At 31.5% G+C, this 144179-nt stretch overlaps 7 protein-coding genes across 9 annotated transcripts; 4 read left to right on the top strand and 3 right to left on the bottom strand.

Annotated features, from left to right (window-relative positions):
* Window positions 1-7854: 7854 nt before the first annotated feature.
* On the top strand, window positions 7855-9411 carry LOC115886660 (tigger transposable element-derived protein 6-like). The gene is made up of 2 exons (XM_030905911.1): window positions 7855-8515; window positions 8855-9411. Exons 1-2 carry the CDS (start codon window positions 7855-7857, stop codon window positions 9409-9411), a joined length of 1218 nt encoding a protein of 405 aa, XP_030761771.1.
* Window positions 9412-22375: 12964 nt separating this feature from the next.
* Window positions 22376-38777, bottom strand: LOC115886587 (troponin C-like). Its single transcript, XM_030905819.1, has 6 exons — window positions 38668-38777; window positions 35412-35439; window positions 34926-35069; window positions 23071-23190; window positions 22874-23005; window positions 22376-22553 (listed from the first exon to the last, which is right to left on the bottom strand). Exons 1-6 carry the CDS (start codon window positions 38671-38673, stop codon window positions 22519-22521), a joined length of 465 nt encoding a protein of 154 aa, XP_030761679.1. The 5' UTR covers window positions 38674-38777; the 3' UTR covers window positions 22376-22518.
* Window positions 38778-42505: 3728 nt separating this feature from the next.
* On the bottom strand, window positions 42506-56829 carry LOC115886585 (troponin C, isoallergen Bla g 6.0201-like). Its single transcript, XM_030905818.1, has 6 exons — window positions 56696-56829; window positions 56531-56558; window positions 51031-51174; window positions 49647-49766; window positions 46942-47073; window positions 42506-42572 (listed from the first exon to the last, which is right to left on the bottom strand). Exons 1-6 carry the CDS (start codon window positions 56699-56701, stop codon window positions 42538-42540), a joined length of 465 nt encoding a protein of 154 aa, XP_030761678.1. The 5' UTR covers window positions 56702-56829; the 3' UTR covers window positions 42506-42537.
* A 7071-nt stretch (window positions 56830-63900) lies between these two features.
* LOC115886682 lies at window positions 63901-72085 on the top strand. 2 transcript variants are annotated; one of them, XM_030905941.1, is made up of 3 exons: window positions 63901-63985; window positions 69901-70304; window positions 70359-72085. In XM_030905941.1, the coding sequence occupies exons 2-3, from the start codon at window positions 69912-69914 to the stop codon at window positions 72009-72011; spliced, it is 2046 nt and encodes a 681-aa protein (XP_030761801.1). In that variant the 5' UTR covers window positions 63901-63985; window positions 69901-69911; the 3' UTR covers window positions 72012-72085. The 2 variants fall into 2 exon arrangements, with proteins under 2 accessions (XP_030761801.1, XP_030761800.1); XM_030905940.1 differs by lacking the exon at window positions 63901-63985 and adding an exon at window positions 67521-67677.
* Window positions 72086-74591: 2506 nt separating this feature from the next.
* On the top strand, window positions 74592-80180 carry LOC115886691 (troponin C, isoallergen Bla g 6.0201-like). The gene is made up of 6 exons (XM_030905952.1): window positions 74592-74724; window positions 75308-75335; window positions 76416-76531; window positions 76696-76849; window positions 79854-79985; window positions 80044-80180. The coding sequence occupies exons 1-6, from the start codon at window positions 74647-74649 to the stop codon at window positions 80067-80069; spliced, it is 534 nt and encodes a 177-aa protein (XP_030761812.1). The 5' UTR covers window positions 74592-74646; the 3' UTR covers window positions 80070-80180.
* A 6761-nt stretch (window positions 80181-86941) lies between these two features.
* Window positions 86942-91619, top strand: LOC115886588 (troponin C, isoallergen Bla g 6.0101-like). Of its 2 annotated transcripts, XM_030905820.1 has the most exons (8): window positions 86942-87017; window positions 87081-87101; window positions 90008-90019; window positions 90079-90139; window positions 90711-90826; window positions 90886-91039; window positions 91136-91267; window positions 91432-91619. In XM_030905820.1, exons 1-8 carry the CDS (start codon window positions 87006-87008, stop codon window positions 91455-91457), a joined length of 534 nt encoding a protein of 177 aa, XP_030761680.1. In that variant the 5' UTR covers window positions 86942-87005; the 3' UTR covers window positions 91458-91619. The 2 variants fall into 2 exon arrangements, with proteins under 2 accessions (XP_030761680.1, XP_030761681.1); XM_030905821.1 differs by lacking the exons at window positions 86942-87017; window positions 87081-87101 and adding an exon at window positions 89266-89363 and having other exon boundaries at window positions 91432-91618.
* An 8811-nt stretch (window positions 91620-100430) lies between these two features.
* LOC115886613 (leucine-rich repeat LGI family member 3-like) lies at window positions 100431-103023 on the bottom strand. Its single transcript, XM_030905853.1, has 2 exons — window positions 102890-103023; window positions 100431-100860 (listed from the first exon to the last, which is right to left on the bottom strand). Exons 1-2 carry the CDS (start codon window positions 103008-103010, stop codon window positions 100574-100576), a joined length of 408 nt encoding a protein of 135 aa, XP_030761713.1. The 5' UTR covers window positions 103011-103023; the 3' UTR covers window positions 100431-100573.
* Between the last annotated feature and the right edge of the window lie 41156 nt (window positions 103024-144179).

Raw genomic sequence — 144179 nt, 5'->3', positions numbered from 1 at the left:
TCAACAAATGACTTATCTTGGATAGGAACTATCGGAAACAAGAAATAGTAATCTTATCTGATAGTCAAGCAGTTTAAAAAGCGATCAACTCAGTAACCATCAATTCGAAGTTGGCCAAAGAATGCCTAAAGAAGTTGAACAAATTAGGCAAAGAAAATATAGTCCTCCTACTCCGTGTACCAACTAACCAAGGGATAGAAGGCAGGAACAAAAAACAAGGAACTTCATAGGGATCACATAATAATGGACTTTTACTGTATAACTACTTAAAATGAATCTAAAAAAAGTATTCTGTTAACCATAAAATTTCCTGCATATAAAATGTACTGCAGTTGTGTAATATACTTATCGAGATACTTATTTAGTATACAGGGTTGTTCACCACATACGACACGGAGTATTGTAGCTAAACAATTAGATTTTTACAAATTGTAAGTTTTGGGTTCGATGAAGGACTTTGAATCAGAAATCAAGATAATGATAAGTTATACAAATGAACGTCTGTGTTGCTAAGTTACCTGATTAGCAAATTTTTACTTTTTACCGTATTATACTTTTGTTACAAAGTTTATTTTAGAATGGTATGACAATTTATCATAAATAAATCATAATTATGAGTTAAGGTAATCGAGTTCATCTCGAAGAGCGGTGGCATTTCGAGGATTCAGCTTTAAACGGTCAAGTTCAATAAAACCCTCTTTTTTATCTCTCATCTGCAAGCTCATTTAAAGGCCACGCAACGTCATGCATCTTCTTTTAACGGTTATTTTATTACGAATCTTGCATCTTAACCAACCAGTTTAAAAAGGAACAAGATTATATTACTTTACTAATTTGACTGACAAGTTCAGAATATAAATTTAAAAGATCATATGTACAGGGTGGGTCAAATTCGACGCTTTTAAATGGAAACACCCTTTTCTATAGGAGATAGACAAAAACTAATATCGGTGTCTGGAGCTCAATTTTTGTCAAAAACATGACCGTGAAAACCACATATCGATATCTGTTACCGCTTCGGAGTTACGGGGTGTTTTTCAAAAATATGCATTTTTAACAAATCGCTGTAACTTTTTTGCTATGGAAAATTTTGTATTTTTATGAAAACATTTCCAAAGTACCTTTTTACGTAGAATTTAATGGTTTAAGTATATTTTTTTTAAATTAATAAGTTAAGAATTAGTAAAATAAAATTACACTAAATCACCACAATACACCAAAACACTTTTACTTTTACACTGGACGCGCGTTTCGCTAACCATGTTAGCATCATCAGCAGATGATTATAAACTAATCATTATAAACTAATCATCATCAGCATCATCAGCAGATGATTATAAACTAATCATTATAAACTATCACGCGCGTCCAGTGTAAAAGTAAAAGTGTTTTGGTGTATTGTGGTGATTTAGTGAATTTTATTTTGCTGTGTAACACCAAAGGTTCCAACCCTCAACTGTAATATGTCGGTACTGGGCTGAGAAAAACCTCAAGGTTTTTCACGAGGTGCACACACAAAACCCTCAGAAATTGAACGTGTCGGCTGGTATTTTTTGAATATAACGATATTGTATATATTCTATCGCTTCGTAAGCGAATGGTCCGTGGTTCAAATCTCACGCCGACCAAGACTTTTTTATATTTTTTTTGCTTATAACGTAATCTTATTGCATTGGTTTCACTCTTTTTGGTTGGATTGGTTTAGTTATTTGGCGGGTTGGTTAGCGTGGTTATTTGGAGGGTGTTAATTCGTTGGTTAGTTGGTTATTTGGTGGGGTGGATAGCGTTGGTTAGTCCTTATAAAATTCCTATATTTCATAAAGCCGTAAAGTGCGTCACATCAACGACGTCATACCTATTAACGACATTTTAGTAAGCTACCGTTTAACGGCAGTTTAAGTAGAGCCTAAAATTAATATCGTATCATCGTATCGTCGGACAACGGATGCATGAAAATCAAGCTTTAATCATCTGGTTCTCAGTGTTTAAAAGTTTTTGGTGTATTGTGGTGAATTAGTGTGCTATTTTGCTACAAGCATGTGTTAATTATGCTGTTTTTACCGATGTTGGTAGAAATAAAACACAGTTTGTAGAATTGTAGAATAAAAATATTAATTTTAAAAAGAAAAATTTCACCTACATCTGCCAGATGTCAAAATTGTAGATTTATTGTGTCGAAAAGTAATAACCATAATACACATCATAATTTAAAGAAAATGTATCTAAATAATCTCTATTCTCCGCCAATTTCACGCAGATCCATACATTTTCTTTTTGTTTATATTTTTCTTGACCAACTGGACACTTTGATCGATCTATTAAGAGTACGGTTCTCTCTTATTTGAACAATTTTATTGCCTCGTTTTTTGAATTATGTTCGGATTATGATAAATAGCCCTCTCGATTGCTGGGTATTAACCGGAAATGGTTTAATTTTTATTTATTTCCAAATGGATAATAGCACCTTATAAGGAGTTTGGTGAGAAATCATTTTTTTATTCGTTATTTATGTTTCCTGCTTTCTAAAATTTGTCGTGTGATTTGTTACATTCCGATTAAATTTAGGTACAAAAAAATGACGAATTTATAATGGCTTTAAATAATGTCTATAAGCTTAATGCATTCTCCGCCGGTGCTGCCATCATCGGAGAATATCGTAAAAAACTAGTATACCTTATACTTTATAATGTACCTTCAAAGAATGCTACAAGCTTTTAACAGACAGGCAGAAAACTTAACATGGAAATTTCCACAAATAAGACCAAATGCATGACCATTACAAAGGAGCCTCTACGGTGCAAATTTGTAATAAAAAACAAAACTATTGATCAGATAATGTCATTCGAATACCTCGGATGCAAAATTACAAGCTCAGGATTCCTGGAAGAAGAAGTAAGGAAACAAGCCAATAAAGCTGCCGCAATATCAGGACATCTTAAATATCCCATATGGAAAAACAAACATTTGAGTAAAGAATATAAGTCAAGAATATACAAAACCTGCATACGACCATTGATGACATATGGTGCGGAAACCAGAGCTGAAACATCAGTAATCCTACGAACTACTGAAATGAAGACCTTAAGAATGATAACTGGATACACATTGAGGGACAGACAGAGAAATGTAGTCATAAGAGAAAAGTGCCAAACAAACGACGTTGTCAGATGGATAAGGCAGAGAAGAAGAGAATGGAACCAGCACGTCAATAGAATCGGCCCCGACAGAATGGCCATAATAATTCGCAACAACGTACCCCATGGCAGAAGACCTACTGGACGACCACCTAAACGTTGGCAAGACAGTTGGCAGTCAACCTCGCAAGAGTTGCTTAGACGAGGAGGAAACCGGAACTAAACAGGCGATACGCCTTCTAAAAGAAGAAGAAGAAGACAATATACCGGGTTCGTCTCAAAAGTGGCTCATCCCTATAATTTGTTTATCTGGAAAGATAAAAAAAATCGTGTAAAATAATAATAAATCAAAAGTTGTAGTCATTTCCGGTGAAACAGGAAGTGACCAAAAACAATTGAATATGTCAAAATCAGATGAACATACCAAATCTCTTTTATCTGAAAAAATAAAAAAGTTATAGGGGTGAGCCACTTTTGAGACGCACCCACAAATAACAAACATGTTGATGTTGATAGATGCAATCGTCTCAGTCTTGACAACTATTGGCAACAGTGTAAAGTAATGTGCAAGCGAAAAATAAAAATCAAAAAATTACAAGCGCATTTTTAGTGTTAATAAAAGGGGAACTGGTTAATTAGCAATAATTATAATAAAGAAACTTTATAATGAAGGAAATAATTATAATTTTTATGAACGTATTATGATTAAGATAAGGGTAATGTAAATTCTCCATAACAGAGGAAAAATATTGTTTAATAAAGCGTAGAAGAGTTAAAGACAATCAAAAATTTAATTTTTTCCATAGCGACTGTCAAAAAAAGCCTTATATCTATCAAAAATAGTAGATAAAATACTACTTTAACCGCAAGGATAGAATTAGAATTAGAATAAGTGGGAGTTAATTTCTGCGACCTTAGAGATCTATTGTGTCCCCCTTTCTTGAGTTATAACTCATCATACAGTCCCAAGACTTCCTACGGAGACCCGTGTCCTTCACAGTCGAGGAGCTACGACCCAGGCCGGGTAGACGAAACGGTAGCTTGTGTCGCCTGTTGGGTTTAGAGGTAGGAGGTAGGCTTCCGACCCTTGGAGGAGGTGGTAGCTTGTATGCCACTTGCGGAGGATGGTCTCACGCAAGTGTCAGCCACCTCTCCTGTAGTTCTCTTTGGGTTTGGCCCCTTGGAACTTTCATTGTTACTGTTCCCAGTGTCGCTAGGGGTTTTTCCCACAGCTTCACCGGTAATGTTTTTATTACTATTATTATCCAGATCTCATAGTGTTCCTATGAGTCGCTAGGGACAGTCGGTCCACTTCTACAGAGCCCCGCAGCATGTAGAAGTAAGGGGTAAAATACAATGGGGTGCCCCAAGGTTGAGGCTGTCCGTAGCCCCGCCCGGTATCGTTACATGTCTTGGTGCAATTCCTGGCCACGACACTACAGTCAGGGACAAGACGATGAGTGAGATGCTTCTTAGACCAAGCCAAGTGCTAGAGGGGATTCCCCCCAGCACCTGACCAGGAGCTTCCCCACCAACGACAAGGTCTTGCATCTCCTAGGGGAAGAACCGCAAGGGTAGATTAAATGATACTTGAACAGCGAGGATAGGTTAAAAACTTTATTTCTTCTCGCACGGTTTTTAATTGCTTCCATTTTTGAAAATTTTTGATTTCCTTTTCATAAGTTATTCGGGATTTAAATGGAAGTAGAATGGAGCCTGAATATCTGTTTGTAATTTACTTATTTCGTTTTGAGCCATTTCTCGCTCCAATTCAATCAGCAATCGACACGAAAGATAATTAAAAACATTGACTCAAAACTGACAACTAGACAGATTTATTTATTTGTCAAATTACATAGAAACCAACGCCAATCCAGCACAATATTTTTTCTACTCGTAATAAATTCATTGAAATAATAATTTCTGAATATTTTTTAAAACGTAACTAGCTATGGAAAAAAATATTGTTTTATACACGATGATAAAATTGCATTTTCGTCTCCCGAAATTAATTCACTCGCGGTTTCATCACTTGTGAATTAATCTTTTCGGTATCGTCTTGTATAAAAAATAAATAAAATTTAATGATGAATGGGAAAATGATACAGAAGTGAACATGAGAGATAGGTCTATTAGAGATGATGAATGTAAAACAGAAAAAAATGGCAAAATTGTAGTATTGCTCAAAAATTCCGAAATATCTTCGGTTAATCGATTTGATAAGGTAAATGTTTATTCACCAGTGAACCAACAAGTAAAATTTCCTCTTTAACCAAGTCGGAATATACACAAAATCCTTTGAAGCTTAAGAGATCAAAGAGACATAATATATAACTTAATATTTATTCCATATTAATCCATTACATATAAAACTGGTTAAATTGTCTAAAAGATAATAAAAAACCTGAGAAATTAAAAGAATCAAAGTGAATGTAACTTTTCCGACACCGTGCAAAATGGTATTTCTGATAATCCTTTCCTTATATAACAATCGGTTATTAAGTGCTCTTATTAAGTTGAAAGTCAATATTGATATAGTTTTTACTCTTAATTGGGTGGCCTGCCGATACAGAATGCGCTAATATAAAAAAGCTTTCACTCAAAATCAGCGTAAAAACCAACAGACACACCGACAGATATGATCCGGAACTGCTTTTTTATTTGATTTTTAAAGGAAGGAATTTCAGTCAATATATGTGTATAACAAGAAAAAAAATATTGATAATATTAAAGACGTGACAACATAGGCTGGATGAGGAAGGCTCGGTCGACTGTACCCAGAAGTAAACATGTGTACAAAAAAGGTTGTTTGTCCGCGTTGAGATGTAAATAGTGTAGTCTATATTTTATTTTAAGTCTATGGTTGAAGCGTAGTCTAACGAAAGCATGGATAACTTCTTGTAGACCTAATGGTATTTGAACATTTTTTTGTCGGAGAAGCTATTATTTTTTACAGGTCTCGTGTATTTCTGACAAATTGTAAAACTTGACAACACGGCTGCCAAATCGGGCGGAATCATGTAAAAATGGCGAAATTTCGAAACAACTACCTCTCGGTGAATGTGCGTGTCTTAGTCACGGCTGTGCAGTTTTCAAATCCCACGACAACAACGCTGGCTCTCCGGTTTTGTTTCCTTGGTTGGTCTCGATTATTATTACGCTCGGTATATATAAGAAAGAGCATAATATAGAAACGTTTTCAGACAGGCCGCACAATAATAATAACACGGTATAAAATTACGTGGTACGTGTACGAAATTGGTCTCATTAGGTAATCAGTCACCAGTCGAATGTGTTTTGTAAAATCAGGCGATTTTTTGTAGTTTATAACTGTTTTTTGCTTCTTTGGCAAAGTCGGTTCCAATCTATGAGTGAAATGCCATTACGATGCCATCTTCATTACTGGTTCCAAAAATATCATTTAATTTATTGCTTTTGAATATTTTTCACATACACTAATCATAGTTATTTTTTATACAAGAAGATAAAATGGTATTTTATATAGACGATAATGAGGAGACGATAATGCAATTTTATCGTCGTGTATAAAACAATATTTTTTTCCATAGCGAGTTACGTTTTAAAAAATATTCAGAAATTATTTTTTTATTTTTATTTTATTTTATTTACTCATTACAAACACCTATTGAGGTAGCTACATGCAAAGGCCTAAAGAAAACAAATACAATTACAATTACTTAAAACTAGACATGTACTACAAAAGTACATAAAAATAATATAAATAAAATATATATAATAATAAATAAAGTAAATAAGTAACAAAGTACATAACATTTAATTTATAAAATGTACACCAGATTTGTCTCCTGATGCACCAACAAGATGCGCCTAAGTTCATCAAACTTAATGCTAAACATATCGGGAATTGTGTTCCCAGACAACATATCACTACAAATGGTGAGCATAAACGTGAATGGCGAGCGGCTTTCACCCTCAATGGAAAAAAGATTAAACTCACTCACTCTCAACCTAATCTTTGGTACCCTAAATTTGATGCTATTAATCAGACCACAGTCAGCATATTTTAAATTATTAAGAATGTTATATATAAAGATGACAGCATGTGTCCTTCTCCTAGAGGCCAGCGAAGTTAAATGAAATGTTTCCAACATTGATCTGTAAGAGATCATTGTTGGATACATGTTGTTTCTTTTAATGTAAATATAACGAAGGAAACGTTTTTGAACCTTCTCAATCTCGTTACTGTGAGTGTAACAATTGGGAGACCAGATATTTGACGCATATTCAAGATGCGGTCTTACAGGAGAGGTATAAAGTCTTGTACTTGATTGTACAGTAAAACTTCCCATTTCGGCCACTTCTAAAAAGCGGTCACTTCTGTTAGCGGTCAATTTTCAGTTGTTTGAATTAATCTTAGGGGAATTCCTATATTAAAATATTTCTCAATAACGTTAATTCCGAAAGCGGTCACCGGCCGCTTCAAAGGTACATTTTAGGGAAAAACCCATAAATTTATTGCCCCAATACCGGCCAAAAACCGAACCCTTCGAACCTTTTTTTTTGTCTAACAAGAGCTGTTTCAGGACACTTTAGGAAAGTCCAAGCAATAAACATTTATAATTTGTTTGAGAAATAGGTACAGAGAGTGACAAATACAATACAAATTCGTCAGTAGTTTGCTGAAATTTTTGGGAGATATAGAATCAGTTTAGTTTCTTACTCTGAAAGAACAGCAACCATGTCTTTGAAACGTAAACGTTTGTCTATTAAAGAGAAATTAAATATTGTCGCGGAAAGTGAAAAATATAACAGCAGTGCTCGAAAGTTGGCGGAAAAGTTTGGTGTTGGAAGAACGCAAGTGAACGACATTTTAAAAAACAAAGTGGAATTAAAAAAAATGTTTGAAGAAGAAGGATGCAATGCAGATAAAAAACGAAAGTTTCCTAAAACAGAAGGATTTGCAATCGATCAACTAGTTTACGAATGGTTTTGTAAGGCAAGGAACAAAAACATACCCATATCGGGAACCTTAATTCGGGAAAAAGCTCTTGAGGTATCTACATCCTTGAAACTTAGTGAATTTAAGGCTTCAACTGGCTGGTTAAATAAGTTTTGCAAGAGACATAATATTAACTTCAAAACAATTTGTGGTGAGTCTGCAGATGTGGATGAAGTGACTGTTGAAGACTGGAAAACAAAATTAACAGCAATCATTAAGGAATACGACACTAAAGACATTTTTAATGCAGACGAAACAGGGCTTTATTATATGGCAATGCCAAACAAAACCTTTGCTTTAAAGAATGATAAATGTGCTGGCAAAAAATCAGCTAAACAACGAGTGACACTGCTTTTCTGTTGCAGCATGCATGGTGAGAAGGAAAATCCGCTAGTTATAGGTAAGAGCAAAAACCCGAGATGTTTTAAAGGAGCGCATGTAGATAAATTGCCGATAGAATGGGTATCCAACAAAAAAGCTTGGATGACGACAGATATAATGACATCTTGGCTCAAAACCTTTGACACCAAAATGAAACGGCAGGGTAGAAAAGTTCTTTTATTTTTGGATAATGCCACGTCTCACCCAAAAATAGAACTTGAAAATGTTCGTATAATTTTTTTTCCTCCAAATACGACATCTCATTGCCAGCCGTTGGACCAAGGAATTATTCAAAATTTTAAATTAAAATATCGTCAATTTTTTATTAAAAGACTTTTGACTTTTACTAATACCGAAGAAACGATGGAAAAGGCTAAAGAGAGCATAAATTTGGCAAGTACTATGGTGTGGATAAGTACAGCATGGAAAAATGTTACATCGAACACTATAAAAAAATGTTTCCAAAAAGCGGGATTTGCAACCGTCAAAGGGGACGATGCATTTGACGAAGAGGACGACATTCCTTTAAGTCAGTTATCTTCAATTTTAAAAAACATGCCAGGAAGTCCAGATCTTAAAGAATATCTGACAGTCGATTCAGATGTCCCTACGGAAAATCCTAGTTTAGAGATGCAGGGAATAATCCAGGAATTTACAAACAACAAGGACAGACAGGACTCCACTCAAGCCGAAGAGGAAGAAGATGAAGGCCAAGACATTCTGTGTTCATCTATAAATAATATGAGTGAAGTATGTGAAAAATTAAGAGACATTCAGAATTTTTTGGTGATTCAAAACAAAGACGAACTAGCGGTTGATATTGCCCATACTTTGATGAAATTTGAAAGTGAAATTACAAAAATCAAAATTAAAAATTTAAAGCAGACTACCATTAATCAGTTTTTCACCATATAAAATAAGGTTATCATTTTGTAACTTTTTAAAGTCAATTGTACATATGTATATAAGAATACCTATGTGTAAAATACATATGTATACATTGTAAGTTTTTTTTTTCAAAAATTCTTATGTAATAAAGTTTTTTTGTAACAACTGAATTATTTTTTGTGCCAAAATCTAAAACTGAAGATCATTTATTAACACTTATTGTGTGTTTGTACTACATGCTCGTACTTAATTTTAATTACTTTGCACGTTTCCAAAATAAAGGCATTTTACATTGGTATCTGTATTTTATTGTTCCCAATAGTGGCCACTTCCCTTAACGGCCACATTCCTTTGAAAATTTTTGTGGCCGCTATATGGAAGTTTTACTGTATATCGAAATCTTTACTATTACGCATAACAAAACCAAGAATCCTATATGCCTTGTTAATCAGGTAGTTGTAATGATTGTTAAATTTAAAATTGTCCTGAAAAATCACTCCTAGGTCTTTAACTTCCTTACACCTCACAACCTTACAATTTCCAATGTAGTAGTCTTCAATGACTGTATTGATCTTCCGGGAAAAAGAAACAACACAACACTTTTTAGTATTAACAAGCATCTTGTTCTCCTTAAACCAGTCCAGAACCAAGTTCAAATCAGTTTGGAGAGCTCTAGTATCATCAATATTATTAATTGGTTTAAATAATTTAAAATCATCTGCAAACAACAGCCCCAAAGACATATTTCTCATTAAATTTAGTTCTTTCTCAAGAAAACATATCTCTTTTCGTAGAATGACAACTTGAGTGTCAGTTTTTTCACCGATGATCGCATTCTGGGCACACCACTTCTCGTTACAATCATCGCAGAACCAGTGTCTCTGTTGGTCAGTAAAAAAATGCTTAGCACTGAAATGCTTTTTAATGTGTCCTGGATTTATTTGAAGGAATAGTTTAACATAAATGCCACATCATCATCGTCACTTTTTTTCTCTATAGGTGCAATTTAGTTTCAATTCCGAAGTTTTGTTTTTCAAATACCATCATCAACATCGTTTTTTTAAATGAGGCGAAGTTTAGAACAAAATATTTCATGATTATTTATAGGAATAAAATGCAGAATTAAGAGTTCAACTTGACTAATTCTTGCATAAAGTTTTTAAACCAATTAATGACATAATAGAAATCTACCAACATTTTCAATATTACCATGTAATATTGGAATAGTAGTCTTGAACTTCTCAACGTTTCATCTTCATAACTGAACACACGCGACCATGGCTGCTAAAAGTCAAAGTCAACCACGGCGCCATCTCAGCGGTTTATAAACAATAATACAGTACCTGAGGAATGATTCAAAATATCGATACTAGGAGATGTCGATTTTTTAAAAACATATACATACTTCTAAATATTTAAATTCTTGATATAATAAATAATAAATAAATAAATGCCTTTATTGTCAAAATTTTTTTAAATTTGTAGACAAAGGTAAACAAAACAAACAAAGTAAACAACAAGATACACAAACAAACAAACAAAAGATAATATAAAACATTATAGAAATAATATTGTCAGTCTTATTGTTTAATATAAACATTTATAAATGTTTACAATGTCAAAGAACAAAAAAATAAAAATAATATTCAAAAGTATTTAGTTAGTTTATATTAGTAAATATAAATATCATCTCTAAATAAATTTATTTCGATGTCATTAGTAAATATAGCAATAGCAAACATTAGACCAGTGTTTACAAGATCAAATTCGATTTTCAAAATATAATTCATTTACGGCGTAGAAAGCCTTGTCTAGTAAATAAGAGTTCAATGCTTTGCGAAATGAAGAAAATGATGTTATGGATTTGATTTCAAATGGCAGGTGATTGTGCATTTTTTTCGAGTTGTATAACATTGAACTTTTAACTAACTCTGAGCGTGGGGTAGGTAGATAAAAATCTTGCTCCGCGTTCCTGAGTGGATAAGTGTAAGATGGCCTTTCTTGAGAAGCTGATACATGCTTACGTATTAGGCAAACGGATTCAAATATAAATAAGGAAGGAAGAGTCAATATTTTTAATTTTTTAAAAAAGTCCTGGCAATGAGTTCTGCTGTTTAGTCCCAGTGAATATCGAACAGCTCTCTTCTGAAGCTTGAAAATGCGGTCAAATTGAGTCGCACAATACGTACACCAGAATGGAAGGGCATACCTGAGGTGCGACTCAAAAAGTGCACAATAAACAGTTCTAGCCACTGACAAGTTCAGCTCCTTAGAAACAGATCTTAATGCAAAACAGGCAGAGCTTATTTTTTTCGATAAAGCGTCGATATGCATGTCCCATTTCAGAGAATTGATTTGAGTTGAAATCGTCATTTTTTTAATATTTTTTTTGAAGAAGATGTCATTAACTAGCTAAAAAAGTGGGCATTTTAGTACAATAATTCCGGATGATCGAATAAAAACGGCGTCAGCGATGGCCATGAAATGACGATCAATGACATTTCTCATATAATTTTACATATAAAATGACAGCGATCTTCATTTCATAGCCATCGCTGACGCCGTTTCTATTCGATTATACGGTACTACTGATGTCAATTTAAATACACACCTCATCACAAAAAAATGAAACCTAGATTATAACTCTTTAATAGTGAATTTGTGTCTTTTTCAACTTAAGCAAGTTAATTTAAAGAAAAAATATATTTCAGAAAGCATCGATATTACTTTTTTTCAAAATACACATCACTAGCAAAACATCGAGGATGAATGAATGAAGCAGCAGAACCGTTTTAAAAACAGGTATTCTCTGCGATTTAGCAAGGTATTTTTTCTCTGGGTTATATATCAAGGATGGACGATGCTCCCAGACCGATTGTCTAGTTCATTGAAAACAGTATTCCAGTTCAAAAATACGTGTTTGTTATTAGAAGAACCAGTTTCACTACAAGTTGTAAACATTTGAGAATATATCATAAATGTATAATACCGTAAAATAAAAAAAATGACGTCAAAGAAGGCTGGGAAATGACAGTCGATGATAATTTTGACGAGGTCAAGCCCTGGACGTCATTAGTTGGCCCGTATTCTTTATTTTTTAATAGTAGTTTGCTTTGAGAAGGCTCTAATTTATTTTTATATTGAGTAAAAATGGCAAAAGTCAAATAACGTCTAACCTCGTAAAAATTATCATCGATTGTTATTCCCCAGCCGTCTATAGGTCTGTTCTCAGAAGAATCCCTGACTAGTCAGCGCGTTTCTTATTGGTTGAAATGTGTAGCAACCAGACTAACAATCAGGTTTCTACGCATTCTAACCGTGTGTGAAACGTGCTGATTAGTCAGGGATTCTTCTGAGAACAGACCTTTTGACGCCGTTTTTTTTTCGATCATACGGTATATGTTTCACATTTATTGTAGTCATCTACCTAGAAGCATCAATAATAGATGTACTTACATAATCAGATAATACTACCCGAGAAACTTTAAACATTTTTAAGGATATGCCTTAATCTAAAGTGTGTAGGTATAGAATGTTTAGTCATCGTTCACCGTGACGTCATTATATTGTCGAACTCTCTGAATCACCTGGATGGACAGCGACCAGATGAAAGAGATTGGTGGCGTCATTACGGCATTTCGTAAATCACTGCATATTATTTTTAGTTATTATCATTGCCATTTGATACGGGGTTATAATTTTATTGGAGGACATCGATCAATGTCAAAATTAAAATTTGACTGTTGCTGTAAAACAGAATTCAAATTTTTATATTGCAAAAATGCTTCAAAGATTTAACCAATTATTGCTAAGCTTATAAATAATTTTTCTGGAGAAAGAGACGCTTGTAGAACACTCTTGCCCGTGGACGCCGTATATGAAGTAAGTACAATGCAAAGGTGTACTATTCCTATGTAAAATACAAATTGATAGCGTTTTTAGGTAATATAGCGAGTTGCTGATGCTTTGGAAATAGGAATTTCAACAGTCAAGAGGATTGTAATTAAAGGTAATTTAATTAATCCTTATTAATTTTAAGGATCGTAACTGATGAAGTGTTTAAGAAAAAAAAAATAATGCCGAAAAAAAAACGGAACTCGTTCAATCAATAATATAGAAACGTACTTAAAATGTTCTGAACAATATGAACTGATCTCAGACACATCCTAAAACTCATATTTGACAAATAATGATGACGTAACGGTGCAGGATGACTGAACAGTCTTTACTTTATTTCTTATTCTGTATATTATAACCAGCAATACAAATGAAAAATTGAAAATTTCACAGGGTAAATGATATGGAAAATTTAATTTAAATCAGCTCAGTCACATTTTCTACTACCGCAGAACATGTCGTAATGGCTTTTAATGCCATACCAGACTGCACCAACAAAGCATGACAAAGGACCATTGAGTTGGAGGAATTTAAAAAAAGTTTTAGAATGTAATGAATGGGCCTTTTTTAAGAGTCGTTAATAATAACTATGGCAGTTGCTTTTATCTATATTATTATCTTACATTGTCTTTGTTAAATACAAACAGGATAATATTGTCTTTGTTTTATAATAATATGGGTTTAAATGACAATAAGGTGATGAAAATAAATACATTTTTATTTTCAGAGACATAAATAAACATGGAGGTACCTTAAAAAACTTTTCTCGTCTTAACTTTCGAAAAAGTATGTTTCTCCATCCCTGTCTATTTTGTGCAGCTTCGTGTAGACCTTGACCAATAATTTCTTTTTTTCCATAGCAACTATTAAAATTGCCTTATATCTATCAAAAATAGTAGATAAAATAGTACTTTAACCGCAAGTGTAGATTAAATGATACTTTAACAGCGAGGATAGGTTAAAAACTTTATTTCTTCTCGCACGATTTTTAATTGCTTCCATTTGTGAAAATTTTTGTATTCCTTTTCATAAGTTATTCGGGATTTAAATAGAAGTAGTTTGGATATGGCGTTTGTCGCCTCAGCCTGAATATCTGTTAGAAATTTACTTATTTCGTTTTGAGCCATTTCTGGCTGCAATTCAATCAATTCAATCAGCAATCGACACGAAAGAGAATTAAAAAAATATTGACCCAAAACTGACAACTAAAGAGACAGCTTTATTTATTTGTCAAATTACATATACGGTTACGAGTTGTTGAGGGCTAGGCCGTTTAATATTTTTCTTCTAAAAAAATAACTATAGTTTGGTGCACTCAGCCCGTCGGAGACATTCCTGTTGATCTTCTCCCATTATTTCCTTCGATGACGATGGTTTATTTTGGTTGAAAGTCTTGTGGTGACTTTCAATTGCCTTAGAATTGATGAACGTTCATATATGTAATTCGCAGCATTCTTCTGGAGGCCAGCGTTTTGAAAGCATATTTTTTAAAAGATTTTTTGTTAAATTTCTCTATCTTATGTATAATATCAATTAGTGTTCCTTCACCTGATGTTCCTGCAAGATGTTTTAACATTGCAGGATCGTTATATTCTTTTCTAGCTTTACTTATTTCTCTGAGACTTTGATTTATTGATAGAAAGTTTAGGAAAATTCTGTGATAAAATTGATAAAACCGAACCAAAAAATTTGTAGTAAAGCTATATCTTTATATCAATTTAGGTTTATGATCAATTTTAACCTGATTTAAATCAAGATATGTGTTATAGATAGACATTTTAAAAAGCCTGTTTGTTGTTACAAAACTACCAGTCAAAAGTATGAACAATGATAGATTATCATAGCTAGATGTATTGGTTATTATAAATTAGAATAATTACCTTAAGTTTGACATATTCAGGGTTTTTTGACTCTGTTTGAAATTTATTTTTTTATTTTTATATTTTGACTCTGTATTTCTTAAAATATTTTGATTAAAACAAAATATGTAAAAGTGGGCAAGCTGTGCTGGTCAAGATTAGTCACGCGACTGAAAGTTTATTTGATATGAACTATAGATATAAATTGATACATTTATATAAAATCACCTGACTTTGTTTTAATGGCTGCGCTGATATATGACAGTGCTTGGCAACTGTCAATACTTCGCAAAACATCATAAATATCAACAATTTATTTAAATGTACTCATTTAAAAATAAAACTACTTTTACTTAATAAATATAATAATTAAACAAATAAATTTTCCCTCTTAAACAAATTAGACCTCCCTGTTTATATACGAAAATTAGCATTTTTCGTATGGACCTTATTAATTCCAAGTTATTTAACGAATTGCACCAATTAGTTTGCATTCTATCATTCCGAAACGTCAAATTAGTTGGAATTGCATTTTTTCTCGCATGATTTGCATTAAGTTAAGGTTATGTGTGTCAAACGAGTTGAAAACATGTTAGGGTTTCGTATAGAACCAGATTTTTTACTATGGTAGTTTGGTATAGTCTGTGAAACGAATAACTTTGAATTTGGCAGTTCCCGCGGGCTTTTCTAGTGTTAATTTTATTAGGTTAGCAACTTGTGGCCATGCTGACGCAATGCCATCTCTAATAGAACAGCCTCGAAGCGAGGTTCATGTAGTTAAATACTAGCTAGTTAAATACTACGGATTAATAAATATGTTGTAGAATACATGGAAAATATAATAATTCCAAGTATTTTTGGTTTGTATTTTATGATATAGTTTACATAAAATATACATAATATACAGTTAAAAAATACGATATATATGTATACCTACTTATTTATAGTAATAAAACTTTCGCAAATAAACTATGAACCATACAAATGCACCAAATGTTTTACAATATACAAATAATGAATAGGTACATAAGATAATGGGTAAAATGTAAAATATATTTTAAATTTTGGGTTTTGAAAATCGATCTAATTTAACAAATAACATTCAATATCTACTACTTACTATGGCTGAAATCGTACTCCATAGTCAATGTAGATAGTTTTAGTGTTAAGAATAATAATTTAAAAAAATACGTGGTCATCTTTTAACAAGTTTATATTAGTTTATTAATTGAAGTAAACAATATGTGGTGTGAATATTTTATATGTAATTTTTTGGATTATATTCGACACTATTTTTTTCATATGACACAACACTGATGAAGGCTATGATGTTAGCCGAAACGTTTTTTTTAACTAAAAAGAAATAATGAAAAAACAAATGAAAACTTAATCAGCGTTTTTCCCGAACCTAAATCCCAAGAAAATCAAAAATTTTACAATAATTTTACATATAAAATGACAGCAATCTTTATTTCATAGCTATCTCTGACGCCTTTTTTTTCTATGATATTGTATTATTTGCAAATATAATTTTTCGAACATTGATACTTGCAGAATATACATTTGTGAATGCAAATAATAATACTTCACTATTAGTTGATATTGAATGTTTCTTGTTAAATTAGATCGATTTCCAAACCCCAAAATTTAAAATATATTTTACATTTTACCCATTATCTTATGTACCTATTCATTATTTGTATATTGTAAAACATTTGCTGCATTTGTACCTATGGTTCATAGTTATGGTTCATAGTTTATTTGCCAAAGTATTTATTACTATAAATAGGTATATATATATATATATATATATATATATATATATATAGTTATGGTATATAGTTTATTTATATAGTATTTATTATATATATATATATATATATATATATATATATATATATATATATATATATATATATATATATATATATATATATATATATATATATATATATATATATATATATATATATATATATATTGTATTTATTAACTGTATATTATGTATATTTCATGTAAACTATATCATTTTTAATATACAAACCAAAAATACGAGGAATTATTATGTTTTACATGTATTCTACAACATATTTATTAATCCGTAGTATCTAACTAGTGTGACGTCATAAATCTCGCTCCGAGGCTGTTCTATTAGAGACGGCATTGGTCTGATATTTAGAAATGTCAAAAGCTGATGACATTTTACTTTTGACAATTGTGTTGATTTTTGCAAGAAGAGGAAGAACTGTCACTTGTTTTATTATTTTCCTTTTCTATTTCACGAAAGTAAAAAGAGTTACCTATCTGATTCGTTCAGGCATTCAATTTAAAGAATATCAGTAACTTTTTTGATAGAGGGATTTTATATTTGCCATGTTGGTAAAAAATAACGGTCAAAATTCAAAGTTATTCATTTTATAGACTATATCAATGTTTTTGGTACCAATTATTCCTAAGAAACCCCATAGTGCTAATTAATTAACATAAATATTTGATTGAGACATATTTGGTTTTAGAATAGAATATTATGCACTTTTGCCATTATAGCAATCAGCATTTTGAGAATTTAAAGTATTTGCTTAATCTAACAAAAAATCTGTGGTGATAAATGCATCAATCTGCATCTTGTATAAAATAAAAATAATAAATAATAAAAACTGAATATATGATGCATCGAGTAATACAAGAATGGAACGGTGGGATATCCGTGGGGGACAGGAGGATAAACAACCTGAGATACGCGGATGATACCGTGATTATAGCCGCCAGCAAAGAAGAGTTGCAGGAATTCATGGCTCTGTTAGTAAAGAATATGACTTGGAACTAAATAAACGGAAAACCAAGACAATGATTGTTGACCGCCTCCGCAACTATCAGCCTGATTGTGAGCCAATTCAACTACTTAGGTTCCATGATAGCAAACTCTGAGGATGCGAGGCTGAAATCAGGTACAGAGTGACAATGGCGGGGATTGCAACAAAGCTGAATGAGATATGAAAGACTTCAGAAATCACACGGAAAACTAAACTGTGCATTGCGAATTCTCTCAGTTTCTCCATAGCTATGTATGGCTCTGAAACATGGACACTAAAGGAAAGTGTTAAGCAAAGAATAAACGCCTTGGAGATGTAGGCATATCGACGGTTGCTGCGAATACCATGGACGGCTCATCGAACAAACATTTCTATTATTGAAGGACTAAAAATTGAGACACGTCTGGCTACCAAATTGAATCAGTCAATCCTGCGATATTTTGGCCATATTGCCAGGAGTGGCACCTCAATTGATAGACTGATGGTGGAGGGGAAGGTAGAGGGAAGACGATCACGTGGAAGGTCACCTATGAGGTGGGTAGACCAAGTCAAAACCCTAGTGGGCCACAACCTCCCCGAAGCCTCACATATGACGCAGTGTCGAACAACTTGGTCCGAGGAAGTGAGGGGAATCAACGCATGATGTCACCATACTCTCATGTAGGTTGAAGGACTGAAAAGAGACCATGCTGTAATTTTTGTGGTCCATCTGTTCTCCGTCCTTCTTGCCAGGTGTCCCGCCCATTACCACTTGAGGGATTTGATTTTGTGAATGATATCTATTACCTGGGTCTTTTGTTGTATCCACGCTATTCTTTTACGGTATTTTTTGGTTATTCCCAGCATAATTTCGTTCCATTTCAGTTTCCTTTCAAAAACCATATAGTGTATCAAATTATATACAGGGTGAGTTTCCTATGAAGTTCTCTATGGGTATCTCGAAAACTACTGGAGATAGAGAGTCGGTTAAATGGGGAAAGAATTGCAGTTTTGTGGGGTCATAAGTATGCGCCTTTCAGATTTTTTAGAAAGTTCATGGCTTACTAGATATTTAAAAAAAAAAAAATTCGGCTATTTTAAAAATTATCCCTAATTCCATTAAAAGCTATTTTAGACAAAAAGTTTTCAGATAAAAGTTGTAGATAATCGCATCCTTAATGAGACTGTGTCGTCGGTTTTTTTCTAAAGCCTGTCATTTTTGACATATGACACAAACATAGGTTTTTTTAAATGGAAACCATAGTTGGCCATGACTTCATAAAAAGCGCCATTTTTTAAGCTTTTTAGTGATATAAGCTATAATATCTTTTTTAGTTTTGCCAATTTTTGTCATTTTAAACAATTTCACTTAGGTAGCCATGAAAACAAGTTCAATCGCCAATGCTCTCAGAAATGTGAAGCTGTCACATTCAAAAAACCTATATTTGTGTCATATGTCAAAAATGACAGGCTTTAGAAAAAAGCGGAGGACACAGTCTCATTAAGAATGTGATTATCTACAACTTTTATCTGAAAATGTTTGCCTAAATAGTGTATAATGGAATTAGGGACAATTTTTAAAATAGCCGAACTTTGTTTTTTTCAAAATATCTAGTAAGCCATGAACTTTTTCAATAATCTGAAAGGCGCATATTTATGACCCCACAAAACTGCAATTCTTTCCCCATTTAACCGACTTTCTATCTCCAGTAGTTTCCGAGATACCCATAGAGAACATCGTAGGAAGCTCACCCTGTATAGGTCATATTTTTTTATCAGATACGAGATCCCAGTAGTGGGCATTTTTATATAGGACACCGTGTATATTAATTTAATCGTATTATTAAAAAAAAACAGAAAACACGTATCATCAAAATTTCACTTTTTTAAATATAAAATATAAATATATAAATAAAAATATAATATAAAAATATAAATATAAATAAAAAACTTTTATTTTTTCCAAGATGGCCTCTTTTACGTCTACTTTTTCTTTCACAATCTATAAAATCGTGGGAAAGAAATAAAAATAATTAAAAAAAAACTTTAAATTGCTTCAATTGGTTCAATTTAGTTTGAAAGCGTACGTTATTATCTTTCCGTTTGCAGTTTTATGTATTTTCTGTTAAGGCCTCTCTACATAAAACGTTTTACCTGCCAGTTTTGCTTGTCAAATTACACGGACAACCGGCTAGAGTTCTCAGGACGATCGTCCATGTTAGCCATGTTGATGGGACCCGTCTACTCCCGTCTTGCCTGACAAAATTACTATGATTTAAAAATAAAACGGCCGCATCTATATCTTCTAATCTCTATGGTACAGACCAATTGCCTCATTTTTTTTTCAGTTTATTTCGCGTTGCAAAATGTTAATTGATATTTTACATTCCTGGCGTTTTGTTATATGTTTAGTTTTGTAGCGAGATACAGTAATTTAAAGTCATATAACCACGCCCTCTGACTATAGCGCAATAATATATTCGTGAGCTGGGTATTACATTTTTCGCACACAGTCCATTGTGTGTATCTTTTCAGGTTGAACTGGATTAATAACAAATTAGGATTTATTATCATTGTGTTTTTCCCACGAGTACGGACAATTACGAGGGGATTTTTAAAAGTTTTTCATTTAATAATATACCACATTTTTTTTAATATACCACATTTTAACGCCTAGGCATAAAAGTAAAGCACTTTTACGCCTAAGTACAAAATGACAAAAATATATTATTAAACTAACTATTATTAAGTGTCAATTTCAACTAGTGTACCCAGTATTATTTGATATACAGGGTGTCCCAAGCTGAACGTGCATTAGAAGTTTATAGAGAACTACAATATCTAGATCGGAGATTTTTTTCACATCACTGTTTTGTAATGAAGTTCATAAAATTTCTAGGACACCCTGTATATTGTGTTAATATTATACTAGAATAATAGAACCTTCATGTTCTTTTAATAATGACAGTCAATGTATTTTATTGTTAGATCATTATTGTAATGAACTTCATTAGTGTTCTTATTGTTGAATTAAATAAGTTAAATATTTAATTGCCATTTTGTAAGAGAGTTTTGATCAGTTTGTGGTCGCACGCGAAACAGTGAGGTTCGAGTCCGGAGTGCCCTGCCAAGTGTCCTGCTGCCAGCCGCCTGTCGCCGCACTGTATAAGGTAAGCACCCACCGCCAAAGTGATCGAGGGTAGGTCGTATTATTTTTATAGTTATTAAGCGTTTACTCGACTACCAAGACGCGTTATAGGGATAAGGGAGTTAGTTGACGGGATTGTTAGGATATTAAAAGCGCGGGAGAACAACCATTGCCGACCAGGCAAGGAGGGACTACGTTGTGCTACGAGCAGGTCGCCAGGAATGATGTCCTTTTCTTTTAAAGGTTGTCTGACATCTGCTCCGGTCTGACGTATCCTTCGGTTGATGAGACGAGAGTTCGTAGTTTTCTTCATTAATATTAAACTTGCCAGGATTGCCGAGCAGGCAAAAAGGGACTACGCTGTGCTACGGGCAGGTCGCCAGGAATGATGTCCTTTCCTTTTAAACTTTTTTTAAAAATATTTTTTTTTTAATTTTTTTTAATAATTTAAAGTTTATTTAATAATATAACCGATAATGTACACACGGCTTTGGGTGCCGATTGTCGTGCACAGAGTCTATAGACTCTGTGATTTTATAAATGAACAAAGAGAAAAGAGCAACAATTTTCCCAAGCGCATGAAGTTGAGCTCCGGATTAAGTGGATAGGTAATAATTTTCTCTCCCCGACTTACAAGATTGCCATAGCGATTCACTTCTAGACATGTGGGTAAATGATGACTAAAATAAACGACCCAAGATTTTCTCTTGCTGACCAGTATATTATCGTAGTCTTAAAGAAATTAGAATCAAATAAACTATGTTAAAAATTTTCATGTATACTACTGAAATGAAGATAATATATCTAAGCTAAATGTAATCTATTACAGTTGTAGTAAAATGAGTAACTAATTGTCGAAAATCCAGATCCAACCCTAGATGCCAACATTTTTTTGAAACGTCTACTTATGCGGTTTGAAATTTTGATGCAAAATCTGGCAATACCGCTCAGAAGAAATGTACCCACCCATACCCACCCAACTTTTTTCTCTTTTTAATACATTTGATTTGCCATTAAGCTGCCTACATCACTGTCTTACACGTTAAAATCCTCTACACAGAGTTGGCCTGTCCCGATCGGTATAAATTTCTTTGTTTCAATCGCCATTCACCATTTTGTCAATAATATATTTCTTAAATATATTATCAGAGATAACATAGTAAAAATCACAGATAACATAGTAAAATTACTATGTTATCTCTGATATTATTGACAAATATGCAATATTTTATATATCACAGAGCTGGGAATAGGTGAGGACTAAATGAATGCAATAAATTTCATTTATGTAGGTATAATACGTATATTAAAACTGCTTTCACCATTTTGTCAAGAAATACATAGGTATTTAAATTAATAAACAATACATTTTGGTATGTCTTTTAGTATGTCTTTTATCGTAACATATTTAGTTATTTAAAAAAAATATATAATTTTTTTAATCATCACCTCCGGTCATCACTTCCATAAATTCTGAAAATTTAATCATGCATAAATCTGAATTAAAAATAATCATATAAAAAAACGACGTCACCGTAGCCCTTGAAATGTCATTCATATAGAACTGACGTAAAAAATTGTAAATAACTAATGCTTAATTAAAAAAAATGTTTTAAAAAAGTTTAGATACAGCAATCTATTTTTCGGAAGCAATTATTAGTTAATGAATAAATTTCTATGTGTTAATTTTGAAATGACAGTAAGTGTCGGCACAACATGAATATAATCGATGATTGTCTTTTCAAAGGCCACTGTGACACTGTCTTTTTTATTTATTTTATGAATAATTGTACCGTCATAATCTACAGTTCCAGAGCCATCAGTATCAATTTCAGCTATGATCATGTCCAATTCATCGGAAGTAAGTTTGTCATCTAGTTCTTTAAGGATTTCCTTTAAGGTACTTGTAGTAATATATCCGTTACCTACATTAAAAAAACTGTGTTATGTATTTTAAAAAAATTCTATAAAATATAAAAAATTAACTCGCCTTCTTTATCGTATAATCTAAAGGCTTCCTTTAATTCTTGTTGCATTGCTTCAGCATCTTCTTCCACCATAAACCTTGAAGCTAAAGTTACGAATTCCGCGAATTCCAGTTCACCAGATCCTAGAATACAGAATGTGTTAAAAAAAATTGTAGTTGTATTAAAATGTATGAATGAGTGTTACCCACTTTTTTAGGAAGTAGGTAAGTTTTTTGGCCGGTAACAGTTTTTAATATATTAAAATAACAATGAAGCTTCGACTATTCATAACAATTGTCACAACAATTTGCTTGATAGTCAAAAAAATTGTGTGTGCACTATGTGCGCATATTTCAAGTGAAACTACTAACAGCTATGAAATTGGAGGATTTGAAGGACATCTTTGAAAAATAAAGACATATAAATAAAGCTGTTTTAATATAAATATTATTTTCAATTTATTTCTGTAAATTCTCTGTGTCCTCAATAGCCTGCAAATTTCGTGGAATTTTATGCACATGCCTAGTAATGTTAACGCTTAAATTTATTTAAGAGGAGAAAACATTTTGAACCTAACCAACAATTTGTATTTATAGTGGTTTACAGTAATTTTGTTAAATTATACAAATATTCTCGTTGATTAATGGTTTGAAATAAACGTGACAATGTCCCCCAATAAAAATGCGAGTTGCTTAACTCCAATAATTCTAATTCTGAGCTGCCAATCAAAACGTGTTTTTTGACAAATCACCATAGCAACGGATAAATTTTACTGAAAATTTCACACCTCTACTTTTCAACCAATAACATGCTTTAATGTTGACTAGTTACGATGGCAACTGAAAAAATTTCCGAAAATTTTTTCGAGGCGCCACGAAAGTTTAGTGGAAATTTTTTGACAGTTGAAAAGGTAAACATAAGATCTACAATCATAATGTGAATGAACTACAATGTCTATATATTGAAATATTACCCATTTGAGTTTTAGCATTTGATGTAACTAAGGTTGGTAATATTTTTTATTTAAGGAAATATGTTAGATATACCTACATATGAATTTCTTCGAAATTGCCATGTTCTAAAAAATATAGTTCTGCCGCCTTTATTTAACTAAAGCTGGTATTTTTCTATTTAACGAAATATGATGGATATATCTATATGATTTTTTTAGAATTTATTTCATGTTGAATTATCTTCAATGCCAAATCTTTAATGATATCGACTAATATAGCAAAATAATAACGAAACACATTTAGTAATTATAGGTTTTATTAATATTAAAAACACAATTATTGTAAATGTTTGTAGGCTGGCTTGAATTGGTGGTTTGAATCTGGGTATTTTCTGTTTTATTTTGCATTGTGCTCTGATCATGATTGAACTGGCTAGTACTTGATGAAATGCTCCTCATGGATTCAATCATCTGTTGATGATGTTCAGCGTCCAACTGTAAGTAAGGTTTGATCGACTGACTATTACTATGTCCAGTAATTTTAATGAGCTGTTGTTCACCAACTCCTTTCTTGGCCAAATTCGAAACAGCTGTTGCTCTTGCAGAATGATTGGTTATTTTAACTTTTTTAGTGTCAATTCCTATATCTGAAGCTGCTGATTTAAACCATGAAGATACAATGTTCTTACCAACTGGGCTATTCTTGTACCATCCTTTCGAATTGGGTTGATTCCAGTATGGGTTTGGTGTTAAGAATAGTCTGTCGGTTTGAATAAGATTTCCCCTTTTTTCCATCAACTTTCTAAACAAGCGAACCGGACACATTTGTGGATTTTCGAAATTTCTAATCAACCATTTACTATCCGACAGTTTTTTAGAACCACCTTGTGTGGTTTTAGAGAAAATTGGATTATATTCTATCCGACCTTTTGGGTTTCCGAAATTATCAGTTTCTTCTTTGAAGTATTGGATACAAGCAGAATGTCCTTCCCCTCCTCTCCATGCCAGCTCATGTGAAACTATGTGAAAAAATTTACGCTGCAACCCATCTGGAGTATTTTCATCCCACATTTCAATAATTTTTTTGTATTCGTCACTGGTTAAGGCTGAAGCACTCACTTTTCTTTTTGCTGAATCTCTCTGTAGTATTTTGCGCTTAGCATCGCGTGCAGCTCTGGCGGTCACAAATTCCACATCAGAAAACGGATTAAATTTTATTTTATATTTTTCGTAATAAATTTCTTGCAACTGCTTAGCAGTAGAGTTCCACATCACTTTGACCACACTTTCCTTATAATCTTCAAAATTTTTCTTTTTCATATTAAATGCGTAGTCCTCCAGTATAGTAGCCAGCTGTACTACACTCATACACTCATGAATATTATACGACTTTTCATCACAAAATTCAACAAACTGTTTCCATACACTTGATTTTGATTTTCGGGTGTTATCTGGTTTTATATTTTCAATTTCTTCTTTAATGACTTGTTGGTTTACTTTTCCAAATCGCGACATTTCGCTATACACTTCTTACTCTACGTACAGACGTTTTAAAACTAGTAATAGCTTAATGACAGAATCGCAAACAAAAATGACAAAACACATAATATGTCAAAAACATCAATACCTTGGCCAACTTAACAAATTGAAATTATTTTAAAATGTCATGTTGGATTAATATTTTTTTTTCAAATTTAGGTGCGAAATTTTCTTACCGAATACCACGCAAGCTTAAATTATTCCTGGAAATTTTCTTTCGAATATTTTAGGAAAATTATCCCTCGTCTTCGACTCGGGATAATTTTCAAAATATTCGTGCCCTCAAAAAAATTTCCGAAAATAATTTAAGCTCTTGTGATATTATAAGTGAAAATTTTTTCCTTGTGGACACCCAACAGCGAATTATACTGGAAATTTTTTGACGTTTATAATGACAGAATATCTTTTTGAGAGTCTGATTTTTATTTGTTTACATGATAATTTTGATACATTTCAATTACAAAGCTGAGACGAAAGTTTGTAAACTGCTTCCATACGCCTGACTTCGATTTCCTAGTATTCGCTGGTGTCAACTGCTTAATCTCCTGGCGAATATGTTCTTTGCTTTCATGACCGAAGCGAAACATTTTTTTAAGCCGTGCCGCTTGACACCTTCAAAACTGAAATAGTTTTTAGGTTTGGGTGTCACATAGTTGCCATAGTAACTAAATAATCAATTATCAATTCGACCAAAAATCGAAATAAAAAATCGGTAAAAAAACTTTTAAGTTAAACGGTTTTATCTTATGTGCACTGAAAACTAGAAAATAATAATAACAATTAGGTATTTTGAACTTCTAGTTCAGAAATATTTTAGTACTAGACAGAATAGCTTTTAGGCATATTAGACTAAAATAAAAACGTGGGGCCCATTAACTATTGCTGTAATACTTTCTTCTATACTAAGTGTGGATTGCATCGACTTACTATAATCGTAACTGGAGATTTTGACAATCAATAACCAGCCGTGGCGGCTTCACCAGCGAACGCCGAGCTCATGATCTACCAAAGTATAAAGATATGCTTTGCCATAGGTAGGATTTCAGAGGGGCCCCACGTTTTTATTTTAGTCTAATATGCCTAAAAGCTATTCTGCCTAGTACTAAAATATTTCTGAACTAGAAGTTCAAAATACCTAATTGTTATTATTATTTTCTAGTTTTCAGTGCACATAAGATAAAACCGTTTAACTTAAAAGTTTTTTTACCGATTTTTTATTTTCTAGTTTTTAGTATTTAACGGAAATGCCTACCGAATATTCCTCATTCTATTTAATTCATTTAGTGCATCATTATTACATGTTTTTTTACCTGATAATTTATTACAATCTAATTCCTCAATACATAGCCCTTCCAGAGACTTGACTCGACTTAGAGCCACGTATGCTTGCCCTTCATCAAACAATTTTGAGCCCAAATACACTACTGCATGGTCGACTGTGTTGCCCTGCATTTTATGGACGGTGGATGCCCATGACAAAATTAAGGGTAACATCCTTCTTTCAGCCCTACCATAATTCAATTTTGCTGGAAACTGTATGGCTTTCGGGTGTATAACGTGTATGCTGTCTCTGCCAAAGTCAATCCAAACTGATGGTACATCTGTTTCGTACATTTGGGTTCGACGGAACTGAGGCCAAACAATTTCTGTAATGTGGCCTATAGCACCATTTACCAATCCTTTTGTAACGTCAATGTTGGACCGCAACATTTTCACAAATTCATCACCTATTTTTTTTATCTGTCTTTCTAACGTCACACAATCTTGGACACAACTGTTCTGGACACGACTACTCATGCCCTCACCTAATACGCCATTTTGTAACGACGTCCATCTTAGATTTTAAATTTTGTCATAATCACAGTATTCTACTAGTGTAGCCCTTTCATTTGATACCCATATTGAGGGGGTTGTGGAAAAATATGAAATCCGCCATTTTGTACCGGCGGCCATCTTAGATTTACAATGTTATTGATATTACTATATTGTATTGTCATCGGAACTAAGGGTGTGTAGAATTTAGAATGAGTGGGAGGGGGGTTAATCACTTCGACCTTACAGCTCCATTGTGTCCCCCTTTCTTGAATCATAACTCATCATACAGTCCCAGGGCTTTGACAAAAGCCAGTATCTGGGACGGTTTTATAGAGGGTAGTTCTCCATCTCCAATATCAGTAGTACCAAAATTCATGGCACGAATGGTTGTCGTCTCGGCGCACTCAGTGATGAGGTGTACTGGTGTTTCACCATCTTCCCCACAGAATCTGCATTCGCCGTTTCTTCTTAGTTTCAATCTACTGAGGTGTTCATTGAGGAGACAGTGTCCTGTTAAAAACCCCGTGACAATCCGAAGATTGTTCTTACTCAGACCCAGGAAGATCTGTGATTTTTCTTGATCATAAGCCCTCAGAAACTTCTTCGAGTGTCCTAGACCATTGCAAGATTTCCATTCCAGGTTGCGGATGGAATCTTCCAAGTTCTTGCGTTCCGCCTTGAGTTGGTTACCACTTGGAAAGCAGAACGGTTCTGGTCCAGTTAGTGGAGTGTTCGCTCCTTTCCTAGCTAGATTATTTGCTTTTTCATTGCCTTCTATCCCTTGGTGAATCTAATTCTAAATTCTAAATTCTAAGGGTGTGTACCAAATTTCAGATCAATCTGACAACAGGAAGGTACTTAAATTTCAATTTCTAATTTTGACCCAAAGAAATAAATAAATACCGTACGGGTCGAGCTAAATAAAACCCTTTAAAAAACATTTTAATTATTTGATTTTCAAACACAATTTGGTGTGGAATTTTCTTACCGAATACCACACGAGGTCAAATTAAATCCGGACATTTTTTCTCGCTCATGAATATTTTTAGAAAATTTTCAAAATATTCATGAGCTCGAAAAAATTTCCAGAAATAATTTGACTTCTAGCGGTATTACTAGTGAAAATTTACTTTCACTAGCACACGCTAAAAGAGGTTTCAAATCTCTTGGATTTCTATTAATATTAAATAAATTTTATTAAAAATTGAACTAAAATTGTTAGTATCATTAAAAACAATTCAAATTCAAAAATTGTATCAGTCAAATTCCCTCATTTAAGGCGAATATTAAAGTAAATATAAATACAGCTCATTCTAAGCTCTACTTATCTTTAAGAAAAATTTAAATCATTGTTGCAAATGGGCCTTAATGCCATTTCGAATGAACAATAGTATTAATAATGTACATTATAATAGTAATAAATTTTATATCATAGTGTGTATTAAAACTACTAAAACACTTTTAAATTGGTATTATATTAACAACTTTTTGTTTTTAATCCAAAAAAGTTACCAATTTTCTCAATCAAAATATTTGTGGTCCTGAAAAGGACCTTCGTTTTCCCATGTTCGTCAAGGTAGGTAATGGGTAAACGGTAAAAAAACAGGATAATGAAATTTAAAAAATTACAAAAATTGTTCAAAAGTGCCTCCCTCTTGCATTAAACAACAACCCAAACGATCATAAAATCCCCTAACATATCAGGGGTGACAGTGTCAAAGGCATTAAATATTTTCTGCCTTAACTGCTCCAAGTTTTGAATTTCTTCATGGCCGTAAATTTTACATTTTATGTACCCCCATAAAAAGAAATCATTCACCGAGAAGTCAGGTGAAATTAAACGTCAGTCTAAACAAAACTGTCATTTTTGAAAACTTGTCAAAATTTGGACACACGCTAAATGGACTTGATTTTCCTATGTCTCGAAGTCTGTGGACTTTTCTGTATAATCTCGCAGTAATTTAATAGATTGCTCGTCATATTATATCAGCTCGTAGGAGATTAGGAAAAAAAGATATTTATAGTATAAAAAATTAATTTATTTAACAAAATTTAATTAAAGATGTGACAAAATAGTTACATTTCTATTGGTTCTATCGGACTTTTTTCGACTATATAAATCACGCACACAACCAGAAGATATTGGTACCTAGGTACATTATCAAGTTTATTATAATGTTTTCTTAGCTATAAATCAAATGTTTTTTGGTGTTATTTTTAAGTAAATAATTAAAAGACCTTGACTGAATTTTTAGAACAAAACCACATAATCTCTAAAAAATAGACACAAAATACTGCTGGCCAGCATTACAATATCATAACAAAACTGTAAATAATTCGACTGCATCAATTTTTTCAAGCTAAAATTTGCGTGGGTGCGACACACAAACGCTTATACTACTGTCACATTTCCTCTTGGCCCATTCGTTTAATGCGAAAATAAATCGCCCAGAATTAACATGTCTGACAGCGTATTGTTCCAGAGATATCAAAGGATTTTCTAAAAATAGTTAATGCTTTGACTGCCGGGAAGAGACGAGCCAATAAAATGTCAGATATATCGTTGCTAAAATTTATTTTTTCTTGAAAATGGTTTGGGAACATTAAAATCGGTGGAAATTACTTTAAAATACGATTACAGAGGTCTAAAGTCTATGCAAGAGTCCATTTCATTAGTCCGAAAAAGTAGCAAAATAAGGGTTCTGCGTTTAACGTTATATGTAAAACTGGTTAGGTATTTTTACCACAAATGAAGAAGAAAATAAAAGATAAATGATTATACTATGTCCGTATTGTAGCACATTTTTAAACAACTTCTTTATTTTTAAGATTTTGATGGTCAAACATCAACAAAATATTCCTTACATTTGGATTAAATTTTCTCTAAAATAAAGACATAATTTAAAATTCCGTTACAATACGGAAATAGATTGAAGTTTTGTGATTACAGTGATGTATAATTTATATGGTTTTGTAACAAATTGATCCCTATTTCATGGTAAATGCTGAAGCTCTGCAAATCTTAATCAAACCTTAATCAAAGCACGCGTGTTTGGAATTTTGGGTGTGGCTTAACACGACAGCTTTCGGCCACACACCAGCTTTACCCAACCCCTGAGAGCGACTCGAACAGTACAGCGTAATTGACTCTTAAATACAGTGAAAATACATCTAAAAGAATGCTCTCTCTCTTTCTCTTCACTATTCCAAATGTAAAAATAACGCCAGAAAAGATCAGGCGAATAGTCAAAAAAAAAACTGTCTTCAAATCTGGATCGACTCTAAGAAACGTCCTAACAAAAACAAGACCGGAATCATTAAACCAAGGGAAACAGTGCATCTACCTTGGGTACCTTGTGAATGCGGTGAGTCGTATAATGGAGAGACTAAACGTCCTCTAAATTTACGACTTAACGAGCACAAAACACATGTACAAAAATGTGAAACAATTACTGTGCTCCATTCACGCAGTTGTGCAGCTCTGAACTGTTCAAGAACGCGATACTCTCACTCTATTCAATTGAGTCATAAAGTTCAGAATTGTTCCGCGCCATATGGAGGCACCAGGCTATCGCGCACAGCTCCTTTCAGAACCGTTCTCGAGTATCCCAGGGCGTAAAGCTCTGGAACTTGAAATTCGCGAATGGAGGACAGCAAATGAAGTATGTTTGGTTAAAAACAGCACAATATAAAGTGGTCGGAAGCTTGTTGGTTGTCCACAGGGAAACTCATTGGAAAAAGCGTAAATATAAATAAGCCGTTTTTATAGTGAACAATAATAACATCTTTAGCAATCCTAAATATCTACGATATGGTAACCACTGATGCAGGCGTTCTAAGTAGACAACCTCACGGTTGATTGAAACCAATTATTAATTCACATTATAGGTAACTATATACAAATACCAACATTTATTTTACAGAAAAACACTTCGTCATGTACTGTGTAATAATATAAACCACTGACGCCATCATATAAATTTTAGACCTCTATGAAACACGCTTTTCAAAAGTAGGTTGGTTCTGACGTCAATGAATATCAGATTTTCTGTTTTTCGAAATCAAAAAACGATATTTTATAAAAAACAATATTTTCGCATATTTGTGTACTAAGTTGAGACAAGTCAATTCAAAAATGTACCTACACTCAATTTTTTTTGTTGTGTTACTGTAAAGGACGGTCCACACTTGCTATATAACACTGCTATATAGCAAAGTTATATAACATGTTACATATTTTTTAGTTATATTTAGCAAATTTCGATGCTATATAACTTGCTAGATGTTATCCATTTGTAGTCGGTAAAGATCAAAAGATGTTGTGCAACATTGCTATTGTAACATGAAACAACGCGTCCACCCTTGCTAAATTTCTAGTTTAGCCGCTCAAATTTTCAGGGACGTGCGCGACAGAATCTTAGTGTGGTGAGCTGATATTGGTTTGTTTATTTACTGATCAATAATACCGTATGATCAAAAAAAAACTGCGTCCCGTCGGCCTCCCGTCCAGTTGGCTTGGACATGACGATCGATGACATTCCCCATATAATTTTCCATATAAAATGACAGCGATTTTCATTTCATAGTATGTATTTGGAAACAGAAAAAGTTGAGAAAAAATGCGTAATCTAATAGGCCAGTTCCAGGGGAACAAAAGAAATGCAAATCAGAACTGCATGGTTTAGATGAAGTGGATAATTCAAAATGGTTTGCTTTTGCTTTTACAGTACGTCTGTCCGTTCTGTAGCTACGGGGTATCCGTGAGAGGGGAAACGATATTCTCTCGATGTTTTTCGTAAAAAATAGACGACGCGTCCCATCAATAAAAATTCGACAAATTTGCAAGTAGCCAATAAAATGAGTGGGCGGAGCGATTTGCGGTGACGCACTCGTCAAATCGACGTATAGAATATATTGCTGTTTATTTAAATGTTTTTTGTCTGCATTCCTTTCATTGACGCAGATCCAGCAGACGAGACGTACTGTAAATTATTAATGTTTTTAAAAGACAGAAACACACCACGAGAAACAGCCGAGGCAAGTATTGAAAAGATAAGCTAATTGAGTTCAACTGTATCTAGATCTTGCTGGTAGGCTATGGCGGACTCAAAACCGCTTTTTTTCTCGACTTTCTTTCCCTTAGTTCAAAAATAATTACGCACGCCGCTGCTGCGAGCTGAACCTCTTTCTCGCCAAAACGATTCATGACTACGAAAACTATAATGTGAACGGCTCCCGGTTTTTTAACATGTTACATGTAGCTTGTTAAATAGCAATGTTATATAACATGTTACTAAATGTGGACCCTCCTTAAAGAAGTGTACAGCCTCGCTACAAAAAGTTTCATTTTTACTCCTAATAAAACAATATACCGTATGATCGAATAAAAACGGCGTCAGCGATGGCTATGAAATGAAGATCGCTGTCATTTTATATGTAAAATTATATTGGAAATGTCATCGATCGTCATTTCCAAGCCAATTGGACGCCATTTTTTTTTCGATCATACGGTACTATTATATAAATAAATAAATCAATGACAGCCGATTACAAAATTCACATTATTTTACCGCAACTCTAAATATCGTTTTCATATACAGGGTTGTTCACCACATATGACACGGAGTATTGTAGCTAAACAATTAGATTTTTACAAATTTTAAGTTTTGGGTTCGTTGAAGGACTATTAGAGCTACAATTTAGAAATAATTTTACAAGATACAGAGTGTCCCAAATAAGTAAAAAATGTTATAGTTGTATTTTTTTAAATGGAACACCCTGTATATTATTCTATTTTTAGGTTCTACGATTGAAATAAAGGTAAATTTTATTAAGGTTTATCACAATTAAATCTTACCGCTCTTGAAACATTTTCAATTTTGTGAAAATGCAGTAAAAATTTTAAGGCTTCATTTCTCCAAGGGTATCAAAGTTTTTAATACTAAATATTTACTGAAGTTTATTTATTGATCAGTTATTGTGTTGCAATAATAAAAATTATACTACCTTATACAGAGTGTCTAAAATTTTATTTTAAATAATTACTAGCTTTAAACGGCAATAACTTGTTGAATTTAAATAGAACGCCCTGTATATTTTAGAAGAATCAGATGCATAATTTAATTGTCTATCAAATTGTATTATACCACTTTTTACCTATCCCTTCAAGTTTTCGTAGAAAATGCATTTTCTTATAATTTAGACCTCATTTATCAATATATCCATGGAATATTGACATTTTAGATTGTTTTTAAAGCAACAAATGTGCAACAAAATGTACAGGCTAGTAATATTATCGTTTTTAGCAAAATGATAATATTACTAGCCCATTTGTATGCAAAAAGAAAACTATTTAAATCTTCATAAAAGAGTATACCATTAATTAAATATACCACCATTATTTCCACCAAAATACTAATTAATTACATACTTAATTATATTCATGAATAAATTATTCTAAATAAATGTGGATTTGAATCAGAAATCAATATAATAATAAGTTATAAAAATGGATGTCTCTCTTGTTACAAATAAGCATTTGTCAAAAAATGAAATATCATTTTTAAGGTGTTACTTTTTACCACACTGTCTAGTACACATAAAAAATTCAGTTTTTTAGTTTTTGGAGCAATTATTATTAATCAACGCAAACAGTCAATTAATGTAGTTTGAATACTGGAATCATATTAATTGGTCCTCTTTAACAAATATTTAAACAGTTTTTTCTTCTATTTTTAATGAAATAAACAAACTATATCGACAATATTAGTATCTGTACTCTTTAAAATTTGGTACATCTTTAATAATAATTTAAAATGTCAGTATTCCATGGGTATATTGATAAATGAATTTAAAATTACATGAAAATGCATTTTCTACGGAAACTTGAAGCTATAGGTAAAAAATGGTATAATACAATTTGATAGACAATTAAATTGTGCATCTGATTCTCATAAAATATACAGGGTGTTCCATTTAAATTTAACAAGTCATTGCCGTTTAAAGCTAGTAATTATGTAAAATAAAATTTTAGACACTCTGTATAAGGTAGTATAATTTTTATTATTGCAACACAATAACTGATCAATAAATAAACTTCAGTAAATATTTAGTATTAAAAACTTTGATACGCTTGGAGAAATGAAGCCTTAAAATTTTGACTGCAATTTCACAAAATTGAAAATATTTCAAAAACGGTAAGGTTTAAGTGTAATAAACCTTTATCAAATTTACCTTTATTTTAATCGTAGAAACTAAAAATGTAATAATATACAGGGTATTCCATTTAAAAAAAATACAACTTTGATATTTTTTTTTATTTGGAACACTGTGTAGTCCTTCAACGAACCCAAAACTTACAATTTGTAAAAATCTAATCGTTTAGCTACAATACTCCGTGTCGTATGTGGTGAACAACCCTGTATATTACTGACTATTACTGAATATTCTGAATAATAACAAAATAGCAAGTAATTTTCAAAGAATCAAATATAAAATAAAGAATCAAATATACGGTATTATAAAAATTTTATTTGTTGAATAATTTATTATTATTTTTTACCGTTTACCTACCATCTTCATCAACTTCTGCAATGATTTCAGCTAGCATTGCTTCCGTGGTTTGGATTCCTAACATACTCAAAATGGTGCCAATCATGACAACTCCAATACTCCCTTTTTTGTCCACATCGAATGTATCAAAAGCATTTTTGAGTACTGCAAAAATAAGGGGAATTTTATTGAAATGATAAGAATTTTAGTACTTTGGGACAAATATTGCATGTATGAACTGAAAAAAAATCTTTTTGAAAAAATGTTTTAGCGAATATTCAGAGTTCTTGAATTTTTTATTTTATTATTTTTTGAAAAACTGATAAAATAATCAACTGTATTAGTAACAGATATACTAAATAATATATACAGATGATTAAAAAGACATGAAACATAAATCTCAGTATTAATTATAAATTCTAGATGCTTATTCAAACTATTTAAATCGCTTTTAAATATTATATAAATACTAGCAATTTTATTAATTAACTATATTAATCTACTTACATGCTATCTGATCCTTGGAAAGTTCTTCCTGGAATTGAAAAAGAGAAAAAACTATGTTTAAATGTGTCTAATACATATAAGTATACAGAAAGAGAATTAATATTATTATTGAACTATAATCAGTTATTAGATAAATAATTAAAATTTTAAATACATATTATATTAGAGAGTTTCTGTGTGTGGTTGTCGCCTATTACTTTTACCTAGGAATGGGCAGTTTCAAATTTTCAGAAAAAAAAATATCGATAGTAATCAATAATAACATACTAAAGGAGTAGGTTTCAAAAAGTAGCAAAAATCTATTCTCTGTCACTCTCTAACAAATGAGTTTTACGGAAAATGCTATCAGTATGAATTTTTAGGGTTCCGTACCCAAAGGGTAAAAACGGGAACCCTATTACCCTTGTATACAGGGTGTTTCAAAACAAATGCGAAAAACTTTAGGGGGTGATTCCTTGTTCAAAATAACTTCGTTGAAAAGTGCGTTATCATATAATCTTGGTTTTCTGGTAGCAGAATATACGAAAAAAAAATCTGATCAAATTTATTTGAAATTAAATTAATCTAGCCTTATTCATCAAATTAAACTAGTCAAATAATAACAATAGTTAGTTTCAAAATACTATACAGGGTGAGTTTCCTACGATGTTCTCTATGGGCATCTCGGAAACTACTGGAGATAGAGAGTCGGTTAATGGGGAAAGAATTGCAGTTTTGTGGGGTCATAAATATGCGCCTTTCGGATTTTTCGGAGAAGTTCAAGGCTTATTAGATATTTCGAAAAAAACAAATTTTGGCTATTTTAAAACTTGTCTCTAATTCCATTATAATCTACCGTATGATCGAATAAAAACGGCGTCAACGATGGCTATGAAGTGAAGATCGCAGTCATTTTATATGTAAAATTATATGGGAAATATCATTGATCGTCATTTCATAGCCATCGCTGACGCCGTTTTTATTCGATCATACGGTATTTTAGACAAAAAGTTTTCAGATAAAAGTTGTAGATAATCACATACCTAATGAGTTTGTGTTTTCTGTTTTTTTTTTCTAAAGTCTGTCATTTTTGACATATGACACAAACATATGTTTTTTTAGTAAATCATAGTTGGCCATGACTTCATAAAAAGCGCCATTTTTTAAGCTTTTCAGCGATAGGTATAATATCTTTTTTTTCGAAAAATTACAAGTTATAGCCAATTCTTTTCTTCCTTGGCTAATTTCCATAACAATAATACCATGCCAATTAGTTAGCATCAAAAATGTAAAAAGTTTTATGTTTTCATAAAAAAATATCGTAAAATTCCTACAGTACTCAATTTAGAATAAAATAATCTAAGAATGAAATGATTCTTTTATAAACCTGCATTAAATCAACTTAAAATAGGTATGTAACTTTTTTTAAAATATCAATTAACAGCCAATTAGCATAAAATTATCATAAATTACCTATAAATAATGTACCAACATATCGAAATAATAATTTCTTTGTTAATACGGTTTAGAATTCTTAAAAGAACAGGCAAAAATAATCCACAGTTTACAGTAAAATAACAGTTTCGTTTAAATTTTTTAATCAGCTGATCACTATTAAAGTTCGCAGATACCCGGGGCTATATTATTACATTACTCTGAGGAAAATAACGAAAATAATCGATATCTTTGACTCCGCCCCGAAAGGTTCACGATTTGTCCTCCAGTTAGCAGCACATTTTGTCTAGTCGGTTGACCAACACTAAGACTTCGCTGTCCGTCCGTCCGTCTGCCACAGAGGTCTATCTTATGAACAGTTATAGCTAGACAGTTGAAATTTTCACAGATTATGTATCTATGTTGCCGCTATAAGAACAAATACTAAAAACAGAATTAAGTAAACGTTTATAAATAAAAAAGTACTTTCACTAAACATTATCTTTTAAGTAAGAATTTTACATAGAAACTTTCAAGTTCTCGGTGGCCGCGTGGTTAAAGCGTTTGGACTTTACGCTGCTATGACATTGAAGACATTATGACTATATCGATAGTCAAAAAAATCGATATTTTCTCAATATCGATATTTTGAAATATCGATACTCTCGAACATCCCTACTTTTTGCTGCAATAATACTAATTTATTTGCGGTTATTTTATAACTTTACGCTATGTTATTTCTTTTTCCACACACTCACATGAGTGCATGGGCGTTGGTGTTAATAAAATTTTATTATCTAATAAAATTACATCGGGTTGTTTTATCTTTGATTTATTTCGGCCAGTTCTGGTTGAGGAGAGATAATTGGATATATACAGGGTGTTCAAGTTTTAGTAAGAGTACTCAAAAAATTTGATAGAAAGCCTTATTAAACCTTATTAAATAAAGAAAACTTCAAATCAACACAAGTAATAAAATTCATGAACAGTTTGTTTTGAAAAATAGTGGTAGCTAAGTTATTTTTTATATATTTTATAATTGGTTTTTGTGCAAAGTGTAAAAATTCCTTTTATAGAAAAAGAAGATATTAGAAGTAAATTATATTTGGAGAAGCAGACTTACTAAATGCATTTTGTCTATTTTTTAATGTTTGGTATTGCAAACTACATACACAGAGTTACAATATGATGCAAAAAAAAACGTTAAATACATTTTATCCCATTCGCATTAGATGGTGAGACTTTCTATGTGTTGTATGTCCATTGGCGGTAGACAAACAAACAGAAGTATGTCCTTGTGTACTGTGGACATACTGCTGTTTATTTGTGATTGCCAGATGAAGAGTTTTTTTGTACTATAAAACTTCTCTATTTTTTGAATAATAAACCATGTAGTTGGGAATACGGACCGTGGTAGCACAAAATAAAGAGAAATTTCACGTCTAAAGGACATTCGACAGTTTTTTTTCAATTTTTTCAGATATCACCAAAACTAGATTTTTCACATGTAGATGTATTACTTATATGATTTTTCTTATCCATTTATACCATCCAAGTATACTAGTTTTTCGCTAAGATTCTTACAAAAAGCGTGGCAGCTTTTCCTTGTTTGCCAAAATTCGAAAAAATTGACAAAATGCATCAAGAAAGTCTGATCCTCATTTGGTTTCTCCTAAATTGCCCTTATTATTTTTAATATTAAAAAATATAATAGAGATGTTTTTTCTTCCTCAGTACATTTCAAATATTATCACAAATTACAGAATATTTTATTATATAAAATCAAGAATTTTAATAATATTTTTAAATACTTTTTAGATGAGTTGAAAAAAAATTGACTTACCGACATAATAACTGTTTTAATGAACTGTTTTTGAGTTAATGGTGTCTAGCGGACTAATGAAATCTAAAATTATAATTTACAAATAGTTTTATAGACTATATTGTCGTACTTAGCGTGTGTAATTAATATTTCTCAATTTTTCTGGTCTAGGTATGTTGGTGCACCTGTCAGAAAATCTCAGACGAGTACAGGGATGTATTTTGAGAAATCTGAGCCTGTCATAAACATAAACGGATATGCAGTAGCGATATTAGAGAACAACACAAGTAAAATATTGTCTGATAACACTAGGTAAATTATTTTAGCTGTATAGGTTTGGTGCATTTCATTTGATTTCAACCATTTCAACAAATTTCGACCGCAGCGCTTCAACGGCAGAAATATAAATTATCAGTATGTATTTCACGCCGCTGTGAAAAATCGTGGCTTTATCGTAATATTTAAGTATTTTAGTTTTTTGCTAGTGCAGTTATTGAGACTATAAAACACTCAGGTACGAGGTTTGTATGAAAAAGGATTCGAACTAGGCGTCGTGTTGTGTTGTGACCATAGACTTAAAATAAAATATAGACTGAGCATCTCATTCAAAAATAGCTGGAACATGCGGTCAGACAATGTCTTGTTATTGTTGTGTTATTGTTTTAGGTTATAACGAGTGCGACACGAGCGATAGATAGGTTGTCTCTGTCGTAACGGTCGTTCCCTGACGACTCTGCCGAGAAACACAACACTGTCTTTCGTTTCTCAAGTACACCTGAACTCTCCGTATCATAGCCGGGTAATTTTTTTTATTTTAATGAAGCTATAATTAAATTAAAAATATATCGTATTTAAACTTTTTTATATTTTAATAAGATTTTTAGGACAGGTTTTTTAAATAAAAATTTAGAAAAAAACGTCTTAGAGTCCAAAAAGGATAAAAATAATAAAATACACGTTATAGAAGAAATATTATAATCGAAATTACGTAATTTTTGAAATTAATAATAAATTATTCATTTTGGTCAAACATTTACAACTCCTAATATTAATCAAAACAGGATCTATTCCACAGATATAATAGAATCGGCGACAGGGAGAGAAAAAAAAATGATTGTTGTAATTTTTTTTCTGGTTAAGTGATGTCTTATGTAAATTAGAGAAAATATAAATCTGTTCCATTAAAGCAAGGAAGGTGATAGGAAGTGGATAAAATGAAAACTACATTTATTTAACTCGGTACTGTCTTTATTATACCGGGTGTGTCCCAAAAGTGGCTCATCCCCATAATATTTTTTATTTTCAAATAAAAAAACAAGATTTAGTATGTTAGTATATGACATAAATTAGGATTGATTGATGCATTCAATTGTTTTTGGTCACTTCCTGTTTCACCGGAAATGACTATAACTTTTAATTTTTAAACGGCACCCTGGGTATATTTCTACTTTATTCGATAGAAAATGACACTCTGAATAGAATGACATATCATATGTCAACTTTTGACATTTTCGCATATGGTTTAATTGTAATTGTAACACCCTGTTCATAACGACAATTTGACTCGAATTACCAAGTGTGTGGTATCAATATATTCATAAAAAAATGCTTTTTCGAAATATGCTAATGAGTCACCCTTGTTCCATTTGAAAAAATTGACATATGTATGATTAAAAATACGATTTGTACATCTTTTAACTGGTCTAGACAAGACACGAAACCCATTAGATGATCAAAACTATTTTTTTTCCAAGGCTCCTTGATTAAAACTTAGTCTTTTTAACAACACCATGACACCCTGGATTGAAATTTAAAATAGGATTTGTTTTTAAGCGACAATGTCAAAAGTTGACATATGATATGTCATTCTATTCAGAGTGTCATTTTTTATCAAATAAAGTAGCAATATACCGAGGGTGCCTTTAAAAATCAAAAGATGTAATCATTTCGGTGAAACAGGAAGACCAAAAACAATTGAATACGTCAATAAATCCTAATTTATGTCATATACCTACTAACATACAAATCTGTTTTTTTTATCTGAAAAAATAAAAAAGTTATAGGGGTGAGCCACTTTTGAGACGACCCGGTATATTAAAAAATATTGTTTCATAATGTAATATCATTTTAAAATTCTTGTATGTTATTTTAGATTCTGAATATAATTTTAGAATAAACCAGAATATATTTTTAATAAAAACATTATTAATTATTAACATTATATATATGTTATAATTATGATTTTGTTACAATGTAAGTAAGTAAATAATGTAATGTAAGAGAAAAAATTCAGATTTTACATTTTACTAAAATATTATCTAAATAAGCGCCTTTCTACAACAACGCCACTGACTCCCAATGGGTAAATTGAGAGTTGCCTACCGGTCAAAAATCGTTTCAAGACTTAAATGGATTATTTAAGTCAAATTTCTTGCAAATTTGGCACTGGCGAACCATATTTTATAGTTCTTGAACAGAAAATGTCAATAAAATAAACACTTAAGGACTACAAGGTAAGAAAATGCGTTAATACAGCCGGGGACATAGCGGCGACAAAGCTTTACCGCACACGTGCGACGCGTACTACAAGGTAATAAATGAATGAATAGGCTCTCTCGTCTCTAATCGGCGTTGTCATATTCTAAAGAATACTTTTTAAACAGTATCCGACTTATAATTTAGTAGTATAAGGACTATTTAATATATCTATGGAATATTAAAACCTACTTTATTAAACTGTAGTATTAATATCTCAATATATGTGTATATAACAAGAAAAAAAATATTGATAATATTAAAGACGTGACAACATAGGCTGGATGAGGAAGGCTCGGTCGACTGTACCCAGAAGTAAACATGTGTACAAAAAAGATTGTTTGACCGCGTTGAGATGTAAATAGTGTAGTCTATATTTAATTTTAAGTCTATGGTTGTGACAATTTCAAATGTAGTCCAGTCATCTTAGTAGAAATAGGGTAGAAATCTCGGAATTCAAGATAACCGGCTGTAAACTCGTATAAACCTTTATTTTTATATCCTAAAACATGTCTGAAAACCTAGATATGATAGCGTGTGCGCGACTTGTAGATAACTGAGTTCAAAGGTAAAAAAATCGATTTTTTGGGCATTTTTTGCAAATATCTTGTTCCCTTTCACATTTACGCTATTTGTTTTCATAATAAATATTGTAGAGGATAAAATTCTCTACAACTTTTCTTTCAAAAAATTTTTTGTACCTCAATCCGTTTTTCAGATAGAGGGCGGTGAGCGCGCAGTCTTTCATTATGTCCGGTATCATTCAAGGTCAACCTGTAGTCTCGGTCAAAAACACGCCGTATGAAGTCCGTTAATTATTGAAAAATATATAATTATTCGCTATCGGTCATTCGCTATTTAAGCTCATGTATTTGTATATACTAGTTGTTTACGATATTCTCCGATGGTGGCAACACCGGCGTAGATTGCATCAAGCCTAAAGAACCTCTAACATATCTCTAAATCAACCTATTCGGGTTTAATTTTAAAATAAAACTGTTATAAACGAACTCTAAATATAACTCTTGTATATATCGTAAAACAAACATTTTTCTATAATTTATTTTTATTCAAACAGACCTCTATAAATTCATTTCCACCTTCTGTACACCGTCAGTCAGAGAGGCAATATTATTCATTCAATTACTGAAACGAACATAAAATAAAACAGTTTTTGTAATAAATAAAATGTATTTAAATAAAAACGGTATTTGGTATTTACATCAGCTAATCAACAAACATACAGAACGAGGTAATAAAACAAAAATAAAAACATTTTAACGTATACAAAAAGAAATATTACTTAATACTTTGGTCAGGTTTATTTCCCGAAAATTGATGTTGTTTCGGAAATTTTTAGTCATCACCACCGGTCATTACTTCCATGAATTCTGAAAAAAAATAGAAATTAAAAAGTTAATTTTTGTTTGTTCAAAATTGTAATGTAAAAAACTGCTTTATTTTTGACAAGCTGTTTATTTTTTAATATTCAATTCAAAAATTTTAAATATCTCAAAAACGGATAATGTTAGATATAGAGTGTTTTACAGTATGTCCCTGGATTATCTATACAAGAGGAAAAAGTCCTAGAAATGAAAAGAATTGAATTTGAATATATATAATGAATTTTTATAATAAGCAAACATTTTAATCGAGAATGCGTTTTCCTCAAAATGTCAATAATAAAAAAGTTTTTCCTCTTGTAAAGACAATCCGGGGACATGCTGTATATTAAAATTTACAAAATTTTATATAACATTTAAATATACAGGGCGGTCCGAACTGTATTCCGGAAACGTCAGCAGCATATTTTGCAGATAAAAATAAGTAAAAAAGTTCGTATAAATGTATGTCCTTAAAAGCTTAGTTTCAGAGATACAGGGTGTAGAAGTTTAATTTTTATTTCGATTTTTTTCAAATAATTTCTGAAGTAACGTCAATATTTGGATGAAAATTGGTGTTTGGGAGTTTTTTGTCATGAGAAATTTGATTTTGATATCAATATGGCTCCTACTTGTAGAGGGCGACACCTACATATTTTTAACTGGTTTGAAGAGTAATATGTTTTAGTCCGTACCTGTATAAAAAAATTGACTAAAAAATATACATTTACGACGTTTTTTACGTAAAAAGGTCTCTTGGGAAACATCTTTACGAATAATGGTTCTCGAGATATTTGGAATCGCAATTATCATACATAAATTAAATATGTTGACTAAACAGTTATTAAACTCAAATCGTAAATTTGAAATGTCTTTGTGTCAAAAGTTCATCAGAAACTATCGCAGAAAAATTTATGAGTAATTTAAAAATACAGTGAAGTCCGGATATAGCGAACTCGAAAATTGCATCAAAATTGTTTCACTATATCCGAGGTTAACTATAAAAAAATGGACTTTTGCTCACACCTGATGTTTACCGGATAAATGGAGATTATTCTATTATGTTTGTTCGTTTTTTAAAAAAATGCCATGATGTACTAACATTCTTTAAAGATATATTATACCGGGTGCGACTCAAAAGTGGCTCACCCATATAACTTTTTTATTTTTCAGTTAAAAAAAACGAGATTTGGTATGTTAGTATATGACATAAATTAGGATTGATTGACGTATTCACTTGTTTTTGGTCACTTCCTGTTTCACCGGAAAGAACTATCCTATAACATAGGATACAACATTTTAATGAACAGTGCTTTCCATAAAATCAATAAAATGAAAAATATACGAAATAAAATAAATGTACCGATTTCTTTCGAAAATCGACATCTATGAAAATATGAACCCTTCCTGGACACAAACGGTACATTGTGAGACAGGAAATTGTAGAGAGAAACAAGCCCTATAACATAGGATACAACATTTTAATAAACAGTGCTTTCCATAAAATCAATAAAATGAAAAATATACGAAATAAAATAAATGTACTGATTTCTTTCGAAAATCGACATCTATGAAAATATGAACCCTTCCTGGACACAAACGGTACATTGTGAGACAGGAAATTGTAAAGAGAAACAAGCCCTATAACATAGGATACAACATTTTAATGAATAGTGCTTTCCATAAAATCAATAAAATAAATGTACTGATTTCTTTCGAAAATCGACAACTATGAAAATATGAACCCTTCCTGGACACAAACGGTACATTGTGAGACAGGAAATTGTAAAGAGAAACAAGCCCTATAACATAGGATACAACATTTTAATGAACAGTACTTTCCATAAAATCAATAAAATAAATGTACTGATTTCTTTCGAAAATCGACAACTATGAAAATATGAACCCTTCCTGGACACAAACGGTACATTGTGAGACAGGAAATTGTAGAGAGAAACAAGCCCTATAACATAGGATACAACATTTTAATGAATAGTGCTTTCCATAAAATCAATAAAATGAAAAATATACGAAATAATATACATGTTCTGATTTCTTTCGAAAATCGACATCTATGAAACTATGAACCCTTCCTGGATACAAACGGTACATTGTGAGACAGGAAATTGTAGAGAGAAACAAGCCCTATAACATAGGATACAACATTTTAATGAACAGTGCTTTCCATAAAATCAATAAAATGAAAAATATACGAAATAAAATAAATGTGCCGATTTCTTTCGAAAATCGACATCTATGAAAATATTAACCCTTCCTGGACACAAACGGTACATTGTGAGACAGGGAATTGTAGAGAAAAACAAGCCCTATAACATAGAATACAACATTTTAATAAACAGTGCTTTCCATAAAAACAATAAAATGAAAAATATACGAAATAAAATAAATGTACCGATTTCTTTCGAAAATCGACATCTATGAAAATATGAACCCTTCCTGGACACAAACGGTACATTGTGAGACAGGAAATTGTAGAGAGAAACAAGCCCTATAACATAGGATACAACATTTTAATAAACAGTGCTTTCCATAAAATCAATAAAATGAAAAATATACGAAATAAAATAAATGTACTGATTTCTTTCGAAAATCGACATCTATGAAAATATGAACCCTTCCTGGACACAAACGGTACATTGTGAGACAGGAAATTGTAAAGAGAAACAAGCCCTATAACATAGGATACAACATTTTAATGAACAGTACTTTCCATAAAATCAATAAAATAAATGTACTGATTTCTTTCGAAAATCGACAACTATGAAAATATGAACCCTTCCTGGACACAAACGGTACATTGTGAGACAGGAAATTGTAGAGAGAAACAAGCCCTATAACATAGGATACAACATTTTAATGAATAGTGCTTTCCATAAAATCAATAAAATGAAAAATATACGAAATAATATACATGTTCTGATTTCTTTCGAAAATCGACATCTATGAAACTATGAACCATTCCTGGATACAAACGGTACATTGTGAGACAGGAAATTGTAGAGAGAAACAAGCCCTATAACATAGGATACAACATTTTAATGAACAGTGCTTTCCATAAAATCAATAAAATGAAAAATATACGAAATAAAATAAATGTGCCGATTTCTTTCGAAAATCGACATCTATGAAAATATTAACCCTTCCTGGACACAAACGGTACATTGTGAGACAGGGAATTGTAGAGAAAAACAAGCCCTATAACATAGAATACAACATTTTAATAAACAGTGCTTTCCATAAAAACAATAAAATGAAAAATATACGAAATAATATACATGTTCTGATTTCTTTCGAAAATCGACATCTATGAAACTATGAACCCTTCCTGGATACAAACGGTACATTGTGAGACAGGAAATTGTAGAGAGAAACAAGCCCTATAACATAGGGTACAACATTTTAATGAACAGTGCTTTCTATAAAATCAATAAAATGAAAAATATACGAAATAATATACATGTTCTGATTTCTTTCGAAAATCGACATCTATGAAACTATGAACCCATCCTGGACACAACCTGAACTCGTTGTGAAACAATGATGTGCAAAAAATCTCCGATCTAGATATTGTAGTTCTCTAGGAACATCTAATGCACGCTCAAGTTGGGACACTCTGTAAAGTGATTTATTGTCATTATATAAAAAAAAACAATAAAAAAAAGATTTATGTATTTCTGGAACCAGAAACACTTTAAAAAAATCAATTAAGACGCACTTCATTTTTTAAGTATCGTCTGTTTGCCAAAATTTTTAATACGTAGATATATAATTGTTCCATTTTATAACTTTTTATTTTTACCACTAACAAATAACTAAAAATACCATCCTCAGGCAACTTTAAATATCATAAATTTCGAAAAATAATTGCACAAATCCTGTTATTGTTGATATTTTTAGTGAAGAACATCAACAAGTACTATATTTAATAGCCTAGAATTTCCTTTGATTACGTTGAGCTTTTCTATGGCTGGAAAACTCGTACAGACCATAAACTTTGACGTGCGCAATGAAAATTTTATTGTGGAAATTTTACCGAGAAAATTTTTAGTTCTTTTTAATAAAGAAACAGAAAAGAATCAAAATAGAATCTACTCTACTGCTTTCTGGTCTATTTTTTGAACATGTTTCAGGACGTTCAACTTATACTAATTAAAAATAATGAAAACAGGAAAAAGAATTCGTTTTAAAATGTTTTTGATGTTGGAGATATTAAATTAACAGAGACTGACACATTTAGGTCATGTTAGTATTTTAATTTATATTATACTTTATTTTCAATTTTTGATTGCTTGTCTTAAATATTATATATTTATTTTCTGAAAATAAATCTGTGAAACAGTCTAAATGTGCTACCTACCATCAAAATCTACTGTTCCAGATCCGTCTGTATCAATTTCAGCGATGATCATGTCCAGTTCATCACTGGTGAGTTTATCATCAAGTTCTTTCAGGATTTCTTTCAGCGTTTTTGTGGAAATGTAACCGTTACCTGTAAAAAAAAGTAAATTTTATTTCTCATCAAAAGAAATCCTTCGAGGGGGGAGGGTAGACTCTCAAGTAATTCCTGCAAAATAGTTTGCTCAAGCCATTTTGTACAAACATTTTTGCACACCAATATTTTCTTTACACATTCAGTTAGTAGCTTCACAGGTAGCTATTCAGTTAAGATATTTTAAGAAAAGTTATTTCGATTTAAATGAGATTTTGGGGTACCTATGTTTTGCTAAGTGTTTTAACATTTGACTTTTACAAAAATCAGGAAAAAGCACCTGGAAAAAAAAATTTTGGAGAATTTATTTTTCCAAAGCAGACCTGCAAAATATACAGGAAGTAAAGTAAGATCCAACATTCCGTGGACATAGAACAAGTACGTATTCTTGAATCAGAATAAGTCTGTTAGAGGCCAGTATTAAAAATTAAACCTGAAATTAATTTAAAATTAATTAATTTTTTAAGGTTTTTATGAAGCTTGTTGTCAAATATAAGTTGTGGTACTAACATAAAATTCCATATTTTCGCCATCTTTATAATCAGCTTCGGAAAAATATTTATTTTCATCAAAAAGAATGCGCGGTGGAGTTTTTTTACAAGAGACAAAAAATATAGTAAATACTAAAAGGACCATTTTACGAAAAAAAATCGGTCGACGGTTGACCTGGAAAATATTTCTACTAAAATTTATGTAGGGGTAGGGTAGTTTTTACCCTTCCCCTACTTTTTCTTGATTTTTGTGAAAGTCAAATATTAAAGAACTTAACAAAACAGAGACACCCAAAATCTCATTCAAATCGGGATAACGGTTCTTAAACTATCAGAAAAATTGTGTTTATTTTTTTAAACTGTTTTAAACTTTTGTTTAATTGTCCCAACTCCTACATTAGTTCCTCCCACTACATTTTGTATCTCCGCCAGTTTTGTCCCACTGTAAATCTATTTGTTTATTTTTATTCCACTCTGTCGACACAATAAATGGACCATTTTACGAGATAAAACACAAACGGACACGGCTATTTTGGCACATATTTATCGAAAGAAATTTTATACTGTGTTTTTGTTGGCGACAAGGCGTGAAGACATTTAGCCGGAGAGCTGGGGACATATTTAGAGAACATATTTTATGCAAGTTAGAATAACAAAAAAAATAAAGTTTAATAACTTGTGAACCCAGAATCCTAAGCCTGGCTAGGGGGTTGGGGGTATTTCGCTACTGCGCAACCCATAACATTTGCAAAAAATAAATCCAAAAACATTCTTTAGGGCAACTTGAAATTTGTTTATTCTTAAATTTTAGCATCTATTTAACCTAGAAATAAGCGTGCCAGACTTTTTTTTTCGGGTTTAAACTGTAACCAGACCATTCTAAATATGTTTAATTATTATACCTGGAAAACATATTTTAGGCATTCTAACATTTTTACAGCGTTTATTAGATGATATTAAAAATATGTGTTAATTGGCCGGACGAATTCAATGGGATTTAATACTTGCTGTGACGCGAATAAAGATTTTAAATTGAGCGCGATTTAAAGTCTTGTCTGAGTATCTATAAGCGCGAGAAAGATAGTTTATTGAGACCCGTCGGCAGCCGATGCGACTGACGTAACAGTATTTTGGAGTATGTACTTCAAATTTACATAAAAACAACAATTTTTTTCGGTTTTATTTCAATTATTTGCAGGCTTTTAATTCAGAGATTATTTTGTTGGAATTAAGTTACGCTATGTACAAATATGTATTTATAAATTTAAATATTCACGTGCATATTGTAAATAGTTTAGAATAATTACTGCAAATAAATATTTTAGTAACTACTAATTTCGCTACTAACTACTAAATCACAGTGGATAAAAAACATTTAAGTTGTGTAGTTTTGTAAAAAAGTTACTTAGTGACAAAGTTATTGTTTTTGATGAAGCGCAGACAACAAAATGCAAAGAATTTTTGCCAAGTGCCAACAACATGGTTTAAAATTTAAAGAAGTGGTTTTACCAGAAAACGTAGTCCCTGACAAAGGGCACCATGTACAGTGCTAAAAAGTAAGTATTTCGAATTTTATTAAAGTACCTACGTACCATTGTTAATCTTTTTCAAATAGATTCAAAAGTAAGTAAAAGTGCTTTACTTTTATGCTTAGGGCGTTAAATGACTTTTTTATATTGCCAATCGACGTTGGAGTGATTTTCGAAAACTACTAACGTTTCAACATAAGTGATATGTGGGATATTAATTGTATTATTATATTAGACCTTATAACAAAACTCATCTGACGAAAAAGTGTTAATGTAGTATATTAATATGGGTAAAATTTGACTAATTACTTTACTTTTACTTTACTAATTAAATTCGTTCCAAAAAACGATACGCCACTGGCCATTAGAACAATCCCAAATGCGCCTAGTTGCCGGGGTCGGAAATTTTAGAATTCTCTGTCTCTTCTGTCCTTGTTTGACACATTGGAATGTTTGATACACTACCAACGAGTATTTATGAATGAGATGTTCGGTCTATCTTTATAATGTCTTTGGTCCGATCCGATGCAGTGCGCGCGGAACCAAAACCTACCTTCTTTGTCATAGAGACGGAAAGCTTCTTTAAGTTCATGTTGCATAGCTTCTGCGTCTTCTTCAACCATGAATTTGGCAGCCAGAGTTACGAATTCTTCAAATTCCAGCTCACCAGATCCTAAAAAAGAAACAGATATGATTTTATGCGATCTACCAGGCGTAACTTTTAAATTTATTTATTTTTGCTAACCTAAAAATATAAAACTAATAAAATTAATCAAAACTCTTAAGTAACAAAATTTTTCTCCTGTACCTTCTAAGAAAGCCATCGATATACTATTTTATAGAAAACCATGATAGTGCAACCTTCCAAGTTAAATTAGATGATGACCTCAAAACAGAAAAAATACTACACGGCAAGGGCGTGAGACAAGGAGATACCATCTCTCCCAAGTTATTTACACTGGCACTGGAAAATGTCTTCAAGAAATTAGAATGGGAAAATAGAGGTCTAAACATCGATGGGGTACACCTTAGCCATCTGAGGTTTGCAGACGATGTTGTCTTGCTGAGCACCGACATTCAAGAACTAAACACCATGCTAAATGAGCTAAATGACCAATCCCAGAAAATTGGCCTTAAAATGAACTTGAAGAAGACCAAGATAATGAGCAACAATATCCATAACATTACCGTGGACAACGTTATTATTGAAAACGTAGACCATGATATATATTTAGGTCATAAAATCAAGCTGGGCAAGGAAAACCAAAATACGGAGATCAAACGCAGGATCCATTTGGCATGGGTAGCATTTGGAAATATGAGCGATATTTTCAAGGATAAAAAGGTGCCCATGAACCTAAAGAAAAAGGCTTACGACAGCTGCATTCTGCCTGTGCTTACGTATGGCTTAGAAACTATGGCAATTACTCGAAAAACAGCAGAACAACTACGAGTAGCACAAAGAGCCATGGACAGAATCATGTTGGGAGTCACCATTAGGGAAAAAATACGGAATACCCACACACATACGTCAAAAAACAAAATTAATAGATGTCGTTAAAAGAGTGGCAAGTCTGAAGTGGCAATGGATAGGACATGCGGCAAGACAGGATCCAGGCCGATGGCCCCAAAAAGCAATCCTATGGAGACCTAGGGGAACAACAAGCAGTGTGGGCCGACCAAAAAAGAGATGGGTCGATGACGTCAGGGCAGTGGCGGGAAGACAATGGATAAGATTGGCTAGAGATCGCGAAGCATGGAAAAACCTAGAAGAGGCCTATATCCAACACTGGATGGAACCAGGCTGAGAAAGAAGAAGAAAAAGAAAACCATGAACGGGTTTTCTAAGATTTAGGATATCGATGAACATAGTACATTTTTTATATTATTGATTTTTTAGTTTAATACTGATATTGTACTGGTTTAAAGAATCTTACCGTCGGTATCAACTTCAGCGATGATTTCATTCAAAATCTGTTCTGTTGTGGTGATACCTAACATGGTGAAGATTGTCCTGACCATCTGAGTACCGATGCTGCCTTTTTTCTCGACATCGAAGGTGTCGAAAGCCTTCTTAAGAACTGCAAGAACAAATATAGTTAATTAAAGAGTAATCATTTACAGATCAGTGTCAATGATTCAAATATATGACAAAAAATCGTATTTTTTTGGAACAAGATAAAATATACATTTCTTGAAAGAGTCTGGGTATTTTACCAATGCATTTTTTAGCAGCAGAAACTAGCTTGTCGTTGGTTTTTATTCGTAAACAAAATCGCTTAACCAATAAGAAATTCCTGACATTCCAAAGAGTTTCTTTCCTTCCAACGCTATCTGAGATCATAGAAAGGTTGGTTAAAGGAAGGCTTGTATCTTTTCTGTTTAAGTACAAAATACTTACTGAACATCAGTTTGGATTTCTAAGCAACAAGTCCACAAATGACGCTACGTTTTCCCTCCTTAATAAAGTTTACTCCAGCCCAAATAACCATCATTCTACAGCAACAATTTTCTGTGATTTTTCTAAGGCGCTCGACTGTGTAAATCATAAGATCCTAATTAATAAACTGCAGCACTATGGGTTCAGGGGAACATCTCTCGAATGGTTTAAGTCGTATCTGAGCAACAGTATCTGTCAACTTGTGAGGGTGGATACCACGTTGTCTTCTAGCAAGCCAATAGAATGTGGAGTACCACAAGGCTCAGTGCTAGGCCCCATTTTGTTTCTTCTTTTTATTAACGACATTGCTAACATAAACATCAGTGGCAAAATATGTCTTTTTGCCGACGACACTAGCTTCACTTGGAGCAACAAGGACGTCACGGCACTTCATAGGATTATATCAAATGACTTAATCACCATTAAATCTTGGTGCGATTCGAACCTCCTAAGTCTCAACATTTCTAAAACTAAAGCTTTGTCGTATAAAAACTCGCTGCAGCCTTTTGTACTTAACAACACCACCATTGACGTCGTAAAATCTGTAAAATTCTTAGGGCTTATTGTAGACAATTCTCTGAAATGGGACATGCATATCGAAACTTTGTAGAAAAAATTGAGCTCTGCCTGTTTTGCATTAAGATCTGTTTCTAAGGAGCTTAACTTGTCAGTGGCTAGAACTGTTTATTACACTTTTTGAGTCGCACCTCAGGTATGCCCTTCCATTCTGGGGTACGTGTTGTGTGACTCAATTTGACCGCATTTTCAAGCTCCAGAAGAGAGCTGTTCGATATTCACTGGGACTCAGAGCAGAACTCATTGCCAGGACTTTTTTAAAAAATTAAAACTATTAACTCTTCCTTTCTTATTTATATTTGAATCCGTTTGCCTAATACGTAAGCATGTTTCAGCTTCTCAAGAAAGGCCATCTCACACTTATCCACTCAGGAACGCGGAGCAAGATCTTTATCTACCTACCCCACGCTCAGAGTTAGTTAAAAGTTCAATATTATACAACTCGACAGAAATGCACAATCACCTGCCATTTGAAATCAAATCCATAACATCATTTTCTTCATTTCGCAAAGCATTGAACTCTTATTTACTAGACAAGGCTTTCTACGCTGTGGATGAATTATATTTTGATAATCGAATTTGATCTTGTAAACACTGGTCTAATGTTTGCTATTGCTATATTTACTAATGACATCGAAATTAATTTATTTAGAGGTCATTGATATTTTACTATAAACTAGCTAAATATTTTTGAATATTATTTTTATTTTTTTTATTCTTTGACATTGTAAACATTTATATAAATGTTTATTTTAAACAATAAGACTGACAATATTATTTGTATAATGTTTTGTATTATCTTTTTTTTGTGTACCTTGTTTGTTTACTTTGTTTGTTTATTTTACCTTTGTCTACAAATTGTAAAATTTTTTGACAATAAAGGCATTTATTTATTATTTATTTATATTCTTCCTTCACGTCGCGTCGTCAGAAGAAAAAATACAAAATTAATAAACAATTAATAAAAAACTATTTAAAATGTTTAAACCTAGATAGCATATACAATACCCAGACTTGTTTTTAGAAATGAGCCTCTAGGATCTCAAAAACTATATGCCAGATTGAGATCAAACTTGGTATAGTACTCCTATGTCAAGTGAATAGTGATATGATATTAAAACTTTAAAATATAAATTTACATTTTTACGAATATGTAGATAATTCCAAAGGTTAATTAATTAAAAAATGATTAAAATATCTGTAAAATTTGAGAGAAATGGCAGAATTGACAAATACATAATGTCCCTGGATTGTCTTTACAAGAGGAAACACATTTTTATTATTGGCATTTTGAGAAAATAATATATTGTTTTATCAGGAGTAAAAATGATACTTTTTCGGAGATAAAAAAAAATAAAATTCGGAATTCTTTGAAACTTTTTTGGATTTTTTTAGATTTTATTTAAAAAACATAATTTCTTGATAATATAGCAACATAGGTAGTAGATTAAATTTACAAGAAAGAAAATCCAGAAAAGACCCAGTGGTTCTCAAAATTTTAGCAAAAAATATTTTTTTTTGGAAATTTTCAAAGTAAAATAACTCCGTTATTTTGGACTGATTTAAAAAACGATAAAGAGAAAATATGTTTCTTTTATCGAGACCCCTTAAAATAATTGCACTTATTTCTGGGACACCCTGTACAGGCGCCACTGACTTTTTTCTTTTGATATCAAAAGTGTGTAGGCCGTTTAATGCCAATTAAAAGTTATCTCTCGATAATTTGTTGAATTCGGCCTCCTGATGAGATAAATGCAATTTTATTAATCACAATTAATAAAATTAAAAAAAAAAAATAAAATTAATAAATTAGATATTTTACCTAATTTTTTTATTAAATATTATTACTATTAGTTATTATTGCTATTAGTCCAACCTAGAGTAATTTCAAATAAAAAAATAATGGTATTTAAAATAATTACAAAAAACCCAATTTTAAAAAATTTTAATATCTTCTAACTCAAAAATTATGCATTTCCATATCCATGTATACAGGAACTTTTTTTCATATTTTTTTGATGAGGAATCAATGAGTACTTATTTAAAATTTTCGCAAGTTAATGATATTAATTTTTTTAAAGGTTTCTATTACACTTGAATCAAGGCAAATTAGTAAAATTGCGTTTATCTCATCAAGGAGGCCGAAATCGACAAAATATCAAGAGATAACTTTTTATCGGCATTAAACTGCTTGCACTATTTCGCTAACAAAAGACAAAAGTCAGTGGCGTACATGCATTTTTTAGAATAATATTCCAGTGATAATATACAGGTTTGTTCACCACATACGACACGGAGTATTGTAGCCAAACGATTAGATTTTTACAAATTGTAAGTTTTGAGTTCGTTGAAGGACTATTAGAGCTACAATTTAAAAATATTTTTGCAAGGTACAGAGTGTTCCAAATAAATAAAAAATATCAAAGTTGTATTTTTTTAAATGAAACACCCTGTATATTATTGCATTTTTAGTTTCTACGATTAAAATAAAGGTAAATTTGATTAAGGTTTATTACACTTACCAACCGTTACAACCGTTACAACACCTTACCGTTTTTGAAATATTTTCAATTTTGTGAAATTGCAGTATAAATTTTAAGGCTTCATTTCCCCGAGGGTATCAAAGTTTTTAATACTAAATATTTACTGAAGTTTATTTATTGATCAGTTATTGCGTTGCATTAATAAAAATTATACTACCTTATACAGAGTGTGTAAAAATTTAATTTAATTAATTACTAGCTTTAAACGGCAATAACTTGTTTAATCTAAATGGAACACTCTATATATTTTATGAGAATCAGATGTACAATTTAATTGTCTATCAAATTGTATTATACCACTTTTTACCTATTCCTTCAAGTTTTCATAGAAAATGCATTTTCTTATAATTTAGACATCATTCATCAATATACCCATGGAATATTGACATTTTAGATTGTTTTTAAATCAACAAATGTACAAAATGTTCAGGCTAGTAATATTATCGTTTTTAGTAAAACGATAATATTACTAGCCCATTTGTATGCAAAAAGAAAACTATTTAAATCTTTATAAAAGAGTATACCTTTAATTAAATATACCACCAGTATTTCCGTCCAAATACTAATTAATTACATACTTAATTGTGTTTATAAATTATTCTAAATAAATGTGGATTTGAATCAGAAATCAATATAATAATAAGTTATGAAAATGAACGTCTCTGTTGTTATAAATAAGCATTTGTCAAAAAATGAAATAACATTTTTAAGGTGTTAGTTTTTTACCACACTGTCTAATACACATACATAATTCATTTTTTTAGTATTTGAAGCAATTATTATTAATCAACGCAAACAGTCAATTTTCAATCTTTAAAAATTTGGTACATCTTTAAAAATAATTTAAAATGTCAGTATTCCATGGGTATATTGATAAATGAGTTCTAAATTACAAGAAAATGCATTTTCTACGGAAACTTGAAGAGATAGGTAAAAAATGGTATAATACAATTTGATAGTCAATTAAATTGTGCATCTGATTCTTATAAAATATACAGGGTGTTCCATTTAAATTAAACAAGTTATTGCCGTTTAAAGCTAATAATTATTTAAAATAAATATTTAGACACTCTGTATAAGGGAGTAAATTTTTTATTATTGCAACACAATAACTGATCAATAAATAAACTTCAGTAAATATTTAGTATTAAAAACTTTGATACCCTCGGAGAAATGAAGCCTTAAAATTTATACTGCAATTTCACAAAATTGAAAATATTTCAAAAACGGTAAGGTTTAAGTGCAATAATCCTTAATTAAATTTACCTTTATTTTAATCGTAGAAATTAAAAATGTAATAATATACAGGGTATTCCATTTAAAAAAATACGACTTTGATATTTTTTATTTATTTGGGACACTCTGTATCTCGTAAAAATATTTTTAAATTGTAGCTCTAATAGTCCTTCAACGAACCCAAACCTTACAATTGGCAAAAATCTAATCGTCTAGCTACAATATTCCGTGTCGTATGTGGTGAACGACCCTGTATATGCACGTCCTTGGTGAATATGTCGACACTTTATTAGCATTAAAATATGTCACATTTATAGTAACTTTTACCCTGAAAATTTCATTCGAAACGCTAAAAGTACTTGGAAGAAAATTATAATAAATCGAAAAAAATATTAAGACTGAACACCCCAGAAACAAAGCGGAATCGGAACTATGTTGATATGAAAAATTAATCTTATTTTTACGTGAGGTATCTCCTCACGAGAGATGGCACATAATTTTTGAAATACCCTGTATAACAACATTGAGAGACATAAAGATATATGTGTAGTTCCAAATGTTAGTGCACAGTGAAGTGGTCAGATTTCGGCCAGTTTATTGTGAAAGCATATTATAATAAAAAAAATATCTTTAGTTACTTACGGGCTATCTGGTCTTTATCTAATTCGTCCTGAAATCAAAAAAGAAAAATATTAAATTAAAGAACATAATAACAAAAGAAAAAAACAAGATTGAAAAAAATACTAATGAAAAATAAATAATTTTTAAAAAGAAATAAAAATGATTAAAAAAACGAAGTGTACCTACCGACATCCTGGTTGCAAGCTGGCCGTTACCTTATCCAAACCGTAACTGACATAAATGTGGAAATCACCCGAACGCGAAAATCGCCACTAACTATATAAAACGGAGAAATCTTAAAATAGAAGGCGGACAGTTACTTCATTTTCGAAACCGTTTCGCTTTTTTTTTCACTCGCATACGCCCTCCCATTTTTCCGAAAATCCGAAACAGCTGTTAATTGTGGATATTTCAACAGGATTGGCGTCTCGGGATTTTTCCTGGACAGGTGTCAGACGATAATTACAGGTGATGTTATCACTTACAATGGCAAGGACTGTTGTTTTTTTAACAAGTTTTTCTGGTATAGGTTATTGATGGTCAAGGTGATTTGGAAAAGCGTTTTTAAATAGTCTGTTTCATTTCTTCATCTTACGTTTTTTACTCATACATCTGGAGGGTATTTTGATTGTGAGAACTTTCATTTTTTCATTTTATTGTATCATTACGAAAGTTTTATTTTAAAAATTTGTATCTTTCGAAAAAGGTAATAGATTTAATTAAGAGGTGAAATCTCGGGTAAATAATAAATAAATATCAGCAAAATTTTAACAGAGTTGGATATGAAATGGAAGGGAAACGGAACGTATAGTGTGCATCGTCCTATTCATTTACATGATATAATATTTTATGTTTTCTTGGAACCAAACCGCGGAGATAAGAGTTAACAAAAATTTATCCTCAGACACCTACAATGTGTGTAAAGGAGTCCGCCAGGGCTGGATACTGTCACCAATACTTTTTAATATATACGTCGAAAAAATATTTCAAATGGCCCTGGAAGGAAAAAGTGGAGGAATTAAGATTAACGGAGTTCCAATTATCAATATAAGATATGCAGATGATACGGCAATCCTACCACCAACTTTAGAGGATCTCCAGCAAATAACAAATACTTAAGATGGAGGACATGGGAAATCGTTTCGGTCTTAAAATCAACGCTACCAAGATCAAACTTATGGTAATAGGACGCCAGCCTATAATCAACACCGCATTGACGGTGGATGGAAATATTATAGAGCGAGTACCACGATTTAAATATCTAGGTGCCATGATCAATGAACGATGGGTCTGCGATGAGGAAGTTAAACTTAGAACGAATTATGCAAAATCAACATTTTTTAAACTTAAAAACTTCCTATTAGCACGCAGTCTCCCGCTAGCACTTAGACTACGGGTAGTGAAATGCTACATATGGCCCATCTTACTATACGGCGCAGAAACGTGGTCTCTCAAGGCTAGAACCCTGAACACATGCCATCAACGAAGAAGTTTTAAGAACTGCAGGCTATGAACGAGAAATGCTTAATATAGTTAAAGAAAGAAAAGTTTCATACCTCGGCCGTATCCTTAGAGGAGACAAATATTACATTCCTAAGCTGATTCTACAAGGAAAAATAGAGGGACGGCGAGGCCCAGGAAGAAAACAACATTCCTGGCTAAGAAACATACGGGATACACCAATCCCGACATCAGCGACGCAGCCACCATATTTCGAAGAGCCGAAAGCGGCACTCTACACATTGTATGAAGAGTACAGACAATCGCCAACATGCGGCTAAGCACAGGGCATAGGAAGAAAAAGAAGAATATTTTATGTAAAGGGAAGGAAAATGGAAAGGAGCTGATATGAAAGGTACAGTGAAAATCAACCTTTAAGTAGTGTCCAGGTTTTGCATGCATAGGTCATGACTGGTAGGAGACATTGGACGAATGTTTATTTTTATTTATTTACAAATAATATAGGAGTTATACACAGATTACAATCCACTACAATACTCACAATATAACATATTTCAGTCGGTTTTGTTTATATAATAATCAAAGTAAATAAAGAAAAAATCAAAACATCTTGCTCTAACTAATAACCCTTAATATTAAACCTAAATCTTTCCACAGTTAACAGGAAGAGCGACAACTCATTACAGTATTCGTACAAAACGATAAAAAAAATGAAGACTTAAGATGAAAAATCAAATATTTTTTTTGGTTTAAGTAAGAACAATTTTCGAAGCTAATAAACAGCGGCGAATGGAAATTCTGTGGAAAAAATGGGGAAACACCAGAAGAATCTCATGTGCCACAAACTTTAGTATGACTGATATTAGAAAAACCTCAATTATTTTTCGATTAACTCTTTTTTAATTTTGTTTTTTTTTATATTGTTTGTACATTTTAGTCTTTGTTGAATATAATTTTGATTAATAAAAACTGATATTGTATGATTTTTATTCCTATCAGTAGTTTAAATGTGCGTAACTAAAACTAAACATGTTAATTGCTCTAATGATCAACCACTTGCCATTTCTTGGCACGCTATCGCTAAAAATCGAACTCGACGAAAACCTCCCAAGTGTAATTAAACTCTATACTCCTAGTGTGTAAATACATAATGAATTTAAAAAATAATATATTGGCTGTTAAATACGAGCCCTAAAAACTATATGTTGGGACAAGGTCATATTATGGAATTATTGCCCTGGTTTTTCAAAATGTCTGAAAAATATATGTTTAATTTTTTAAATATAAACATAGCCATATATCCTAAACAACTTGACAATATTTTTATGAATTTGTAAATCAATCCATATTTACGGTAGCGGATTTTGTTCATAAAAGGACAAATTTGCTGACAACTAAATGTTGGGACAAGTATTTTTAAATAATTAATATCATCATAGGCGGCTTTGCTATAAACTTCACAAATGTTGCAAACTGTTTACTTCAGCATTGACAGCTTGTAAGTGACTTGATACTTTGTGTAGCGAGATTTACTGTAAGAAATTTTAATTTTTTTGATTTTCAATTTTGTTAATTTAATCCAAAGTAATGGTCCGTGGAAAAGCTACAAATCAAAAACTACGCGAAATTATTATTCGTCAATACAGTACGGGAAAAACAATTCGAAAAATTTCTGATGATTTAAGTATTCCAAAAACTACGGTCTTTAATATAATAAAAAAATACGGCGAATCTGCCAACGTAGAAGTTAGAGGTAAATGTTCGGGAAGGCCAAAAGTTGTATCTCAGAGAGATTTATGAAATTTAGTAAAAATTTGGAAGTCTGCGAGAAGAAGTACTCTTCGCGAAGTAACAGTTAAATGAAATACTGTAACTGGTTTAAATATATCAAGAGAATGTTGCCGAAAATATATCCACAAATGCGGTCTGGGGTTTTACAAGGTAAACTTTATTTTGTGTGGATAATCAATTACCTGAAGATTATTGATACAAATTCTTATTTAGGACAAAGAAAAACCGCTACTGACAAAAATTCAAAAGAAAAATCGCTACAATTGGGAAAAATCTAAATTATCGTGGACACAAAATGATTGGAATAAGGACATATTTAGCGATGAGTCTAAATTTGATGTTTGCGTTGGAGATCGTCGAAAACGAACAATACGAAATAAAGCAGAAGCATTTCATAAAGATTGCTTAAAGAAGGTTGTTAAATTTCCTAAGGGGATTATGGTTTGGGGTTGCATGTCAGCAAGAGGTTTGGGCAAATTAAATTTTTTAGATGGCATTAACGCCCAAAAATATCAACATATTCTCGAGACCTCACTTTTGCCTAGTGTTCAAGAATTGTTTCCAAACGAAGACTATATTTTCCAGCAAGATGGAGCATCGTGCCATTCAGCAAAATCAACTAAAAATTGGTTCGGTAATAATAATATAAAATTTCTATCCCATCCTTCAAGTAGTCCGGACCTCAATGTTATAGAAACTGTGTGGCATAAAATGAAGCAATATTTAAGAAACCACCCTCAACAAACAATATTTGATTTGCGGACAAAACTGCAGGAAATTTGGGATAATTTTTCTCCTCAAATGTGCCAATCTTTGGTAAATACAATGCCATTAAGAGTTCAGGCAGTTGATAAGGCGAAAGGTGATGTAACTCCGTATTAAACAAATTTCTTGTTGTGCTGTCCCAATATTTAGTTGCCAGCAAACTTGGCTTGATTTTGTCAAAATAAGCTATTATCAAAACTGATTTGTTTGCAAAGTTCTAAAAGCTCACCGTAAAGAAGATATTTTGGTAGGTGGTTTCCTTACATCCTGCATACGTAGCCAGCTTAACTTAAGCGGGATTTGGTAATCATATTCATATCTAGACATAGGCTCTATCTAAGAGAATGTACCAGGCTTATTATTAATTATTCTAACTGGTATAGCATTATTGTAAGTAAGTAAGTAAGTAATATTGTAAAAGTCATTTGGCTATTTTTCAAGTTTTTATTTTGTATAATGTAGTATTCTGAACCTACAAACCTTTAAGCATCCTTCTGACAGTGCCATTACTATAATATACAGAGCTACTCATGTGTCATTATTTTTCCACAAAATAAAACACCTCCAATGGCAAGGCCGGGTATTTATGAAATTTTACGTAAAAATTGAAATCAAAAATATGTTCGACAAACTAGAAGATTTTTAAAATTAACTAGATTTTAAAGACATATGGCTTTATTATATATATTATGGCTTATTATTGCTGATAAAGATCATTGTACAGATGCTAATAATTTAAAATTGATCGGAAATGTACAGGCAATTATAAATAAATAAATATATGCCGTTATTGTCAAAAAGAAATTCACTTTGTAGACAAAGGTAATGTAAACAAACAAACAAAAGATAATACAAAACATTATACAAATAATATTGTCAGTCTTATTGTTTAAAATAAACATTTATAAATGTTTATAATGTCAAAGAACAAAAAAATAAAAATAATATTCAAAAATATTTAGCTAGTTTATAGTAAAATATCAATGACCTCTAAATAAATTAATTTCGATGTCATTAGTAAATATAGCAATAGCAAACATTAGACCAGTGTTTACAAGATCAAATTTGATTTTCAAAATATAATTCATTTACGGCGTAGAAAGCCTTGTCTAGTAAATAAGAGGTAATGCTTTGCGAAATAAAGAAAATGATGTTATGGATTTGATTTCAAATGGCAGGTGATTGTGTATTTTTTTCGAGTTGTATAATATTGAATTATTAATTATTAATAGCTTTATCAAAGAAACTAAGCGCTGCCTGTTTTGCGCTAAGATCAGTTTCTAAGGAACTTAACTTCTCAACCTCTAGAATAGCCTATTATGCCCTTTTTGAGTCACATCTTCGTTATGCCCTTCCATTCTGGGGTACTTGCTGCGCAACAAAATTTGATCGTGTTTTCATACTTCAAAAGAGAGCAGTTCGATATTTATTGGGACTGAACAGTAGAACTCACTGCCAGAATTTCTTTAAAAATTTGAAAATACTGACTCTTCCTTCTTTATTCATTTTTGAATCCGTTTGCTTAATCCGCAAGCACATATCTGCTATTCCCGAAAGGCCATCTCATAACTATCCACTTAGGAATGCAGAGCACGATCTTTATCTGCCAACCCCGAGCTCAGAACTAGTTAAGGGTTCAATACTGTACAATGCCAAAAAAATGTACAATCATCTGCCTTTGAATATCAAATCGCTTTCATTCTTTCCCGCATTTCGCAGGCTCTAAAATCATACCTATTGAGAGAGCCCTATACGCGGTAAACGACTTTTTTGTTGATGTTTGATTATGAACAATTTTGAATTTTAAAATTTTGATCATCTCACACACTGGTCAAAGGTCAAGTATTTAATATTCCATAACTTTAAAGTTATATCTATTTACTGCGTACTGTTCTAAAATTGTCCATGTATATTCTTTTTGTAATTTTAAAGACTTAAATTTTTTTGAATTGTATTATTTGTATTGTGTATTTTTCGTTGTTTGTATTTTTTTGTGATTTTGTTGTTTGTGAGTGCTTTGTCGATGAAGCTGTTTTGGCTTTTTGCACAATAAAGCGTTGTTTGTTTGTTTGTTTGTTTGAACTTTTAACTAACTCTGAGCGTGGGGTAGGTAGATAAAGATCTTGCTACGCGCAGTCAAATTGAGTCGCACAACACGTACCCCAGAATGAAAGGGCATACCTGAGGTGCGATTCAAAAAGTGCATAATAAACAGTTCTAGCCACTGACAAGTTAAGCTCCTTTGAAACAGATCTTAATGCAAAACAGGCAGAGCTCAATTTCTTCGACAAAGCTTCGATATGTATGTCCCATTTCAGAGAATTGTCTACAACAAGCCCTAAGAATTTTGCAGAGAGACATTATTTTGATTGTATTATTGTATTTATTTATTAAATTAGATGTATATGAGAGCGTCAAAATAAAAAAAGTGTAAAGATAATATGAACATCAGGCACTGGTCTAAGTTTTTCTAGTTCTTTGTTCCTATTGCCCTAGTCTCGGTACTTAATTGTGACTCTCGGTTGGTTTTGACTCGCTTGGATAGTTTTATCACTCTTGGTCGGTATGAAGTGAGCGCCTATATAATAGACTCAATTTGTAGATATTAGTTTAGTTTTAATCATCCGCTATTGATGCTAACATGGTTAGTGAAACGCGCGTCCAGTGCAAAAGTAACCTGTTTTGATGTATTATGGTGAATTAGTGTTTTATTTTCCTGTTGTAACCCCAAATGTTCCAACCCTCAACTGAAATACACGGGACCAAAACAGGCAGTATCGGAGGAAAGTACTAGCTAATATAGAATTGTCCTTGTTGATTGCCGGCTCTCTGGTCTCTCGACTTGGTAATAAATAAAGCAGTCACGCTTATATTGATCTTGCCGTCGCATGTATATAATATAGAGTTCTAAATAGGTTTTACAGAAAATAAAAAAAAAATTATCTTCTGTGAATCATATTTTATTAAACTCAAATGAATTTTGTTTAGTCCTGCCCTGTCGAGCACCATTAACAATGCTAACCATTTACCTGATAGCGGCCGGCGTCGGCGTCACGTGACCGCCTCTGGATTCGGCCGGATTTTATACTTGCTTTCCGTCGCCTGGCACCGGTCCAGGCCTTATCCAGATCGCCGCCTCTCTCAAATTAAATTCTAACCCGCTGTAAAATCGTCCCAATTCGTATCGTTGAACTGGATTTACGAAAGCCCACGACAAATATTTCCGAGTATTTTTCTTGCACTCTTATTTACATTATAGTGTCATCTACAAATAATGAACCAATCGAAAGAGTAACTAATTACACATATTTGGGTACTACGACTACGATTAATGAGCAATGGGACCACTCTGTAGAAATAAAATGACAAATAGAAAAAGCAAGAGCCACTTTCGTTAGAATGGGAAATTTGTAGTAAAAAAGAGTAATTATTAAGTTTTTGAGATAAAATACATTTTTCGTAAGTTTTTACACTGCCATTTGCCAATTAGTAGAGTCATATCAATTCTCTCTGCTATAGGATAAGTTTTTATTTTCGGCAAATTTCTCAGAATTTTTTCGTTTAAACTGACACAAAATTATAACTAGTGTTAAAAGGAAACAAATTTGACAGTAACGTCAGGTGTAATTTAACCACCTGAGGTTTTATCACAATCAAAATTACACGTGATATACAGGGTTGGTCACCACATACGACACGGAGTATTGTAGCTAAACGATGAGATTTTTACAAATTGTAAGTATTGGGTTCGATGAAGGACTATTAGAGGTACAATTTAAAAATAATTTTACAAGATACAGATTGTCCCAAATAAGTAAAAAATATCAAAGTTGTATTTTTTAAATGGAACACCCTGTATATTATTACATTTTTAGTTTCTGCGATTAAAATAAAGGTAAATTTGATTAAGGTTTATTATACTTAAACCTTACCGTTTTTGAAATATTTTCAATTTTGTGAAATTGCAGTAAAAATTTTAAGGCTTCATTTCTCCAAGGGTATCAAAGTTTTTAATACTAAAGATTTACTGAAGTTTATTTACTGATCAGTTATTGTATTGCAATAATAAAAATAATACTACCTTATACAGAGTGTCTAAAAATTTATTTTAAATAATTATTAGCTTCAAACGGCAATAACTTGTTTAATTTAAATGGAACACCCTGTATATTTTACGAGAATCAGATGCACAACTTAATTGTCTATCAAATTATATTTACCATTTTGTACCTATCTCTTTAAGTTTCCGTAGAAAATGCATTTTCTTGTAATTTAGAACATATTTATCAATATACCCATGGAATATTAACATTTTAGATTATTTTTAAAGATGTACCAGATTTTTAAAGAGTACAGATACTAATATTGTCGATATAATTTGTTTATTTCATTAAAAAATAAAAAAAACTGTTTAAATATTTGTTAAAGGGGACCAATTAATATGATTCCAGCTGTGATTCCAGTATTCAAACTACATTAACTGACTGTTTGCGTTGATTAATAATAATTGCTCCAAATACTAAAAAACTGGATTTTGTATGGGCATTAGACAGTGTGATAAAAAGTAACACCTTAAAAATGATATTTCATTTTTTAATAAATGCTTATTTATAACAACAGAGACTTTAATTTGATAAGTTATTATTATATTGATTTCTGACTCAAATCCACATTTATTTATAATAATTTATTAACGAACACAATTAAGTATGTAATTAATTAGTATATGGGCGGAAATAATGGTGTTATATTTAATTAATGGTATACTCTTTTATAAAGATTTAAATAGTTTTCTTTTTGCATACAAATGGGCTAGTAATATTATCGTTTTGCTAAAAACGATAATATTACTAATCTGTACATTTTGTACATTTGTTGCTTTAAAAACAATCTAAAATGTCAATATTCCATGGATATATTGATAAATGAGGTCTAAATTATAAGAAAATGCATTTTCTACGAAAACTTGAAGGGATAGGTAAAAAATGGTATAATACAATTTGATAGACAATTTAATTGTGCATCTGATTCTCCTAAAATATACAGGGCATTACTTGTTTAATTTAAATGGAACACCCTGTATATTTTACGAGAATCAGATGCACAATTTAATTGTCTAACAAATTATATTATACCATTTTTTACCTATCTCTTTAAGTTTCCGTAGAAAATGCATTTTCTTGTAATTTAGAACTTATTTATCAATATACCCATGGACTATTGACATTTTAGATTATTTTTAAAGATATACCAAATTTTTAAAGAGTACAGATACTAATATTGTAGATATAATTCGTTTATTTCATTAAAAATAAAAAAAAACTGTTTAAATATTTGTTAAAGAGGATCAATTAATATGATTCCAGTATTCAAACTACATTAACTGACTGTTTGCGTTGATTAATAATAATTGCTCCAAATACTAAAAAACTGAATTTTGTATGGGCATTAGACAGTGTGATAAAAAGTAACACCTTAAAAATGATATTTCATTTTTTAATAAATGCTTATTTATAACAACAGAGACTTTAATTTGATAACTTATTATTATATTGATTTCTGACACAAATCCACATTTATTTTTGCATACAAATGGGCTAGTAATATTATCGTTTTGCTAAAAACGATAATATTACTAGTCTGTACATTTTGTACATTTGTTGCTTTAAAAACAATCTATAATGTAATTCCATGGATATATTGATAAATGAGGTCTAAATTATAAGAAAATGCATTTTCTACGAAAACTTGAAGGGATAGGTAAAAAATGGTATAATACAATTTGATAGACAATTTAATTGTGCATCTGATTCTCCTAAAATATACAGGGCATTCCATTTAAATTAAAGAAGTTATTGCCGTTTGAAGCTAATAATTATTTAAAACAAATTTTTAGACACTCTGTATAAGGTAGTATTATTTTTATTATTGCAACACAATAACTGATCAATTAATAAACTTCTTTAAATATTTAGTATTAAAAACATTGATACCCTTGGAGAAATGAAGCTTTAAAATTTTTACTGCAATTTCACAAAATTGAAAATATTTCAAAAACGGTAAGGTTTAAGTATAATAAAACTTAATCAAACTTACCTTTATTTTAATCGTAGAAACTAAAAATGTAATAATATACAGGGTGTTCCATTTAAAAAAATACAACTTTGATATTTTTTATTTATTTGGGACACTCTGTATCTTGTAAAAATATTTTTAAATTGTAGCTCTAATAGTCCTTCAACGAACCCCAAACTTACAATTTGTAAAAATCTCATCGTTTAGCTACAATACTCTGTGTCATATGTGGTGAACAACCCTGTATACATTAATTATATCTATGCCTTTAAATATAGGTTATTCTGTAAGCAAAGAAAATATTGTGTTTGTGTATGAATGTATTTACATTTCTAATCGAAGTTCTGTGTCAATCATTAATGGCAAATTATAATAATCTAATATTCGTAATATCGAAAAATCCACTTTAGTATCTATTCAAAAACAATACCGAAAAATATAGCAATATTATCATTAATGATTATATACATTGTTATTCCCGATTGCTGTTAAAATTTTGAGAGTATTGTTTTCTAGTTCTTTGATATGTAAATTTGCGTGCGTTTCTTATAGGAGTTGAAACATGATTATTTAGATTTATATATTGTGATATCTTGTAAAAATATTTTTAAATTGTAGCTCTAATAGTCCTTCAACGAACCCCAAACTTACAATTTGTAAAAATCTCATCGTTTAGCTACAATACTCTGTGTCATATGTGGTGAACAACCCTGTATACATTAATTATATCTATGCCTTTAAATATAGGTTATTCTGTAAGCAAAGAAAATATTGTGTTTGTGTATGAATGTATTTACATTTCTAATCGAAGTTCTGTGTCAATCATTAATGGCAAATTATAATAATCTAATATTCGTAATATCGAAAAATCCACTTTAGTATCTATTCAAAAACAATACCGAAAAATATAGCAATATTATCATTAATGATTATATACATTGTTATTCCCGATTGCTGTTAAAATTTTGAGAGTATTGTTTTCTAGTTCTTTGATATGTAAATTTGCGTGCGTTTCTTATAGGAGTTGAAACATGATTATTTAGATTTATATATTGTGATATTTCCGTCCATTTTGTGTAAGTATATAACTAATTTTTTTAAGTTATCTAGAAAATTATACAGGGTTGTTCACCACATACGACACGGAGTATTGTAGCTAAACGATGAGATTTTTACAAATTGTAAGTTTTGGGTTCGATGAAGGATTATTAGAGGTACAATTTAAAAATAATTTTACAAGATACAGAGTGTCCCAAATAAGTAAAAAATATCAAAGTTGTATTTTTTTAAATGGAACACCCTGTATATTATTACATTTTTAGTTTCTACGATTAAAATAAAGGTAAAATTTGATTAAGGTTTATTATACTTAAACCTTACCGTTTTTGAAATATTTTCAATTTTGTGAAATTGCAGTAAAAATTTTAAGGCTTCATTTCTCCAAGGGTATCAAAGTTTTTAATACTAAAGATTTACTGAAGTTTATTTACTGATCAGTTATTGTGTTGCAATAATAAAAATAATACTACCTTATACAGAGTGTCTAAAAATTTATTTTAAATAATTATTAGCTTCAAACGGCAATAACTTGTTTAATTTAAATAGAACACCCTGTATATTTTACGAGAATCAGATGCACAATTTAATTGTCTATCAAATTATATTATACCATTTTTACCTATCTCTTTAAGTTTCCGTAGAAAATGCATTTTCTTGTAATTTAGAACTTATTTATCAATATACCCATGGACTATTGACATTTTAGATTATTTTAAAAGATGTACCAAATTTTTAAAGAGTACAGATACTAATATTGTCGATATAATTCGTTTAGTTCATTAAAAATAAAAAAAAACGTTTAAATATTTGTTAAAGAGGATCAGTTAATATGATTCCAGTATTCAAACAACATTAACTGACTGTTTGCTTTGATTAATAATAATTGCTCCAAATACTAAAAAACTGAATTTTGTATGGGCATTAGACAGTGTGATAAAAAGTAACACCTTAAAAATGATATTTCATTTTTTAATAAATGCTTATTTATAACTACAGAGACTTTAATTTGATAACTTATTATTATATTGATTTCTGACTCAAATCCACATTTATTTATAATAATTTAATAACGAACACAATTAAGTATGTAATTAATTAGTATATGGGCGCAAATAATGGTGTTATATTTAATTAATGGTATACTCTTTTATAAAGATTTAAATAGTTTTCTTTTTGCATACAAATGGGCTAGTAATATTATCGTTTTGCTAAAAACGATAATATTACTAGTCTGTACATTTTGTACATTTGTTGCTTTAAAAACAATCTAAAATGTCAATATTCCATTGATATATTGATAAATGAGGTCTAAATTATAAGAAAATGCATTTTATACGAAAACTTGAAGGGATAGGTAAAAAATGGTATAATAAATTTGATAGACAATTTAATTGTGCATCTGATTCTCCTAAAATATACAGGGCATTCTATTTAAATTAAAGAAGTTGTTGCCGTTTGAAGTTAATAATTATTTAAAGTAAATTTTTAGACACTCTCTATAAAGTAGTATTATTTTTATTATTCAACACAATAACGGATCAATAAATAAACTTCATTAAATATTTAGTATTAAAAACATTGATACCCTTGGAAAAATGAAGCTTTAAAATTTTTACTGCAATTTCACAAAATTGAAAATATTTCAATAACGGTAAGGTTTAAGTATAATAAACCTTAATCAAATTTACCTTTATTTTAATCGTAGAAACTAAAAATTTAATAATATACAGGGTGTTCCATTTAAAAAAATACTACTTTGATATTTTTTATTTATTTGGGACACTCTGTATCTTGTAAAAATATTTTTAAATTGTAGCTCTAATAGTCCTTCAACGAACCCCAAACTTACAATTTGTAAAAATCTCATCGTTTAGCTACAATACTCCGTGTCGTATGTTGTGAACAACCCTGTATAAGATATTTAAGTATGTGTTCAATGCAGTATCTGGAAAAGTTATTATTTCGATATTAAAAACATTGTAGCCGCTTGGCTTGCAAACAAATTCTTTGCCAACACATTTCCACTTTCGTGTTTTGATATCGGATTTCTTGAAATTCGCGTGGGTTTCATCATTTTTCATTCGCTCTCATAAACTGTTTCGATTGACAGTAAATAGCCTAAAATATTAAGAGGTACTCGAATATTTACTTGTTATGATGTGGCCCAAATTGTACCTGTCAAATTTATAACAAATTAATGTAAGATTAATATTTTTTATAAAAAATGTTGTTTGTTTTAGGTTACGTGAAAATGCATACAGATGGTAATAAGAAAATTGTATCTATAAGTTTCGTACTAATAATTCTTATCATTATGGTAATAATCATTCCATTTGTATTAATATATGAAGACGAAGAAAATATTAATACGTCATCTTTATATTTAAATCAATACAATAATACAATAGATACTATAGAATCATTTACAATCCATGATGACATCGAAAAACATAGTGCATTTTTATCTATAAATTCAGATAAAAATAATATCACAATAAGATCACTTCAAATCTATCAAAACTTTACCTATAATGATGACAACAATGACACTTTATGTCAAAATAAATACGAATGTAGTATTGCTTGTATTGGAGGAAATATACCAGATGTTGTAAGGTCAATCAAAAATATCACAATGGAGAAAGTATGCTAAAATATTTTAGATTTACTGACTAAAATAATTACATAACTTTTTTAGGATAGTAACTGTACAGGATCTTACAAACTTAGACTATTCAAAACACAGTTTGTTAACAACACTATCACAAAGGGATGGTTAAGCTCACTGAAGAATATCTCCATTGAATTGCTTACTATAGCAAAAACAGACCTGAAAGAATTGGGGTCTGCCTCATTTTCAGGGATTCCATTTAATAAATCTTTGTTAAATTTAAGTTTAGTTGAAACCAAGATATGCCATCTTAATAAGCAGTCTTTTGATGGAAGCTTATTATCATCTTTTGCTTTCGAATTTTCTGCTTTGGGGCAAAGTGTTGATGTTGAAGAAGATTTACTTAACGATACTGCACAGTACATTGAGTACATTTCATTTAATTATGCACTAAATAATGTAGAATCTCTAAAAAACCTTTCTGGAAAAGCTTCAAGTTTTAGTAAGCTTCAAGCATTAAATTTAAGCTACAATAGCTTGACTATGATTCCAAATACTCTATTTCTAAACAGTCCAAATCTTATATCATTAAATTTATCATACTGTGGAATTCAAGAAATAAATGATAATACTTTCAATAATCTGAGAAAACTTCAGTTACTTGATATAAGCAACAATGATTTGGAAACTCTGAAGGAAAGTTTATTTTTTACGTTGAATAATTTGCTTACACTAAATATTGAAAATAATTCTCTCAAATGCGATTGTGATTTAGAATGGATCAAAAACTTCTTGAACAACCAGAAAAGTCAAAATTTACCAAAGTGTAGATATAATTCTACGTGGAAGGGTATAAATGAGTTTGAATTTTGTCCTGAAAGTATTTTTAGTACGTATAGTGATGAGTTAGTACCAACTTTACCATCTACAGAAGGAAAAAACAGTACCGAGTACATATTTTTAACAATTCAATGCAAAAATTTGAAGGACTGTTCATCTGACGATGAGATGGTGACAAAAAACTCAATTAAAGAAGCTGTTTTCAAGAAAAGGAACATAAATTACGTAATTTCAGAGACGGAAAATGGGTCTTCGTATATTATCCGTCTAAAAGGTGATCTACAAAGTACTGACTATCTTATCTGGACCAACACAAATGACGAGAATGATTATGGATGCGTCTACGAACTTGATGACGATGATATTACCATGAACTTAGCTTTTGACACTACCTACACTATTTGTATAGCTTCTAATGATAGTACCGATTCATTTTCTGTTATTGTAGAAGACTGTAGTGCACTAAAAACTCTACCTCCGTGGTCTGAAAGAACATTGCTCTATAAAAATCAGGAGTTAGTTTTAATATCAAGCATTATTTTTTCGTTTATATTTACCATCATACTGACAGTTGTAGTAACGTATTTTATTATTAAAAATAAGCCTCAGTTAATAAGAAGTAAGAAAAGAGTTGTTGAAATTGGTAAAGAGGGTCATAGTGACGTTTCGGGAATATATAGTCTAAATACTTGCACTGATTTGCCTGATAGGAAACCTAGTGCTCTGTCATTATCTACTACCTTGGAAGGATATCTTACGCCTAAAATGTGTACAGGAAAAATACTGCATGCGGTGTATGAAGGAATGGATTATGTGAGGACTGCAGTGGAGAATAAATATAATGATGTGTATGAAGCTCCTCCTTTACCACCAAATCATCCATCAGAAAGAAAAAAATGAATTTAATGCTAAAAAAATCCATAATTTTAGGTGTATTCCACTGTAAACCACTGTAAATTAAATAAAAAAGTTTAGTTGAATTAAAAAAGTTATTGACTTATTCTACTGAAACCTTCAAGTTATACCTTTTCCACTTCCAATTAGTTTAATAAAGAAAGGAGTACAGGGTATCCCATTTTAGTTGAACTCATACGGTATCTGTGTTATTAATGAAGATAAAAAGGTGCGGTTTGCACAAACCTATACCACTTTTTTGTCAAATGGAATATTCCGTAAACAAAATTTACATAGCCCTCCTCGTTTCTGATCCCAAGCAGCATTTGGACGTCGGGACAACGTTGTGTCACGCGACCAAACGTCGGGGCGCAACGTCGGCACAACCTCGTGCCAACCCTAGTCTGCACTAGTTTGGAGAATAATTTTTGGGTCGAAACGACGTTGGATACCGACGTTGGCTAGCAGCCTAATTTAGTACAAACTGCAACGTTGTTTAAAATCCTAATTCACAGAAATACAAAACTAATATGGCGTCTAAGTCGCGTTTTATCCTAAATTGGGATAATTATAGTAAAAATATTATATTTATAATTTAGTTAGAGACATATGTCAGATGGCAGTGAAGGAAAACAAAACAAAAGTATTTAAGTGTGGAGGATGTTTGAAGATCATAATTATTGAAACACTTTAACCGACTCTGTAACTCGTTACCCAAGGTAAAAAGTTAAACGCAAACAACTTTATTGATAAATGTATTGTTTCTACTTTAAAAAATACTAATGGGCCTTGAAATTAAAGAAGTTTTAAAAATTTTCTTGAATTTTTTTTTTAGTAAAATGAGAATAATTTATTCGCATTCGAAAAAATTGTTTCCGCGTATTTTTTAGGGTCAAATATTTCAAGTTAATGTATTCAAAAAGCAGGAATTGCTATTTTAAGAACGAAACATTTTCTTATTTAACAACATGGCGGCTTTAACTTTGTTGTTTTGGAGATTAAGATGGAGTAGTTCGAGTAGTCGCATACTGGACTAATAAAGTCGCAGTTCGGCCTTAACAGGTAGTATACTAGTCGCAAGATTGCCTAATTTAGTCATTCTAGAGTCTAGCTTGTGCCGCCCTCTATAATCTAAATAAACGAGGAAGTGTCGGTAATATATGTCGATGTATATTTAAATTTAGTTTTATATGTACCTTTCTTATGTCCCATTTTAATTAAGTTTTTTTTTTATAAAAACAAAAACAGCACTGAACTGTCTGACTGAACAGAACAATGAATTGAAAATTTAAGATTTAAGGTTATGGTTCAATACAGTTGCAAAAAGGTAGTGACTCTACGTCCTACCAACGTAAGAATAAGGAAATCTAAACAACGTTGGAATTAGTAAAACAGACGACGTTTGCATAACGTTGGAATAGGTCCTGAAACTGACGTCGGAAAACTCTATATTATCCAACGTTGTAACTACGTTGTCCAAATCACCTAAAGATCACATAAGCAAAAAAGGTTACAAGACAACGTTTATTCGACGTCGCAGAAGCTTCTACTTTGCTGTAGTACTAGTCCAACGTCGGCACAACGTTATAAAAACGTTTAAATTTATTTTAATACCCAAGGTAGGGATCTAACTATTTTTTGTAACTAATCCAACGTTGTGTTTAGTAAACATGTGGTCGCAAGTCGTGAAAATGCTACTTGGGGAGCTAGAGGGTATTTTTGAAAATTGTGCAATTTGGGACACCCTCTATATCTCTGGTAATGTTAAGGGTATCGAGAAGGTAAAAATTATTGTAGAACTTTTTTACGTAAAATACAGTAGCGTAGTCTGTTATTCTTTGAAAATAATATTTTTAAAGATATGAACTAAAGTTAACTTAAATGGAACACCCTGTGTAATTATAAATTATATGATCTGACTTGACATAAGCTTCTCAAAAATAGATATAAATTTACTGCAATATTTAAAAGTTTTCATTAAAATAATAATTTTTGTGCCATTGTTGATAATAAAAGAAACTAAAGAATTATCAAAAGTCTACTGCTATTTGTCCCTTGTTTTATTTTAGGAGCCACTAATAAATTTTTTATACAGGGTATCCCAGAAATAAGTGCAAGTATTTAACTGGTAGTATAGTTTAACCCCAAAAACATGCCTATGAGGTTTTTTTCGAGAAAAAAAAATTGAAAATTCGAAATTTTTGGAATTTTTTAGTTTTTAGTTAAAACTAAAGAAAACATAATTTCTTGATAATATGGCAACATAGGTATTAGATTAAATTTACAAGAAAGAAAATCCAGAAAAGATCCAGTGGTTCTCAAAATTTTAGAAAAAAATATATTTTTTTTAATTTTCAAAGTATAATAACTCTTGGATATTAAACAGTTTTGACGTTTACTGGAACTTATGTAGAAGCTTAACTTATGTAGAATCATCCATTACAAGCAGTTTATTTTTATTTAATAAAAAAATGAGAGTACAACAATTGTTACTGCTACGACTCTGTCGCATTCAATCGCAAGATACCCCGGATGCCTCGAGGAATAGCCGGCGTGCCACAGATCGAAATAAAACGAAGAAGACCCGCGAAAATGGCACTTCCTCCAACAATCCCCTCCAGGGATAAGTCGAAAAATAGCCATGAGCGAGAGGAAGCTTTCTTTGCAGAAAGTCATGTCTTTTGTTGAAAGCTTCGACGAAAGTGGGGTGGTCAACATGGTAAGTCAGTTTTCCAATTAAGTACCATTACTTGTAATATGTAGTTTGAGTCAGTTTGTTAATTTGTTTTAATCACTTTTTATTTTTGCTTCTTCCAAACATTGTTAATATTGTACAGGGTGTTCAATTTTCGTGTGTTTTATGGGGTTTCTCTTTATGATGAAACTAGAGATGCTACAGAGAGATTTTTCCTAGCTTCCTTTGGTTTCTGAAATACAGGGCGGATTTGAAAATGTTACTTGTAAACACTGCTGGGATTAATCAAACGGAGACTAATTGCCAACAGTAGTTTACCAATAAACAAATATGCCTAACGGACAAAAAAAATGCTTAACGTTTCGGGATGTATGTCTCTTCCCGTCGTCGGAAGCAAAAAACTACATTTCTACTAACATGTTTTCTAGGTTACTGTGACGCCGACTTATTTTTCATTCACACAATCGCACATTTGAGCTATTATTTTGAGAGTTATCTCTAATTTGCTTTTTTTCTAATACAGTTTATTAATATCCTAATTTTCCATAGTTTTTATCATAACTTAGATACCACTTTTTACTAAATACCCTAATTATTTTTTTTACAGGATGATCTAGATCGAGAGCAGTTGTTGAGTAAGTAAAATTGCAATTATTTAGTCTATTAAAATAACAGTTTTTTTTTAATTTTTGAAGAAAATTTGTTGTTATAAAATATTGGTTATTACAATACATTGATATACCGGGTGCGTCTCAAAAGTGGTTCACCCCCTGTAACTTTTTTATTTTTTCATATCTCAATTTTTTCAAACGGAACGAGAGTGGCTCATTAGCATATTTGGAAAAAGCATTTTTTTGCGAATAATTTGCTACCACACACTTGGTATTTCGAGTCAAATTTTCGTTACGAACCGCAAGTTATAATTTTAAATAAACCATATGGGAAAATGTCAAAAGTTGACATATGATATATCATTCTATTCAGAATGTCACTTTCTATCGAATAAAGCAAAAAAATACCAGGAGTGTCATTTAAAAATCAAAAGTTGTAGTCATTTCCGGTGAAATAGGAAGTGACCAAAAACAATTGAATACGCCAATCAATCCTAATTTATGGCATATACTAACATACCAAATCTCGTTTTTTTATCTAAAAAAAATAAAAAAGTTATAGGGGTGAGCCACTTTTGAGACGCACCCGGTATAAGTCTAGAGTAACAGTAAATGATCTAACTAATAAGATTCATGTACCGTAAGATCGAAAAAGAAACGGTGTCAAAGGCGGCTATGTTTTATGAAAAAAAAATTCTCGAATTTTAAACTAAACTATCTAAAAATTATATTTAATCAATATAAAAATAAATAAAAACCTCGCCATTGACCTCGCCAAGATTGTCATCGATTGGCATTCCCCAGCCGTCTTTGACGCCGTTTTTTTTCGATCGTATGGTGTGTTATTAATCTAGAGAAGACTACTAAGTCTCACTCTTAATTTCTCTTTCTTATTTGTTACTGAAATTATGTTGAGGATATTCATGTAGCATTTCTGTTGTTTTATTTCATTAGTAAATGCAATATTTTTGTAATTTCTGATATTACTAAAAAATAACTTCATTTCAATGACTTATAGTAAGGCATTCTAAAAATGTATACATTTTTATTGGTTTGTTTTGTAAAAATGAAATAACGCAGTAAATTTCTGTTTTTTTTTGTTAGTGTTAAAATCAACATTTGATGCTTTCGATGTGGAGAAGAAAGGGTTCATCAGTACGGAAATGATTGGAACCATCTTGGATATGTTGGGTACACAACTCATAGGAAACGAACTAGAGGTACTATATTTTAAAAAAAGTATTCTAATCACTTTATCTTAGAAACTTTGTAAATTCTGTAAATTTCAAAATAACTATAGCTCTTAAAATTACTAAATTCGCATGATTGGATGCCAGCAAACTTTTAATTTGGGTTTACTCTAATATATTATACTTTCCTCTAGAGTGTGATTTGTGAGATAGATGAAGACGGCAACGGAGAAGTTAATTTTGAGGAATTTGCCAATTTGGCAGCCAGGTTTTTGGTTGAAGATGATGAAGATACCGACGCTATTCAAACAGAACTGAAAGGAGCTTTCAGGCTCTATGACAGGGAAGGTAATAAAATGACTCTATTTACATAAAAAAATATTGAGTATTAAAAAAAACACTATGTATATTGGTATATTGGAGTGGCACCATCCTTTTCTCTATGTCGCAATATTGGTCGGAATATTAGGACACCCTGTATAAGTTTAATCTATACTAATATATAAAATCCTTAAGTGACTGACTCACTGATTAATCACGATCCTGCTCAAACCACTCAACGTAAAAAGCTCAATTTTGGTATACAGGTTGATTCTGGGGTGTAGAGGTTTGATAAGAAGGGATTTTTCAAAATTCCAGTTCCAAGGGGGTGAAACAACCCCTCAAATATTACAATATTTTTTATTTAAAAAACGGTCAAGTTTCCGACATATATTTTATTTTATTTTGTTTTTGGTTTGATTTGGTTTGGTTTGGAGAAATCTGGTCATTGATTAATCACGAATCTTGACGTAAAAAACGATTTTTGGAAAACGGATTGACTTCAGGGTGTAGAGGTTCGATAAGGAGGGGTTTCTCAAATCTAAAATTTCAAGAGGCTGAAAACGCCCCTCAAATATTACAATATTTGTTATTTAAAAAACGGTTAGTCTTTCGGGAAAACGCTTGGAAACACATAATTTATTTTGTTTTTTTACATATTTTGAAATTTTTTAAAAAATCGTACAGGGTGTTCCAAAAAGTTGGGTAATTGATTAACCACGATTCTGCTTAAACTGCTTGACGAAAAAAGCTCATTTTTGGCAAACGGATTTTTCGAAAGTCTAATTCCAACGAGATAAAACTACCCCTCAAATGTTATCAAGTTATATAATAATATCGCCATATTGTTTTTTCCTATGCTGACATAAATGTGAAAAAAAAATTTCCAGTTTGTATGTTAATGGAAATTCTTGCTTTGCTTTATCATCACCATTACAAATGATTAATTCGACGCGAACGAAGTCGCAGGTACACGCTTGTTTTAATATAATGTAATAAAAGTTAATATGACTCATTCTATTGGCGAGTTTACTCAAAACCATCGAAAAACATAATGAAATTGCCCGAAAAATTTTCAGTTACGCTTTGGCATTCGTTCAACAACACTGTATATATCTTTCTGGATTTTTTACATCAATACCATAAATTTAATCGTCGAATTTCAGCGTGTTTTTGTTGATAACTATACAACTTAAAGCAGATTAATCACACAACGGTATGGCGTTTATTATTTTTAATTGGTATTAAAGAGGAACTCTATTCTTAGAAGCTCTGTATAGCTGATTCCCATTCGTGTGGGATAATTTTAGATTTAACTCGTTCATCGAGATGGAGTGCTTTGTTTTGATTATTTCATTAATTATTTGTATTATTATGTGGCTTATTTTGATCTATAACTTTTCTTGCCTTTTCCATAACAAAGTTACAGGGGGTGTCAAAAGTGCCCTGAGTTGATTCGAAGAAAAAAATATATAGTATATTTAACAAAACTTTGGTTGCACGTCATCAATGACAACATGCGTCGTCTTATGGAGTTGGTGGTCGTATTATGATGTGCAACCAAAGTTTTGTTAAATATACTATAGCTCTATTCTTCTTCTTCTTTTTTTATGATGGCTCTGCTACAAGGCAACCGCCAGCTCAATTTGAGAGTGATCAAGATGTTGACTGGCTCTAAACCATATTAAGGCCACTAATTCTTATCTGAGTAAAATGTATAATGGGTAAATTTTAATATAACTAACTTCTATGAAGGTAACCTGTGACCTGTGACTGTAAAATGTTATTATTATTATTTATTAAATATATAAATGACGTGCTGAAAGGAAGATTATATCACAAACAAAGGCACATAGGGTAGAGGTCACACAAACAGACTGCATTCGGAAACTGAAACAAAAAGAAAATAAAAAACAGAAAGTTGAGCATTATAATTTAATTAGAATTATTTCGATAAGATGGGATTTTTCGAAATTCCAGTTCCAAGAGGGTGAAACCACCCCTCAAATATTACAATATTTTTTATTTAAAAAACGGTCAAATTTCCGAAAAAAACGCTTACACACGTATATTTTATTTTGTTTTTTTACATATTTTAGGATTTCTTAAAAATGTATACAGGGTGTTTCGAAAAATCTAGCCATTGATTAATCACGATCCTGCTTAAAGCGCTTGACGCAAAAAGCTGATTTTTGGAAAACAGATTGACTTTAGGGTATAGAGGTTCGATAAGAAAGGATTTTTCGAAACTCGAATTCTAAGGGGGTGAAACTATCCCTCAAATATTAAAATATTTTTTATTTAAAAACCGGTGAGTTTTTCGGAAAAACTCTTAAACAAGTATATTTTATTTTGTTGTTTTACATATTTTAAGATTTTTTATAAATTTATACAGGGTATTTCATAAAATATGACAATTAAAGCTGATTTTTGGTAAACGGATTGACTGTGGGGTGTAGAGGTTCGATAAGGAGGGGTTTCTCGAATCTCAAATTCGAAGAGGGTGAAAACGCCCCTCAAATATTACAATATTTGTTATTTAAAAAACGGTTAATCTTTCGGGAAAACGCTTGGACAAGCATAATTTATTTGTTTTTTTTGCATATTTTGAAATTTTTTAAAAAATCCTATAGGGTGTTCCAAAAGTTGAGTAATTTCTTAACCACGATTCTGCTTAAACTGCTTGACGTAAAAAGCTTATTTTTGGCAAACGGATTTTTCGAAAGTCAAATTCCAACGAGATGAAACTACCCCTCAAATATTACCAAGTTATATAATAATATCGCCATATTGTTTTTCTCATGCTGACATAAATATGAGAAAATTTTATACAGTTTGTATGTTAATGGAAATTCTTGCTTTGCTTTTTCATCACCATTACAAATGATTAATTCGCTAGTTAAGTTACACGCTAGTTAAGCATAAAAAAACTGGTTTATTAAAATGTTACTTTTTGAAAGACTTATATAAAAATAGAAACATATTGAACTGTACTATTGTTAATAATATTACTTATATATTTTTGTGTCAGGTAATGGTTTCATAACAATTGAAGTCCTCAGAGAAATTCTAAGGGAACTTGATGAAAATTTAAGTGAAACTGATCTGGATAATATGATTGAAGAGATTGATACTGATGGATCTGGAACCGTTGATTGGGAAGGTAAAATTCTTTAAGTACAGGAAATATAAATATTTTATTAATTTTTTGATAATTTCAGAATTTAAAGCTGTCATGATTGGTTAAATCAATATAATACAGAGGACTCATTTTTCTCCAATATTTAACTTTATATTATATATTATGATAATATTAGTCGCTTCTTAATGTGATAATAAATGATTTTTTATAAACAAATGATTATACTTTGAAAACTTAGGTAATATACTCTATCCCATTTTGTAATTTTTACGTATATGCAACAAGACCAGAAAAGACAAATAAAATAAAAACAAAATAAAATCTGTGACAAGTAGTTTTATTTTTATTTGTAAATAAAAATATACTTGCTAAATGCTTATAATCTTTATTTTATTGTGAAAATATATTTTTTAGTTTCTTGAAATTCATATCATCATCATCATTTTCAGCTTTTTCAACCGTTAACACTTAGTTATTTTTACTATAGAAATAAAACGGCCGAGTTTGTAGGAAAACATTTAAATTTAATATTAAAAAATTCACAGATTTTGCAACATGCACAACCATCATAGGCGTATTGAAAATACCAGACACAAAAGTCGGCGGTGGTCGGCAATCATCTGTTTTTTACATTTTATATTAACCTGTGACGTCATTTGGAAGAGCTCAATAGAAATATGAAAGAACTAAAAACCTTGTTTGGAAAGCAATTTGACATTCGTGACGTCAGCATTCTGGTCTAACGTATCGCTAATTGCCATTCGCAAATACTGGGGTCGGCATTACTGGTCTTGGGTGCCGATTTTCGTGTGTACCGAAACGTAAAATAAGATGTACTGAATAAAGACACAAGGCAAAGTATTTTCCCAAGCGCATGGATCTAGCGTCGATTAAAAGTGATTATATTACAAATATTTCGTATTTTGGCTCTCTCCGACTTAGTAGATTAGCGATTCACTCCTATACATGTAAACGCCGACCTAAGGTTTTGTTTGCCAGTAGGGTATATTCGAGATACGTATAGTGAACAAGTGAACCGTTCACAACGTTAAATAATTTTGATATTTGATTTTTATCGTGATGGCTTTTTATAAAAGTGAACAATTTATTAAAAAAAAATATTAATGATGGAGATGGACGTGTGCGGATTCATGAATGGTCACGATCACGGTCACTACACTATAGAAATGTGAGGTATGTATATACATAGAATTAATGGCATTAATTTGCAATAGCACCTGGAACCCACAGTTTCATTATGGAGCCAGATTAAACCAATCAGAATGAGTATTATGTTACCGTAAAAGCCCGAATATTGGTTAAACGTAGGGTTACCCACGTAGGAGCCCGAAATATGCAAAAAATGTCAGTTTAGGTTAAGTATAGATTAGGCCTATATTTTTTTATTAATGCAAAACCAACTAAAACCTAATTCTAATCTAACCTAAACTCACTCCCCCTTTTGCATATTTTGGGCTATTACCTAGGTATTTCTAGGTTTAACCAATATTCGAACTTACGGTTAAATTCGCCGTACAAAAAATAAGTAATAGTTACTGTAGATAAAAATAAATTAAAATATAGTTCCACGATAATTTAGTTTGCAACTTCTTTTCATCATACCTAATAAAAAACCGTCACAACCACAAATATACATAGGTGCCCATAATATGAGTAGCGGTATTGACGGTTTTTTGTTATGATGAAAATGTTGTGTGATATGAAAAAGCAATAAAATATATTATCGATTGCAGGAACTATACCTAGTTTACCTTCAGTATGTCCAATTAATATAGAACATTATACCTATGCATGATATCTATGCATGAAAATTTGCTACCATTATATTTTGATAGTTGAGTTTTTGAAATTATTATTTTATAATTATTATTTCTTAAACAAAACAGACCCACAATAATTCAAATCTTTATGATCCAAGACTTCCAAGAATTATAAAGTAATCTCACGTCAATTTTTCACAGTTTTTTTTAATTATTGCATGCTTTAAATGTTTGCAAAGTTAACAAAAATATTTCTTTGAATACCTTGCAATTGATATATTTGCTATTTAATATTATCAGTTCCCCCATTAAGCCTATTTAATATTATCAGCTCTGCATCATATCCGAAATTCAGATTGTGTGTGACACAACGAAGAGTCAACGTGCAACGTGAACGACAAGAAAAATGGCAAGTAAAAAAACTTGTAAAGTCTTAATTACTAATTACACAGTCCTTCCCTTGAGTTCTCCTGCCTAAAATCTATATTGCCTTTCCTAAGATTTTAAATATAAATGATTGAAACTCAAGTTTACCACAATTTAAACTTAAGATAATTATTTAATTATTAAATCCATAATTATACTAAAATATAACACTTACGAAGTTTCTAAATATTAACTATTTCTACTTAATCCAGTAGCGTAGCGTAGGCCCCGCAGCACCCGCAATGGGGCCTCGTGATTTTGTTTACTAAATACATATATATGTGAACAGCGTCCCCTACAATTTCCAAAAATATTGTGTTGATTTATTTTTTAATGTTTTATTTTTTATGTTCTTTTATTATTATTTTTTCTAGTTCTAGTTATTATTTTTTCTAGTCTATAAGTTTTTTTTTGTTTTTATATTTTAAATGACTTGATATACGTACATAAAGCTATATTATGTTTTTAGTGTGTTTTTTTTATTTTAATATAAGGGCACCAAAAAAATTTTGCGGGGGGGCCTCACATTTGAAGTTACGCTACTGACTTAATCATTTAATAATTCTGATAAAAACACTCTTGATTATTTATTTTGAAAATCATACGGGCTATAATCATTAATATGACTATATTAACAATACTTAAATCAAAATTTATTTGAAGGAATGCCATAACCATCATTACAATAAATTGTAAAACAATAAGTATGTAATAATAACTCGGAATAATTATTAAAAACTGCTCATCGCGTTATAGATGTCGGCGTCTTGTCTCTATTATTGTATTACCCGTTTAGCTATAGTTTGATTTCAGATAATGCAGATTTTAATGTGCCATTTATGTTTTTTATTGGAATTATTATTTTTAGCATATTTTGTATACTCTATGAAGTGATTTTAAGAAGTGCTCCTGTTCATTTTTCATTTTTCAATTATTAAAGTGCCTATTTAGATACATTTAAAATTAATTAATTAATTGGTGTATAGTATTTGTATTATGGGTTTGTTTATTTTTTATGAAATGTATTTTTTTCCTATTAAAATAAACATAGCTTACTAAATCACTAGCCAGCCATTTTTAAATACAGGGTGTTAATTAAGTATCTGGCCAAACTTCAGGAGATGATTTTTTGAGTGTTTTTAAGGTAAAAAGTTCATATAAACATGTGTCCGGAAATGTATAATTTTAAAGATGTCAATGTGTTTTCTAATAGGCCTTTTTTATTAATATCTCAAAGATCCGTTGGCCGATTTTGTTGAAATTTCGCCGTGTTGTGAACTTTGATAAGTTAGCACTAATTAAATGATAATTATTTACAACAATATTCAAACGATAAAAACTTATCCCGATAAAAAATATTTGGCACCGCCTTGGATTCATTTGTTTTTACGCCTGTTGGCGGTGGAAACCATGCAAGCTTTTTCTTTGTCCTAAGTTGTTAATTAAAAAAATAATAATCATATAAAAAAAAATATAGGTCCTAATAGCCTAAATTTTATCCTTGTTTATAATAATATACAAGGATTTTATCAAAATGTATCAGCAGATCCGATGAGACCCGAGTTATTATATGTTTTGGAACTTAATGATTTAATTAATATTCCCTTTAATGCATCGATTGTACGCATTATCCTACGCGCCAAGAAAAATATTGCATTAGTCTAAATTTATTATTTATGTTATTCCGCTCTTTCACGTATAATTTGCCCTCTCTTGATTCTCTACGGAAAGAGTTAGATTAAAAGCCCAACCCAACTGTACCTAACAACCCATGACGCATATTCTTTTTATAATAATAATGGCTTTTCCCAGACTAAACATCCATATCCATAAAATAGTTGGCCCACACACACTAATAAGACCTCATTTCGGCCCTCGAACGGCCTTGCGATCGACTTACGTGTTGACAAGTTGATTAGGCAGGTTATTGAACTCATATTGCCTCTAGCATGTCGTTTTTTCAAAGATGGGTCCCATATAAACGCGGCCAGAAGTATTTTCAATACTAAAAAATAAAGAACAACAAAAAAATATTATGTGATCGAAGTTACTACTAAAAATAGAAAAGAGATGGAAAAATACAAGAAAATTGTCCGGTGTCTGCTTTTATTGAGAAATATAATAATTACATAATCAATTGAACCTTTCATTACTAGATCTTACACATTAAAATAATTTTAAAGAAGGATAATAAAACAGAAATTAAGAATATTTGACAAAAGGACTTAAAGAACCACAACTATTAGCAGACACCAGACTTAAAAACTACAGGGGGTCACATCGTGAACTTTACCGAGTCTCGCGAACCCGAGGGAGAACCGTCTCTTTTAGAAACTCAAACCGAACAAAATTTTCTGCCTAGAAACAGCCCCGAGGTTCCAACATTACAGGGTTGAAGGGTGGTGCATTCGGTACTTAGCCCATAAGGTCATCCCTGAAGGTACTGTTCTTTGTTTGATTGGTCAGCTTGACACCGCCCGTCAAACCAAGTTGGTTCAACCTCCCGTTGTTAGATGGCAGTACTATTATTTTTTTTACATATTTAATCCTCATTTGGCACTATTTACATCTAGCTACGAGCTTTTCTAAAGTTCCCAGATCCTTTACAAACATCCGGCGATAGTTAAACATGTTATCAAGGGTGGTTATTGGTTTTACAACGTCCCAACGTTTTTATCTAAGGTCTATCTTTACAATTTTTCTGTTTACTTCTTAGTTCTAAAGTTTATTTGCTTTGTCCTTCTATAAGCTTGGGAATTTAAAAATATTCACGTTTGAAAGATGTTTGTTTTATTACTTCCTGTTAAAAAGACCCTCTCCCGAAACTAACTACCGAAAACATCGACTTGAATGTAAAGGAAATAATCTGTTACAGCATAGGTCATGACTGGTAGTACACATTGGTATAATGTCTTCTTCTTTAGATAAAGTATCGTTTTAAATATGAATATTGTAGCATTTTTTATTTCCTTTAATAAAATTGAATTTAAAATTCTATTTTTATTTAAATTTCTTAGTATTGGCGCCATCTATTTGCTAGATGCCAAAGATACCAAACTCCATTTGTTACAGGTCACTTGTTTCGATATTTAATTTTTATTAGCGCATCTATTCGCTAGATGTCAAACTTCATTTCTTACAGTTTACTTGTCTTGTTTATTAGCGCCATCTATTCGCTATATGCCAAACTTCTTTAATTGCATTTCACTTGTCTGGTGAAAAGGGTTTTTTTGTTTTCGTTTCTGAAACGGAGAAGAAGGTCTTTTTTTTCTGGGAATTTGGATCTGAAGAAGACGCGTTTCGGCGTCCGACAAATTTTCCAGTGAAAAGCACTCTGAATCCACTTTTCGATTTCGATTGCATGGGTATCCGATTTGGAGATTTGAAAACCTTGTAAAGTATGCAATTCAGAGTATAGATCGTATTTGTTTGGTTTCTTCTTGGAATGATCACCTTATTTCCGTTTTTTACTTCGTTTATTTGAGTATTTAATTACTGGTTTGGATCGGCATATGGTTTGAATATATTTATGTAAAGCTGATTTTCAGACCAGTAAAAGCACCACATGATACTAAGTAACTACCACATGGTACTCAGTAACTACCACCTGGTACTCAGTAATTACCACATGACTTTAAGACAGTGTTCCTGACATTACAATCGTTCTTTTGGCTGATATCGAAGACTTCTCCTGCCATAGTCATCTGCATCCACTTGTGTTAGTCTGGAGAATACCTACTTACCTGTTTACATCATAAGAAACTATATACAGATAAGTCTTAAGTTTGATACACAAGGTACGCTTTTATTTTATAATTATTGAGACATCAGATTTAATAACCTGGTAAATTATCACTATTTATCCCACATATTGTAGTCAAAATTATTTTTTATTTAACGTTATAAGTTATAATTTGATTCGTACAGTACACTCTTAGCTATGATATTTTATATGAAAATTATTAACACGTATTCATTTTAAAGGTTTTTGTACACGACATGTTTCGAAACATCATCGTATTGAGACATACATAAATTTCACCTGTTTTTATATTAAGTAGCTTACTTAGTTCAAAGAATACAGTTACTAAATTTGAATCTATTTAAAATAACTTGCGGTTTTATTGGGATCATTGTGACTAATTGATGATTCTTGTGTTCGTTTTCAATAAATGTTTAATGTAGGATAGTTATTTCTGACTTTTATTCCTGATAAACATAATAGACCCTTAATGTTGTTGATTACTTTATTTTAGCTATGTTGTGATATCGTATTTTTTTCTTTTTGGTTTCTTACTTTACCACTCTCATAAACAAAGTAAGTGGCGCCCTTTTCACTGTCTTTGACCATACCTATTTGAATTCTTAACATCAATATTAAAATCTCTGCAGCCTATATATTATCATTTTTTATTTTAATATTTAACAACATTAGAAAGTCACTGTGAGTCAGAAGCCTTACCTACGAACCCAGCTTTCCTCTAACCCTGAGAAACGGATTCTTTTTTCATTCTATTTGGGTAACGACAGAATAGTCGTCACAATATGTAAGTAAGTTTAACGTATATAAGAAAGTTTAACTTGATAAAAGCATAAAAAAATAAATAAAATAAAACAAATTATCTAAGTATTATAGTTTAAAATCTATTTATAAATGACAATTAAACATGTGCGATTACAACGCTTGCACCAATGCATTACAGTTAAATGTAAAGGTGTTGATTGATTTATGAAACTTTTTTTATATATAAAACCTCTTCACATATTTATTTGTTTAGTTCTATTTTGTTGCTGTAATTTTTGGTCAGGTTTTGTTTCTAAGTCTATTGAAAAAATGGCTGAAGAGGTTAGGATTACTATTGTATTTGAATTTTAATTTGTTGTTTTGCTAATTTTTATTTTGTTGCAGCCAAAGAAATCTAAAGCTCCTGTAAGTACAAAAAATAAATTAATTTAATTATAAAAAGAAAGCTCAGTTTTTTTTTGTTAAATAATTTTTTAGTGGAAATTAAAAAGGAAAGTAACTTTTTTTTTAAAAAGTAAAAATAACTAAATGATTAAAACTAAAAATTAACTTTTTTCATAAAAGACTTCTGGGGCCACTAATGGAGAAGTTTTTTTTGAAAAAACAGCGATTTAATACTACTAATTACGAGAAATATATATATTTAGTCACCATTTTTGTAGAGTAACTGACCAAAAACAATTATAATGTAACTTTTCAATTACAGCAACATTAGAAAAATAAAAATTATTTCATAGATGGTGTTGATTATAATACTACTCCTCCCATTACTCGCTGACGAGTATTTGACACGCACCGGAAGATGGTTACGCAAGGCGTTTTCTTTCATGACCTTTTCTGTGATTGAAAAGCCCGATACGTGATGTTATCTCTCTTCCGCACTCCGGACATTCAAAAATCTCATTGCTTTGTTGCCTCTTTACTTTTTGCTTGTCGCTGTTAAAAACTGAAACAGAGGCTAAAAAGTCAAACAATTTAGCTGCAAATTGCTTAAAAAACTATCAAAATCGACCCACTAGAACAAAATATATTCAAATTTAGAATACATGAAAATTTTAGTCAGTGTTTTATTTTTAGATTTGATTGAATCTTTATTTTATTCTGTAGAAGGCTTAAAGAAAAAATATAAAAAATCAAACTTAATAAAAATAATTCGAGAGATGTCCTGATATTGCGGCAGCTTTATTGGCTTGTTTCCTTACTTCTTCTTCCAGGAATCCTGAGCTTGTAATTTTGCATCCGAGGTAATCGAATTACATTATCTGATCAATAGTTTTTTTTATTACCAATTTGCACCGTAGAGGCTCCTTTGTGATGGTCATGCATTTGGTGTTATTTGTGGAAATTTGCATGTTAAGTTTTTCTGCCTGTCTGTTAAAAGCTTGTAGCATTCTTTGGAGGTCGTCCTCTGACTCTGCAATAAGTACTGCGTCATCGGCATAGCATAATATGTTCACTTTATGCATTCCCATTCGATATCCTAATCCAGTATTCTTGACGGTTTTTATTACTTGATCCATGATTGTGTTGAATAACAGAGGGCTGAGACTGTCGCCTTGGCGAATACCAGTAGTTCGAAGATGCTGCTTTAAGGTAAAGTTTGTTCTTATTTGGATTGTTGTGTTTGTGTTTAAGTCCTTGATAAGTTATGTGAGTTCTTTCGAGACATTACTGCTTTCCAAGATGGTGATGGTGTCTTTTAGTTGGACTCTATCAAAGGCCTTTGTTAAATCTATAAAACATAGATAGGCTGGAGAGTTATATTCTAAGAATTTTTCAACTAGTTGCCTGAGTATGAATAGTGCATCGGTAGTTGATCGGTTTCTTCGGAATCCTTGTTGTTCCTCGCTTATTGGCACTATTGAGGAGATTTTTATGCAGTAAATTTTCTTTCAAGAAAAGTTTTTAAACATTACTTTTAAAAAACTTCCAAGAAATGATCATTGAACATTTTTATTGTTCAATTATTTTTGTATAATATTTTTTGGTTTAATATAACAATACTTTACAATGTTTAAAGACAATTTTTGTTATTAATTTTCATGACAGTTGACCAAGAAAATAAAAAAATATGTCAAAATAACTTTTTCTCATTTTCTTTAAATAAATAAAAAAAATGTTCAAAATCAATAATAATCGATTAAATTATACGATTGAATATCGTATGATCGAAAAAAAACGGCGTCAAGTTGGCTTAAAAATAACGATCGATGACATTCCCCATATAATTTTACATAAAAAATAACAGCGATCTTCATTTCATAGCCATCGCTGGCGCCGGTTCTTTTCGATCATATTGTATTATTAATACAAATTTATAAACTATTTCTCCTAAAGACAAATACAATTAAGAAACGTATAAGATTATAGCAATATCAATAACAAACAGTACGCTATATAAATAGTAAAATATGTTTGTCAATCATTGTACTTTAAACAATTCATACAGTCGATTTCCACCTTGGCAAGGTGTTAAAATTATCTTTAAAGCCAAATGGACGCTATTTATAAATAAATATGTAGACACGTATGCAGATCTAACCTCTGTATGACGATATTGATTAATCCTTTTATATATACTTGTATAACGTAAACAAACATTCAGTTACCTTTATCTATCGATTTGTTAAGTTATTAATTTTCTAAAGAAGTTTTCTTGACAAAATGGTGAGTAAATATTTCAACAACAAAAAATAAAAATATTAATATGAGAGAAGTATTTGCTGTAGATATTTTTTCTCTTAAAATATTAAAAATTTAAATATAATAAATACGGTGTATTTTATTAAAAAAAAAATTCTGAAATATATGGTGCTAAATAGGATTTTTTTAAATAATTTTTGGAGGTTAATATTTAATTAAAAAAATTGAATTTATTGAATTTAAACAAATAAATATTTAGAAAAATTTAATTAAATATTTGAAAAATTTCGAATAAATTTATTCTCCATTACCAAAATGATATTAATATTTTTAATATCAAAACCAAACATAATTTCTCTTAATTATTTTACTTTGAAAAATAAATTTTTTTTTGCTTAAATTTTGGGAACCACTGGATTTTTTTCTTTATTTTTGGTTCCTCTAAAATATAATTTATACCTACCTATGTTGCCATATTATCAAGATAGTATGTTTTCAACTGAAAATTAAAAACATTTCCAAAAAAATCGAAAAATTTTCATTTTTTTTCACGAAAAAATAAACCCAAAGACATGTGCACTTATTTAAGATTCACCCTGTATAGACCGAAATACAAATATTTTATTTTCAAATTGCAAATCTATAATAATATTTCTTTGTTCTTTTAGGCTGACAAAGTTGTAAGTATAAAATAACAAATTAAAATATGATTTTTCCTATTAATATACCAACTATTTAGGAAGTCGTCCTGGATTATGAGGCACTAAAACACTTAGACATAGCAAAAGATCAACTCAAAAGTAAGTAAAGTCTGTTCATTTAATTTTGCAAAGAAAAGCAATATACTACATATTTTAGCAAAAAATACAAATATTTTATTATCTTAGTATCCATTAAAAAAATATGAAAATTCAAAAGGTCACTAATAATAGTTATTTTTTTAAACAATATATCGACCGAAAAGATTAATTCACGACCGATGAAATCGCAAGTGAATTAATTTCGGAAGACGATAATGCAATTTTATCGTCGTAAAACAATATTTTTTCCATAGCGAGTTACGTTTTAAAAAATATTCAGAAATTATTATTTCAAGGAATTTATTACGAGTAAAACAATATTGTGCTGTGTTGGCGTTGGTTTCTATATAATTTGATAAAAACATAATAAATACAATATACAAAAAGCTGAGGCGACAAACGCCATATCCTCGCTGTTAAAGTATCATTTAATGTAGCTTTGCGGTTAAAGTACTATTTTATCTACTATTTTTGATAGATAGAAGGCAATTTTAACATTTGCTATGGAAAAAAATATAATAAGACGTATTATATGTATAGCAAAATTTTTTTAATAATATTTGTTTCATAGTGTTGAAACAAATCTTCGACTCTTTTGATGTTGACAAGAAGGGTGAAATTAACGTTGACATGATTGGACAAATTCTAGATATGTTAGGGCATCAACAAACACCTGAAGAGCTCAGTGTAAGAGAAAAAAAAACTTTTCCTGTAAATCTTTTTACAAATTTTTATTTATGTTTCAGAAAATTATTAAAGAAATTGATGAAGACGGCAATGGAGTGATGAGTTTTGAAGAGTTTGCTCATCTGGCAGCTAGATTCTTAGTTGAAGAGGAAGAAGATGTTGAAGCTATTCTTAGGGAGTTGAAAGACGCGTTCAGGTTGTACGATAAAGAAGGTAACTTATAAAAAAACTAAATAAAAATACAGGTTGGCTAATAGTAGTAGATTTTGGGAGGATAGATTATTACTAATTTTCCTGTATTTTCTCTAGGTTTAGGTTACATATCAGTGGATTTGCTAAGAGACATATTGAAAGAATTAGACGATAAGCTTACTCCTGCTGATTTGAATGAAATGATCAAGGAAATTGACACTGACAACTCAGGAACTGTAGATTGGGAAGGTAAACAGATTCTACATCTATTGATCATTGTATATTAACTTTAATTAATTATTTTATTATTTAGTTATTTTCATTAATTTTTTTAATTATTTTGTTGTTGTTTGTGTGAAATATACTATTTGATGCTTGTTCCAATTTATGAAATAGCTTCTTGTTTGTTTCAGAATTCAAAGCTATGATGATTGGTTAGAATCTAAACTAATGGAGTTATGAAGACTATGACAAAGAAATAAAAATATCTATTTTTGTAATAATATACATTATTTTTAAATTTTCCGATAGTACATATAATAATAGTTCCTATATTTTTGGTACTTATTATCAAGAAGAACTTATATTAATCAGAAATAAATGTTCTTGAATATACAAAGTCTTGTATCATTTTTATTATCAAAAATATTAGAAAAAAGTACTTCAAATTTGTGATATCTATGGAAAAAATATTACTACACACATATACAGAGAAGCCCAGGCTACTAGTAACATAGCAAGTTGCCGGACGAATTCACGTTTACCCAATTTGCGTTCGTACTCGAAATTCACTGCCGGCTAGTCGGCTAGTCAGGCAGTACGCAGTTGCAGTTGTGCTTGGACGGGTCGGTCGTGACAGACTAGGAATACGACGCGAGGAGTGCCGAGTATTTATTATTTTCATTTTAAGTGTTTACCTTTACTTAAGGTAACATTCAAAATAAAAATACTTAAATCTTTATTATTTGAGTGTGTTTACAAGCCAAAACTAAAAATAAATAAATTCTCTAAACCCAAAAAAAACTAAAATATTACTCTAAATAAAAAAAAGTTATAACAAGTGTTGAAAAAGACCACCATCTTGTGCTAGACAGAAGCCTAGGCGGTCGTAAAATCCCCGTCTGACATTGGCTAATAGTTTGGAAAGGCTCTTGTATTTTTACTGGAAGCTCATTCAGATTATTAGCTCTATTATGACCATACACTTTGGGTTTTACATAACCCCATAAAAAGAAATTATTTGGGAGAAAGATCTGGTGATCTAGCGGGCCACAAAATAGTTCTATATCCACTAATTAAACGGTTAAACACTTGCTTTAACTCTTGTTCTTCATTAATCAACAACAATTGGCTTCTTGTGTTTTTGTGGGGACACGCACCCATGTGTTTCAAAATTATTAATAACTCTTGATATAGTAGGTAAAGATAGAATTGGCCTGTTTACAAAAGTTTATGGAAAAATTGTTTGTATATCCCGATAAGACCTATTTTGGAAATACCATTTTACAATTTGAATTTTCTCACGAACTTCGTAAACATCCATTATTTTACTTAAAAAATAAATTTTACACGAGAACTGTCGCGAGAATCTATGTATTCCTTTTGGCTATTAAAACACGAATAAATACAAATTATGAAACATTCTTATCACATATCTACCTATTTTTATTTTATCGCATTTTTTCGCCTGCTTTTTATCCGGCGCACTTATGGGGTATTTTACCTCAAAATCTGGCCAATAATATTTTTATTTTTTTTTGCATTCTTCCGCCTTTTAAAACGTGAGAAAATAAAAAAAATTGCTTCAAATTTTAATACATACCTAGTAGTAGTGGGAACTATCGAATGAATACTATCGAAACATTCGATAGTTGCAATTCATTCGAATAATTCGATAGCTAGTAAAAAAACATTCGTTGAAAACTATTCGAATAAAAATTATCGAATAGATGCGTCATCTGCCTTGAAATATTGTATTCTAGTAATTCGGCAGCAAAAACCATTCATTTATAAAATTCATTCATTTAGAAAATTCATTTATTCGTCAGGATCGATTATAATCAAATATTAACTGGATTTTAGTTGTCGCCCGGCGACGTAGGTTTCTTTCCGAAAAACCCGGTCGGTGGCAATGCTATGAAAGAAGCCGGCATCTTTGATTTTTTGTGGAGTCAGATAAAGATAAGGACACATTATTTTTTTTTCTTGAGGTGCTAGTATTTACACAGAAAATACATTATGAAGGGCGCTGTTGCCATATATTGGTATTAGTCTCTGTATTAATTGATATTAGCAAAGAATATTATTGTTTGGCTTTAGTTAGTTAGGGATAGTATGTCTATATATTTTATATTTTTTTATTAATATTCTGTTGTTACACTGCAATAATACTTGTTATTTTGGATACAGGAAAATTATTTTTAATGTGTTTAAGCAAAGACTGGTTTAATAAATAATAATAACAGTAATAATTTGTTATACCTATTAACAACAAAATTTGAAATCATTTAATATAAACATTTTTTTTAAGTAGTAGCAAAATATAAACAACAAATTTGATGTCAAAATTATTTATATTAGATCCTATTTAAAAATAATATAGTCTCTCAATTTTTTGTGGCAACGTTGGTTTATTAAATAATAATAATTACAGAACTAATTTGTTATATTAACAACAAATTTTAAAATCATGAAATATAAACATTTATTAATTTTCTAAGCGTGCAGTGTAATGCAAGGAAAATATAAATAAAAATTAGAAATCAAAATTATTTATATTCGGTACTTTATATTACTATTTAATAATAATAATATTTACTTTTACTGGTATTTACTTACTAAAAAATAAATGAAATATTTCTTCGCAAAAAACTACATGTAAGAGAATTAGCATAAACAAAATACAAACATCGTTAACTTTTTTTTAAATTGGCACGTGTAAAACTTTTAATTTAATTTTCTCACCCCATAGTCTGAGTTCGATAACCATTTACTTAACCACATTAATTAATATAATTATTAAGTTCAACTAATTCATATTATTAAAACATCTAAAATACAAATATGTATTTTTAAAATTAATTGTAAGTTCATCTCATCTCTCTTAAAAATTGCTACTTCTCAAAATTTCCCATTAAAAAATAGACCATATACCATATAAAATTAAATAATTGAAAGATCGGGCTACGGAAAATCACACAAACTTTCGGAAAAATTTTGACCACCTGCACACGCACACAATCGTCAATTAAAAAAACTACTATTTTAGTATTTTAAATATTTTAATAAACGCAAAAATAGCACAGTATTTATAAGGCGAAGTTATAAAAATTTGGAAGAACTAATAATGCACTGACGCACACAAAAATCAAACGAATACTAAATTTCATTTATCAAAAACATTCGATAGTCGTGGCTCAACGATAACCATTTAGCCGCACGGCGAGGTTGTCACATATGCTTTAGTATACAAATGAATGAATGATTTTATTCGAATAAAACCATTCGATAGTTGAAATCATTCATTCAGTAACCATTCGATAGTCTAATTCAATCGATAGTTCCCATCGCTAATACCTAGCGTTTTTTTATTGACAAGATTAAGTCGAGACTCCCTCGAGTATTGACAATAACATGTCAATACTCGAGGGAGTGATTCCTCAGGTCATTTTATGGAGAAATGTTCCCATAAACATAGGTCCAGAAATGCATTATTTCTAAGATACAGGGTGTTGAAAGTGAAAAACACTACATTTTTATTCGATTAAAAAAAATTGTAACTGCCAAACTCGCAAAAATTAGCAAAATATTTCTTATCATGGTCTTCTAAAGGAATACTTAAGCTACAAAACTAGCCAGATTTATATACTTGATAAGGTTCGATTACATACTGAAAGTTTACATAAACATTCTGTTATAAACGAAATAATATGTCTATTATTGAACTAGCAGATTAATATTCTCCTAACTACAAAATAACAGTTATACTAAAGAGTAATACTCCATATTATACTCCAAACTAATATAAGATCAATAAAAGATCGCGATTAGTAAGAAAAACTAAGATAATTATTGTTAAGTAAATTTTGTAAAAGCACAGCGATACACAGCTCGTCTATTCGAAGAACAATTTGTGATTGGCGCGGATTGTAACACGGGGGGACATTGACCCCTACCACCCACCCTCGAATACATTCATGTTTATACAAATAATTCCTAGTATCGGTTGGTTGATATCTTGAATTTATATTTTTGAATATTGGCCAACTTTTTGGGTTAAATACCCCTTAGTGCGGCGGACGGGTATACGCTAATTTAAAAAAAAAAAAGGTTTCTCGGTATCATTTCACCATATAACCATCTACTTAGATATATGTTTCGATTTTTTATCAATAATGACATAAATTGACATTTCAAACATCTAAATATTAGATTGAAACATGAAATTCGTGGCGATTTTGTACCACAAGAGACATTTTTACGTAAAAATCAGGAAAATATATATTTTTTCACTCAGTAGTTTTATACAGGTACGAACGAAAAGTTATTACTCTTCAAAACAGTTAAAACACATATAGGTGGTGCCTCCTACAAATAAGAGACATATTGACATCAAAATCAAATTTCACATGTCAAAAAACTCCTAGACACCAATTTTCATCCAAATATTGACGTTACTTCAGAAACTACCCAAATAGCATCTATCTGACTTCGAACTAAATCTGACCTGAAGCGACGTCAGACTTTGTGCAAATTTAGGTCGGGTGCTGGTGATACGACCGGTGACGTCGCTTTCCTATTAAAAGCGACATCGTTGGACCCGAGTCGGTAAATCCAACGATCTGTCGACGTACAAAATAACAACGTACCATTTTTATTAATTTCCCAAGTCGTTCCCACGTTGGCTCGCACGGCGTACATATACTTGAACTAACCCGACGTCTACCCGTTGTCCGAATAGGATACGTCCCACTGATAATCCCTAAAGTAACGTCCAATTATATTTTGTTGTATTTTATGTTCATATTTATAACCTAATTTACGTATCTCTGTTTACGTCCGTAAATACAACCCATTAAGTAGCATTTGCGGCCTAATGAACATCATGAACATAACCTAATAAAAAGTTTTTGTAAACAAACTTAATTTTTTTATTATGCCTAAAAAAACACTAAAAGGGCATTTAGACATTCATCTACATTTTACAGAAAGCTAATAAATAAAATAATAATAGTAGTAGTGATGTCTTGCCTCCACCCACGAATGCTTTTTATCCGGAAGAGATGCTGCATTACACTGGTGCATCTTAATTTCATTTTTTAGCTTAGGAAACCAGCAGACCCCATCCTCCTCCCACATGTGAGGTACTGGTTCCAATTCTTTTAAATTTTGTATATATACTATCTTAAAAAAGTGTATTGCCCATTTTTTTAAGTGGAGAAAACAAAAAACTAAAATATAGTTGCACAAATCCACAAATCACTGATACGCAAAGTGAGGTTACGTGGCGTACGTTGGAATTATATACGTCATAATACGATTGCCGGTCGTCCGGTTTGATGACTTCGGTCGTGTGAGACGACTAATGTTGGAGACCCGGTCGGGATTGGTATATTGGTAGTTCATATTAAGTCGGATACAGGAATCCGCCATTCTTAACAAGTATCCGATTGTCAGCCATTTTAAAATCGTTTTTTGTTTTTAAAATTTATATTCACATTCCGATTTCTAGTAGAATAATATTGATAAGGTTGAGTTTGGGGGGAACCACAGTACAGTTTTATGATTAAACCAGCTAGAAAATAAAAAAAAAATATTTTGCGAGTTACTTTTTTATAGATATTTTTATTTCATAAATCTACCTACTTTTGAAGGCGCTCGTTGTTTTCCGGAGTATTTTAATCAGGTATATCAAAAAAGTGACTTCCGTTGACAAAACTGATGTCTGGATTAATGATTCAGAATTAATATAATATGAAATTAGGTAGGCACTTATAGTTCTATTCGAGGAGTGATTATGAATCCATTTGTAATTAGGTAGTTTGGTTAGGTTTTTATGTATTCTTGGTAGCGAATATGAAACCAAACGTAACGTAAGTGCTCAGCGACAAATTTTAAATGACTAAAATCCAACGTAATATGTCGTTGGTAATTGGTAGAATTACATTCCCTATTAGGTCAGATACCGACGTCGAGGCGACCCGAATCTGTATTCCCCATTTAGGTGCAAATAAGGGTCGTCAGGCGGTCGAACCGACGTTGGTACCCGACGTCGTGTTTATTGGACGCGACGTATACCCGACGTTAGATAACGTCCAAATGCTACTTGGGTATTTGGGAAAAAATCGAAATAAAAATGTAATTTCTACACCCTGTATCTCCGAAACTAAGCATTTGAGGACATACATTTACACGAACTTTTTTACTTATTTTTATCTGCAGAATATGCTTCCGTAATACAGTTCGAACCACCTTATATAAAAAACAAATAATTAAAAGAGCACTAGAAAAAGGATTTCAAATAAATAAAACATTACTTAGTGTCAGCACAAGTATTTTTATTTCTTTATTCAAGATATTGACATCCACATAGATATAATAATACATTTTTTTCTCATAAATTTTCTCGGAAACATCAATAATAATAGTGATTCAAATAGAGATATAATATGTTATATACGACAATTATTACACAAACAGCCACTTTATTTCCTTAAATAGAGAATATATTTATGTAGATACTATACGGAAATAGATATATAAGAGATACGGTGATTAAATATTCACTTTGAAAATACCTTCAAGATAGAATGAGTAAAAAACGTTGGACAGGGGGACGCCCATGGCGGTCGCAGTGGCGTGCCGCCAACGACCTGACACTAGAAATTTAGAAAAATATTTGGTTATTTTTTCTTTTTTTTTTAGCTGGCTACACGCCACGGCGACATCGGACAGCTCCCTCTGTCGGATATGTCTCGAAATGGTCCGGCTGACGTCATTTTTATCTTTTTTTTTCTTTATATATACTATAAATATGTATGACCGCCTAAATCGCCAATAATTACCAATAGTTGCACCACAAAAATGTCTTAAACGTTATGTTAGTTGGGGATATGTTTCACGATTTAACACAGTCTAAGAAAAGGGGTATTATGATATGTTATCTTTGTCTTAAACTACAAAATTTAAGACGCTACACGTAATATGACTAAAAGATATCATCTATATTGCTCTGATGTTTTTTTTCTGAATGATGTTATTAATCTATTTTTTTTCTATATTTTTTAAGGTACCAGTAGAGCAAATCAAATTATAACTATTATTTTATTTCCTATTGATTTTTTTCCTGTTTTTTTTTTAAAGTGTAAAAAGTAATAACATATTTTTTTTCTCCAAAAATTTGCTACCATTTCTTCAAACATTTTTTTGTGTCTCTTAAACCTAACTACATTTAGTAATAACTATAGTAATAATAATCATAATACAACATCAATATATTTCTCTTAATATTCTAGTGATATGAATTCTCAAAGCTCACAAAATTCATCATTTTAATATATTTTTTCGCTAGCCTATATATACTTTATATAAAAAAAAAACATGCATATCTTGTTTGTCTTGTTTCCAAAAAAGTATCCTCCTTTAAAGAGTGTTTTTTTTAAGAAAAAAGATAACAACTGGCACATGTAATGATATGATTGGATTTAATAGTATTTGATATGTATATAGGCCTGTATCGTACCCTTTCACAATTTAATTTTTATATTATATACTATATTATTATATATTTTTATAACTAAAAATAAAATAGAAATTTTGGATGCGACATAGTTTCAAACTAAAGTAAAATATAGTTTCTTTAAATATCGTACGTACTAGTTTAGACACATCAAGATAGAGAACTATGACTACACGACTTCTTTTTTTCTAATATGTTTCTTAAGATAATATGCTAAAAATGCTGAATAATTATATTTCAAGTCGTTTTTTTCGTGAAATTCTTGTTGCTGAGACACAATCACTTGCTTGATGTTTTTTATGAATTTTTTAATGTGTTGACAACAAAAATTTCACTTTCGACTAAAAATTTGAAACATTATTAAAAAGCGATACATGCTCTAAAAAGTGTGAGTGCGCTTTATTTTTTTTTATTGATATATTATGCAAAAAATTCTATAACAACGATATATTTTGTGTGATTTTTCGAAAATATTCTGATCTATAGCTAATAATTATGATTTTTAACGATTTTTAAATACTGAAGATTCGATATGGGCTTGAAGGATATATTTTCGTTACAGCTAGGCCCCTTCGAATATGCAAAAATGCTCAGAAAAAATATGAATTAATATTATTTTAATATTGACTTTAGTTCATTAATTCAAAAATGTAGACTAACCCTATCTAAACTGTGTATGCTTGTTGCTTACAAACAATGCAATTAAAATAATGATTTTGATTGTCAAAATATTATATTTAATGATTTTTGTAAGACAGAAACAATAATTTTGACTGTAGCAATATCTATAGCTTCTGAATTTCAATATTAAAAACTTTATCTTATTATTTATTTCTAAAATTTTAAAACCGTTTCTGGACTTTAATATATTAATATTTGAAGAAAAATTAACTATTGCAATACCAGTAACATACGGTAAAAAAGAAAAGGCGTCACAGTACCCTTTGAAACGACAATTTTTGATCATTTCTCTTGGGTCGTTCTCTATATATGCCTTTGGTTAAAAATGGACTTAATTAAAAGAAAAAAAAAATTTAGACACACCAAACATTTTCACGCCTATTCAGTATTTTTTTTTTTGAAAAATAGATGTTCTTTTCTGAAATCTTTTATATTCTTTTAAATCTAGCATTAATTTTTTCACAATTTTTTTATTACCGATCTTAATAAATAACATATAGAGATCGTTCCATGATATATTATAGTCGATTTTCATTTCAAAGCCCATCACGACGTCGTTTTTTTTATTTTAAAGATTTTAAAAAAATTAATAACTAAAACACGACTTATATTGTTTCCTATGGTTTAGAACTTTAATATTATTTCTATTTCAAAATAAAAAAAGCATCATAGCAGGCAAAGAACTAATATTTCTGTGACAATTGATTGTGAGATATTTTAAGCGCTTGTTAAGTATTAAAACTGCAATACAAAGTTATAAATATATTCTAAACAATGAATATTAGAAAATATTAATAATTTTTGATTCTTTAGATTAAAATGTTTGTGAAAGGACTTAAAGTTAACTTCGAATAGATATAATTGTCATTTTAACCTTTTAACCCTTTATTAGAATTGGAAATTGATTCTAGAACAACACTACTTGTTATTTTTATCCAAAATCTACAAAAATAGTTAAATTTAGAATATTTCTTGCTTTCTTAATGATACAACTTATCTAAAATAATCCTTTCCCTGATTTAAAATCACACATATCCTGCCAAAACCATACCAAAACCCCTTCTACATATAGAATGTATATATCCACTAATAAAAACATCTAGATTTTAATTCTATATACCGTTATATTTTAAATTTTAACTAGCTATCGCCAATTGACCAATCAGAACGCATATACTCAACAAGAGTGACGTTTCTAGTACTCCCGCTTGCCTGGTGGCGGCGCTGTACGCTGAATTCTCGTACGACTTGATTTTGCATTTCATCTTGTCCAGTGGGAGACTCTGCAAGCTGTACTCTCTGTGCTCGTGCTGCATTGTACAGACTGTCCTTTTCTTTTGCATCATCTCATCGTCCTTGTCCTTGGGGTTGCGGAGCCAGTTCTTGTACCACTGCAGCTCGCAGTCGCATAGAAGTGGATTATCTGAGGAAGAAGATGAGAAATATTCATATAATAGTATATTATTGAACGAGCAATTTATGCTAGCCATTATTCACGCAGGGTTACGTTTGTCACCCGAGTGAATAATGGCTATAAATTGCGAGTTGAATACTATACTTTGTCCACGGCATAGACAAGCAGATAAAAAGAGACTGGCAAATTAAATGGCAAAGAGAGGGACCACGTTCCCGTAGCCCAACTCAGAACGAAAAATTTCGTTTTATTTATGTTGATCTGAGCATTGCGTCTATTGTGCCCACTATCTCATTCTAATATAACAAGAGAGAAAGAAGCAGCCATATAAAACGTAATTTCTAAATAGACATTAGAACAATCGCCCCTTTCGTTTTAGTCATCACGACAACCAAGACGACAACATCATGACAATTCGTCATGTTTGTTAATTTTTCTTTTGGTGATTTACCTTTTTTTCTAAACTCTCCATTTTATTGAGTTATGAATATGGATAGGGAACAAATTCCTTTGTTCCATATATGTATTTATATTTTGTTACTTATAATTGTAGGTTATACTATTTGTTATTTTATTTGCTGCAGGAGCCAGTATCATCTATATGTATTGGTGCCCCCTTTCTTTGATAGATATGTTAAACACACCCGGTAAAATAAAAGTAAGTAGTTATATTTATCATCTTATTAAGAAAAAAGTAGAAGTAGTAGTGTCAAAAATATTTCGAACCTCTCTTAACATAACAAATTAATACAATTAATTTTTTTCATTTTTTGGGTAGGTAGTTTATAGCTGGTTTATAGTAACCAGAAACTCTATTAATATACCTATTTTACTTTTGTTTTAGGATTAAAACTGGACTTAAAAATGGTTCAGGATCATGATTCTCGTAAAGCCTCCTTTGCTTGGATATTCACTTTGTTATTGCAATTAGACAGTTTTTTTCGAAAATGAGATTTTTAGTGCCCTTTAAAAAAATTGGCCGATTGTTTCTTGCAACAGTGAGTTCTTCTGCGTTTAAAGATTTCAGTTAACGTCTCGTTTTTGCTGCCAGGGCTAATCTAGACGGGGCCTACTTTGTTTACGCGGAATCCGAACCGCGGTCCTCGGCCATATCATGGTCAATGGCCTACAGACTTGGGAAGCGTCTAAATCAACTCTTACTCACGAGATATCCGATCTCATCCGGCCTCGACCCGGCGTGAATGTGCAGTGGACTTTATTGGACAACAGCACGATACAGAGTTTCGAACCGGTCACCTGTCCATCCACTAGCATCGCCTTACGTCGCTTAACTTCGGTGTTCTAATGGGAACCGGTGTTTCAACGTAGCTGGGTCGTTGCCTTTTTGTTGTTTTGTGTAACTAAAGTTGGTAATTTGTGTTTTATTCATCGTTATATATGTATTTGAATTTTATTGATGCTGCTTAAAGGGTTTTGCAATGAAACATACTTCTACCAACTTTAGTTGAGTACAGTTGTTGGAGAACGATAAATTGGAGTACCAGCATCTGACTTTTTGTTGTTTTGTGTAACTAAAGTTGGTAATTTGTGTTTTATTTAAAGTTATATAAATATGTACAAAAAGGTGAAACAATGAAGTATGTTTGGTTAAAAAGAGCACAATATAAAGTGGTCGGAAGCTCGGATTACCCACAGGGAACCTTATTTAAAAAAACGTAAATTTAAAGAAGCCGTTATTATAGTACCTATCTAAGCAATCATAACATCTTTAGCAATCCTAGTACGGAAATATCTATGATATGGCAATCACTGATGAAACGCACGAATGCAGGTATTATCAGTCACGGTCAACTACACTCAACTACTTCACAGGTGAATGCCTGGCAGCAGTATAAAAACTCAATAGTTTTAGGAATTAGTTCAGTATATACTTGATAACGGTCAGTGTCCTGTTCTGACCAGGCACTTCTGACATAAACATATTTTGAATGAAAGTCTTAAATAAGAAATTTGATATGTAGATGCAACGGAAAAAGGGATCACCCAGTATAAAGAAACTTATAAAAACTATTTTTACCCATTATGTCGACAACTCGGAGTGTATCCAAGATTGGTTCCATCACATCTTCCGGAATATGCATCAGTTTGTTGTTCTGCAAATTCAGGGTTTCCAAAGAGTTCAAGTTTTCAAAAATCATCCCGTTCAACGATCTTATACTGAAAAAAAGAAATTTTACATTAAAAACTGTGCACATCGCTAAGAGGCGTGGAAGGGGATATAGCAGATTTGTCGCAGTTGACCGATCGACCCAATCAATACCTTTGTCAGTACTTAAAGTTCTAGGGAAAGGTACGTCATGCGTTCAGCTTCACGATTCAATTACGTCTCGTGATACTTGATTTGTTTATTTATTAACGAGTCGTTGTAATTTTCCTATAGCTTGAATTTTTTAGGTGCAAGCTAGAAACACTTGTATTTTTTGGTAAAAATAAGTGGAATTGGTTGGTGTTCGACAGTAGTCGCGCTATTAGAACTCTGAATTCAAAATCGATATCTCTAAAACCTATTAGAAATAATAGATTGTAGTTTTTTCAAGAACTTTGTTAAGATTTCGCTGTATTTCTTTGTAGACAGTATGTGAAAATCTCTATCAATAAAAAATTACGCTGATTGCTGAAAATTGCATGAATATATGTTTTCTAATTAGGTTTATTTCAAAATATATAACTCAAAAAATCATATAGATAGACATCATCCAATTACATGCCGTATAAAAAATATAGCTAATCACGAATAGTACATTTTTTTCATATCATCTTTTATAACGTGGCTAGCTAGAGTTCATTCTAATTTTCATCCCTTATTTACAATATTTCAAGCGCCAGCAGAAGATGAATTACTAAAAAAATCTTCAGTTACTCTATTTTTTTAACACATTTCATTTCCTTTTTTTTCCTAGACATCGATCATCAGGATCATTAGCCATGTACAACTCGTTATTGATAACAATACAATTACAGGGGATCCCTCAAGGGATCACTCTTACAAGGACAATTCAAAATTTAAAAATCTACATTGACATAAACATTTCAATTTGAGTGACAAAAAGATTAAAAACAAATAGAAATACAAAAAAGTAGAGAAAAAAAACAAACAACAAGAAAAATAGGTAATTATCTACATCACAGTATCACAGTTGGATTAGAGTTATCACAGGTAAGTATCACAGTTAGTGGTATATATTAATATCTTTCATACAGTTTAAAATATTTTTAATTTTTTCTTCTCCAGTTAAATTTTCACGAAATTCACCACGTATATCGAATCTACTTATTTCTACCGAATATTGAGGACATTCACATATAATGTGAGTTACTGTTAACTCAACATCACAGATCATGCACATTGGAGGCATTCCTCTTTTAAGCAGATATGCATGAGTCATTGCAATATGCCCAATACGAAGACTCACTCTGGATTCATCTGTTCGTCTGGATTCACCTGCTCGTGCAAGACGTAAGGATTGGGTTGACGGATCTTCTTTTATTGCGCGAAGCTTTGAAGGTTTACCTGCATACTCATCCTTCCATTCCATTTCTGTTCTTTTATGTAGTAGTATTTTAACATAATATTTGCTAATATAAGGGAAATCAATGGCATCTCTTCTAGCAGCTTGCTGAGCAGCTTCATCTGCCATTGTGTTACCAAGTATATTATTGTGGCTTGGGACCCATACAAACGTGAGTTTGTTTCCCTTTCCACTGCACTCTCGAATCAGCGTCTGAATTTTTAGTTTCAGAGAATCATGGACAAATATGTCATTAATTTAGACACTATCTCTAAGGAGTCAGAAACAATTACCACTCTAGTTTGATTATATTTCTCGATGACATAGGATCAGGGTTTCCAGGTCGCAAAATATTCTGTGAAGAAAGCTGATGCTTCATGTTCCAAAGTCCATTGGAATGCTGACCCATTGATAATAATTGCACATCCAGCACCAGTTTGTGTTTTAGAGCCATCATTATAAATGACAATTTTTTCGTTGCAGTGGTCTAGTATTTTGTGGAACTTCTTCATTTTTTTATTAAATCTCTGTTTGTTTAAATAAAAAAGTGTTTACTACTTCCTCATTAAAAAAGTATATCGTCACTGCAGCCAAAAATTTAAAAAAATAAAATAATATTTTGTAAAACACTACTAGGTTCAAAATCCTCTGACACAAAATTTTCAATAGCTCTTTATTTGTATATAAAATTGTCAAACCAATCAAAAAACATTTTGACATTTTAAAGGATATTTTCCTCATTAAAAAAAGTAGACCATAATGTGACCATAATGACAACTCTTTACTCATTTTTTAGAGATAGGTATATTTAACTTCTGATATTCTGAGACAGAATATAGAAAAAGTCAAGGGGACGTTGACTTTAGACTATATTGTATTAAAGATCCCCTGGGAAGTGTATGGCCTTGTAAATCGAATACAAATTAACTTGATTTTTAAGTTTTCTGTTTCAATAAAAATAAACCTAAACCATAGTATAAGAACTAGCTACAAATATAAGAACATTATTTAGCTTTCCCTGTTTCTATCATCCGATATTTTACTCCAACAACGATTCGACGTTATCAAAACAATACCTCAAACAGTCACTATCTCAATCCTAAAGACCAAACCGCAAGACGTCTCCATACCACCCTAATCCTGCGCCAAAAAACATCACCGATATCCATTCACCACCCTTCCCTATCCACCACCATCACCACCGGTCTCACACCGCGTCCTCGAACACCTCGTTACCGTAACCACCGACCTCGACGCATCATCGCTCCCCGTCAACGGCGTCCCGACGCTGAACCGACAAGACAACGACGTCCAAGAGCGACGCGGCGTCCCATGCTGTAACTCGACCACGGGTACGTTGTGTAATCTCGGACCCGGCGCTGTTGTTGTTGCTGCTGCTGCTGCCTTCCGTCGATGCTCCCCAGTACTCGCCGGGGTACGTGGTACCGCAGACAGGGGCCAGGACGCTCGGGGGATCCGGGGGTTCAACGAACTCCTCCGCGACGGCGGCGGTGGACGGACAGGAACCGAGTCGGAAGAAGTGACGAACGACGAGCTGGATGATGGTGTGTATCTTCGAGGAGCACGTTCGCTTGATTACGATGATGATGGCGATGATGATAATGATAATGGTGGCTTTTGTAGGAAAAGAACCGGCGCGGCGTCGGTTTCGAGCCGTATAATAGACTCGGAGTGAAGGATGTATCAATTTATTGTCGTTATATATGCATATCATGGATATTATTTACTAGATTAAAACGAGTCTTTTTGTAGTTAATAAAATATTTCAAATTTCAAATAGTTTTTGGTGCTAAATATCAAATACATACACAAGTAAATAAGTGTTACACAAATTGTCATTAATTATTCACTTAAAAAAACGAAATACGAAAAGTAAAATTATTAAAGATATTGCGAAGTTTAAACACTAAAATAAATATACAAACACAATAATTAAAAGACAATTTAAAAATCAAACATTAACAAGCTTTGAAATTCAAATTTTTACATAATGCTGCTAATATCACATTCTAGAAACTCACTAAGAGAATAAAATGCCCGATCAACAAAGAATGTCTTCAGAACAGACTTAAATTTTTGTGATGGGCAAATCTCTAATAAGATATGTGGAAGTTTATTAAAAAAATGTATTCCTAAGTACCCAGGGCCGTCCTGACATCTTTTTAAACGCCAACTTTTTTAATTTAAATCATTTTTATTACGTGTAGCATAAGTATGGACCGATTCATGTGTTACATATTGATGTATGTTCTCTCTCACATATAGAAGTTTCTAAAATATAAAGACAGGGCAGTGTTAAAATATTATTCGAAACAAATTCTTGTCGACAGTCTGCATGATATGGTGTATCTGAGATTATTCGAACTGCCTTTCTTTGTAGTCCAAAGACTCTATTGGCTCCACTGCTATGACCCCAAACAATCAGGCCGTACTTCATATGTGCATGGAAAAGAGCAAAGTATGCTTGTCTCAAAATATAACCAGAAACGCAGTGTCTCAAATTCCTTAGAACAAAGATGTTAGTGGATAATTTGTTGCACAACTCATCAACTTGTGCTCTCCAGAGCAAACCCCTGTCCAAGTAACACCTAGAAATTTTACTGGTTCATTTGCAATAACTTCTGTCCACAGGCCTTGAAGTAAAAACCATAGTATGTGTTTTATTTTGATAAGCAATAGCCTATTTGCCGAAAAAAGTATATAATATATATAAAATATATACAGGGTGTCCCAGAAATAAGTGCAAATATTTTAGGTGGTAGTATAGTTCAATCCCAGAAACACGCCTATGAGGCTTTTTCGCCAGAAAACATTTTGAAAATTCAGAAATTTTTTGTGAAAAAATTTTTGGAATTTTTTAGTTTTTAGTTAAAACCATAATTTTTTGATAATTTGGCAACAAAAGGTATTAGATAAAATTTACAAGAAGAAAATCAGAAAAGATCCATTGGTTTTCAAAATTTTAGGAAAAAAATCATTTTTTGGAAATTTTTAAAGTAAAATAACTCCGTTATTTTGGGCTTATTTGAAAAACGATAAAGAGAAAATATGTTTCTTTTATCGAGATCTCACACCCTTAAAATATTTGCACATATTTCTGGGACACCCTGTATATAAAATATACAGGGCGGTCCAAACTTGTATTCAGGAAACTTCGGCAGCAGCATATTCTGCAGATAAAAATAAGTAAAAAAGTTCCTATAAATGCTGTCCTAAAATGCTTAGTTTTGGAGATACTGGGTGTAGAAGTTTCATTTATTTGAATTTTTCTAAATAATTTCTTGAATTAATGAGCTGATGGAGATTTGAATCTGGGCTTTTTTTGACATGAAGAATTTGATTGATGTCAATATGAGTCCTACTTCTAGAGATAGCTTCACTCACATATTTTTTAACTGATTTGAAGACTAATAACTTTTTTGTCCGTACCTGTATAAACTTACTGGTAAAAAATATAGCAAAAATAAAAAACACTAAATCACAATACACCAAAAACACTTTTATTTTACACTGACGCGCGTTTCGTTAACTGCCAGCATCATCAGCAGATGATTGTAAACCAAAGTACACCTGGCTGCTGAGCGTTTATATACACGCTCAGTGGGCAACGAGTGGGCGGTAAAATCTAGCCAACTGAGTCAGAGCCAACTGAGCGTAACAGTTAGATTTCGCCACTAGAGTAGTAGGAACAAAGAACTTGAAGGAATTGGACCGTTGACTTGTTCATACTATGTATGTCCTAAAATGCTTGGTTTCCGGAGATACAGGGGTGCAAAAGTTTTATTTTTATTTTGAATTTTTCTAAATAATTTCTGAATTAATGTCAATATTTCGATGAAGATTTGACTCTGGGTGTTTTGACATGAAGAATTTGATTTTGATGTCAATATGAGTCCTACTTCTAAAGAGATAGCTTCACCTACATATTTTTAACTGATTTGAAGACGCAACTTTTTGTCCGTACCTGTATAAAACTACTGAGTAAAAAAAAATATACATTTGCGGCGTTTTTTCCGCAAAAAATATCTCTTGTAAAAATCGCTACGAAAAAATGTTCTCAAGATATTTAAAATGAAAATAGTCAATACATGTCATTATTACAAAAAATAAACATATTGAGTAGATAATTTGACTGAAATGGTAATTTGGAACTTTTTTTATTTTTTAAATAAATCATAAATTTTTATACAGTAGTTTCACGGATGAAAAGTTATTACTCTTCAAACCAGTTAAAAAATATGTAAGTGGGGCGCCCTCTACTAGTAAGAGTCATATTGACATCAAAATCAAATTTTTCATGTCAAAAAAACACTCAATTCGAATCTTCATCGAAATATTGACGTTACAGAAATTATTGAGAAAAATTCAAAATAAAAATGAAACTTTTTACCCTGTATCTCCGAAACTAAGCATTTTAGGATATACATTTAGATATTTTTACTTATTTTTATATGCAGAATAATACTGCCAAAGTTTCCAGAAGCACAGTTCGGACCACCCTGTATATCTAAGAGAATAACATGAAAAAATATATCACGAGACAAAAAAATGGTCTGTTACAAATAATTTTCATAGTACCCGTATTGATGATATTCAATCATAAATTCTACAAATTACAAGGATGTAGTCCTCTCACTTCACCCAGAGTTACTTGGGATTGATCTTGATTCTGACAAATGCAGCATTTTTTCCATTCTTCACAGGCAGTGGAGGGGGAGAGGGGTTAATCACCAAGACCTTACAGATTTATTGTGACCCCCTTTTTGAGTTATAAATCATCATACAGTATTTAGGAGCTAACATCAATAGTCAGTGCGACCCGAAAAAGAAATATTTTCAAGAATTGAGCAAGCGAGAAAAATCTTCGAGAGAATGAAATCATTTTTTACAAGACAAGACCTCAGTGCGAAACTCAGAACTCGAATGGCCAGATGCTACGTCTTCTCTGTGTTACTCTATGGATGTGAGAGCTGGACACTGGATTCACAGAACCGAGAAAAGAGAATAGAAGCCTTCGAAATGTCAATTATCTCATTTGTTTCGAGGTTTAGAAAAAAATATTAAATATAAAAATTATAGGGACAGTTAAGATACACATTCTGAAATTATTAGATTATTAGAGTATACAGGGTGCTTCAAAAAGTGTAGCGAATATAACATATGTTTTTAAATGCAACACTATATTTTTTATTTCATTTTTAGATTCTGCGTAAAATTTTATAACTTTTTATATATAATGTTATATACCTAAAATGAATAGTTTTTGTAATATTTAAATTTGTTTAAACAAATGTTACATTGCAGTGTGATAAAAAATTGTCAGTGATGCCGTTGTTTCTGAACACTTGGATAACTCAGATTTGGTAGGAGAATTTTATAGAGATATAGAAAAAAAACTATGTAAAGATATTTTAGTTAGATGCTACAGGGTGTTCAAAATATATTTATGAATTTCAACTACTTACAATTAAGAAATTTCAAATTTTTTAAATGGTACACCCTATATATTATCATTTTTTCTGATAGATTTTACAAAACTCTTCAACTTTTATTAAGTATGTCATATACCTATTTTTAATAGTTTGCGATTTATTCCAATTTTTTCTATTTTTACCCATATTTTTAACACAGTTACGCTATAACATTATAGATGCAATGACAAAAAATAATAATTATTAAAATTTCATGTCTGTTAAGAACAAAATTTGAATTTTGTCTTATGGTGGTAATGGTAGAGTTAATTGTTACAACATATTTTCCTGAAATTAATTAGTCGATGTGACTGATATACACGAACAAGCCAAGAAAACCATATTTTTTGGTTCAGTACTATATATTATATAGTGCTTTGCTAAGTACTATAAGAATAGATGTAGATTATCTAGAAAACATCTTCAGTGTGTAATGGGATAGTTTGGCGGCAGTAGTAATATGGGCTTTACGAAATGAATTATAATCAGTTAAACATTATAGTCAGTCACTATATCAATAGTCTTCAACAATTAAGTAATTTAGTATGACTCTAATCTGTCGCTATTCGCCCCGACGGAAACCCCCCTCCCCCCCCAAGTGTCATTTTTCATAATATAGAAATACACCAAGAAATTCACGACTGCGATTTTATTTTATTTCAGTAAAGTTAATTAATGTTAACTAATACTAACAATTGTAACTAATTATGAAGCTACTTGTTAAAGAAAAGTAATAAATAGTTTGTTTTGTCATGGCAACTATGATTTTATAGCGTAATTGTATTAAAAATATGGGTAAAAATAGAAAAAATTGGAATAAATCGCAAACTATTAAAAATAGGTATATGACATACTTAATAAAAGTTGAGAGTTTTGTAAAATCTATCAAGAACAAATGATACAAATATATAGGGTGTCTCATTTAAAAATTTGAAATTTTTTAATAGTACAAGTAGTTGGAATTATAAATATATTTTGAACACCCTGTAACATCTAACTAAAATATGTTTACATAGGTCTTTTCTATATCTCTATGAGGAAATTCTCCTACCAAATTTACTGTCCAACTTGAAACAACGGCATCACTGACAATTTTATCATACTGCAATCTGACTGTTTAAACAAATTTAAAATATTAAAAACAATGAGCCCCAGGTATATAACATTATATATAAAAAGTTATGGAATTTTACATAGTAAAAATAAAATAAACATGGGGTGTTGCATTTAAAAACATATATTCCTATTCGTCACACTTTTTTGAAGCACCTGTATAGTCTATAATTTAAAATGTATCTTAACTGCTTCCCTATAACTGTATGTATTTAAAACTTTGTAAACCTCGAAACATGAATAATGACTTTACTCTATCGTTGACTCACCCTGTACAGTGGTGTTAGGTTTAGAATTACCTCCATTGCTGCTTTTGCCAGTGTCTCATGGCTCCTGTAATGCAGATGCATGCCAGTCTGCATTTTGCACAGAGTTTTGCGAAGGATAGATAACAAAAAGTGTTTGTGCATCTTACTGTTATACTAGTATATTCAAAATAACATCTCGATATATTTCGGAAAACACTTTTTTAAATTTTAACGTTTCAATCTTCCCACGAAACGAACATTTCCTAAACAATAAGCTTTCCGAACTTTTTTCTCCTCTAATGGCGCTCTCCCTCGGCATTGCCGTCTAAGCGGAGCGCTACATTATCAGGCGCTTCTTTACACGGCTCGAGCCCCATTATCGGCGGGGCATCTCTTGGCCGTTTCGTTCCGCGCGCTCGTTACGAAATCGAGTAAGAAAAGCCAATTTGTTTGCGTAGAAGTTCTCGGAATTCGATCAAAAACAGAGCAAGTCGGCGAACGGACCTAATGCGGGAACGAGAAAAGATAAGGGAGAAAAAATAAGACAGCGTAGAAAAAAACGGTGGATCCGGCGTGGAGTTATACGATGGAAATCGGACGATAAGGAAAAAGGACAAAAAAACAAGATCGAAATTTAACTTGGCAAATTAGCTTTTATTGATCTTTTAGATTTTTAGGTGGTTATAATCTTCTTGTAGCATTAGAAGTTTCTAAGAATTTTCTATTAGAAATATACTGACTGTGATATCAACTAATACTTACTATGCGACCGACGCGACGGCGCTGTTCGCCGGTGAGCAATGTCATAGATTGATAAAAACAAAAAGCCAGTATCTGAAACGGTTTTACAGAGGCTAGATCTCCATATCAGTCGTACCAAATTTCATGGCATCGATGGTTGTCGTCTCGGCACACTCAGTGATGAGTTGTTCTATTGTTTAACGTTTTTACGCAGAATCTGCATTCGCCGTTTTCTTAGCTTCGATCTATTGAGGTGTTTGTTGAGGGAGACAGTTAAAACCCCCGTGATAATCCGAGGATTGTTCTTGCCTAAATCAAGAAAAATCTTCGAGTCTCTTAGACCGTTGGAAGATTGCTAAAACGCAGACAATCTTGTGTGTACTGTATTGTGTTAATTGTAATTCAGGGCCTGAGCACCTCGACAATCAGCTCGATGTACTTCCTTTGCTTATTCTTTTCTATCACCAATATTTGAAGTCAGTAAACTGACTGCGGTAATAATAAAAGTGTTTATTATACCAACATGACATGCCAGTCAGAATCCCTTAGTTTCAGATTTAAGACAACCAACAGGATTAAAAAAGCAATGTAAGAAGAAAACATCTATTGTTGGTATTACATTAATATTTTATTCTTAATATAAATATTATATTAGCATGCGCATTTTCTGTTTATTTTTTTTAAAATTACCCCACCCCTAGAATTAAAACAAAAAACTAATTTCTAAAACCGGCCTTGTTCTGAGATAGGTTGGACACATATTTCGATAGCGTAGATTTCTGCTGTGGAGAAGGATGCTAGGATAGGTGCCTATTGGTTTGGAGAAATTTAGTTTTCGGCCAAAATACCCTATCCCTGTTCCTGCTTTGGTTTGGAAGTATCAATATAACACGTGATGGTTTGGTATTTTAACTGCTTAGCAAACGTTTCTCTCTTCCAATTCTTTTTTGTTGCTCAATACACAGAGAGTTGTTTCTCAAAGTTGTACATTCTTAGCATGTCATCTACTGGGAGTTGGAGGAGTTGAATTTTCCCTTTCGAGAGTATTGTGACAATTTCCCAGTACTGTTTCCGGCAATTTTAATCATTGCTGCAACCAATGACAATGTGCAGTGATGGTGTTAGGTCTAAATTACCTCCATTGCTGCTTTTTGCCAGTTTCTCATGGCTCCATGTACTGCAGATACATGCCAGTCTGCATTTGAACAGGTTTTTGCGAATGATAGATAACAAAAGTGTTTTTGCATCTTACTGTTATACATCCCAAAATAACATCTCGATTTCTTCCGGAAAAAACACAGTTAAATTTTAACGTTTCAATCTTCCCACGAAACGAACATTTCCTAAACAATAAGCCTCGTGAACGATTCTTGCTTCTCCTCTAATGGCGCCCTCCCTCGGTATTCCCGTCTAAGCGGAGCGCCATTGTATCAGGCGCTTCTTTACACGGCTCGGGCCCCATTATCGGCGGGGGTATCTCGCGGCCGTTTAGTTCGCGCCGTACGCTCGTTACGAAATCGAGTAAGAAAAGCCAATTTGTTTGCGTAGAACTCTCGGAATTCGATCCAAAACGGAGCAAGCCGGCGAACGGACCTAATGCAAGCACGAAAAGATAAGGGAGAAAAACTAAGGTAGCGGGGAGAAGAACGGTCGAGCCTGCGAAGACTATACGATGAAATCGGACGATAGAGGAAAAGGGACAAAACAAGATCGAAATTTAACTTGGCAAATTAGCTTTTTATTGATCGTTTAAATTTCTTGTGCTCATCTTCTTGTAGCAGTAGAAGTTTCTAAAAATTTTCTATTAGAAATATACTGACTGATGATAACAACCAATACCCGTATGATCCGAAAAACGGCGTCCAGTTGGCTGGATTGATGACATTTCCCATATAATTTCCATATAAATTGACAGCGATATTCATTTCATAGCTATCGCTGACGCCGTTTTTCTCGATCATACGGTACTATATACGACGGCGCTGTTCTCTGGTGAGCAATGGGTCATAAGTTGATAAAAATAATATACTACTTACTAGTGTTCAGAACATCCGGGAACTAGGGAATTCCCGGTTCTTTTGAAGTTTATCCAAGAACTGGGACTCGAAACTATTAATTCCTTGGTTCTTTCGGTACTCTCGGAACTCGATAACAATAATTAAAAAATATGTTTGTTACATGCGAAAGTCCTTTTATACTTTCTAGCAGTCGAAATCAAACTCTTCTAAATAAGTAATGATGCTATTTCTTATTAATATTGCTTTCTTTCTCATTTGAAGGTCCTTGTTTATTAGCAATCACTGAAGCTTAAATATGTTATTTTATTATTTAGTATAATGTTGTTCAATTTATTAGTTATATTTTTATATTATGTTTTAATAGATATTTGCATTTTTAAATCAATATTTTAAGGATTTTTCCTCAAATTTAGTTAAGTGTGTGTTATGTGGTATTTCTCTCGTCACTAGTCTGAGGCTCTTAATTTCGGTACCGTTTTGTTGGCACCGTTGCCGGCATCACCTGAACAATCAACTGTAGCGTTCCAAAACAGTCCAGTCTAGGGATGTTCGGTCCCTAAGATTTCAGTACCGGTATCCGGTATCACAAAGTACCGGTCCTACAACCGGTATACCGCTTCCAACAATTAGATCGGTGGGACCAATACTGAACCGGTATACCGGCTCAGTTTATATCTTCAAGAACAGCAGCTTCCAGTACTCAAGAAATCAAGAATATGCCGGAAATGTGAATATAAAAATGAGAATCTTAAGTTAGATCACTAACGTTATAACAATATCGAATAAATTTTACGATATATTCCGAGAAATCTAATTTATCCCTCAAAATAACGTTACAGGCACGAGAACTTTCTATTTACATTTTTTAATACGGTATCATGAAGTATATGCTCACTGGAATAACAACTAAAACTGTTATTTCGGTCTTTCCGATATTCCGGTTCATCCGGTCTTACGATCCAACCGGTCTTCCGGTCCAACCGGTCTTCCGATCCAGCCGGATATCGGTTGAGTATCGGTCCCACCGATCTAATTATTGGAACCGGTATACCGGTTGTTGGACCGGTACTTTGTGGCACCGGGGGATACCGGTACTGAAATCTTAGGGCCGAACATCCGTTCCGTTATAATGTTATTGATCTAACTTGATATTCTCATTGTTTATGTTCACATTCCCGGGATATTCTTGATTTCGTGTCCAACATTCTCTTTACTAATGAAAAATGGAAAAAGTTCTGGAAGCTGCTGTTCTTGGAGATATAAATGGAGCGGAAATAAGATAGTATTTTGCATATTTTAAATAACATAGTAGATGCTATTGAATATCGGCTTGAGTTTTACGGACATTTTAATTTATGTATATCTATTATTTATTTTTGTATATTTTTTATATATTATATATGTATACAGGGTGGCCCATCGAAAACGTTCCGCAAGGCATAACGGCTAGGATATTTTTTTTTCAAAAAATCCAAAAACACGTCAATTTTGTTTGTGAGGGGGACAACTTTTGCCCCAAAAATGATTGCAAAATCTTCAACCCTCTAGCATGCGGTGTCATTCCCCAACTTTTTCAAAGTGACCACCACAATGAAAGGGCTTTTATTCTCTATACTTTCATACTCTCGTTTTTGAAAATCGGTCGAGTCATTGAGAAAATATGAAGGATTGAAATTTGAAAAGTTTATTTAAACATTTATCAGAGTAAATGATAAGGATAAATTCCTTAGACCAATTTGCAGTTTTTTTCTTATTATTTCTAGATGTTTGCATTTTTCACTTGCCAGAAGGTTGAACGATCAGGTGCGGCAGTTGCTAGATAGCTGTTCTGTGACTTGTGCATTGAAGTTCTTCTCAATATCGTTAAACTGACCTAAATAGAATTTCCAAAATACCAGCCCACGTTCAAATTTCTGAGGGGTTTTGTGTGTGCACCCACCTCGTGAAAAAACCCTCAGCCCAGTACCGGCAGTTATGCCGATTAACTACACCGTTCAAAGAAAGTTACTCATCGAAAACACACATTAAATAAGAGATTATTATCATTCGCCACTCGTTCGCTCACAGTTTCACAAAATTATTGAAGCGACGATCAAAATCGTCTTCGTTAGTTCTTGTACCAACTGAATTTTGTACCGGTGGAACTTGTGTTTTTTAACTATCCTTTGGACACTGGTACGATTCACGCCGGCTAATTTTGCATTGGCTGATTTTCTTGTACTCAGCGTACATCCATAGCAACTTGGCCCAATACGAATACCTCTATAGCTTCATTTACTACAGAGGGTCTTCCCTCTGCCTCTTTTTATTCATAACGGAACCAGTTTCGCAAAAATTCGCTAACTCGCTCCTGCAATTTTGCCAAAAGTGTTTTTCAGGATGGCATTCATTGAATATCTGCGGAACCGATTGCTACATTCATTATTTTTTAAAATAAAGTTCGATTATTTCCACTTTTTCTGCAAGTGAGTACACCATAATTTGTTAAAAAAGTTTAACGATATTGAGAAGAACTTCAACGCACAAGTCACCAGAACAGCTATCTTGCAACTGCCGCACCTGATCGTTCAACGCTTGTGGCAAGTGAAAAATGCGTAAACATCTAGAAATAATCCAAAGAAAAAAGCAACAAAATTGGTGGAAGGAATTTATCCTTATCATTTTACTCTGATAAATGTTTAAATAAACTTTTCAAAATTTCAATCCTTCATATTTTCTCAATGACTCGACCGATTTTCAAAAACGAAGCGGAAAGTATAGAGAATAAAAGCCCTTTTCATTGCGGTACCATGACCCCCTTCCCATTTGGAAAAAGTTGAGGGATGACACGCCCGCTTAGAGGGTTGAATTTTGCAATCATTTTTGGGGCAAAAGTTGTCCCCCTTACAAAAAAATTTGACGTGTTTTTGAATTTTCTGAAAAAAAAATTACCCCGGCCGTTATGCCTTGCGGAACGTTTTCGATGGGCCACCCTGTATGAGTGATCCATGAGTAAGATGCTTTACTTGAATTTTAGATGTACTAAAAAAAGAAGACTAGATAACTAGACCAAACTCGACTAGCAACACCTTAAACATACATCAAAATAAATTACATTGCATATTCCTGACCGTATTATACCAAATGATCGAAAAAAACACGGCGGCGGCGTCCAGTTGGATTGGAAATGAATCTTGATTAAACAATCAACTTTGCACAAAAACAGGTACTGAAATCGTTTTATACAGGTTTTTTGATTTTCATATTATCATGAATCTATTTTTCTGTACCGATTGAAATCGGTTTTTCGGGACCGATTTAAATCGGTCTTCCGGTACCGGTACCAAAATCGGTCTTCCGGTACCGGTACCGAAACCGGTACACCGGTCTTGTAAAGGACGATACCGATACCGGAATATTTCAAAAGTACCGGTCCTGGTACCGTTATACCGGAAGACCGAACATACCTAGTCCAGTCCAGTCTTCAAACACACAACAGCACGAAGACCGAGTTAAATTGTATGAGTTTCACAAAAATTCATTTTTTTTCATCGAAATCCCACTTATCCAGATTTTTTCTTTTGGCTCTACAATCATCGGGAGCGACCAAGACAGCGTACGCCGTCCAATCCGAACCGGTTCTTCATTTTCCTCTCCCGTTCTAAAGTTCATTCACCACCAGCGAATGCCGATAAGAAGCATCGAGAAACGAAGAAGAAGAAGTGGAAGAGAGCACGAGATCGGGCACGAGCTTGGGAATTCGCGGGATGACGCATCTATTGAGAGGCGGGTCGAAGCGGGACGCTGGTAATGGAAGGCTAAGTAGATACAGGAAGAAGTATCTCGTACTATGGTTCCATAATTGGAACTCGTTGTTGCACGACATGCGATAGAATGTTATATCTTAAACGTTGATGCATTAAGGCACGTTCGGACGGAATGTCGTGTCGAATGGCGCAAAAAGGAAATATCTCATTTTAGTCATATTTTCAATCTTATTTGCAAATATCTGGCTTTAATAATAACTGTATTTTTTAAATTTTAATCTTATTTTAATTTACATATTAATAGATTTTGCTACTTATGAAACTGGAATAAACTACACCCACCGGCACGAAAAACGGACACCTTAAAAATTTTATGTATTTTAAAGTTTTATATATTTTTGTTCTAGTTCGCCGATTTTGATGATTTTTAAACAATTTATAGAGTAAACGCCACTAAACAATAATGATATGACTTTTCATGACAGTGACATTACAAAAACAATAAACGCCATTTTATAAGTGTGGTGATGAGGATCCAAAATCAATTCTAAAATTACTGTAAATCTTAAACTGTCTTCTCCAAAGCGAAGATATCTCCAATAAAAATAAAGCTATTGCGATGAATCAAAAACAAACTCTGGAGAAAAGATGTACCTAGATGATAAAATTATTTTTAAAATCCTTGCTTTATTAAAATATTCCATAGGATGTTTCAAACTTTCACTAAAATATAAACATTTTGTTTTCCCTCGCATAATTCGCAGATGAAACTTAAATTTTTAATTTAGAAAGAGATACTAAAAAGTCAAATAATTTAGCTACCAATTTCTTAAAAAAATAATCAAAAATCGATCTACTAGAACAAAATGTATTATATTTAAAATACATCAAAATTTTAATGTGCCCGTTTTTCGTGCCGATGAGTGTATGATTGTTATTTGGCGTGTCCAGAAGTAGTTTTCGAATTGCAACTGAAATATCCAAACGTTGGCAAAACAATAGAGAAGCTAAGTGACACACAACTCTGTAATTCCAGCAAATGTCAACAATTGTGCATTGGACCAGTGCATGTCGTATTTTATAGAAGTTTGTCTTTGACTTTTACTAGTAGTGTTAGCAGTCGCTAGTGAGAGTAACATTTAATAATAGTTTTAATCGATACGAAGAATTATGTAAAACTATATATATACACTCATCATCATCATCATCATCACGCAGCCTCCTTTCACGTCATAGTTGAACATAGGCCTCCTCCAAACGTCTCCAGTTCTCGCGGTTTTTAGCTGTTTGCAATCCAGTTAGTTGTTATTCGTTTCAGGTCGTCCGGTCCATCAGATGGGAGGTCTGCCTTGTCTCCAGTTCTCGGCTTTAGCTGTTGCAATCCAGTTAGTTATTCGTTTCAGGTCCGTCGGTCCATCGAGTGGGATGTGTCTGCCTTCTCACGCTTGTCGGCTCTTGTGTTTCCACTCTATAATGTCTTTTGGTCCCATACGTCGGCGTATCTCTTCATTCTTACTCCATCTCTCAAAAGTCAGACCAATCATAGATCTCTCCATCCGTCTCTGTGTCATTCTCAATTTTTTCTGCGGTTGCTTTTGTTAGAGTGAGTGTCTCTGCGCCATAAGGTCAAAACCGGGAGGATACATTGGTTAAATGCCTTTCATTTCAGGTGTATTGGGATATTTGCTCTAAAGATGTCCTCATTTTTCCGTAAGCCGCCCATCCCAAGGTAATTCGTCTAGCCAGTTCACAGTTTGGTTATCTCTACTTATTTGGATCTCATGGCCCAATTATACATATTTGTGGACTAATTCTATTCTGTTGTTGTGAATTTGTATGCGTTCGCTGGGCACCATATTACTCATTATCTCACTGCACCATATTAGTCATTATCAAACCAAACCAAACCAAACCATATTAGTCATTATCTTAGTCTTGTCAAAATTTATTGTTAGTCCAATCTCGTGTAATGCATCGTTAAGTTCTTGAAGCATGTCTTTGATCTCTCCCAAACTATCTGGCACTATAACGATATCATCCGCAAAGCGTAGGTGGTTGAGTCTCTCTCCATCGATAACTATTCCTTTTTGTTGCCAAGCCAGCATTTTGAATGCATGCTCAAGAACAGTAATAAACAATTTTGGCGACATGGTATCGCCCTGCCTAACTGCCCTTTTTATTTTTATCTGGTTAGTTGTGGAATGTAGATTTACAGTTGTTGTAGAATTGTCATATATGTTTTTTATTATGTTACAATATCGATGGTCGATTCTACATTCTTGTAGCGCTGTTAAGATGGCCGGTAATTCTACAGTATCGAACGCTTTTTTAATATCGTCAAATATCAGTGCTAGGGGGCGATTGTATTCGATGTTTTTTTCTATTAAGGTTTTTAAACTGCAGATGATGGTTGGTACCAAATTCGGAACGGAAACCAGCTTGCTCTTTAGGTTGGTAGAAGTCCAATTTTGCCTCTAGTCTATTTGTTATAATTCGGGTATATAGTTTATAAAGATGGTTAAAAAGGCTAATTGGTCTGTAATTTTCCAGGTCTGCTATGTCTCCTTTTTTATGTAAGAGGATAATTATTGAGTTATTCCACTATGTAGGGATATTTTGATTTTCCAGACAGAGATTGAACAGCCGTTGAATATTGGTCAATAATACTGTTCCTCCCATCTTTATCGCTTCTGTGACGACACCATCATCCTCCGGAGCTTTATTGTTCTTCATCTTTTTTAGAGCATTGTAAATTGCACTTACAGAGATTTCCGGAACATCCTCAGAACCCTGATTTTGAACTTTTCCTTGTAGGTACCTCGAGTCTAGAGTAGAATGGTTAGTGTATAGTGTTTCATAGAATGTTTCCACAATCTGTAATAAATGTTCTCTATTCGATGTTATATTACCATTTTTGTCCTTGAGTTTGACGATTTCTTTTTTTCCATTAGTGAGCTTGCGTCTTATTATTTTCATGCTCTTATTATCCTCTATAGTTTTAACATTTTTTTCGTTTTTGTGCTTTCTTATGTCTTTTCTGATTTCTCTTGATATTTCCTTATTTAGTTTATTCAAATCACCTTGACTGGCGTGTTCGTCGCTTTTCAATTTCCTTCTTTGTTCTATTTTGCGTTGTGTTTCCAAACTGATCTTTTCCTCCTTCAAATTTGTTGGGCAACATTTCTTTTGTGCTTCCGTTATCGCTTCTACTGTTATATCATTTAGGATATTAAAATCGTTTGGTGGTGATATGTTTTGAAGGGTTTGAGTGATGTGGTTTCAAATTCCTGTATACTTCTCGAGGTGTGTCCATGTCTTACTTTGTTTTTCCTTATCATTTTGTGCCGTTCGTTAATTATACACTCACCGGCACGAAAAACGGAGGCTTTTAAAATTTTCATGTATTTTAAAGTTAAATATATTTTGTTCTAGTGGGCCGATTTTGATGATTTTTTAAGCAGTTTGTAGCTAAATTATTTGACTTTTTTAGTACTTCTTTCTAAATTAAAAAAATAAAAAGTTTCCATCTGTCAATTATACGAGGTAAAACAATATGTGGAAATTTGTTGAAAGTTTGAAACACCTTGTGAAATAATATGTTAACAAAGCAATTTAAAAATCGCTTTTATCGTCTAATTAAATTAATCTCAATGGTTTATTTTTATTGGAGATATTCGCTTTTGAATAAGACAATTACCGTTTACGACAATTTTAGCATTGATTTTTGGGTCCTCATCAACACACTTCTAAAATAGTGTTTATTGTTTTTGTCACTGTCATTGAAAATTCATATTATTATTATTGTTTAATAACGTTTACACTAGTAGAGATGGCTTTAAGTTCTGAAGTATGGGATATTGTTGTTTTAATTGATCATGGTAGAGATCAACTTTTTGGACTTAATATCATATCATACAGAGAAGACCAGGCTACTAGTAACATAGCAAGTTGCCGGACAATTTACGTTTACCCGATTTGCGTTCGTACTCGAGATTCACTGCCGGCTGCCGGCTGGTCGGCTGTGGTCAGGCAGTACGCAGTTGCAGTTGTGCTTGGACGGACCGGTCGTGACAGACTAGGAACACGACGCGAGGAGTGCCGAGTATTTATTATTTTCATTTTAAGTGTTTACCGTCACTTAAGGTAACATTTAAAATAAAAATACTTAAATATTTATTATTTGAGTGTGTTTACAAGCCAAGACTAAAAATAAATAAATTCTCTAAACCCCCAAAAAAATAAAATATTACTCTAAATAAAAAAAGTAATAACAAGTGTTCAAAATGACCCTCTTTTTGTGCTAGACAGAAGCCTAGGCGGTCGTAAAATCCCCGTCTGATATTAGGGCTAATAGAAAGTCTCTCGTATTTTTACTTGAAGCTCATCCAGATTATTAGCCCTATTATGACCATACACTTTGGATTTTACATAACCCCACTAAAATAAATCATTGGGAGAAAGATCTGGTGATCTAGCGGGTCACAAAATAGTTCCATATCCACTAATTAAACGGTTGGAAAAAGTGTTGTTCAAATATTATTGAACAATGCGGGCATTGTGGGCAGGGCAACCACCTCAGCAATTTGATTACTTGAAAACGTGGGATTTTGATCCGCGGTAGCACAAATGAATACTTGCTTTAACTCCTGTTCTTCATTAATCAACACATCAGGCTTTTTGTGTTTATGTGGGAACACGCACCCATGTGTTTCAAAATTATTAATAACTCTTGATATAGTAGGTAAAGATGGAAATGGCCTGTTTACAAAAGTTTGTGGAAAAATTGTTTGTATACCCCGATAAGACCTATTTTGGAAATACCATTTTACAATTTGAATTTTCTCACGAATTTCGTAAACATCCATTATTTTACTTAAAAATAAATTTTACACGAGAACTGTCGCGAGAGAATCTATGTATTCGTTTTGGCTATTAAAATACAAATAAATACAAATTCTGAAACATTCTTATCAAATATCTACATATTTTTATTTTATCGCATTTTTTCGCCTGCTTTTTATCCGGCGGACGGGTATACGCTAATTCGTCCGGTTCTGCCTATGTTACTACTACGGTAGTCCGGTCTGTATGCTACAGTAAATGCCCAACAGACAATAATAATATGATTTTCAAAGACAGTGACATTACATAAATCATAAACGCTATTTTATATGTCTGTTGACTAGGACTAAAGTAAAGGCATGGTTTTAATGTAAAAAATACTGAAACATCCGTTAGTGTCCTCTTCAAAACGAATATCTCAAAAAAAAGGTATTGAGATGAATCAAAAACAAGCTATTGAGAAAAAACATACACCTAGGTGATAAAATTATTTCTAAATTCCTTACTTTGTTAACGTACATACTCCACAGGGTTTTCAAACTTTCACCGAAATATCAACATTTTGTTTTCCCTCGTATAATTTACAGATTGCAACTTTCATTTTTAATTTAGAAAGAGGAACTAAAACGCCAAATAATTTAGCTACAAATTGCTTAAAAAGTCATCAAAATCGGTCCACTAGAACACAATAAATAAAACTTTTAAATTACATGAAAATTTTAAAGTGCCCGTTTTTCGTGCCGGTGGATGTAGTATCCCCAAGTAACAAAAATTCCGACTTCCGACTAGTTTTGACTACGCGCAACGTTGAAATTGGTACTTTTCCTGCCCAATGCATACCCGAACTTCAAATTACGTAGCCAAAACGTCGCTACGACGTTGCATAAAAGTTGTATCGAACAGGTCTTAAGGTCGATTTATGCAACTCTACAGTTGGCTTGTGGCAGTTTATTCAAACTAGGTTTATTTGACACAAATGATGAGTACTCTCATTGTACTAAATGATGATGTTCTTAGTCCCACGTTTATGAAAAAAAATCTTATAAATAATAAAAATGTTGGAGCTGTCTTCCATCTAAGGAAATAATAATTTATAGTATGAAAACGGTGTAAGTATTAAATAAATCCCTGTGATAAAAAAGAATTGAAATAACATTAGAACGTGATTCCTACAATATAAGCCTAATATAAGATAAAAATGTTTTTCTTTAATGAAAAAGAAACTAATGTTATATTTAATTAAAAAAAACTTAAGATACTATAAATTTACTTTAGGACAACAAAATACATAGATCGTAGATAACTACTCTGATTCAGAAGAATCACTGCTGACAGAATCTTCCAAATTTATAGTATCCACATCACAGGTAGATGAAGTATCCTCACAGATATCTCTGTACATTATTTTCTAATATGTTACTTTTTCGCGTTGTTACTGTTCTTTTTGTTGGTATGAGGGGTTCGGATGTTAATAGTTACCTCTTTAATAGATCATATCCATATATCATTTTTTCCTTTTATTGGGTATGAGGTTTTATAATAAATTGAAAGATGGAAACTTTTTTATTCAACGTTTCGCTCCAACATAGTGGGCTTTTTCAGGCACAAGTGGTGTCTCATTTGACTGGAAGGTTCATCAATATCTAATAAAGAACACACTTTTTGAAATACAAATAATTTTGAGTTCTTGTCCTTATGATCAAGCCAAGTATTAACCAGATCGGCATTGCTTATCAATTTTACTCCATCTGAAAAGTATTATAAAATATAGTTCGTCGCAAGCAGACGCAGGTGAACTATACAAAAATTAAAAGTGTATGAATATGACAACAAAAATATTCAATAAATACGATATGTTTTGATATGTTTTTTTTTAAATGCCTTTTTGAAGTTTGAAAACGTAAAATTTTTATACCCATTTAGGAATTATCTTAAAAAATAAATAAAAACTAAACAATCACGAACTTGTTTAGAAATAAATTTACATTTATTTTTTGACCTGTGTCTCCTGCATTGCGCCATACTGGTATATGTACGACAATTACCCCCGGGAAATTCTGGAATTGATCCAAACATCACCGTTCTAATTTGGCGCCGGAGTCATATTTAAACAAACTGATATTGAAATAAATTAATGTCGAATAGGAAACATAATAGTCCAATGCTGATAGGGAAAAAAACAATCAGTAAAAGCTATTTTCAATAAAAATATCAAAACTTCATAATAGTAGTTAGTTTTATACTATTTAATACCTATTGATTATTCCATTTAATTAATTACTATAACAATATCTGCCACTATTTAACTGATTTTATCTATGGGAATTTTTCTCTAGGATTTTCTCTATGCTGAAAAAGTAATTAATATACTGAATAAAACATAGCATTATTATTATTAACTTCCCTAGAAATTGCTGTCTGTGGGGATCCCTCCAAATATCTATAGAAAAAATTATTACAGTTGAGGGTTGGAACCTTTGGTGTTACACAGCAAAATAAAATTACACTAAATCACCACAATACACCAAAACACTTTTACTTTTACACTATTGTGCAGTGTAAAAGTAAAAGTGTTTTGGTGTATTGTGGTGATTTAATGTAATTTTATTTTGCTATAGAAAAAATATTTGAATTTTTATATCATTAGTACAGATTCATAATTATCTATTATGTTTTTACTATTTTTGCAACTTTGTATTTTTTTTATTTTAATGACATTTTGGAAGAAAAAGTGTCAAAAAAACACTATTTGCATTTTATTGTCTGTTTGGATGTCCTTGATTGTGTAGTAGTAGTAAAGCGACAACCTAAGCAACAACAACAAATGCCCAATTACCGTCACTGTCCTAATTCTAGTCATATTCCCATATTTTTTAAAAAATTAAGGAACTCAGAGAAAAAAATACATAATAAATAATTTTAAATAGTTGTTTTATATATCTGGAAACGTTGCAATACATCTTTTTTTAAATGGTGAACTTCATTTACGTGGAATAACGACTATTTTAGTTGACGAGAATCCACCCATTTCTTATAAGGTAAGCAGAGCAACAGTCTTCCTGATTTTCTTTCATAATAATGTAGTTTAGTATACTAAGTCTCAAATATAATTAATTACCAGTGTAAAAAGTTTTTTTATTATATGTATTCATATAAAAAAAATATGTTTTTTCTATAATATTAATAAAAAAAAACGGGCGACAGTTTTCGGGACACGTCACAACGGAGCGTGCCATATTCTCGTCACCATTGACGAAGATTGGATCATTATAGGCAGAATTATTTTATTCAGGACAGAGACAGGGATTTAGGACAATTGGTACTTTTTTTAGTTTTTCTTGAAAATTTTAGTTTAATTTTTTTTTAATTTTAATTTTAGTTTCTCTTGAAAATAAACGAAAATATCGGTCAAGTTATTAAAGTTTTATTTAAATTTTTAGTTTGTGACGATAACTGGGACAGTTACCATAGATTGTGGTATTTGCTCTTTCAAGATCATCCTTAAAATGGCTCTCCTATTAAAATGATATATCTTTATGGCTTGATTTATATTTGCAAATTTATTATATTGTCCTAACTGCAACAATTACTACATTTTAATAATTTCTCTTCACGAAGATTGGCGTTCGAAATGGCTAACATTGTTTTGGATACTGCAACTTTAAAAATATCCATGACAAGCATCCTAACCATCTTCTGAGGGCCTTTGGCTACATTTATCATAAATATTTTCTTTTAATTTAATCCAGAATTGTCTGAAATGCATTTCTAGGAAAAAAAAACCTTTTGTTTTGTTATTTCTATTTTGTGCCGCTATTACATGTTATGAGGGCCACTACAATTTTACATAATTATAGTCGTTTAATAGATCGATATATCGAATTGAGTTTTTACATTAAGCGGTTTTATTTAGAAGTTGTTTTTGAGCGCACTACATTCTTTTTTCTTTGTTATAGAGGCCGGCTTAATGGATTTTTCCTCGTAGTTTTTCTTCGATTTTATTGTTGTTCGGCCTTGAAACTAATGTATTTCCCACATTATTTATTAAAACAGATATACTGCCAGATATCTGTACTAATAATAATGAATCGGGTTCTATGTATTTTTAATTATTTAATGATACTTTGTGTCGTTTTTTTTGTAAATAGAAAAACTGGATATTTCGCCAAGGAAAAATCTATAAAATAAAAATTACTTTTTGTAAAATACCACTACGTATAATCCAAACGTAAACAGATTGCTAGTGACAGATTGAGTTCTTCACAGTGAACCATATTGAAAGAAAAAACTATCAAAAACAATGAAAATATTTTCAGGCAATGGAGGTTCAAAATAACAGTACTTATTATTTATATATGTTACAGTAAAATTTAGAAATCAGTGAGATTGTTAACAATTACTTGTAAAAGCTCACATTCACTGATTTGCTAAGACTACGCCATTAAAAGTTCATCAGCTATTTTGGAAACCAACTTTTACTTTTTACTAGTAGTGAATAGTGAATGCTAGCGTTTCCTGGATGATAGCAGTGAGCAGTGCGTTTGAAAGATTTAGTTAGCGCGGTTGTCACATGTTGCAAAATATAAGGATAAATAAGGATAAGTTGTATAATAGGCAATAAAAGGACAATGCCCTCTATAAAAGATCAGCCTACGGGCGGACTTTTGTTTACTTCATCAGCTGTACATACTTAGATATTGGGTTAGATTCTGTATTCATATTTTGTCGGTTGATGTTTGGTATTATTTGTTATTGTAGTGCAAAAAACTAATTATTTTGGTGTTTAAGTGACATAAAGTACTACCAGATATATGGTTACTATGATGGTCAATCTGTTTCTCATAAAAAAACACGAAATATTACACGTTTTGTTAAGCGTTTTAACCTAAAAGTGCCCATAAATTTTTTATTTATCGTGATTTTTGTGTGTGTTTTTTTTGTGTGTGTTCCTGGTGGAAAGGATAGTTATACTAGGCAGCTTAAAGTATCCGGAAGAGCAAGAAAAGTGGGTACGAGTTATAAATCAAGACAATTCTATTGAAAATATCTTTGATAAATTTAAAAATAATATTCTCCCAGAATGGTATTAAAGAAAACTGGACAATTATGTTTATTTTATTCATATTGTGGAATCTCCACTCCAAGTGTTGTTGGTTCAGCTTCGATAGATTCAAACACGTAAGATAAACACGTAAGTAGGTATTATGATCTAGGGAAAAATAAAAGAATATGTGTATTAAAGATCATGAAAAAGATTATTATTTTGAGTTCAAAATTAAAAAGATTTTTGTAAAGACAAGAATGATAAAGTTTAAAAAGAAGAATGTGTTTTTTTGTTTGATAATATAATGAATCAAGACAATTCTATTGAAAATATCTTTAATAAATTTAAAAATAATATTCTCCCAGGATGGTATTAAAGAAAACTGGACAATTATGTTTATTTTATTCATATTGTGGAATCTCCACTCCAAGTGTTTTTGGTTCAGCTTCGATAGATTCAAACACGTAAGATAAACACGTAAGTAGGTATTATGACCTAGGGAAAAATAAAGAATATGTGTATTAAAGATCATGAAAAAGATTATTATTTTGAGTTCAAAATTAAAAAAGATTTTTCTAAAGACAAGAATGATAAAGTTTAAAAGAAGAATGTGTTTTTGTTTGATAATATAATGTATGTAAAGCATAACATATATTTGTTCAGTAATTTTTACTGAATAGTATTGATTATTTATAATATCAAATTAATATCAAATATTTAAGTGATGGCTGAATACAATATGAATAAAATAACAATAAAATTGGTATATTTGCAATACAAAATTAAGTTTTAAGAATAAAGGTGTTACTAAAAATACTAAGAAATTCATATCTTTGTTTTAATTGGTCGAATGTTATTTACATTTTATGTAAGAATTATACCGTATCATCGAAAAAAATCGGCGTCTAGTTGATTTGGAAATGAACATCGATGACATTCCCTAAATAATTGTACACATAAAATAATTAACTAGAATTTTACAATCTTGGAAAATTTTATATTCTTGAATCTTGTTTCTAAATATTCTAAATTTTTTGATTTTCTTGGGATTTAGGTTCGGAAAAAAACGCTGATTAAGTTTTCATTTGGTTTTTCATTATTTTTATTTGGTTTAAAAAAAACGTTATGGTTAACATTATAGCCTTCATCAGTGTTGTGTCGTATGAAAAAAATAGTGTCCAATATAATCCAAAAAATTACATATAAAATATTCACACCACGCACCACATAATGTTTACTGCGTAATCCATAGTCAATGTAGATAGTTTTAGTGTTAAGAATAATAATTCTTAAAAATATGTGGTCATCTTTTGATAAGTTTATATTAGTTTATTAATTGCAGTAAACATTATGTGGTGTGAATTTATATGTAATTTTTTGGATTATATTCGACACTATTTTTTTCATATGACACAACACTGATGAAGGCTATAGTTAGCCGAAACGTTTTTTTTAAACCAAATAAAAATAATGAAAACCCAAATGAAAACTTAAATCAGCGTTTTTCCCGAACCTAAAAATCCCAAGAAAATCAAAAATGTTAGAATAATTTTACATATAAAATGCCAGCGATCTTCATTTCATAACCATCGCTGACGCCTTTTTTTAGATGATATTGTATTATCTGTAAATATAATTTTTCGAACATTGATACCTGCAAAATATACATATAAATTTTGTGAATGCAAATAATAATACATCACTATTAGTAGATATTAAATGTTTTTTGTTAAATTAGATCGATTTTCAAACCCCAAAATTTAAAATATATTTACATTTTACCCAATATCTTATGTAATACATTATTTGTATATTGTAAAACATTTGCTGCATTTGTATGGTTCATAGTTTATTTGCCAAAGTATTTATTACTATAAATAGGTATATATGTTGTAGTTATTAACTGTATATTATGTATATTTCATGTGAACTATATAATTTTTAAAATATAAACCAAAAATCTGAGGAATAATTATGTTTTCCATGTATTCTACAACATATTTATTAATCCGTAGTATCTAACTAGCGTGACGTCATAAATCTCGCTCCAAGGCTGTTCTATTAGAGACGGCATTGATAAGGATAACAATAAATTGAGCGGCAACGTTGACAGACATCTGGCGTAAATTCGCTTTGTTTTTTGTGTTACGTTTTTTGTGTTATGTACACTTGTTATGTTGTTTTGCTATCGTTGTAAAAAGTGCTGTGCGGTAATTTCCCTATGGAAGAAATTTTCTGTGAAAAATTAAAGTAAACTAGGTACTCGCAAGAATGTAATAGTGGTTGTTTTTCATTTTTGCAATATAATGAAGTCATAGCAAAAGTTAAGCGTGCAAGAGAAAAAGATATTAAGGAACCTAGTGCCTATGAATTTATTAAACGTTTTGATATGCTTGAAGTAGCGGGTTTGACAAAACGAGTAACTCCTGTTGAAGAAAATTCGGGCATACTTTATTTTGTCCACGATGAAGAATTTTATTAAAAAAAACCTTGTACCAATAAGTTATCTTATGTTTATAAATGTTTTTTTTAATTGGTTTGTACACTTTGAAATGTTTACTATTATTTCCCTTTTTACCTTTTAATTTTTAAAAGGTTATGTTGTTATTTTTTTTTCTACAACCAACCAACTTTTAATAAATATACCAAAGAAGTAAATTGTAATTTTAAGATATGTGGATCAGCTTGAATATTGAGGTGATCCAATATTCTTAAAAGTTTTATTTGTTCTAACTTCCACTAACATTCTTCCTCACCACACTCGCCATGTACAGGGTGGGTCAAATTCGACGCTTTTAAATGGAAACACCCTTTTCTATAGAAGATAGACAAAAACTAATATCGGTGTCTGGAGCTCAATTTTTGTCAAAAACATGATCGTGAAAACCGGATATCGATATCTGTTACCGTTTCGGAGTTACGGGGCGTTTTTCAAAAATATGCATTTTTAACAAATCGCTGTAACGTTTTTGCTATGGAAAATTTTGTATTTTTATGAAAACATTTCCAAAGCACCTTTTTACGTAGAATTTAATGGTTTAAGTATAATTTTTTTAAAATTAATAATTTTAGAATTATCAACAGAAAATTTGATTTTTTTTATGGGACACCCTGTATATTTTTAATTTATTGATATTTTCCTCGATTCCTCTTCGAGATATAGAGTATAAAAAAATTCGCCCACTTTAAATAAGTAGGCTTTGACGGCACCGGCTGTAATGCAAAAAAATTCTAGATGTGAGCCAAACCAAATCAATTAAAACGAAAATAATATTTGCTATAAGAGATGCAGAATTTTATAACAATTTAAAATATATTTAACCAACATCAATACATTTAAACTATATCTAATAACAATTAAAATAAATAGCAAACCAAGACATGATATTTTGCTACAGGTGTTCGACATATCGACCGTCTTCTGTTATGGACAGACGTGGCAGTTTTTGAACATTTCTCGCGGAATTCATTAACTCAGTGGAGGTGAAAGATACCCTTTAATAACTGCTAAGTATTTCTAATTCTTGTCTAGATTATACGGAAGAATAAGGAACCTTTATTCTTCCGCAAATATATCCATAGGATTAGATCCATGGGCACTAAGTCAGGCGGCCTCGACGGCCGACGGCTGGGATCTGGTTAGCTATTCAATTATTCTTGAAATTGGCTGCAAAAATTTGCTGATAACTTCAGCGTTCAGAGGCGGTGCGTCATCTTGGTGGAAAAATATGTTTTCGAGTTCCATTCAGGGCATATCATAAATAAGGGGTCCAAAGCCTACTAGTTAAAAGTGGCGAACTTTTAAAAATTCTGTATTTTGAAGGGGATTATAACAAAATATCAAGTGTGCTATGTTTTTGGAAAGATAATTTTAATTTTTTTTCAGTTAATTAAAAATATAGAGGGTGTCCCCAATAAAAAATCAATTTTTCTGTTGATAACTCTTAAATTATTAATTTAAAAAATATATATTTAAACCATGAAATTTTACGTAAAAAGGTGCTTTGGAAATGTTTTCATAGAAATACAAAATGTTCCATAGTAAAAAACTTACAGCGATTTGTTAAAAATGCACATTTTTGAACACACCCCGTAACTCCGAAACGGTAACAGATATTAATGTGCGGTTTTCACCATCATATTTTTGATGAAAATTGAGCTCCAGACACCGATATTAGTTTTCGTATCTCCTATAGAAAAGGGTGTTTCCATTTAAAAGCATCGAATTTGACCCACCCTGTACAGGGTGAGTCAACGATAGAGTCCATTATCTCATTTGTTTCGAGGTTTACAAAAAAAATAAATACTAAAGTTATAGGGAAGGTTAAGATACACATGTTAAAATTATTATAAAGTATACAAGGTGCTTCAAAAAAGTGTGGCGGATATAAATATGTTTTTTATATCCGCCTATTTTTTATTTTATTTTTAGATTCTGCATAAAATTCCCTAACTTTTCTATATATAATGTTATATACCTAAAACTAATAGTTTTTGTAATATTTAAATTTGTTTAAACAAGTGTTAAATTGCAGTGTAGTAAAAAATTGTCAGTGTTTCTGAAGTTAAAGTACCAAAATTTGATAGGAGAGTTTTATAGAGATAAAAAGATAGATATAAGAAAAGACATTTTTAGTTAAATGATACAGGGTGTTAAAAATATATCTATGAATTTTAACTACTTCAAATTAAAAAATTTCAAATTTTTTAAATGGTACACTCTATATATTATAATTTTTTCTGGTAGATTTTACAAAACTCTTCAACTTTTATTAAGTATGTCTTATACCTATTTTTAATAGTTTGCGATTTATTCCAATTTTTTCTATTTTACCCATATTTTTAATAACAATTACGCTATAACATCATAGTTTCCATGACAAAACAAAACTATTTATTACTTATATTTAACAAGTAGCTTAATAATAATTAGTTATAATTGTTAGAATTAGTTAAAATTAATTAATTTTACTCAAACAAACTAAAATCGCAGTCGTGAATATCTTGGTGTATTTCTATCGATTTCTATATTATGAAAGATGACACTTGGATTTTCCGTCAGGGCGAACACTCACAGATTAAGGTAATACTAGATTACCTAATTGTTGATAACTACTGATATAGGGATTTTCTTCAAAATACACGAGATTTTCTTTTCGTAGTAATTCTGGTTTATAATTCATTTCATATAGCCAATATTACTACTGCCGCGAAACCGTCCCATTACACACTGAAAATAATATATAATATAATATGAAAATGTTTTCTAGGTAATCAGCATCTATTCTTATAGTGCTTAATGAAGTACTATATAATATATAGTACTGAACCAAAAAATATGTTTTTCTTGACTTGTTGAAAATTATTATTCTTATCAAAGATTCTTATTGAAATTCGCTTTGTTTTTTGTGGTTATGTACAATTTAATTTACAAATACGCTATATTTACATTACATTTATTAAAATGTAGTGAAAAAAAGTTTAAAAAAAGGTGTCCAGTCTTCTCAAAGAGATCTGGTTTAAATTAAAAACAAGAAGAAAGAAGACTCAAAGTCTCGGTCTCAATGTTTATATTAATCTGAACAGTGACACGTGTTTCTTTCATACGAGCATCATCAGACAAAATACAATTAAAGTCAATCCACAGTACCACAGTGTTGTTTTAATGTGTAAAATGTGAACGTGTGTGTATTGGCTTTAATTATATGTTGTTTGATGATGCTCGTATGAGCGAAACACGTGTCACTATTTAAATTAATATAAACGTTGAGACCGAGACTTTGAGTCTTCTTTCTTCTTCTTTTTATCATAGTGAAAGAGTAGAGTTCTTTCTTCTTCTTTTTACAATAGTGAAGAATTTCTCAAAGTGATTCTTGGTATGTCATCCACATATGGGAGTTATACATGGAGAATACATAGATACATACATACCATTCTGGATACACCTTATCGCTCTCATTCGAACCGAAGTACCCTCGCGAGCCCCCCGACTTCTTCGGCTTCGTCGTGAGGAAGGTGAACGCACTCACGGGTTATTCCCCAAGCTCGGTCGCGGGCGCTACCGCCAGCTAGGCCCGGAGGGCGGCGGTTCTGCCAGTGAGTTATCCTCTCGCGCGACGAAGATGAATATACATGGAAGCCGAATTGAGATGTCCGAGCGAGGCAGTGGAAAATGTTCGGAGTATCACCGAAGAAAATAAGTGCGGATACGAATAGCATCTTATTTTTAAGCTCCTAACGTAGAGTGTACGTTGTTTAATGTTTATTTATCTTAATACCATGTACTTGAGCAGTACACATTTGTGGCAGTTTCATTGCTTGAAAAAAGACACAAAAATAGAGATCTAAATGATCAAAGTTATTTTTTTATTGTAAATATCACTGCGCAAAGTCAAGCGAAAACATAGCTCTCCAGGTGGCTTTTACTCAAATTTTACCGATTGATTGACCTATCTTCGTCTAATCATTTCTTTTGAAGTGTCACCCCAAGTAGCATTTTTCACGATTTGCGACCACATGTTTACTAAACACAACGTTGGATTAGTTACAAAAAATAGTTAGCTCTCTACCTTGGGTATTAAAATAAATTTAAACGTTTTTATAACGTTGGGCCGACGTTGGACTAGTACTACAGCAAAGTAGAAGCTTCTGCGACGTCGAATAAACGTTGTCTTGTAACCTTTTTTGCTTAAGTGATCTTTAGGTGATTTGGACAACGTAGTTACAACGTTGGATAATATAGAGTTTTCCGACGTCAGTTTCAGGACCTATTCCAACGTTATGCAAACGTCGTCTGTTTTACTAATTCCAACGTTGTTTAGATTTCCTTATTCTTACGTTGGTAGGACGTAGAGTCACTACCTTTTTGCAACTGTATTGAACCATAACCTTAAATCTTAAATTTTCAATTCATTGTTCTGTTCAGTCAGACAGTTCAGTGCTGTTTTTGTTTTTATAAAAAAAAAACTTAATTAAAATGGGACATAAGAAAGGTACATATAAAACTAAATTTAAATATACATCGACATATATTACCGACACTTCCTCGTTTATTTAGATTATAGAGGGCGGCACAAGCTAGACTCTAGAATGACTAAATTAGGCAATCTTGCGACTAGTATACTACCTGTTAAGGCCGAACTGCGACTTTATTAGTCCAGTATGCGACTACTCGAACTACTCCATCTTAATCTCCAAAACAACAAAGTTAAAGCCGCCATGTTGTTAAATAAGAAAATGTTTCGTTCTTAAAATAGCAATTCCTGCTTTTTGAATACATTAACTTGAAATATTTGACCCTAAAAAATACGCGGAAACAATTTTTTCGAATGCGAATAAATTATTCTCATTTTACTAAAAAAAAAATTCAAGAAAATTTTTAAAACTTCTTTAATTTTAAGGCCCATTAGTATTTTTCAAAGTAGAAACAATACATTTATCAATAAAGTTGTTTGCGTTTAACTTTTCTGCCTTGGGTAACGAGTTACAGAGTCGGTTAAAGTGTTTCAATAATTATGATCTTCAAACATTCTCCACACTTAAATACTTTTGTTTTGTTTTCCTTCACTGCCATCTCACATATGTCTCTAACTAAATCATAAAAATAATATTTTTACTATAATTATCTCAATTTAGGATAAAACGCGACTTAGACGCCATATTAGTTTTGTATTTCTGTGAATTAGGATTTTAAACAACGTTGGCTTCTAGCCAACGTCCGGTATCAACGTCGTTTCGACCAAAAATTATTCACCAAACTGGTACAGACTAAGAGGTTGGCACGAGGTTGTGCCGACGTTGCGCCCCGACGTTTGGTCGCGTGACACAACGTTGTCCCGACGTCCAAATGCCTTTGGACTTTATGTCTTTCTTTAATTCGCTTAGTTAACGCACTCAATCAATTCTATCACGAATAATTCCATCAATTTCAAAGATTCCATTCGCTTAGATTAATTTCTCTGTTTTTCCTGAGTGTAAATTGTACAGGAGTGCGCAAATTGGACCTTTAAAAGGAAACTCCATTTTATACGAGATTGAGAAGAAAACTAATATCGGTGTCTGGAGCTCAATTTTTATCAAAAAACGATATGGTAAAAACCGAACATCGATTTATGTTACCGTTTTGGAGTTACGGAGTGTTTTCAAAAATGTGCATTTTTAACAAATCGCTGTAACTTTTTGCTGTGAATAATACGAAATTGGCTCATACGACGCGGAGGCTCAGGGAAACGACAGTTTGTATTGAAATGAAGTTTTGTGAGCGTATGTGGATTTATTTCAGAGCACATTCTAAAGATATAGAGAGTTCTACAGGAGTGTTCCCAAAAAGTTACATATCAAAGTTGTATTTTTTGTAATGGAACATCCTATATATTAATTGATTTTTTGGATTCTGGGAGTAAATTAAAGGTGAGTTTTATAAGAGAGAGATAATGACTAAAATGTAAGGTTTTTAAAATATTTAACATTTTCTAAAAATAAAGAACAATTTTTCAATTACAATAAAAGCTACTTAAATTGGAATTTACCTGGTATATCCTATTATCTAGTTAAAGTAAATATTGTACTTTAAATCGAATTAAAACTTGATCCAAAAAGTTATACAGGGTGAGACAAAAATTAATATTGAACATTGGTCACCTTTAAAAACAAGTTACTCTTTTTTATTTTAAAATGGAACACCCAGTTTATTATTTCGATATGATTCATGTCTCTTCAAAATAATATTCAGGTTGCCTAACCTTCAAACAAAGATTTTCCTAGATATTTTCATTTAGATGATTTAGTGTCAGTAGATTTTTATTATTTGATAAAATCTAGGTGACTGTGATATGTCTGACGTTACTTCATCATAACTGTCTGATTAGTCCAACTTTAATAACTAGTTATCATTTTGTGTCAGTTAAAACAAAAAAAAATCTCAGAAATTATCCGAAAATGCAAACTTATCCTACATCAGAAAGAACTACTAGAGGGTAACTATTGTAGCATTGGGGAATGCAGTGTGCATTCACCCATATAGAATACTTAAATGCTCCTAATTTTATCTAGTCTGGAAATGGGGATATGTTAAAGACAGTGTTTACCATCATATTATTATCATGCAGAAAAATGATAGCTGTCAGCAGCAATTAAAACGAAAATAATATTTGCAATGAAAGGTGCAGAATATTATAACAATTTAAACTACAATATGATCGAAAAAAGATGGCAGCTATGAAATAAAGATCGCTGTCATTTTATATGTAAAAAATATATAGTGACTGTCATCGATCGTCATTTCCAAGCCAACTCGACGCCATTTTTTTCGATCATACGGTATATTTAACAACACCAACACATTGAAAAAAAATCTCTTGACAATAATAATATTTAACAGAGAGATACAGAGCTGTTCGAAATGTCTGAACATTTCTCTCTCTCTGAACATTTCAATGGGGGTGAAGGATACCCTCGCATAGCTAAGTAAATTCTTGTCTAGAGTATAGGGGCAATTTAAAAACCTTTTCCTCAAAGATAAAAATCCATAGGGTCTAAGTCCGGCGGCTTGGTTGGCCAACGGCTGATTTGGTTTGGTTTGGGTTGGGAGGTTGGGACCTTGGTTGGCTATTCAATTATTCTCGAAATTGGCTGCAAAAAATTGCTGATAACTTCAGCGTTGTGAGGCGGTACCTCGTGTTGCTGGAAAAATGTGTTTTCGAGTTCCATTATTAGGGGCATCTCATCAATAAGGGATCCAAAGCCTACTAGCACAGAATATCTAGCTACGCAACAGAAAAATACTCAGAAATGAAAGAGCTAAAATTGCACAAATAAGAATACTAGATGGCGCGACAATATCATAATCAGAATATAATTGAAATTTTGAACTTTCGGTTTTGGATCGACGGCTCGTCGACGGCCTTATAGCTCGGCTAAATATGCGCAGTTGCCAGATTCAAAAGACTTGAATTGGCATCCCATTCTTTTATTGTGTATAATGCAGTATGTGTTTCTTTCTATTCTTCTTTTCTTGTCAGATACACCTATATTAATTATTCCTTTTGGCTATTAAAATAGTTTTAAGTATATTATTACAAAACATATACATTTTTTTAATATACACTATACCTTATAATGTTAACTAAGAAAATACCTTTAGTTACACTTCCAAAATTAATAATATACAAGGCGATTGATAGTGATATTTATTATTAATTCTGGGTGCGTTAGTAATGAAATATAGGTTTAATAATAATGGAAATAATTTGTAAAAATGCAGTACACAAAAAATGTTAACTGATAAAAAATACTATAATAACAAATTTCTTCCATTTGCCCCGTTATTTATATAGACCTAGGTAGATTTTAAAAAGTGACACAGGTACAATTAATAATATATTAGTTCGGCATAAAAGTTGCTGTCACGACATCGAACAATAAATTAAAATTCCGTAAAATAAATTAAAATTATTAATTAAACAAATCTTTTATATAAAGAAACGCAAGTATACCAATTTTGGGCCCAATCGAACTCTAGGAAATGATATCATAATATAGTACTATATTGTGGTACCACTCGATTTAAGGTACCATAATATTGCAATATCACCGAAGATCCGTAGTATACCAAATTTAAGAACAATAGAACGCCATGAAATGGTATCATAATATGGTACTATATTAAAGTACCACTTTTGCCACATCATAGTTCAATCATATTACAATGTAATCGAAGATACGTAGTATACAAGTTTGAGCCCAATCGAACGCCAAGAAATGGTATCGTAATATGGTACTATATTAAGGTACCGCTTTATATGCATCATAGTACCATCATATTACAATGTCACCGAAAATACATAGTATACCAAGTTTAAACCCAATCGAACGCCATGAACGTAATATAGTACTTTATTGGTACCAGTTGATATGCTTCATGGTACCATAATGCATGTCATCAAAAATACGCAAGTATATATCAAATATGAGCTAAATCGAACGCCAGGAAATGGTATTGTAATATGGTACTATATAAAGGTACCACTTTATATATGCATCATAGTACCATCATATTACAATGTAACCGAAGATACGTAGTATAACAAGTTTAAGTTCAATCGAACGCCAGGAAATGGTATCCTAATATGGTACTATATTATAGTACCTCTTTTATGCTCCATGATACCATAATATTACAATATCACCGAAGATACGTAGTATCCCAAATTTAAGCCCAATCGAACGCCATGTATCGTAATATTGTACTATAGTATGGTACCAGATGATATGCATCGTAGTACCATCATATTACAATGTCACCGATAATACGTAGTATACCAAGTTTAAGCCTATTGCCGCCATGTGCCTAATATTGCTATATTGTATCATAATATGGTAGTATAGAAGGTACCACTTTATATGCTCCATGGTACCATGATATTACAATGTCACTGAAGATATAGTATACCAGGTTTAAGCCCAATCCAGGCGCCATGTAGCGTAATATAGTACTATATTATGGTATCACTTGATATGCTTCTGAAAAAAACGGCGTCCAGTTGGCTGGAAAAGGACGATCGATGACATTTCCCATATAAATTTACATAAAATAACAGTGATATTCATTTCATAGCTATCGCTAACGCCGTTTTTCCCGATTATACAATATGAACTTGGTATGAACACAATCGAACGTCAGGAAGTGTTATCATAATAGTAGAACAATACTTATTATATTGTCGCCGAATTAAATGAAAATTCAGGATTCAATTACAATCAAATGTCAGGAAGTGATTGTAACTTAGCTCATAAGATTTAATTCCAACTAACATGGCAAACTGAGAAAAGCAGCTCCTGATCTATTTTAATATGTTTAAATGATGTATCAAATTTGAAGGTAGGCTTTATCAGGAAGTATTACGATATGAATTACACAATGGCAACACTGCACAAATTCATTTAAATTTTGTTTTGTAGAAAACTGTTTTCTTTTAAATTTATTGCCTCTATTATGTGGCAGAAACTACCACATCAAAATATCTGATTTGGAGACAGACTTTTAAAGCCTGTCTCCTTTTGCTACCTACAATTTTATACATGTAACGAGGCTTCTGTTGCGTAGCTAGATATTCTGTGCTACTAGTTACAAGTGGTGAACTTTTAAAAGTTCGGTATTTCCAAGGAGACTCGAACAAAATATCAAGTGTGCTCTATTTTTAGAAAGTTAGAGTGTCCCTAATAAAAAATCAATTTTTGTGTTGATATCTCTTAAATTATTTATTTTGAAAAATGTATACTTAAACCATTAAATTCTAAGTAAAGAGGTGCTTTGGAAATGTTTTCAAAAAAATACAAAATTTTCCATAGCAAAAAAGTTTTTGAACAGTGAAGAAAACAGCGATTTGTTAAAACTGAACATTTTTGAAACACACCCCCTAACTCCGAAACGGTAACAGATATCGATGTGCGGTTTTTATTATTATGTTTTTGATAAAAATTGAGCTCCAGACAGTATTACTGTATAATATACAATATTAGTTTTTATCTAGTTCCTACCCAAGTAGCAAATTTTATTTTATAAAGGCTGTATAAACAGCTATGTGATCATTTTTATAGGATACCTCAATTCATATAACGTGCTATAAGACCGTAATATGATAGCTTTACAACAAAAAAGGCCCATTTTTATACAACCGTTTATTAGTATAGAAGTTCTATAAAAGGGTATACAACTCTTATGCAACTATTTTACACAGCGTTATATAACTATTATAAAACTAGTTTTAGTATTGTATTACGATGGTCACATCTAAGAAACAGAACAATAAAGACATTTGATCATTTAGCGAGGTAAAAATAGTATTTTGTTTACCGAAGAATATTGGAGCAAAATTATATTTTAAGCGTGTCGTAAAATGAATCTAGAGGATGTGGATTGTTAAAAGGGAGACTTTACTCGACGGTGAAAATGGCGGGTAGAGCCAGAAGGTACAACAGATATGTAATATAAAAAATCATTAATAGGGTTTGAAAAGTAGGGACATTTTTTGTTGCGCCGAAAATTTTATTGGTGGATTATAGGTATGTATTTGGAAAAAATTAAAGCGCTTTAATTTCGATCAAGGTTTACGTATAAATTTAAACAATAAAATAAATAAAATTTTTCAAAAATTCTTGTTTTTAATTTAATTAAACAGTTTATTACTGTATGTGGGAATCTAACCACAAAATGATTCTCAAAAACAACATTTTACAATTTATTTTCATGTTTTTATTTTTTGCTAAATTTTTTTTTTTTTTTTTTTTTTTTTATTATAAATGAATCCCTTAAAATAAGTCTTTGTTGTAAAATAAAACAGTATAGGATAAATATCTATCATTACGCAGAATTTTCAGGCACTATAGAACTATTTTGAACATATTGAGATTTACACTTGACAAATAGATGTAGCCAAATCTCATTTGATTAGTATTTAAACTAACACACAACAAACATGATCAGGTTTTCATGGATTCATGCACGTAATGCATTTCATGCATGCCCGATGAGTGAGCGGCAACCTAAGGACTTTGGAAAAACAACAATAAACAATACAAAAACATTACTACAGTAAAACTTTTACATCAACGTGGCAACAATGCTTTGAAGGAGCCAGACAACCCGAGAGGTTTTGGCTTTTGGGAACCCAGTGAATTCTCGGGATTATTTGCCGTAATTTCATTAATTTTTCTTACATCTCTTTATAACTACCACTGCGTTTGTTAGCTTTTTTCCAACTTTGTCCAAAATTCATAATAGCTGTGATTGATTATATTCGTACGTAGATATTACTTTGGCAACAACAACAATAACAAAATAAATAACTAAGTATACCATTTAATTTAAAATAGGGGTTAGGTTGTAATTATACATTACCAGTTTTTATAATGCAGATATTAAAGCGAATTTATTTTGTTAATCACAATTTTATCATATAAGGCTATATAACTAGTGTTCTATACAGCACCGTAGTTTAACGCAAAAAAACATTCTATCATACAACGTAATACAACTTTAATAAGACAAGTTTAAGTAACTATTATATGATCTCGTGACTACTAGTTATATGAATATTATAGAACTCTTACATGGTGGGTATAAGAGTCTAATAAAATAATATGTTTGTTATCATATAGCATTGTCTTATTATATCATACTAAAAGAAATTATCGTTTAATGCGTTATAGGATACGTTGTAAAAACCACTAGAAAATAGTTTAATATGACAGCTTTTATTAAAACAAATGGGTAGGAAAATGCTTAATAAATCAAACAGTCCATGAACAACGCTATTCGGCTGTTATGAAATAATTCAATCCTTTTAGAACTTCTTTTTGCTACTTGGGTATAGAAGAGAGTATTTCTCTTTAAAAGTGTCTAATTTGGCTTACCCTGTACTACTTTTTTATTATTTACTACTAAGAAATATATTATTACAGTTATTAGCTGAATGATTAATGAAGTTTTTATTAACGATTGAATATTTTTTTTTCTTTTAAAAATTTAACAAGTTCAGTGAAAGAAAACATTAATAACGCTACACAAAGTATAACAAGATTTTTATTCAGGTCTTTTGTAAGGTTGCTTCAAATGAGTGGCAGGAAATATTTCATTTCGTTTATTTGTCAGATTCTCGACGTAATCTGAAAAGATCAACTGATTTTAAATGTATGAAAATTACGTATTACAGCCCGGAAATTACGATATTATCATCTATAGAAACGGCGCGAACCGGTCGTGCCCAACTGTGAGCAGCTCCTCCTAAAATACCGGATTTTTTTAAAGTCCATTACCCTATCTATAACAGTAATAAGAAATAAAATAAATATTGGTAAATAAATATAGAGACAATTTCATGCAAAATGATTCATGTATGATTAAATATTTGAACGAAACATAAAAGTAATCTCTTGAAAAGACAAAAGCTTCATTCAGAACCTCGCAATTATTGGAATAATTAGTGGTTTCAATTACACTTTACTATTTTACGATCATTCACAATGTTTAAAAAACACAATTAAAATTAATAAAATATCTTAGCAACAACTTGCGTTAGTCAGTTGTACCCATAGGGATGCCTAAAAAAAGTTTGATAACTTTTTCTACTAACTGAAAATGTCTACCACTAATTTTGACGTTCTGAATGCTTATGTTGAAATTAAAGGAACAAACATCTATGCTAATTGACCACTAATTTATTCCTCTAATTGCGAGGTTGAGAATGAAACTTTAGGTATTATCTGGGTATATCTCCTAACTTAAATCATAGTAGAAGGAAACGAGTAGTTGCACTCTCCCAAATAATTTCTGAAAAATATTTTTTCAATCTGTCGAATATCGGCAGATTGCAGAGCGTTTCAGTTGAGTCGACCTGCGAGGTTCGAGCATTGCGTCCCAGCACAGAGACGGACTGACAAAAATGATAACAAAAATATTTTTTTTTAATTAATAAATTTTTGATTCTTTCTAGCGGTCAAAATCAAACTCCTCTAAATAAGAAGTGATCTCTTAGTTATGTGGCTTCTGAAGTTCTTTTGAAGTTCCTATAATGTTTATTAATAATTACTGAAGTTTAAAAATTATAGTGTGGCCAAACGTACTTGACGTTGAGAAGAAGCTTATTCCAGATCTGGAAATTTTATTCTCCTATCCTCTATGGAAACAATTCTGTAGAAATATCTAATTTCTATATAGAAATGTTTTTATGTAAAAATATGAGCAACTTAAAGTAATAATTCACGTGTCCAACCAGAATAATTTAATCATTTAATTTTACCAACTGTTAATATACCAACATTGCAAGATGTATAAATTATGTATAAATAATCGTTCCAAATTTTTATGCACAGCAAAAAGCAATAAAATGTCGATAGGACTAACAACTTTAACAATCAGAAAACAAACCTTCAAGAATATTCTCAAGAGGGCATGATCCAGCGCATGAAATGTAAGAGCTGGGTACACAAAAAATGTACTGGAGCAAAAAAGTCTTGAAAATAACATATGTTCATATTAAGTAAATATTAAATTTCATGTTACTATAAATACAGTATCGCATTTCAATATGACGATTACTCGGACACTATAATGACGATAACTCGGACAGTTGCATTTAAAGGGTGACAGGCTGAGGCAAAATACAGCCTTCTTAAAATTAAAAAAAAAAAATATTTATAGCGATAATTGGGGCTACAGAAACCAAAATATGACTTAGAATAATGAATTCGATATATCTGCTTACAAATTAAATTATTAACAAAGCAATATGCTCTATAATTTGTATATATCACCATACGTATTATGAAATTTCTTAATGTGACGAGCACTGGTTCATTTACCTTAGGAGCGAAGAAAATAATAAACTTGACTAGATAATAGTGTTATCTAGAGGTCAAAAAAGACCACAATATATTTGTAAAGGACGCATTGTAATAGGCAAATAGCCACCTCAAAAAATCTAGTCTAATCTCTACTCCTGATAATGCGATAGAGAGATGATATTCCCACTATAAAACGTCCGTTTTTTGCTGCAA

The sequence above is a fragment of the Sitophilus oryzae genome, unplaced genomic scaffold (genome assembly GCF_002938485.1).
Source record: "Sitophilus oryzae breed Bouriz unplaced genomic scaffold, Soryzae_2.0 scaffold_494_pilon_pilon, whole genome shotgun sequence".
NCBI classification, from domain to species: domain Eukaryota; kingdom Metazoa; phylum Arthropoda; class Insecta; order Coleoptera; family Curculionidae; genus Sitophilus; species Sitophilus oryzae.
Note: the sequence above shows the minus strand (reverse complement) of the source record. Positions and strands in the feature narration are given on the sequence as shown.

Coding starts and splice junctions, on each gene's coding strand:
- LOC115886691 (XM_030905952.1), top strand. CDS start 74,647: ATGAGCGAGAGGAAGCTTTCTTTGCAGAAAGTCATGTCTTTTGTTGAA. Junction 75,336..76,415: donor AGATCGAGAGCAGTTGTTGA/GTAAGTAAAATT, acceptor TTTTTTTGTTAG/TGTTAAAATCAACATTTGAT. Junction 76,532..76,695: donor TCATAGGAAACGAACTAGAG/GTACTATATTTT, acceptor ACTTTCCTCTAG/AGTGTGATTTGTGAGATAGA.
- LOC115886587 (XM_030905819.1), bottom strand. Junction 35,070..35,411: donor TTCCAAGGATCAGATAGCAT/GTAAGTAGATTA, acceptor TTATTTTTGCAG/TACTCAAAAATGCTTTTGAT. Junction 22,554..22,873: donor TGGAACTGTAGATTATGACG/GTACAATTATTC, acceptor TTAAATTTTCAG/AATTTATGGAAGTGATGACC.
- LOC115886682 (XM_030905941.1), top strand. CDS start 69,912: ATGCATACAGATGGTAATAAGAAAATTGTATCTATAAGTTTCGTACTA. Junction 70,305..70,358: donor AAAATATCACAATGGAGAAA/GTATGCTAAAAT, acceptor TAACTTTTTTAG/GATAGTAACTGTACAGGATC.
- LOC115886660 (XM_030905911.1), top strand. CDS start 7,855: ATGTCTTTGAAACGTAAACGTTTGTCTATTAAAGAGAAATTAAATATT. Junction 8,516..8,854: donor GGAAAATCCGCTAGTTATAG/GTAAGAGCAAAA, acceptor CTAATACCGAAG/AAACGATGGAAAAGGCTAAA.
- LOC115886588 (XM_030905820.1), top strand. Junction 90,140..90,710: donor AGCAAAAGATCAACTCAAAA/GTAAGTAAAGTC, acceptor TTTGTTTCATAG/TGTTGAAACAAATCTTCGAC. Junction 91,268..91,431: donor AGGAACTGTAGATTGGGAAG/GTAAACAGATTC, acceptor TGTTTGTTTCAG/AATTCAAAGCTATGATGATT.
- LOC115886585 (XM_030905818.1), bottom strand. Junction 51,175..56,530: donor AGATAAAGACCAGATAGCCC/GTAAGTAACTAA, acceptor TTGTTCTTGCAG/TTCTTAAGAAGGCTTTCGAC. Junction 42,573..46,941: donor TGGAACAGTAGATTTTGATG/GTAGGTAGCACA, acceptor ATTTTTTTTCAG/AATTCATGGAAGTAATGACC.
- LOC115886613 (XM_030905853.1), bottom strand. CDS start 103,010: ATGATTTTTGAAAACTTGAACTCTTTGGAAACCCTGAATTTGCAGAAC. Junction 100,861..102,889: donor CCGAGTTGTCGACATAATGG/GTAAAAATAGTT, acceptor CTTCTTCCTCAG/ATAATCCACTTCTATGCGAC.